We start from the raw sequence: 114,209 nt of genomic DNA on the forward strand, positions 1-114,209 counted from the left end.
TTGCTCATATCCGTCATGCAAAAGGTGAGCACTGTTCACAGACCCTGACTTGATCTTTCATGTGTAGCACTGTTCACAGACCCTGACTTGATCTTTCATGTGTAGCACTCTTACTAAGTTACACGTGTACAACCATGGCGACGCAGATACATACGGCTGCACAGCCAGTGTCAGACACTCAGGGCATGTTCGATTGGTAAGGATCGGGATCGGGATCCAGATCTCAGATCCGTCGGATCCTTCAGAGTCAACTGGACACTTTTTTGAGCCTTGACTGTTGCCATGTGGACGAAGTAATAAAAAGTCGTACTCACAGCGCCAGTTGTACAAAAAGTCAGCAAGCTCTATCTCGATACACGTGTGCGTACCACAATGTGTACAAAAACGAGTTTTACCCGCCATATACGCACAAAGGTCACATTTGGATCCGTTGGATCCGGTCAACCCTGCTCCCCGAGGTGGGTTGACCGGATCCAAATCCGAAGGATCCGGATCCGGATTCGACCAATCGAAAGGCTGCGAATCCAGTGGATCTGGTGGATCGGGATCCCGATCCTACCAAACGAACATGCCCTCAGCTGCATTATATCACTTGTACTTCCACAAGTTTTGAAACACAGGCTGCCGAACTGTAGTTCAGGGCAGGGAGTAGTACTGTACTACTCCCTGGTTCAGGGCCAGTTCGCAGATTGGACACAGGCCCATGAGAGATATTGGTACAAGTATCATTATTTATATTAGGGGTGAATGAATAATAGGATGAGAGATATTGTAAGAGATATAAAAATTAATATTTGTACAAGTATCATCATTTATACTAGGGGTGAATTAACACTAAGATACAGGTCATACATGCATATCGAATTACATTCTGTCATTTCAATAGAATTTTGCATTAATTGGTCGCTTTCAAAGTCAAATCCGTGCATACTGACACTAGTAAGGCAGAGTGCATACTGACACTAGTAAGGCAGAGTGCATACTGACACTAGTAAGGCAGAGTGCATACTGACACTAGTAAGGCAGAGTGTGCGAGTGTTAACAGTGCAGAAGACGCACACCGATGTAGCGCATAGACATCGCATAAAATTAGAACTCTCTTTCTCCCTTTCTTTTTCTCGGGCCCATATTTCTGCTTACATTTGGCTGTCTGATGCACCTTTACCCTGCACCAGCCTGACGTGCGTTTACCCGGCGCCAGGTTGGCTTTCCTCCACCCGCTGTGCAAGGGTCTTTCTCTGAAAGAAATGGCACTGTGAGTTGAAGAAACACACCAACAGCACAGGCATGGTGAAGTAAAATAACAACAACAACAACAACAACAACAACAACAGCAACAACAACAACAAGTGAGAATAAAGATTTAAAACAACACGGGAACTGCAGGAATCATGTTACTTTGGCAGCGGGCAGAAAGAACGAATTCCACCACACATGAAGAGAGAAGCCACCAGCGTTCCAACTAGTGCTGCCAATCTGATCTGGCGATGGGTGTCATTACGTAGGGTGTGTGCATTGGAAAGTAATGCAATCCCGTTCGGTCGCATTCATCACAGAAACTCAGATGCAAAGATGTTGCAACTGAGCTCACATAGTTATAGATCGGCAACATTCAACCAGGGTGCACACTTCATGCACAGCGTGACCAGCACTTAGCAACGTCTGTCATGCGACAGTGGCATTCACTCACCTTTCTGAGGAGTAAGACCATCACTGCGATGAGGAGACCGCCTGCCAGGAATCCGATCAGCCATACCCACCACGGCAGCTTGCTCAACTGCTGTTTCTGCTCGGCTACTAGTTGTGTCGTCGCCTGCATACATATCAGACAGTGCAGATTGTGTACTAGTATCAGAGTGCAGATTGTGTACTAGTATCAGAGTGCAGATTGTGTACTAGTATCAGAGTGCAGATTGTGTACTACAGTCAGACCTCGCTTATCCGGTCCTCTTTTATCCGGATCCCTCGCCGTCCGGAAGAAAATCGTTGATTACTGATTTACAGCATATGGCATACATACATACAGTGTGTGTGTTCGATTATCCGGTTCCCTCGCCTATCCGGATACTTTGGTGGAAAACGGATGTGTGCGGTTATGCGAGGTCTGACTGTAGTATCAGAGTGCAGATTGTGTACTAGTATCAGAGTGCAGATTGAGTACTAGTGTCAGAGTGCAGATTGAGTACTAGTATCAGAGTGCAGATTGTGTACTACAGGTCGTCCCCCGTTAATACGAGTCCGGTTAGTACATAAACCCCGTCAGTACATAAGAAATCTCAAGTCCCGGACGAAACGTGGTCACTTCCATACAAATTTTGTCGGTTAGTACATAATTCGTTAGTACATAAACCCCGTTAGTACATAACATTTCTCCGTACCCGCATGCCACCTACCTCAATAATACATCATTTGTTGGTCTTTCGGCCTTCCAGTGGAGGCACATTGTGTTCTAGTTTCTACTTGTGGACGCAATTAGCTCAGAAATCAGAGCGCACATCACAAGCCGAGAAAGCTCTGTTTTTTCCGAGTGACTGTACAGCCTCGGCTGGGCATGCTATCATGTAAACTGTAGAATCTTCGCTGACTGTGACCGTTATAACATAGTTTTTTATGTTATATTGAGGGAATCAAGAATATCTTGCTCCCTGGTCATGGTAGCAAGAAACACTCAGAAAAGTTGAAAAAAGTGAAAAATTCTTGTACACAAGCAAGTTATGTACACTTTCGTTTAGTACATAAACCCCGTTAATACATAACATTTGTCAAGTCCCAGAGATTATGTATTAATGAGGGACGACCTGTAGTATCAGAGTGCAGATTGTGTACTAGTATCAGAGAGTGAAAGAACAACTCAGAAACCCTACATCACCACCAAAGTAAGTTGTCTCTTTGCTGCACTGAAATTCAATAATCCCAGCCAAATTTTCGGCCAGGAGCCTGTTGACCATAGAAGAACAAGCCCTGCATGTCGTGAAGTGATGCATACACTGTAGGTATCACACGCTGTCTACTTCCTTTACTAATGAACAGGAGATGACTCAGAAACTCAACACGAGAAGAAAGCAGGTACCTTGCAGTTAAGAAAACCAAATATGAAGAATTTGTACACTTTCATTTTTATCTCAGGCAACATAAATACTCAGTCGTTCTTAATTCTGCATTAGAAGATCTGCCCCACTCCCTTATGCCATTCATGATGAATACAAATTATCTTGGGTGACATGCAACCAGGCGGGTTTACCGTTGCAACGAAAGTCGAGTCAGCAGAAAGCGTGAATGTCTCCTGATCCGCAACTCTTAGTATTCGAATGTTGGACGTGATGTTGATGGGTGCGGACGCCTGCGGGGACTGTCGGACGTGGCTCATCCACACACGCCAGGTCAGTTCTATGCTGGAGGATGTGTTAGCCTCTCTTTGAGGTATGCTGCACATGATGGATGCCCAGCAGTACTGATCATCACAGCTCTGCATGCCACGGTACATACATGTGCACATACACCATGCATACACCCATGCATACACAAAGACACAGGGCACAGGGCACAAACACCCATACATACACACATACACACACGGCACATACAACCATACACGCATGCATACACACAAACACACACACACACACACACACACACATACACACACACACACACACACACACACACACACACACACACACACACACACATACATAATCAGTTACAAAAGTTGGACGCACAGAACGTGAATTTGAAGGCAAACTGCAGGGTTTCCCCAAACATCGCCAACAGTATCATGGTTTTCGATGCTGACCACCCTATCACCCTATCACCCTATCACCCTATCACCCTATCACCCTATCACCCTATCACCCTATCACCCTATCACCCTATCACCCTACGCATATCTTTAGATGCTGACCACCCTACGCATATCTTTAGATGCTGATCACCCTACGCATATCTTTAGATGCTGATCACCCTACGCATATCTTTAGATGCTGATCACCCTACGCATATCTTTAGATGCTGATCACCCTACGCATATCTTTAGATGCTGATCACCCTACGCATATCAAGTGGTGGGTCCACTAGATAATAGGGAGTACATGCACTAGTATACCTTTAAAAAAATAATGTACGAAAGCTACATGTACGCATGAAAGTGCCTGCTTGCTTTGAGAGATTACACATGAGAGGTCTATGTGGATTTGGGTTTTCATTGAGGGATACCGGTACCCCACCAACAATGCATGGAAAGAGAGTGTGAGCAGCAAACCCTTCCCTAGGTACATGTATTATTTTGGTATTTTCGTTCACAAATCTTGCAGCCATGCTCGTGTTGGCAGCATTTCTAGGCAGCCACGTGTTCATCCACATTTGCATGCCATGCCGTTGTACTACAGTATTCCCAACACGTCAGGGACGCATCGTCTTGCTGGTAGCTAGGGAGTGCGTGTGTGTGTGGGGGGGGGGGGGGTATGTGTGATTGTGTGTGTGTGTGTGTGTGTGTGTGTGTGTGTGTGTGTGTGTGTGTGTGTGTGGAGGGGGGGGGTCTTAGTACTCTACGCATGTATGAACACTGGTCACAGTTCCTACCTTTGGGATTTGCTCAGCCGTCTTTGATTCCACCCGGATGACGGTGTCCTTCGCAGCTGATGAGAAGTCTCGTACCCGGTGTAGGGATGAGGACAGGTTGCCGCGATTTCCAAGAGTGTCATCCTGTAGCAACCGTCCAATGCACACAAACAATTCTACACTGTGTGATGGTGATCATAATGCAACGGTACGACGCACACCCATGTACAGAATGCCCGAGGTATCACGCACACCCATATCAGCGGATCCTGTATAGCAGTCACAAAGTTCTGGTATGGATATGTTACCGTAAAGTCGTGTATAAAATCCGCGGCTTACGACTTTCTGGGGGGAATTTTGCAGGCTTCAACGCATAGCAAGTCGCCGTTGATACCGTGCGTATCAACGGCGACTTGCTATGCGCCTTGCCTCCAGGTGGGACAAGTCCTACAGCAACGTCATGTCCTGGGTGCGAATCCACCATCAGTTTGCTGTTTTCCGGGCTGTCGACCTTCGTCTCCGGGGTTCACGTCGTCGTCTCGGTGGGCTGGCAATTTGCGATGGTGTCGGCCTTGGCGTTGGCCGTTAACATTCATGCGTATGGCACTTGTTGTTGTTGTTGTGTGTGTGTGTGTGTATGTGTGTGTGTGTGTGTGTGTGTGTGTGTGTGTTTGTTTTCTTTCCTTTTCTTTTCAGCTGTCATTTGCCCTGATCATGCCTCATGCGTGTTTCACAGCATAGTACGTTTCCGCTCATTTTTTTCTTCAACACACGCTAGCTGTATTACTTTGTTCTTGCCCGTACAAGAGGCTTTTCCACATCTAAAAAGTGTTGTACTGTGCACCCCGGGTCAAGTGTTGTACTGTACACACAGGGTCAAGTGTTGTACTGTACACCCAGGGTCAAGTGTTGTCACTGTACACATAGGGTCAAGTGTTGTACTGTACACCTCAAACTGAAGATGAAATGCACTAGGTGGCTCCAGTGCAAAGGGGTTTCTTCATCAAGCCACTGGATCCACAAAGACGCACACAGTGTAAGTTCACCTCCTTTAACCCTTTAAGAGCCGCTCCATACTTGAATGCGTCGTAAACGACGCATTCAAGTGCAAAACTTCAAAAGATCGTAAGTCAGTCCAATCTCGCTCAAATCCATCGATCGAAATATCCAGGGTGAAGAGAAAACTCTCACCTGTCGGGAGAAACAATCCGCGAAGCGTTGCGAGCAACGGTTCCTGAGATAAATCACTCGTAAGTTGAGCCGCGATCGCGGCAATTTCAAAAGCGCGCAGTGCAACTTTAGTATGGAGAATTTTGAGACTTTTCGTCTCGCTGGTTTACTCGAATTTACACGGGTTTCACTGTTGATATTGTCAAGAGTACACAGCAAAAAAATTGGAACTCCACGATCAAGTAAAATGAAATATCTGGAGCGGGACGCAATTGGACGCATTTGGGGCATTTTTCGTACTGTCGCTGCAATCTAGCGCTGGATAGACAGTGTGCTGGCTATCATGATCGACCTTATTCTCTTCCTCTCGCGGAGACCTTTCCAGGAAGCCGAAATTTCCTGTGGCTCTTAAAGGGTTAAAAAGCCATATCTTTTACTGCCACTGATTCAAATAATAGCAAATCCAATTTTACTTTGGTATCTCCCACACTGAGACCGGCGGTCTTCTCCCAGATACATGTAAATACTGTGACAAGCATTCCTGCGGCACTGAGTGCACTGAGTGCACTGAGTGTCACTTACTCCAAGATAGAGAGGGTTGATGAGTCCAGTGTGGTTGCATACAAGACGCAATGAGCTGCCCTGTGCCGGTACAAGTCACAACACCAGCATGCACAAGACACAATGTTGTAATTTCAACAATAGCATGTGACGGGTGGCATTTCAAAGCCTACGTGTTGCGAAGACGTCCATGTCCATTGGCCACTGACTTGCTTGCCGAGCGGACTGCATGCCTTCAATGCTATCAGCATGCCCGGCCCATGCAGTAGTCATGGCACCGGGTTGAAGGGTTCCAGAAACGGTAGCTACACCGGGAATGTCAGTAAAAGTGTCATGATGGTCTGAACCGCTCATGTCATAACTTCGTAACTTACCTCCACCCTAGTCAAGTACATCAGGTAGCTGCCTTCAGTGGTTTTCATCGGGAAGTTGATGCTGAATACGACGGGCGGGGATTGACTTGGGCCCTGATTCAGAATCTGCCAGCGAAGAAAAAGCAGACCAAAACTTTTGGCAAGGCAATATCACTGTCAACCAGAGATTGATGCTCAAAGAGTATTTCACTAAATGCCACTTTCGAGCAAAAAGTACACCAGATCTGGTTGGATCACATACACTCATTGCCGTGACAGTTACAGTGACGCCTATTGAGGTCAGCATCAGTGAGCAGTGCCGGTGAGCGCATGTACAGTGATACATCACTGTACATTAGCGATATGCACATTTTCTGCCGTGCCACCATTGCTATACAGCCATATGATGAGGCATTGCACGCTGGGCGTGCACTACAGCCCCCCCCCCCCCCCGTCTCTGCCTTGACTTTAGTGATATGTATGCTGCAGTACGGAGCACATGCACCCACACCGTGGGATTTAGTCCTACGGGCGAAGCAGCCGCTACGGCCACCAGTGTTGCCTGCCGAAAGAGGCAAGCATAAGAGAACGCAGTGCATTGATAGAGTTTATACATTGAGAAGCAATCCTCCGCTTACACTGTACACGTGAGTGACCATTGGTCCAATCGCGGAGTAGATCTTCGGCTCGGGGTTTCCACTAGTCAGGCGCATTCTTCTCGGTCTGCTAACACTGTATACGGAAAGAAATGGAGCAAGAGAAAAGAAAAGAAGAAATGGAACAAGAGGAAAGAAAAGAAAAGAATTGCTGCTCACAACCTCAGTGATGCTTCATGTTCACCGCAAAACAAAAAACGAGAACAAACATTCTTCAACATACAGGTAAACGTTTCCTAAGAACTCTCCAACTTTACTGCAGCGTTTTCTTTCGACTTGCAAATACGTCCATTCCCGAACAGGCTCTCAGCTGCAAAAAGAAGGAAGAAGAGCTACTGCCAATATTTCACCCGTTTGGCATCATCAAGGCAATGGTGAGTATAAATGTGAAATACAGGAAAACATTGTCTGCAGTGTTGGTCGTGGCAGCAGTAAGACTGTATCATTGTCATCGCCAATAGCACTGCACTGCACTGCACTGTACTGTACTGCACTGCACTGCACTGCACTGCACTGCACTGTGCTGCACTGTGCTGTGCTGCACTGTACTGCACTGCACTGTGCTGTGCAAGTGTAGTACATGTACATGAAAGACCACGGCACCGGTGGCTGTTTTCTGTTATTCACGTACCCTGAAGCAATCAGCGTTGCCATGGCATAAACGGAGATCGTAGCAGTGGCCTTATTGTCTGCCAACGTTCCGTTCTCTGCATTGAAACTGAGCAGTCGGCACAGAAAGGAGCACATGTCAGCAGTGTGCTTAGCACAGTGGTAAAACAATCATTAGCAGTGCATGTCACATGATGTTATCTTGAGGTATCAGTAATGGGTGGGTCGCCACGAACCACGCAACTCAGATTCCCTCAGTACCAGTATTCTGGGCATCAAGTGGAGAAAACAGAAAAGTGACATTCATAACATTTCTGCTGTTGTGATTTGCCATTTTCAATGGAGGTTATGCAATTATGCCTTCATTGGAGATGTTGTGTGTGTGACCACATCGTCAGTTGAGATCATGCGGCTCGGTATGAAGTGGCACCACAAGCGCCGCATAAAGCATTGCGTGTGATGTCATCTGCATGACCTCTATCACTGGTCACACCTAGACACCGTGCCCCTATCTACACCACACTGCACACAAGAAACGGAGTGTTGATACAAGTATACACGGCGAGAACGACCATAACGTTACAGTGTTGGGTCCTATTGTAACATCAATGTGTGTATATAATACTCGAACCACTTCCCGCAACACTATGGTTATCTTACCTCTTCACACTGATACTGACTGTAATGCTGGACTGCTCTGGGGGGATTCCCCCAATACCCAGTGATACCTTCACCTTGTCCTGCGGGGGCAAAGGATAGCAACAGAAAAGGAGACTCTCACGTACCGAATGGGCATGACACCAAAATTAGTGGTGATGCTACGCAGGAAAGAGGTCACATGCCTCTGAATGCATACGCACGGTTTGAGTCCGTTGACAAGTCCACCCCCCCCCCCCCCCCCCCAACACCAATCCCCCTAGCATCCTGCCCAAATATGCAATAGGCTCTGTGTAATGCCATTTTCTTTGCAAATTGTTATGTCCCCTAAACCCCATACCTGCTCTCACAATGATATCTGAATATAAAGCCCTGATAGCCTGTTTCTCAGTGTTGCCACCCTTGCGTGAAACAACAACCAATCAAAACCGACCATGCGCAATGCATAGCAAGGTGTGAAGTAGAAATATAACAACTTTCGTACACAATGCTCCGCTCCGTGAGTTCAGTAAAGGTACAACTGGTACGCAGCAGCAGCAAAGACTGTTCCTCAATCTGCCATGTCTCCCGGCCTCTCAACTGTGTGTCTTACCATTGTGGATTGTGCCATCAAAGCCGGTAGGTTGCACTGTGCTTCTGTCGCATCGTTGTTAGATGGAACACAGACAGTGGGTGACTGAGGCTACAGGCACAGACAGGCACACATCAGTACATGCATGCCATTGACAACATGTACCGGTACTGTAACACCAGAGGACAACGCTAAGAACGAGGAAAGGAACACATATCGCACAGGTATATTGCAGTACTAGCAGAACTGAGAGCACATGCACAGACTATCTGTGATGGGAACCATGGGAACCAGGATGGAACGTACACATACCAGTACATACATACAGGCAACTTTGCGTATAACGACACTCGGCGGGGCATCGGAAAAAGTGTCCTTATTCGCGAAGTGTCCTTATACCCGCAGTCCCATTATATGACGGTATTACAGTTGGATGGAACTTTGCTGTGGGCATGGACATTCTGTCGTTATTCGCGAGTTGTCCTTATGTCCGCAGTCGTTATTAGCGAAGTTGACTATATATAGTATGCATGTACTATACCGGTATACAAGGGTGTAACATGTGCACAGCTATTCTTGGAGATGTGTTGCCCTGCATCCGTTGCCTACTGTCCTATGTCGACGTCACCCTCCGCCCCTCCCTATTTCCTCTGCAGGGATGTGGACAAGGGAGTCTCCAGATGAAAAGGCAAAGTCTCAAGGAGCCATTACCTCGTATGAGGGTTTCTTGTGATTCATAACGATACTATGTGTAGGCAAACACACACACACACACGCACGCACGCACGCACGCACGCACGCACACACACATGCTGACTCACCACAATGATCTGCTGCTGAAAGGTGACACCAGGTGGTAGACTGATCTTGGCCATGCTGCTACATGCCGTGGCCGTACCGTGGCTGCTCACGACGAACTCCAGGAAGACTTTCTGGTTGCGACCGTGCACCACACGCGTGGCTACTGCATCGCTACCTCTGCACATTACACATGTAAGCAACCAGGACACATCTTTAACTTAGCAGTAGTCTACAAGAGCTTACACGATTCTGTATGCGGAGTAACAATTGCACACGCAGTAGCATAATGGGTGTATGTATGATGACACAGACTTTCCACTGTCTGGTAAACTTACTCTACTGTGAATTTGGGATCCACTAGACCAATGTCAGGGCTACAACGCGGGCAGTTACGAATAAGCAACACCTGTACATAAACACAAGCCAGACAACACACACACATGCACATGCACGCACACACACACACACACACACATACACACTCAGATATATACACACATACACACACATGCACACATGCACAAACGCAAATGCACAACACACACACACGTACACACACGTACACACACACACACACACACACACACACACGCACACACACGCGCGCGCACACACACACACGCATACATGTACACGGAAATATGAGTACTGTGACATGCATGAACACACCCATGCACACCGGGAAGTGAAAGTACAACAGAGGAGGCTGCATGGTATTCAGCATCCACAAACTGCTAGAACATCACATAGGAACACTTGACGAACGTGTGCATCTATCAAACGTCATACACGTGCACTATACCTGTTTCTCGATTGACTTGCTTGCCCCCAGACGCTTCCTGTTCAGCACTGGACTGAGAGCCTGGGCCTTGCTTGCTCGGTCCTTCAGTGTGTATTGCACAAGGCGAACCGAAGCCGGAAGACATGGGTTAAATGTCTCACTCTGTGTGGATAGGCACAACGACACATACAGTACAATGACAACAATTTACTAAAAGGAAGTTTGCCGATTCTATGTGTATAGTGTGGCAACAGCTCACAAACAACTGCATACTACTAACTTATCATGACTGGCTTGCCTGAAGCAGCTATTACCAAAATGAAGAAAGGATACAAGTCAATAAGTCCTCTGATAGAGGAAGTTTGAGGTGACAGGAAGGTGACAGAACAGCTTCACTGAAGATGTGACAACACTTGGAGAGGCACAGAAGAACTTGTGACAATCTACACTTGGTGTCGCACCGCGTACATCAGGTGCAGGAACTCTGAAGGCTTGAAATCGGCGATGAACCGAAGGCAAACGTCAACAATGCCAGAATAGTAGCACCCGAGTAGATAACGTTGCATTGCTAGCGGGCGCTGAGCTAAACAGCAGTACTTTACGACATGAAGCAGGCCAGGAGCAAGGTGTGAATGCGCCGCCAATGATTCCTCACACGTCGCCGCGGTCGCATCTCACTTGCCTTCATGCGAACTTAGCTGCGCATCTCTGCCAATTTCGATTTCATTGAGCACAGCTGTGGCTGCAGAATATTTTAAAGAATTTCTGTTGAAGAATTTTTCATTTTTCATTGATATGACTGCCAGGTCTCCTGGCAAGGACAACCTGCTGCAACTTGCACTGATGGTGGGCCACGGAAATCAACCAACGCACCCCGAGACATGCCCCCAAGGACAGTACGAGTTGAAGCCGATTGGGGAGGAAGCCAGCTGTTTGGCATCCCCCACTGAGCCGTCGTGTGTCACAACTCCAGAAGAATCACTAGAACAGGCTAGCGTCAAGTATCTCGAGGACGATGTGCCTCCTCAGCACCATAGCAACCAAGACAACCCTGGCAGCGTGGAAGAAGCAAAGGAAATCCCATGCCAGCCTGCACCTACTACCCGTCGTAAGAGCAGTTTGAAAAGAGTGGGATCGCGGCAAAAGTCCACGGCAACGGTGAGATTCAAGTCTGTAGAGGACAATGATGAAGGCTGTGCTGGGAATGCGTACCAATGCCTTTCTTCCAACACTAGCACTGACACAGATAGAGAACTTCATGCCACAGAGAGTGTCAACAGCATCACCAGGACTTCCTCATTAACAACGTGCGAGCACCCACAGGGAGCTATTCAGGCTTTGCGGACTGGATTGGCTGAAGAGTCCAGTGCTGCGACGGAGTGCATGTCCACTGCTGGTGAGCGGGTTGAGATTCAGGCTAGTCGCTGTGTCACTGCAAAGATGTCAGCTGCGCACCATGGCGAATACCAGCATTTGTCTGCTACCTCGAGCGCAGTTTCTCTCTCTAGCAAAGCACCCATACTGCAGGATGTGCACGGCTCTATGTTGACACAGAGTGAGCATAGCACTACGCAAAACAGACAACGCATAGGTACCATGCTTGAAGAGGGGAGCATCACAGATGACGCATCACCTCAGCTTTCTAGTCATTGCCACCAGCAGCATGATTTAAACAACAACTCTGCACAGACTGTGGAGAGTGAGGCATGTTCAACTTCCGATGAACCAAACCACGTGGAGACCCTCTGGAACAAAACGACTTCATCAGAAGTACCAGTGCCGAAGACGGTGGATGCGGAACAGGCCGTTGCGGGCCTAGCTGAGAGGCGCCGGCGCTTTGTCAGTCAATCCCTCCATCCAGTGCAATCCGAGGATGCAACAGCCACCGCTGAATCAGCCAGCCCCAGTACAGCACGCAGTCAAGGGGAAATGAAGTTCGTGCAGCACTCGCCTGGGTCAGATCCACTGTCTTCATTTGCCGAATGCGACTCCAGTGACGAGGAACCATCCTGCAACCATCCAAATTCTCGGAACACGGAGGTCGCAAGAAAACAGGGAACAGAAGGACAAGGTACACACTTGGCTGCAGAACGGCAAAAGCAAAGAGACAGCCAGTGCACCTCTGACCGAGTACAGAGCTTTAGGGCGCGGATGGCTAAATTCTTCAACTCTATCTCCAGCGTCGCCAGCAGTACAGACGATCTTTCAGTGGAATGTTCGGGGAAATGTCAACAACCGTCTTGGCTGCAGTCAGGTGGAAGAAGCAATGACTCACGCGGACTGGGCGACATTCAGCTGCAGCCTCTAGGACAAGGCGTGGACAGCCCTATCTGCATCGCTAGGGCTTTGCCAATACGCAGTGGCACTATTGAGGACTGCCCAACTCATCCAGCAGCAGACGGTGATATCACACCAACATCGTCCAAACCACCAACAGCAGCTCTAGCCGAAGGAGCTGGCGAACAGCTTAGGATCACTCCAGCAGCAGAACAACCTAATCGAAAAACTACTGAAACTACTCAGAGTTTAAATGCCAGTCTTGCAACTAAGGTCCATGACAGCAACGAGACACCATTTACAGGCACTGGTGGTGCGGCCAGGAAGCAAGCAGGTAAACTGGCCCGCAGCCCACTAACAAGTAGAGCATGGACCCGGACAGAGACTTTTCTATCAACGGACAGCGATTCTGCACGTGCGGGTGCTGCCGGAACACCCTGGTTGACGGAGAGCAGCGGCAAAGGCACTGGCCTCAGGTCACCTGCGCATCGGCAGCTTGTCCGCACACCAGTCTTACCAGCTCAAAACATCGAGGTGATACTTACGAAACCAGTCGACAGCCGATCATCCTCGTCACAGACTTCAGCATCCGGAACTCTAAGCGATGACCGAGGGGATATGGCTAGCGCACCAGCACTCACGTCAAAAGTGATAAGCAGCGGCAGCACACGGTCCTTGAGATCCTTGCAGCTCAGACGGACTCTGTTTGCCCAGACACTGGCCTCGCCAGCTGAGCGTGATGGTCGCCCCCGCTGGGAATTCTGTTCGGCTGACAGCCAGAGATCCAGGCTAGCCGGGATATCGCTAGCGCTGTCCTCCGTGGGGGTCTCGTCGGGAATGTCATCGCCAACGCTGCCGCCGTCTCGGTCTTGGTCCACGACACCGCGCTCATCACAGTCCGGTGGTGGTGGTGGTGGTGGCGGGGGTGGTGGTGGTGGTGGTCGGGGAATGCCGCCGTACCAGCGAATGGAAACTACACACCGCGGCCTGTCGCAGCAGCACAACCAGGTGTTTGCGGAGGATCAGTTCGTCGGCCAGTTTGCCACTGAAGAGGACAGCAAGATAACGCTTGCTCACATCTTGAAGCACACAAACGGCCAAGGCATGATCCACTACCTGCACTGCGATGATCCACGGCTGCCCCAGGTTGGACCCCGGGGACAGCAGACGGAAGGTTTGAGCGGCTTGCTACCCGGAAAGGTATTTTCTCTTACTGGAGGCGAGATTCTGTTCTTCGAGGGCGATCAGATTCCCGAGCCCCCGATTTCAGCTCTTGACATGTGGATCAAACAGCAAATCCTGAAGTATCTAGAAGACACATACGACATCGAAGTCCAAGATCGTATTCAGCAAGCGGTGACGTTTTCTATCGGAGAAAATCCCTGCTCCATATCTCATTTTCTGAATGGCGAAGACGGAGTGCCCGGAACGGATGGCTGCGTGCAACTGCTCGTGGAAAGGGGTTGTCCCTATGATACTTCAAAGCTGACAGGAATACACATGAGCTGCGGCTACCTCGCCATTGTCGTCACCTGCTGCGGCCAGATCATACCCAGCGTGGAAGAGCTGCTGCTTCCCGAGGGACACAAACTGCCGTTTGTCACCATGCCTACCCTGCAGCAGCCGAGGCCGGGCGGCAGGGGCAAGCCATACTATGACATCGTCATTACCATGGTTGCGGGTTACAGCCTGGCCGGCGCACCCATCCTTAGACCGGGATGCGTCGTTTTCCAAGTTCACAAGTGGGAGTACGATATGCAATCGTATGAAAAGAGACAGCACGCTGGAAGTCCTGAGTTCCCCTGTTCAGCCAGGGAAGCAGAGGAGAGCGACTACAAGAAATGTCCCGGGCTCATCGTGCGTGTGACCATGCCGCAGGGAGATGTCCCGCACACCTGTCGAGGAGCAGCCAGTCTGGCCAGGTCATCGACAGACTTCCGAGATGCAGCAAGTGGCTACAAGTTTGTCTACTGCTCAAATGTGCTGTGATGCTGGTCCGGGGTCATTGCGAAGCATTGTTTCAACGTGCGCTTGTGTTTCGAGTTGCACATCCAGACTCTCACTTGCAAACAGAGCATGCACAGTTTAGATATTTCTTTCATGACACAAGTTTCAAATTATAATATTTTTAATAGGACATTGAATGTTGAATGGCGTAGACCCAATATTGACCGCCGGAAATGAAGCAATAATGGACAATAACTGAAATCCAACAGAAAACACGTGTTGTGCCATTTATTCTGTTAATCTACATGTACAATGTTTTTTATCCAAATAAGAGTATTGAGTTTGTCTTTTTTACCTATTAAAGGCCTGCATACATCTGGGCTATGTGCAGTTGATTCACCAGACGGCAGCTAGGTGCGAGACTTGTTGCACATTAGAGAAAATCGCATTGATAATTCACACATCGGTGGTCACTGCCGCTCGTTCTAGGTCATGTGTTGTTTAAGCATACCTTGACGGTGACTACATGCTCCCTGCAGTCTCTGGTCTTCTCCGGCTTCAGTTGGAGTATGCCGATGAGATTCTGCTGGTCCAGTTCATCAAACTTCAGCATTGTGTCCACTTCCAGTTCATACTCGATCTCTGCAGCACATGGACAATTTTATGTGCACATGCATAACAAATATCCACACCCACACAACCACAAGCATGCACAAACACACACATACACACCGGCACACACCTCCGACCTCACACACACACACACACACACACACACACACACACACACACACACACACACACAAACATGCGCGTGCACACACACACACACACAAACAAACACACATGGACAGGATCATACACACATCCCATCACCTGTAGTAGGTCACAATGACTGGTACACATATACACTCGTGTAGCGCTGGCAAGTGAAATTGGCCCTCGTGAATATTGCATCCCCGGTGATGTGCACCCATGACACTTGCGTCGGACGTTATTTTCTACTCGCCCAGCTTGACCCAAAAGGAGTAGTAGAGGGGTTTGGGAACCTTCTGCAAGGAATTAAATTAGGTGAAAAATCAAGCCAAGTAGTGTCTTTTGAGAGCATTTGCCAGCCTTGCACGACATAATTTAATAATGCTGAACGTGGCCCAGTAAATTTCAATATGTGGGTTACTGAGCAAAGAAAGAGTATACTGTAAAAGCAGAAATTTTCGGTAAACCTGTTTTCCAGCTAAGTGTACTAGTACAGCACCAACATTTTGGTGCGTTTTATTTTCGGTGAAAATTTCGGCACCGAAGTTACCGAAAATAAAACACCACCGAAAAATTCTGCTTTTACAGTAATGGCTCAAGCCAGGCCAGTCGAGCTGCTTCCAACAGAGGACCAACACCCATGTGCGTATGGTGACATGGTTCTACTTTGTTCATGAGGACACCAGTCCAGTATGTTTCTCATTTTTTTTAAGGGGCAGGAGTACTCTGGGTTCAGGGTTCTGGGTTCAGAGTTCAGGGTTCAGGGTTCAGGAGTCCAGGGGAGGCCATGCATGGCAGTGGCTTGGCACGTGCATGCTAGGCCCAGACAGATTCTGCTCCGCTCGCCTCGATATTTTGCCGCAAAATGTTGCTGCGAAATCTTCGATATTTTGCCGAGCCTGGCACAAGAAACTCGATATTTTGCTCCATTTTGCTCCGGAAAAACGTGTATTTTATCCAATTCCCGTACAATCCCGTACAACGTTTCATAAAATCGCAGGGTCGGTTTCTCAACACGGATTTCCACGGACGTGTCCCTGAGTTCTTCCAAAATCATGTGGATCCACAGTGAATCCCAGTGATATTTCGGTGACACGATCTCGTCCTGGGCAGTGTATCCTGCTGAACCAAGGAAATCCAAGTACATGTATCAGGCATCGATTTTACCCAACATCTCGATATTTTGCTCCGATTTTGCCGGCAATTTCCGCTCTTTCAATTCTTCGATATTTTGCCGAAAGAATTGCCGGCAGGATCTGTCTGGGCCTAGCGCATGTCCGAAGCTGGTTGTGACTCTTTAAACTCAATCGCAACGGGCAACACAGATGTGCGAACTTTAATTTTACTTCTGGTTTGTGCTGTTTGTCACTACACTACATGTAGAGTGATGCAGTGCAGTTTGACACGGTACGCACAGTGTAGGCAGCCGGTATCATTTCCCAGAATCAAGAACCCAGCCAGAGATGCCATTGCTGGATGCTATGTCTAGACTGAGGTCGCCACTGATCTCTACTATTCGGGTCACTTTGGACTCATTAGAGCAGTAACACTAGTGAGCTATATCTGTGCCTTGCTGGATCCTTGACGTTGGTGGAGTTCCTACGGATGCGGAGAGCTCATTCTGAACCTGCCTGACACACTGTTAGCACGTACTGCATGCGTGCTGACTCACCTACAGACGAATGGATCTCAGTTCCGTTGAACTTTCCGCAGACCGATACCTTGAAGCTGTTTGCATACAATTCAAGGGCAGGCAACACAAGTCGAAAGAACAGAAACAAAACAAAAAACATTGTCAAAATCCGCCACACATGTTGTTTAACTTTTAACAGATCCAACAAAGGTGCACAATACAACAATACGTTATCATTGCAAAGCACAGTTACCTGTGAAGCAGAGTATGTCGAGAACGGAAGCACTTCATCTACTAAGGAGAGATTCCATATCGCAAATCAAGAATCTTTTGAAAGAATTTAATTTGCGTAGACTTCATATAAGAGAAGATGTAATGTTTCCCAAAATGTTCTGCTTTCTAGAACCCTGTGCAGCACTACCATGCAGTCATTGGCCAGCCATCCTGGCTTCTTTTTTATATCAGGTTTGCTGCTCACAAAGTTTACCAAGGTTGTTAGCTTACGAAAATGAGTTGATTCATAGTACAAGAAACGCAACAGTGGCATACAATTATAGTACCAATGCAGGAGCTTAAAGTACTCGTACGGGATGCTTACCATGTGATATGACGACCGCTGGCATGTAAACATGATGGGCGCACCATATCAATCTGGTCCTGTACGATCATCTCCACATCGATGTCTACAATCGGCCGAGCCCTGGCAAACAACACAGATGAGTACATGGCAGTGTCGTCCTGATGTGGCAATGGCAACTCATTTCAACAAAGTGACATGCACTGAGACAATTCGGATTTGCAATATTACTCATATTGGAAATTGGGAACATTAGAAAAGCTTATTAAACGTGTATTTGACCTGCGCGACTGTATCATAAAGAAAGTGCCGGGATAAGTTGGGTGATGGTTTGAGCAGGGGCTACAGCTTCCACGGTCTTGGTATAGGGCACAGGCTATGAACGGCTGACGCTGCAACTGTATGTTGCTCTAGCATACCTCATCATCACAACTTGATTTGAGTCCACAGCTGAAACTAGCAAATCTGTTACAGTTGACCAAGATCAGATAATAAGCAAGGAAAAAACAAACAAACAAACAAACACACTATTGTCAGCTGCATACAGAGAAAAAGGAGGGAAAGAAAAAGAACAAAAGTAACAACAAAAGCAACAACAACAACAACAACAACAACAACAACAACAACAACAACAACAACAACAGCAGCAGCAGCAGCAGCAGCAGCAGCAGCAGCAGCAGCTTCTCTTGTTGGCTACGGGCAATCATGAGAAAAAAAGATGTCAAGCAGCAGCAGCAACAGCCAGAAGAATGACAATATCCACAGTAAGCTGCACATGTTCCATGCCCTCCCCCCAAACCCGTGACCATCGGACTGTCTCAACACACCGTAGTTATGTGAGGACTGTTTCACGGCCTTACCTGGATAAGAGTTGCGGTCAATGTCCCAGCTCTTAGCAATGACCGAGCCGAACGAGATCGTGTTCTTCATGTTAAGGCCCAGCGGTGAAATCCTCTGCATTGCTATGGACTCTAGTCCAGTTGATGAACCAGAAAAGATGTAGACAGCACCGCGTGGCACGCCCTCCTCCATCTCGTACGGAGCACCAACAGCAATGTCTGTGAGACACCAATGGAGAGTACGCAAGAACCAAAGCATTTGATTTTAAATTTATGCTCCAGTTTGGCTCAGACACGGCATACAGACTCGGACTGTCAAGCGGAAATGTCCAAGGGAATAACTTTACACGGTCATCTCATGTGATGGAGAGAGTGGAGGAGAGAATCAAGTACATGTGCACGGACATTGTTTGGCAAATTTTCAGCATAGCTTATGGTTTTTAATTTGCCGTATTCCCTCGCCAAGACATACAGTATCGCAGGTGTTGAGATAATGTTTCAGGATCTTGGAATACTACTGCAGGCCTTTATGACTAGAATGCCTGCCCTTGCTCTGTAACTCCTAGCAAGGACACCAGTACACACACTGTGCAAGCATTGCTAGCAGCATTGCAGCACTGCACACACTGTGCAAGCATTGCTAGCAGCATCGCAACACTGCATGCACACACTGTGCAAGCATTGCTAGCAGTATCGCAACACTGCACACACTCATACTGACCAGTGAAGCCGTCGTTGTCAACATCTCCAGCATCGGCAATGGCCGCTCCGAAGTGGCCGCCGGGCTGTTGGCCCTCGATGACCTTGTCGGGCACCTTGAGGCGCGCAGTGGAGAAGTTTTTGGCAGCATGCTGAGCTGTTAGTTCCTGCACAATATGGATCACCAAGAGCAAGCTCACATCACAGTTCACGGACATAGGGAATGCCGATGTAGCATGCTGTCAATGTCATTAGATCGTAAAATAATACTGATACATACTGTACACAGACACAGACGAATATACACCTTGGATACTCTTAGCAAACAGGTCCAACATTGGTTAAACATGGCTCAGCGCTAAGGTGATATACCTCTTGGATAGATGATAGTCTGCAACAACGTAGCATCGAGCACTCAGCACAGATGTGACCATAGCTTGAGAACTGTTCTGGGACTACATGACCACACCGTATTGATAGCAGCAGTCAATGGTGTCAGCTGGGAGTTTGCCAATCTGCTGACAGTGGACAGTATGTGGAGTGGCATACATGGTGTGCTCTTACCGTCTGTAGTGACGCTCCGTAGATGACCACACGGCCATAGTCGTAGTCCATGGAGGCTAGGCCAGACTCAGGGATGTAGTTTGGCGAGCCAATGATCAACTCTGCTTTCCTACAGTGTAACAGTTGTGGTCACAACCGCAGTCAAAGTTACAGTCACAGCCATTGGGACAGTCACAGGCACAATCAAAGTTACAGGCAGGGTGGGTCAGTCTAAGACCATGGTTGAGAAACGAGATGTACAAGGATCCTGCTTGGGAGCAGTATGGGGTCTTTTCAACCATGCAGCCAATTGGAAACTTGTGGCCTGACCCAAGGGTAACATTGATGAAGCAAATGGGATTTCAGCCTTTTGCCTGCACTTGGTGGATCGCAAGCAAAATGAACTCAAAGTTACAGGCAGGGTGGGTCAGTCTAAGACCATGGTTGAGAAACGAGATGTACAAGGATCCTGCTTGGGAGCAGAATGGGGTCTTTTCAACCATGCAGCCAATTGGAAACTTGTGGCCTGACCCAAGGGTAACATTGATGAAGCAAATGGGATTTCAGCCTTTTGCCTGCACTTGGTGGATCGCAAGCAAAATGAACTCAAAGTTACAGGCAGGGTGGGTCAGTCTAAGACCATGGTTGAGAAACGAGATGTACAAGGATCCTGCTTGGGAGCAAAATGGGGTCTTTTCAACCATGCAGCCAATTGGAAACTTCAAGCCTGACCCAAGGGTAACATTGATGAAGCAAATAGGATTTCAGCCTTTGGCCTGCACTTGGTGGATCGCATTGCCCCATGACACATCTGGTTGGCAAGCGAAAGGAACCCAATGCCAAGCAGTGGCAGGACAAACAACGCCGTTACCTCGATGCAGTCTTTGTGCCCCCACCTAGTGGTCTTCAATTCCATTTACTTACCCGTCAGCGTCTGTGTCCACTGCTGCCAGCGAATGACCAAAGTATTCACCCACCTGGCACAAGAGACACAGAATACACGGAACACACAGGGCAAGAAGGGATCTCAAACACACAAATCCAGGACACCACTTTGAGATTACCGTATCATCATACTCATTCTTCTTCAATACGACTTGTATCCGCTATCAGGCAAAACGTTTCTACTCAAAAGCATTATCCATCCAACGTCATGTATATGTATTATATGGTTCATAGTGGGAAGAATCAACTAATTTACGTACCCATCAAACCCCACTGGACATGTCATGAAAATTCAGTGCTCATGCCCCCCCCCCCCCAGTGGACACACCATGGCAATGCAGTAATCATGTAGGCAATCAGCTCCTCACCTGATTGCCTTCTAACAGTACAAATATCTTGGAGACAATGTTGACCTGTGTCTGGCCTTCGCTCTCAGTTACCCAGACCTGCAGGAATAGCACGGCACAGGAATAGCACGGCACAGGAACAATATCAACAATCATACCTACGCTAGTATTGTATACGGTGCATATTCAAACCCAATCAGCAACGGCACCAGCATATTGTACTGCATATTACGATACATGTGAATACTTGATGCCACCCATTCCCTTTGCGGATCTTCCCTATTCTACCAGGCACAGCATAACCTCAAGGGCATTGCAGATGTCCATCTACTTGTGGAACGCCCGCCAGGAGAGAGTACACTACTGTGGAATGCATACTGCATGGGACAGAGAACACGACATGCAAGCTCTTACCTGGCCTTTGAAGTCAGTGCGTGCACGGGGCCGTGACATGACGACCTCTACAAACACCAACAATGCAACAGAATAGAAAAAATCAGCCCATGGATCTGTTGTCATCACGTGGCAGTGTATCCGCAAAGCATCCACAGCTTTTTTGCAAGCACTGCACGATAATTTCCCAGCAGAAAGGAGTTGAGTTGCTAACAAAATGTTGTTCCTGGTCAGTTGTCAGTTTAGTATTGAAGTGAACTAGCAGATAGAGAACTCCGGCTTGTATCATTTTAGCCTCGGTTGCAAATCTACTTGCAACGACTTCAGTTTGGCACATCCAGAAGTACCCCATTGACTTGTCATTTTCACCCCTTGCGATATTGTTTGAGCATATCTACCCTTTACCACATGTTTCAATGTCACCACAACACCTTTAAGGCAAGAAATGGATATCGGTAGCTACTTTGCAAATGATCTCGACGCTCAAATGTTTCAGCAGGTATCTACTCACCGACTTGCCCATTGCCGTCAAAATCAGCCTGGGTAACAGCATATCCGCCGTATCCGTTCTGAGCATCTCCCAGTCGCGTATCCTGGCTGAGGCCGACCTGACGAACATCTGTGACTCCCTTGCCACTTTGGTTGTGCGTTGCTACCCACACCATGCCTGTGAAGAGCAAGGGAATTAAAGTGTCACCCAGCTAGATAAAGTTACAAAGTGGCCACCAGGGCAAATACATTACTAAACATATGTCTGCAATCATGAGTTAATAGAATTTCCATCATGATTAGTTACTAGTACGTACAAAGTGTAGAACACTGAAAATCAATTCGACGGAAATAGTGGAAAAAAGGGTCACAGAGCAGCGGAATAGTGTTCTTACAAAGGCAAGAATCCAATATCAAAAATTAACTTTATCTCCCGAGTGTCTTAACTTACCGCGTTTATAGAATGCTCCTGGCGAAGAGACGGCCACCTTAGCATTGCCGTCCGGATACTGATGTGAAAAAAAGAACGTGCAAAAAACAAGTTATGAAGGCACGCCATGGTAAGTTAGAGCACTGGTGCTTGCCACACACAGCTTAACAAGTAGTATTGCATACTTTCCTGACGTTATACAATTTGCATTATTTGATAATGCAGGAAACCCTTTTGATAGAAGCAAGAGCGGGATTGTTCGCAGTGATCGGAATTCTTCCTTTGATGATTGATGATTGAGTCCTTTCCCACTCTATGCATGGTGAATGTGCAATGATTCACAATAGACTCACACAGCTCTTAGTCACTCAAGACAAGCGTTCCTCTTATCAGTGTCCTGCTATGATCATTACAAAACAAGAGGCTGATTGTGTGAATAGCTGCCACTAACCTCTTCGATGTCCATGCTGGTTCCTGTCATGCAATAGCCCAGTCTGTGCCAACCTTGATGACCTGAAGCAGCAGTACATCCACACAGCAATGGTATTGAGATCATCAGCACAAGTACTATTGACACCTTTTCAAGTCTGCAAGTTTCCCTTATACAAACAAAACTCGACACCTTGTTTCAAGGTGCATCTGGATGTTGAGAGCTTTCTAAAAAGTCCAAGATCCAATGACGTTCCACACAGGGATACTGACAGACGGGCAACATGCCTGCCAGTGAGTCCAGATTGATCAAATCTAGTGGCTGGATAAGGTTTAGAGGTTGGTGTGACTTCGGCGATACTTGGAGAGGGTAAGGTTTAATTCATGAAAAATCATGTGCAGAGATGGTGGGATTGATTGTGCTCATTGCACCAAAATAACAGTCAACACCAGTAACAAGAGTACGGTTTGCCACACTGCACCGTTATTAGAGAGCGCACCATCACCAGTGTGGTAATACCTGGCGATTGCTTATCTCGCCATGTCGACGAGTTCGGTCCTGAAGCTACATGCCATACTGGCTACCACAGTTGGCATAAAGCAACCGGTATAGTCATGTTCACTTGTGCGTGCTAAGAGGGAAACGTACCTGGATCATCGCAGGGCTGAAACACAGACAGGGGCACAGTGAGTCGGTCAACATCCGGTGCCAGGATGGAGCAGCGTCCGACTGGATCATAAAACTCTTGCATCTCGCCGCCTGGCACCATCTGCTTGTACCAAATCGTGGAGTACTTTGCCGCGCAGACCACCACGCCCTTGTCGGGTCCCAAACTGCCAACGCTGGAACCCAGTCGCATTCTCGACTTCTCTGAGTGCAGCGAGTTGTTCGCGTACCTCTGGTTTACTGTGTGTATACAAAGACACAGGCAAAGAAAAGTACATGAAGTAGGGATGTAGCACCGGGATTTCGGGTGGTCCGGCCAAGTGGGATGCTTCACCGAAAATATACAGTATTATTCCAGGCTGCGACAGAGCTCCCGGCCATTGAAGAAAATGTTTAGTCACCTCCACCATTACATTTACGAAAAAAACAGTTTTGCACGAATTGGGTAGGTCAATTTTTTTGGAAATATGATCCGCCCATAGCCTGATGGGCCAGACTGGGTGCTACGGCCCTGTGCAGGCAGCATCAACACTGGGTGCATGGCAAAGAATGATGCGTAGCTAAAGAAGGAGGAAAGGAGACGGGAATGCAGTGACAATTTATGGCGTCAACCATGCATCTTTCTGTAGGGCCACAAACCAATGACTGCGATCATGGCACATATACCCCAGATACCAATATCTGTGGCCTGCCGGAGCGTTCCCAGGCCAAGAAAACGAGGAAGAAGCTGATAGATTGGATAGCAAAATTCTCATGGCGCTCTTGCTTGCACCTGCAGTTGAGTCTATTACTGGTTGTATAAGAACCGACTTTGCAGACAGATGAACACTCAATACACTCTCCGGGTTTCGGACGTATATTTTTGGAAACACAAACACGTCAATGCACCATGCCAATTACCTGTTATATCCACCTCCAATTCCAGGCAGGCGTCATTGCTCCCAGTCACAGCTGAGCATGCAAAAACTACACCGGTACGGTCCACTCCCTGTGCCCTGAAACGAGCATCTTCGTAGGTGGCGTTTGGTGCTCCGATGATGAGCCTGTCGTGCAAAGACATATTCCATAGACTCAAAATCAGTACATAGGGCATGTATTGTGTGGATTGAACTCTTCGCAGTGACCATGCATACCTTGCTCCCCAGGGGAAACCATTGTGTAAATCTGCAGTGCATGTTGCCTAAATGTATCTCCTGACCAGGCAAACAGAGGTAGGCGGCATGTGCGGGTGTTTTCTTTTAGGGTATTTCGGAGTTACTCTGATAATGGGCAATGCCCTGACAATTTGGTGTAACAGAAATTGATTTGAATCGAAGTGAAGAGGCCGTTATTGGAGTGGAGGAGTGAAGTTTCATAAAGATGTGCGTAAGGGCATGGTTGCGTTGGAGTTTTCGGACAATAAGAAAAGTATAGACTCGGATGGAGAGCCAAGGTTTAGTTTATAGTAAAGAAAAGGACCAAGGAACTGGAGTGCGCATCCAAGATGTGCTAGAGCTGAGGGCCAGTTAGTTGTAGAACTTCAGTACCATCGGTCAGTTTCGTGCAATGTTATCGCACGAGCTGATTGTCAAGTAACTGGTGGTGTCAGTGGACATTGTAGCGTAACTTGTAGTTCCCTGGTCCTTTTCTTTACTATAAGTAAGAAAAGTATCTCGGAGCTCTCACTACATTGAGACACCGTAGAACCCTGATAAAACATACCCCATGTACAGCAGGGAAGTGTCCCAAGTACTTATTATTCCAACATACTAGTACTTCAGCATGGATCAATACACCTGTGCTCCCACTTATGCCCGGGTTAAGCAAGAGCATGTCTTATCAGCATTCATATCAAGTGAGTTCCACTGCATTCCATCCATTTGCTTTCTTTGCGTTCTAACAACATAGAAACGACCTTTTGAGGCGGCAATATCTTATTGTTATCGGCAGCATCAATATCAGTATGGTTGCAGTTTTACCAAGAAGAGAATGAAACATTCTCTGAGACAGCGGGGAACCTCAGGCTAGGATGTCGTATTTAAACACGAATTCTTCCTGCAGCCGGTTGTGTAAATTGGTCTCCACAGAAAAAAATGGGATTTTAGATCAAATTAATATGAAATATGGTGTGATCTTCATTGTCAATATGCAATGGTGTAGCACACGGGGAAATCCCGCAGGTCGTGTTTTCCACCAGCAGGACGTATGCCTTTATACCATAGTCATGTACATAATTTTCATTAGAAGAGTGCAAGAGGACATCATGGAACTACATTACAAGATCTCATTTCTTCTCCACTTACATAGGCCTGAGCTCATGGCTATGGAATGCGATGGAATAGCCGAACTCGCTGTTCGCCCTGCCCGAGTAGATCACAGGATACGTCGTGTCCACATTGTAGGCCAGGACCACGTCCTGCACGGCACACCAGCTTATCAGCACGCTCACTAGCTGCAGCACCCTGAACTCCACCTTCTGGCTCATAGCTCAGTTCGACAACCTTCGGCCACTGCTCCTCCGTCCTCACCGCCAAGCACAGACTGCTCGGATCTTGGCTTCAGTAGAACCAGCGCCAGATCAGACGCTTTCACACCACACCACCAGCTATGTATGTGGACAAAACACTAATGCTAATACAGCTCCCTCCCTGTCGTTGGCAGACACCTTGGAACGGAAAGATACTGAGGATCGAAGCGTGCCATGCACCACTGGTCCTAAGTGCCAGTTGAAGCAATAATTACACTGTATTATGTTTTCAAAACGGAAGAAAAGAACATTCAAGGTCACACTGTTACCAGAGTCCCTACACAGCCCTACTCCCCTCCAGCGAACCAGGCGTGGTGGGCAGAGTGACAGCTCAATCGTCTTCCTCAAGCATTCGACTCCACCAACATCCCAAATCAGTCCACGGACACGGGTACGTACTTAGCCTGGTCCTTGCGCTCGCTCGAGGTTCACACACAGCAACGGCACGCTATCTTGCGCTGTCGAGTGGTTGAAAGGTTAGGTCCGCAGTGTTGGGCACAGGCACTAGGTGTACATCACTGAGCGGGTGCAATGAACCGGAGCGAAAGTGATCGAAACGCCGCTGGGCAGCTGCACAGGCAGCGCTATGTGCATGATGTTGGCACTCGATTTCTTCGTCAGTTCCTGCTAGTGCTAGTGTGATCGTAATGACTAGTAGTATTGTGGTCTCTCTTGGGACTGTGCAAGAAGATAGATAGCTAGGCCAAGGTGAAGGCCGGTGCCCGGCCCAGAGTGAAAGCGGTTTGGGAGAACTAACTTCCACAGCATGGCCCACGTCAGTGAGGAGCTGTTCGCCTTCACACAAGCACTTGTCATCATGGTCATTGCCGTCACGAAGAGAAGCAGTTACATTGTCACTGGACGATTACAATGTACATCTACAGTTCGCACCATGGCGAGATCACAAGCTTTTCCGTGCCCCGGCGGCGAGACGGCAGAGGGTATACGGAGATCTAATCCGCCTTCGTCGGCGGCACGGGAAATGGGCTTGCAAGGAAATGTTGACGGTCGGTGGTGTGTCACTTTTAAAAAGCGCTGGCGGATGGCGAAAGGTAGAGCGGTGTCATAGGAGTGGCGATGTAGTGCTTGTGCTGTGGCAGGTTTATTGCCTAATATTGGGCTCTTGCAACGCACTGAGAAATACCGACGTGGATTCTCGTAGCCGAGCGGAAATATTAGATTATTAGCATGTACTTCGATCGTGAGAGCTTCTCACCTACCATCGCTTGTATTATGTACTTCGATCATGAGGGCTTCTCACCTCAGCTCCACCACTAATATTAATAAGTAATAGCCGTTTAGGAGCTGCATCTGCACCTAGGGGCTTGATTCTTGTGGGTGGTGAGTCCTGGTCTCAGTCTAACTCAGAGTCTCATGCTATGCTCACGGGAATCGTGAATTTTGCACGTCATGATAACCGGAGGATGCAGCCACCCAGTCACCAGTGTACTGACAAGTCACAGCGCTCAACACCACGGAGACAGGGTGTAAAACACGGAACAACAACACGTCCTGATGAACACCGGTATTCCGGTAACCCTGTGATACGTTGTCATCACAATGCCTGCTTATCATGTCCAATCCGCTTACTGGTGCGCTCTTATCTGAACTGATCACGGCACCGTTTTGTAGACTACTGGAGGCAGTGCGCACCCTTCCATAATCTGTTGTGGGCATCTTTGCCTTTGGCAGCTAGCTGTGACCTTCACTGCAAAAGTTCAAGTCAGCAAACTGGCCTCCATCAGAAATACATGTACATGTACATTGTACATGTAGCAGAAAGGCATGCAGAAGAGAACTTGGCAGAGACCAGGAGACAACCGGCTAGATCATTGTTGTAACGCTGCGTTTCATGCACATAGAAAGGCTGAGGAAATCCTCAGACAACTGATTATCTGTTCATCCACTGGCTACATAAGTCATTGATTTACTCTCTAACCCAGCCTCAGGACAACGAGTACATGTATACCATGGTATACTACATTATTTTCTTTTGTGCTGCTGACCAAACGACCAGTGGAACGGGCACCATGACCAACAAGACCCAGACTCTCACAAGCTTGCACTTCCATCCCCCCCCCCCCCCTCCCGTCCTCCCCGGATCCCACACGGCCACATCAATGCCCACCGCGGTCCTTCCCACATGGCACAATCCAAGAAATCAAAGAAGGAACTAGCAATTTCCTGTCCACCCAGGAGTAGCCCTCAGCCACAAACGCCTTCTTGTTTTTAAAGGGGAAGTTAAGGCAAAAATTAAAATTTCACCAGTTGTAGTCTTCGGGGCGCGGAGTCGAATGGTCTTGGTCCGAGAAAGCTGAGACACTCCCTTCCTACTTGAATCCCAATCGAACTCGCGCACTTCCACCGAAACTGGGTGACTGCGCCCTACTAGATGGGGATTTGTATGCAAAATGTCACTAAAAGCGCCATTTCGTTCTTATAAAAGCACGGATGACCGCGATTGGCCCATATGTTGTAGTCTTTTGGACGCTGAGTCGACTGGTTTTGGTCCGAAAAGGCTGCGATGCAGCGTTCCTCCTTTATTCCCAATCGAACATGGTTGAAGAAGCGGTCACGTGCTCCTGCGTACGCCAGTCACCTGGTCACCGTGCCTGCAGGGTACAACTTACTAGCCTGTTTGACCTTTTTTGGGTGCAGTCCTGTCACTCGAGTTGAACCTTGGTGTGAAAGTTGTCGCCTGCTGGCGTGGTGACCAGGTGATTTGGGCAACCAGGAGCACGTGACCGCTTGTTCAACCATGTTCGATTGGGAATAAAGGAGGAACGCTGCATCGCAGCCTTTTCGGACCAAAACCAGTCGACTCAGCGTCCAAAAGACTACAACATATGGGCCAATCGCGGTCATCCGTGCTTTTATAAGAACGAAATGGCGCTTTTAGTGACATTTTGCATACAAATCCCCATCTAGTAGGGCGCAGTCACCCAGTTTCGGTGGAAGTGCGCGAGTTCGATTGGGATTCAAGTAGGAAGGGAGCGTCTCAGCTTTCTCGGACCAAGACCATTCGACTCAGCACCCCGAAGACTACAACTGGTGAAATTTTAATTTTTGCCTTAACTTCCCCTTTAAAAACAACGCCCACCTCATGATTCACTGCATGGCCCCATTCACTGTTGTCACTTCTCCTAGACCTAGTCTACGTGTAGTAAGGATTCAGTCCCCGGGACGTGTAAATGCTCCAGTGCTTATGCCGTTATGAATTTATCACTCTCAACTCGTTATCCAAAACGGCTTTTAAAACCAGCATCACTTCCCCTACTCAGTCTCTCTCTCCCCCCCCCCCCCTCCCCCTCCCTCTTTCCACAGCCTCATCCCTCCGGTACGAAAACCGTCTTGCAGGGAGTGATTATAGTGGCACCGTGGTCCGTGGATGGGTCTTGCTCCAGGCTCTCACACGTCTTTGGATTTGTTTTTGGTGCGTGCACATGATTGTACATGATACAATCCAACACTGGTAAACCAGTATTAGATAAACCTTGTTGTAGTTCACGCAATTGTTAGATTGACAGCATGAAACAAGGTGGAGGACACTGTGTTCGAAAACACTGACCTTACTACAACCTTCCGCGGTTGGCAGAGCCCCGGTTCCTGCGGACCATTTGAACCATAATGAGTATCGCACCCGGTTCTGACCCTCATTATGCTAGGGGGTTAGGAGACTACTCCTGATGTCGTCTTGTTGTCTTCGCTCTTTTTTAACTTGTATAAAAACTTCTTTTTCTTTTTCTTTCCAACTTCTGCCCATGGCGTCCTTCTCTCAGCTCGTCAGCTGTCAAAAGTTTTTTGTCATCACCATGACACTGTCGCGAGAAGGTGCTCTCTGTAGACGAGGTTGGTGATGTCCCGACGTGGCCATGGGTAGGCCTTCACCACGGGATATCACCAACCCCGTCTACCATGGTCTACAGAGAGCACCTTCTCGCGACAGTGTCATGGTGATGACAAAAAACTGTTGACAGCTGGCGAGCTGAGAGAAGGACGCCATGGGCAGAAGTTGGAAGAAAAAAGAAAAAGAAGTTTTTATACAAGTTAAAAAGAGCGAAGACAACAAGACGACATCAGTGGTAGTCTCCTAACCCCCTAGCATAATGAGGGTCAGAACCGGGTGCGATACTCATTATGGTTCAAATGGTCCGCAGGGACCGGGGCTCTGCCAACCGCGGAAGGTTGTAGTAAGCTCATTGTTTTCGAACACAGTGTCCTCCACCTTGTTTCATGCTGTCAATCTAACAAATGATTGTACATGTATTGGATTTTCCAGTTTCCATGTGCATACTACAGGAAATGCGCAAGGAAATACACCATACTGTATCATGTCCGCTATAAAGAAAGAGCTACATGTAGATGTAGATGTAGATGTACATGCAAGACACATCGGTGTCACATTATAGCCCTTTCCCAAAGGTGCTCTTTTAATTCGTACTTAGTGCTTTTCGCGTCCCTCAAAATATGCTGAAAAAGTGCTCTTTTTTCAGCGAAAACAGGCAAAAAGTGCTCTTTTTCAGTGAAGCATAGCCATGAAAGGCCCATGATACAGATATGAACCCAAGGCCAAGCTGAGAAATGAATACGCACTCTTCGAAAGGCAAAACAGGAAGTAAAGCTAAAAAAAACACTTTTTTGGCGTGCCAAGGCCCATCGAGCACTCGGAAACTGTGATCGCATGCATGATCTGAGCAAACAGATTTTAGCACTTTTTCAGCTAAAAAAGCTCAAAAAGGGCGATATTCACCAAAAACCGCAATAAGGGGCGAAAGAAACGGGCTTTTCCAAAAAGGGCGAAAAAAGGGTGAGCACCTTTGGGAAAGGGCTATCACATTATCATCAACACCCCCGCACTGAGACCCATTCCCTGCCACACGTCCACCCTTACACAGCCACTGCCATGGACTACAAAATAATAGTATAATGCGCTACTGAGAAGACTTCCCTACAACTGTAATGCATAACTGGTAGAACAGTCGTGCTGTTGTACATGCATAGGTGTATCTACGTGCCGGCGATAGGTAGTTAGATGCACATACTCACTTCATTAGCATAGTTAAGCGCAAATACTCAAAATGCCCTCTCTTTGATACATACGTCATCAACTTTTCACCAACTTTTCGGGCATGGCCCATCCTCAGCGTGAAAACAGAAGAACTTGGAAAAGTTTGTACTTATTTCATAATTCTTTTAAAAATGAAGGTCAGATTCAAAGCCAAACTTCAAGTGCAAATTCATTAGTTTGAGAAAGGTGAACAGGTGAATGGCAAGTCAAAGACATAAAATAGGCAGGGACATCTGCTCTAGCGTACAGAGAAAGTATGCGACATTTTTTCATGTACCTACCACCAACGAAGCACAACATTTATTCACTTGCTATATGTTGCATTGTTTAGATCTGCTATTGGAATAATTGGATGAATGCATGTACCACCACGACTATAGAGCAATAATAAGACGGAATGAGAAATTCATGCATGCCTGCATTTCAAAGAATTTTAATTCTAAAACGTTTTTTTAAAAGTATGCATTCATTGCGTGTTCAAATAATTTCATGGCACAGTGACTGATAGCGCCTTCTGAAAAGAGATATTATGATTCATATCACGGTACTATGGTACAGTTATATCAGTGTTACACACCTGACAGTGACCTCCAGAGGAGCTACAATGTAGATGATGAGCCTTACCCGCTGTAGGCCGGACACCCATCGCTCACTCTCTCAAGGACCAGCTCACCCAGGCTTCCAACAACTCGCCTGCCTGGTACATAAAACTGTGTTTTTTCACTCCGCAAATCCTCAATGGCGTGAACGGGCTCTGGGCTGGCGTAATCGGGCTTTTTAACAAGAAACTTCCGAGCTTTGTTGATGCCGGCATCATAGGGGAGCAGCTGAACAGTGACTTTGCTCTTCCACTGTCCTGACGTAGAGTCACAGAGTTCAGTATGGGTCGGACCGACAAACCAGTCTGGAGAGGGGGAAATCCCAGCCGCACCAGACACCACAGAGTGACGGTGGTCGATGGACAAAGGCACGCAGAAATCACCGGGTCCCAGCTCCGAGGCCGTGATGTTCTTCAGAATAGATTCCTTCCTTGGGAGAAGATCCTTTGCCAGCAGCCCGGAATCACCGGTGCGAACAAATTCTATAAAGCCTCTTGATGCCCGCTGACCTGCCGTCCAGAGAGTGTAGTCATACTCATGGGCGAATAGGAGTAGATCTCTTAAACGACCCGATGCAGGATAGCGGCGGAAGTTGGCAGAGGTGAAGCTAGATCGGAAGCACGCGGCATACAGCTGCTCTCCGCATTCCCACGGGCACAGGCGCTTGCACGTAGTGTGGCAGCACTCTCCAGGACGCCGCACACTCTCCTGCCCAGTCGGACACTGCAAGTCCGGACAATTCGCCGGCACTGCGGAACACTGGACAGAGCAGTTGGAGCAGCGACACTGCGTGCACGAATCCCTGCTCCAGCTATCTCCTTCTGCGTAGGTGCCAGTCTCATCTTCACAGCATTTGGGGCAAGTGTATTGATCACAGCAACCAACTTTGCCAGTTGCCAGGGGCAACTGTCCACCTGGGCATGGTGGAGGAGGGGGACATTGGATGGGATTACATTCGGATACACCTTTGTCAGAGCATGTACACGACGAACACGGCTCACGCCACACCGATCCAACTCGGCGTGCAACGCCACTGTAGTCCTTGCACACTGCCGTCTTGCAGCCACTGTACTGAGGACAGCAGGCCGTGGCTGGTTGGGCAATCTCCGCCGGAACTTGCCCGGCTGGGCAAAATGGCGGCGGGGGGCAGGCTTGCACAATGCAGACCGGAACGCCTTGCCTGCACTGGCAGATTTGACAGCCATCACGCCACACTCTGCCATGACTCTGCACCCCACTGTTGCTCTCGCAGGAGCTCCACGGCAACGTCGGCGGTACGCTGGGACATTGGAATGTCTGCGGGCAGCAGGGGTCGTTGGATTGCGTGATTATCGGGTCCACACCGCCTGGACAGTTTGGTGCGCTCGGACAAACGCTACGCAGTTGACAAGCTTTCAATCCATTACCATCTCCCCCGTCCGCACATGTACACCTTTGGCAGGTTTCATCCCAAAATGTACCCACTCCTACATATCTGCCAGTCGCTGTGTTGGAGCAAACTGCTGGACACACTGGACAGCACTGCCCTGCAGGAGTCACTGGTGAGAAGCCTCCTTTGCACCTTGGCCTTGGCCCACAGCTTTCCCGATAACACTGCATTTGAGGTAGTCCCGACACGATCTCACACCGGCATGTTGTACAGCCACGGCCTTGCCACGTTGTACCCACGTTGTGCTGACGGCCAGTTGCCGGGTCCGTGCACTGCGATGAGCAGGCTACGCTTTTGCGCTGCACGCTGATCGTCACTAGTCGGCGTGGTCCAGGTCCGGCAACGATCAGCCGGTAAGTTCCGAGCCTATCGAAGCTAGCTATGTCGGTGCTCCGCGGGCCTGCGCCGGAGATGGTCACTTCACCCACCGGCTGGCGAGCGATAGTTTGCACGCTGATACTGTAGTCTCGACGAGCACCATTCTCAAACACCAGCGTTGAACACTGGGTTATGCGCTTACTGGTCGGTCGTCGACAACTACTGCTCGCACCTTCACACCACTCCAGGCTCACCCGTCCACATTGGCAGTCAGCTGCAAGTTGAGCTCGAACGGTAGCAACGATGGACAGAGAAAACACAAGCACCACGAGCCTAGAACGAGACAAGCAACGCGCAGATTTCCTTCGGTCCTCCATTGCTTCGTTCTGGATGGGAGCTCAGCGTCTTCTGAGCCAAACGAAAACCATCCGAACTCTAATAAACCGTTTCTGTCGGTGACAACGCTATGAGTATTCCGAGTATTCCCTGGTACCCGGCCAGGCGTAGACTACTACTACTAGTAGTATCTCGACCAGGATCTAGCCTCTACTGCCTCTAGTCTAGGGCGACATCCAGCACAACTAACGAGGTGCTGCCGTGACCGTAAATCTCCTTTCATTGTAAATAATCCTAACAATAAACAATGCCTCTACTCTAGCGTCTCCAGAGTTCTGGTAACAGCACAGACATCCTGCCGGGTCTTTCAGCTGTCATTCATGGGTCATGGTATTGACAAGATCAATCCAGCTGCTGACCATGCATGCTGACAGATTTCAGTCAGTGACAACCGGTTCACTCTCTCAAACTTCACCATACATGGAGGGTTCGTGGTATTTTCGGCCCCACTCACCATGCTCACAGGCATGAGTCAGTGTATGCCTTCCTTTGGCAGTAATTATTATGCCAGTATGCGTCACTATGGGAGGATCCAGGAGTAAGAGAGCTACAGTGTACATGTAGATACCGAATGACTTTGGTGCTCTATGCTGTGGTAAGGTACCGGTATATTTATACCCACGATAATGTTATCAACTGGTTTGAGGGAAATGATATCGTTATGCAGATTCAGCATTTTTTTAATACAATCATGGCTGACATACATGTACATCATTGTTCTTACCGGTAGTATTTTACTTAGAATTTTAGCGGCTCAGGTTCAGGCTAAAACATGTACATGTACATGTATGTGCACCTGTAGATCTGCATGATTGTAGTAAAATCAGGGAGTCGCACGCACCCTGATGAAAATCTATGCTGTAGATCAGGGCCTAGGAAGTCGTAAAGCACTTTGATGACTCCCTGATGTAGGTTTTGTAGTCCTACAAGTACACGCAACAGTGCACACCCCCCCCCCCCCCCCCCACACACACACTACTCTTGGTACAAAGCTGGCAATACACATAGTAGATCAGCTTTGGAATTGAGTTTATTGAGTTTATTGACTGAGTTCATACTTTTATAAATGTAGACGATCAGCACTTTCGAGCTGAAGTGCATCATTGTATTTTCACCAGCGATTTGGCGGCTACTACCGGTATGGTAAGAGTATTAAATGCCGTCTCCTCTATTCACACAATCTCTCCAAGATTGAAGACTTTGCAGGCGAACTTCAAGTTCAACAACATGAATGGTGTCAGGCACGCACTGGTGAGCTAAGTACATGTACATGTACTTCAGTATGTCGTACAGTGAAATGCATGCAGCAGACGATGCAGGGCAGCCCCAAAAACAGCTAAATAGGAACTAGCAATAAATAGAAAGAATTCATTTCAACGACTTTTGTTACAAGCAGTAATCAATTTTGGCATAATGCAATCCTTCGGGACATCAACCGACCTGTGATACATGTACTGTAAAAGCCATTATTCTAGCGAGGCGCGTACCGTAAAGTCGCGGATAAAAGCCGGGCTTATATAAAGACTTATAAGCACATAAGCCGCTTCCTGCATCAGGCTTCAATGCAAACCAGGCTTGTATGCAAACCATGCTTACATGTATATGCACCACTGATATTTTTGCCAGGCTTGTATGCACATCGGCCGATCCGGGCTTGCATAGAACTTAGAAGCCAGGCTTCTACGCGCGACACGCGTAGATTTACCACTGACTACCGGTATGGCGGCAGTTTTACTATGCACTGTACATAGCGCATGCACTCTTGACCTACCCGATCCGCGCTTGCATAGAAGCCAGGCTTCTACGCGCGACAGGCTTATATTATGCATTGACCCGTTTGATTTCCAGGCTTCTATCCGCGATGTGCTTGTATGCAAACCCGGCTTTTATCCGCGACTTTACGGTATAATTATAACGATTTCCCAAATTGACTAGTTTACGTGTACCAAAGGTAACGATTCTCACTCATTCTCAACGCTCAATAGGACAGTATATGTATCGATTTCTGTATAACGATATCTATTTTAACGACAGATTTCTCCTCGTTAACTCGTTAGAGTTACATGTAGCACTTCGCTATATACATGTATATAATTTATGGCTTTTACAGTACATGTATAACTAAGAGCAGCTTTCGTGACCATGGCAAGTGTATGAGGTCATGAGGTGATTGTGCTATTACTAGTACTATGTTACATGTATGTACCGTTTTATGATTCAAACATGTTTCATAGCAAATGGAGTGAAGTACATTGAACGAGTGACTCGTACTGCTACCTTCCCTCACACAAACGCCGCGAGCGAACATGCAGGTACCATTCGGATGATTGAGGTCTGCTTCTCCATTGTTGCCTTCTCGATGTAAGCGTAGAATCTCCTGCATCAAGCGAAACCATTTCAGTCTCTATACTGCTGATGCTCCAACTCCCCTATTATAACAATATTACCGGAACGTATCTGACGGATTTGTTATTGCTCCTGAAGGGCAGACGTGCTAATGAGGTGTCACCATCAAGGGCAGGATCCTGAGTTTCACGGACAGAACCACGATCGAGCCATTCATCTACCGTAGTCAATGAACTAATTACTTCACAGTGAAGTGTCAGACATGTACATGTAGGTCTCGCGTCTCTGCAACCAGCAAGGACTGGCCCTGCAATCATGTGTACTGTCGTTCAGCTGTCATTACTTTTGGTGGCATTGACAAGATCGAACTGATAATGCTATTCACGACAGCCCTAGCCCTGCAGGCGGTGGGAGCTTTTCACATTGGTTTAGAACTTTGCCAGTCACGCTCACAATCTCACATGCCATTTTCTTTTACTTGCGGCTGCTGCTATGGCATGTAACCAGGCCGGAGCCAGGACTGATCGGAATAAGTTACTTGCACAGAATGCTACTTTGAGTCACTTCCGCCTAGCGGATACAGTCACTGGTCCTCTCCACTCTCAAGTCCATTCACATGCAAATACCGTAATAAAATCGATTAGGAAAAGTTGCATTTAGATTCACCATCCTCTCTTTGGGTTTTTTGGAATGTCCACCTCACTAATATACTACATTAGTACATACAAGTACTATTCATCATTGTAATAAAATCATTCTCCTCCAGAGGAATACGCTACAGCACTGACTGTACATCCGGACATGAATGGTATCAGTCCGTTTGGATGCATGCGGTGGCACACCATGTACTATTGTACATGTCCATTGTATGGCCAACGGCAACACCTTAGCAAACTAAGCTACTTGAGTGTATGCAGGTGGGGCATGCAGTTCAGAGGGCTAATAACTTGTAAGTTGTAGGGCTGAAACGATCGGGGATTTTCACGTATCGATTACTCTTTAGCTTTAACGATCGAGTAATTGATTATAATCGTTAGCAAATAGAGTCATAATTCCGTGCAAACATTACTCTGTTTCCACAAACTATGCCTTCATAATACCAACAAATCTGCATTAGTGAAAGGGTAGCTCTGAAACATGGCAGTTTTGAAGTCAATTTAACCTCAGAACATGAACCATACCCCTGGCAACTGCATACTCCCAGCGGAAACTGATTCAAACTTCACAAAACGAGCGTTTACAGTACTTTCTGGACACAAATTAAAAACGCAAAATAATCGTAATCAGTAATCTAAACGATTGCTCGATCGTTAGAGTTATCAAACGAGTACTCGATTATTCGGTATAATCGTTTCAGCCCTACTAATAAGGCATATTTTTAAAGATGAAAGAGGGACCACTGACAAGTTTCGAATCATGCTAATCCCTATCATGGCCTATGCATTGTAGGAAGAGTAACGTTTACAAATAGAATGATTATTATAATCTTGATTGCAGGGTACGGGGTACGGACTACGTGACTGGCCCTTACCATTATACTACAACGAGTACAGTCATGATTGTACAGTCATGTACATACTCCCCCCCCCCTACACACACTATACTCACCAGGAATTGTATTAAAAAAAAACACACACAACACGGTGATTGGGGTATGCATGGCAGAATACGCATACATCTTTACGGTTCTACACGGTCGACCATCACGGCTAAATCGTAAACATTTTAGAAAAATCATGCCGTGATTGAGTAGCTGCAAACTTATTTCTCCTTCACTAGGTGGCGAGACTGGGTTGCTAAAACGCTGGACACAAGAATTAGATCTCTCGCACTCGGCAACCCGCATTATCAATCACAGGCTACTGGTGAACGGTCTACTAGCACAATCATTATAACGTTGAGCGCATGCTATGGCGTGGGCAGGCTAAGAGTAGAACTTTTTGTCAGATTGAGTGCAAAAGAGCCAAGCGTTGACCGCCTGTGTCTATCTTTTAATTCTAAAATTCTCCGGGATATTTGCAAAGGCGGTCATGTAGAGTACCAGTGATACAGTCATGTAGCAGAATGAAGCAGGTCCTTAGCAGGCCAACTTGTATTTGTACATAATGATCCTGAAACCTTGTGAAGGAGAGACATGCTAATGAGGTGTTGCCATCAAGGGCAAGATCCTAATGAGAACCGGTGTTTATGTGAACATAGTCACATACATGTACCTTCATATTCTTTGTTTCCACCGGCCGCTGCCAGGTCACGGTTCAGTTGCATTTGCTTGGCATGCAGCTTGGTTTCTGGCAATGGTGCACGACCAGCGAGGGGTGCGTCTCTCAGCCAGGCAAAGACAGTAGCGACATTTCTGGATCTGATTGGCTATTTCGCTCGTCGTGACACTCAGAAAGGCTCTGGTGAAGGATGTTGCCAAGGATCCTGCCGCTTGTAGAGTACTGATATCCCATGCAGTGCCTGCCAGGTTCAGAGCGACTGTTGTGTAATGCCGTTTGGTGTGTTGATAGCTTTCCACGCCTATATACCCCCGCAACCTGGTCATGTATGTACCAAATATTGCCTGATCCAAGTAAGCCACTTTATTCGAGGCCATACCCATTGCATTGCGGCGAATACCGTGTGCTCGAAAGCGCTGATCAACGATAACATTGAGAAGTGCACCTGATCGACGAATGAGTCTCTTGAACACAGTCCGTGTGAGTGCCTTGCCTGGGCCGTACACATCACGATCTTCATCAGTCACCAAAATGACGTTGGTAGCAACATTAGGGTGTTTCAATCACAGCATGTTGTCTCCATTGCTGTTGGTGAGGTTCTGCAGTGCGTATTTAACTGCCAGGTAACCATCCTCGATGCTTCCATTGGCCGAAAGCTGATTGATGACATGTGAAAAGGAATCGATTGTGAACACCTTCGCTCCAGCTGAGTTGGCAAATGCGCGTGGAAGAACATACCTATCGTCTCCATTCGGTAAGACAGCCCGTCCATAGCCAACTAAGGCATAGTGATTGCGCAACGTGGAGTTCACACCAATGCCTGCGTACTGCAGGTAACGCTCTAGCTGAGGAACCATGCCGCTAAGCCATTGATGGGACCTTTCCATGTTGGATGATTCATCAGCAACGATGACAATATCAGCGGCTGTGTTTCCTTCGGTGTGGATGACAGCTTTCTTCCTACCAATAGGTGAATCATCACAACCTGCATCAACACAATGACAATGACAAAATTAACAGAAAGTTCGAGGGAGAGATTTAGTGAGAGGTTGAGAGAGAGAGAGAGAGAGAGAGAGAGAGAGAGAGAGAGAGAGAGAGAGAGAGAGAGAGAGAGAGAGAGAGAGAGAGAGAGAGAGAGAGAGAGAGAGAGAGAGAGAGAGAGAGAGAGAGAGAAGAGAGAGAGATACATTGAAAGAGACATTGAGAGCAACGTTAAGAGAAAGAATCTTGAAGTAGAATATGTGGCTGCAAATGAATGCTCTGCCACTTGGTGCATACACACAGTCCTTTTGCGCAGGTATGAGTTTAATCTTCAACAGTTAAACTGGCATTCAGGAGCGGCATTCCACCATCCTTGGCTTGAAAGGTATAGTGTTTGTGAATGACAGTATAGAGATACCTTAGAGCAGTACATGATACTCTATCAAACTCTGTGTGCAAGACTGAGGCATTGCAAGTTTCTGCTTACTTGTCCCAGTGTTATCAGTGACAAACTGCCATGAAGATGTGTCAGTGAGACCTTGAGATGGAGCTCCACCATCCACACAGCTCCGCGTTCCTATGACCACTCCTGGATCCAGGGTGATAGCATACCTCTGACCCATCTTAAGCCTCTCCGGAATGAAGAATGTCAATCGGTAGTGGCTGTCATGTGTCGGGTGTCGTTCAACTATAACATCCCGGGTTGAGGGTACAACGGAAAACCGCTCAGTTGTGCTGGAGCCATTGCCGGCAACCTCCAGGATGCGAATAATGGCTTGGCTGCTTGATATGACAACCTGGGTGATACAAGATGAGGACAGTAAGCATCGCAGAGCCAATTTGGTGCTATGGATGCAGCGCAAGTTGGCGGTTTCCATGGTTCTGTTAGAGCTAGTACACCGCTGGGCTGCGACTTTGGCAAAGCATCTCAACTGATGATGTGATCGCTTTTAAAACCTCTATGGGTTTTTCACTTTTGAACAAGCGTATTCTTCATTGTGGATAGTCTGCCTACGCACATGTGTGTCAACCCATAGGTCTAGTAGATGCTATTAAAAATGAGCAATTGCCTCAAGTACTGTGAGCTGCATAACGTTCAGCCGATTGTTGGTGGCATACCCGTATTAATGTTCCCTATTTTCGAGAGAGGAGCATTGTGTGAATATTAACAGGCGTAAACGTGTACTTCAACAGTATGTGCATGTATGCTGTCTCAGTGTAGTGCTGCACGAACACACAGATGCCATTCTCAACTTCCTGGGCTGAGAAGTGGTGACATGTTAGTGCGGCAAGCGTTATGCACTCTGAAAACTAACCTTGTGTTGCGGGCAGAAATCCAGGTTTCTGACCAGGAATCGAGAAGCAAATTACATACCGGTAATGGGTATGCATACAGTCAACTTTGCGTATAACGACACTCCGGGGGCAGGGTATCAGAAAAGTGTCCTTATTTGCGAAGTGTCGTTATACCCGAAGTCTCATTATAATTATGTATACAGTTAGACGGGACTTTGCTCTGGGCATGGACATTCTGTCGTTATTCGCGAATTGCCGTTGTATCCGCAGTCGTTATTAGCAGAGTTGACTGTATGACTATTCATTCTTCACTTACTGCTGCTGGTTGAAGTCGACTGAGAATGATGGGTAGTAGTGAGGAACTGTGGCTGATGTGGCAATGCTGGGCTGCGTAGTGCCAGGAACAATCTCTGGTGAAGAAGCTGCAGGATGAGCAGGCGTGTAGCCGGAAGGGTTTGGGAACGGGTTTCCAGATGGGGGTCGGGGGTGTACCCCGGTAGGGTCAAGGGGGCAGAGCCCCTTGAGGGGGTGGTCGGGGGCAGAACCCCGCCAAAAGCTTTAGGGTATCTTCCAATTCCTAGCTCTTGAGAGGCCCAAACTGCGACTTAACATTACTACATTACTACAATTTGTTGTGGTTCATTCACATCTAAGAATTCTGCATTAACATACAAAACATGAAAGAGAACTTGTACAAGGACCGTAGTCATGGTAGTTGTCCAGCTAGTTGGTGCAGACGAAGCACTCGTGAGCATACAATGTAGTTTCACACCGCGCTCAAGTGCATGCTGCACCACACTGTCATTTTTGTACTTCCGGTGAATGCATACTGTAAAGCGTGCAATTTTCGCGGCGTTTTTAGTTCGCGTTTTCCGAATCCGGACAGGTTTGCGAGGTTTTAATTTTGCGATTGCAGAATGGCATTCTTGCTAAACCTGTGGCATTCTTGCTAAACCTTTCATGGATCTCCTTTTCGCGCTGTCTAAATTTCGCGATTTCCACGCAGTCGCGAATTTCGCAGAAATTGGACCATGGCAATAATTTCACGGTTTACATTATGCATGTATTCAGGAGAGTTCCTCAGTATACTGTAGCTTTCAAAGGTTTCGGTGTCTGCGATGCAACCGCGGATTGGGTTTCCAGGCAACCTGGAAACACTGCCGGCTACGCGCCTCATGAGAATAAAAGGGTGGAGGGTGGCGTATGCTGAGACCAATGTGATATGAATACGAGGCATAGCATCAAAAATCTACATGCGTATCTGCGTATGTTGCTGAAATGTGAGCCACTGACATGTACTGCAATATGCACAAAAACGCACACAAACAAAGCGGCACACAGGCATACATTTAAAATCTTATACATGTACACTACACAGGGGCAATCAGAGGATTGCGCCACCTCAGCCTCAAGGAGAAACGAGCATTAGAACCGCTCAACCGCACACGGAGCAGTGGACAAAAAAATGAAGCAGTGATAAGCATGTAATAGAACGGACACTTAAACTAGTGAGCTTACCGCCTGCCATGAGTGTTACACACCGTAGCTCTGTTGTCTCCCTACAGGGGAGTGTAAGATATCAGAACACGTACTAGTAGTGATATGAAGACATGGTTGGGAGAGATGTAGAGCGCATCCAGAAGCGAAAACAGGTAACATATCTGACCGGTCATAAGTCGACATTTTAAGACCTAAGCTAAACTAGGCACTCAACCGGGCTTTAACCACCATTTGCATCGGCCCTGGAAACAAAGGCCCCAAATAACTATAAACTGCGGTAGTCAAGTGGTGTGCTTCACTGTCCGAAGAGTGCTCAGTACCCATGTAGGGCAGAGCATTGTACACAAGAGAGATTGGAAGCTTTGTGGACAAAGCTTCCAATCTCTCTTGTGTATAAACTGCGGTATACATTTTGGCCTCACGATGTCAACACTTGTGGATGACATTGTATTCATACTCTGTAATACAGGAATCACGCTCTGGCAGCTGCTGAGTGGGGTTGAATTTCAAGTTTCAGTTGAATGAATCTGTGCATTTCTCTCTGTGAACCGATCTAGACGTCAGCCAACAAGCTCAAAATCACACACCATCTTCTATGTATACAAAATAGAAAGGACCAAGGAACTACAAGTTCCGCTATACTGTCCACTAACACCACCAGTCACTAAATAATCAGCTCATGTTATAACATTGCACAACATTAACCGACGGTACTGACATTCTACAACTAACTGGCTAACAGCTCTAGCACATCTTTTTATGTTATTTCTATAACTTGGAACCTTCCAAGTCGGAAGGCTGTTGGAGTGCGCGTCCAAGATGTGCTAGAGCTGTTAGCCGGTTAGTTGTAGAACGCCAGTACCGTCGGTCAGTGTAGTGCAATGTTGTAACATGAGCTGATTATTTAGTAACTGGTGGTGTTAGTGGACAGTATAGCGTAACTTGTAGTTCATTGGTCCTTTCTCTTTTGTATATATTAATCCTTGGCTTTCCATCCGAGTCTATCTTCTATGTACATGTGTATGCTGGCTTCTTACCAGTTGTGGTCGGTAGCCTGGAAGCAGAACAGGTGTGGTCCATACTGTTCCAGCGTGGGCCTCCAAGAGAGCTGCATCTTTCCAAAGTGCTCTCCATTCTCAATACCACTGACGATCCTACTTCTGTCCATGCCGACAGGCTGGGTCACCCTGAATGACGATATCCTGAGAGCACAAGTACCCTCATGGAAACAATTTATTTACACACTGAGAAAGCGGAACAGTGTTGAAACTCAGAGTTTCACACAAAGCGATCCTGCTTGGGCAATTGTAAAACAATGATAATGATAGCAGAATGGGGGAAAATCAGCTCCTTTATGTGGTGGAGGAGTGCTAGTGGCACAAATGTAGGCTCTACACACAGTGGATAGTGACGTGGCATAATCAGTTGGTAGTACGGTTCAGGTGGTTGCAACACCGGAGCTCTCCTAACCCTGGATGATTGTAGTAAGGGACACTGTTTGGAACACGGCGTTCCACCGCCGTGTGATATGCTGTCAAACTACAAACGTGGCATTACTTGCATGGCTAAGGTCGCAGGACATACGGCTCGCAGGTACACTAGCATGGTCCTGGAATAAGTAGGTTATCACAGGCCTGGTTCACTGCACTGTCAAGCCAAGTTCCGGTGAAAATGGCGTGGAATAATGAGGTGGGAGTTGTCCGACTCACGGTGAGCGGCAATATCATGGGAAGGTCCGGTGTAAGTTGTCTTTCGCTGTATAACTTACACAGCACAATATGTAGGGTCCCAGGTGGAAGGTGTGGAACAATCAGGAGGTGGTTGCTTATGGTGGGTGAAGATTCAGTATACAACTAGATGGCCAATGTGTGAGTGCTCCTACCCACATGACTGTGCAAGGAACAATTTACTTGTGGATACAATCGCTCGGTATAGCATGCTATGGAGTGTGCGTGCGTGTGTGTGTGCGTGTGTGTGTGTGCGCGCGCGCGGGCGTGCGTGTGTGCGTGCGTGTGTGTGGTGTGCCGGTGTGCATTTGCTCGGCAGCAAGATATCGCCCGCCACAAGTGCATCATGGAACGGCGTAAACCAGTTCACCAGCAAGCCAACAGCCGCCAGTGCTCCCAGTGTCACCGATGGTTTCGGAGTGCGGGTGGCATTGCAGTCCATCGCTGTGCCCAGTCCTGTTCTGCACCGCATGCTGCCAATGCCACAAGCTCTTCACCTGTACGCCTATGTATTCGGAAACCGTGCTGTACCGCTCACTGTCCCATTTGTGAACGTTGCTGTAAGTCAATCCGGGGCTTTGCTATCCACAACTGCAACTGATCCACCAGGCGCCCAACTGCTGATGAAAGGGACAAGTTCCAATTGCAATGTCCGAATTGCCAGAGGCGTTTCAAAAGGCGAAACGACTTAGCCCGTCACCAACGCTCATGTCTCCTCTCCTCTCCGTCTCGCTCAACGAGAAACACGTGACCTACATGGCAGTGTATACCAGGACCATGTGTGTGTGTGTGTGTGTGTGTGTGTGTGTGTGTGTGTGTGTGTGTGTGTGCCGGTGTGTGTGTGTGCCGGTGTGTGTGTGTGTGTGGACATGCACATACATGTATGTGTGTGTGGGGGGTCAAGGGGGGGGGGGGGTTGCATCGGTGAGAGAAGTTCTAGAAGGCCTTGTAGCATACTTACTTGTTGACTGGCGTGGCTTGCCTAGCTCTCAGCGTGACTCGATACTCGGTGCCTGAAGGGATGGGAATGCAGGTCTTGTTCTCAGGGCTTGGCTCCACAAGTTCAGGATGTGAGAAGGTTCCTGGCGGAGGGGTCTGTACATCGAGCAGGAACTGGAATGAGATTTGACTCAGAGGTGCACCGTACGGGTCACTCGGGGGGAAATCTTCCAGTACAATAGAAACCGCATGGTAGTAGCCAGGTTCCAGTGTCGGTGGAATCCACAGTGTGCAAGGAGCCTACTGACACATACACAGACACAGACACAGACACAGACACAGACACAGACACAGACACAGACACAGACATTGTCTTTAGTATTGTATCAAGATTGACTAGTCTTGGTCTTGAATTCGGAACCGGGAGTACTTAAAAGTACATTTCATACATTTGTCCCTGGTGACGTTGAAACAACACACTACAATCTATTCTATATTCGTTAGCTCAGGGTGTTCAAAAGGGAAAAAGTCCGAGTAAAATCATCGCCAGTCAATGTACTTACAGTCCATTCAGAAAAAGATGATACCGTATATTCTCTATTATAAGCACAGATCTCCATTAGCACGGTCTTGTTGGAAATCAATGCGGCATGCATGATATCTAGCATGTATTTCTTCTTGCTCTGCATGGATGTATTGGTTGAAAAAATATGAGCACGGTCTCCAAAATAAGCGCGGTCTCCAATATAAGCACGCGGTAGAGGGGTGTTGAAAAAATATATGCACGGCGCTTATAATAGAGAATATATATAGTATCCTAGCTTTTGGGCATAAACGGGTCAAATTTTGAGTTTTCGTCACAATTATTTTGGCGATCCCCCATGGAATGCTCTTCCAATTGTGTTTTTGAAGTCTATTTCTCCAAAGAGCAAGCCATAACAAGAATAGGAGTTCGGCCAGGTTTGGCCCCCGAAGCACTGAATTGGGTAAAAACCATGAAAATCCAGGCCGTTTACTCCACTTGCAGAACAGTCCATTTGCGGGTCGAACCCCAGTTGAGGTACCTTTTTTGGTCCCTTTTTCAAGTTTCGAATCTCGCGGCACTGCACAGTGTACCACAAAATCGCCACACACGGGAGCTCTCCAGAGCTCATCTTTTTCTGAATGGACTGTAGAAGTAACTCTCCCATCTATTACCCCTTTCCTTCCTTTTTCAGTTCTAATGCTATTATCATTCAATGACCTCTTCAATGATGGTCCTTTATCACTGTCGTTCTCTCGCAAAAAAAGCAAGGCTTTTTATTGTGTTTATTTTGCCCGTACAAGAGGCCTGTTCCGGGGGATTAATTCCATGTTCTGACTTTCTGTAGAATGTTGGTGATTCAATTTTCATAGAACATGAAAATCATAAGAGCCGAAATTCTTTCCTTGAAAAATAGAAATGCACGTATATTCAGCTTCCCTACCGCAATTAATTTGGCATCATGCAGTGGAGGACAGATGCCGCCACATTCATCCTGACCGTAGATGTTAGATGTGCTTCCCCATCTGCAGCGTACAATATCTCCGTCAAGATCTTCGACGAGCAATGACAGGTTGCGTTCTCGTCCAGACCAGATTTGAAAGATGGCTGTCTGATCTGTGGATGGTGCATAGTTGATTTTACCTGTGTCGGCACGCCTCATCAGATTCATTGAAGTGAGGAGAGTATAATTCTCTCCACCATACCGCCGCAAAGAATCCATCCAGCAGCAGCTACTGAGACTGCAGCAGAAAAAAAACAATTGACAGAATAACCTTTCCTGAATCCTGATGTCTTTCTACTTCATATTATGCATAATTTTCTTGAATATTACACAAAGCAAAATCAGAGTCGACAGCATACTGATATAGCCATGAAAGAGCATGATACTGATGATGCTACTCTACTGAGCAAAATTCCTTTCTGTATGCCTGAAAGTGCTTTTCTTTTTAAAAGGTGCTCAAGCTCCTCTGCAGCCAATTCATAACATGGAAACACTCAAACTATTGTCAAAGCAAGTGGCCTGCAAATCTGTACGATTTCAATCTCAAACAAATTTCTGGCCCTGGGCAGTCATCAGGATTGAGGGGAAACTCGTGAGGTGGGCCTACATGTATATCATACAACACAGGTAGGAAGAACTACGTCATGCATGACGGAACACCAGCAGTGAATGAATCATTCTAACAAATATTCCGGGTGTCTGTCTCCGTCTCTGTCTATATGTTGTCTGTCTGTCTGTCTGTCTGTCTGTCCGTCTCACTGTCTGTCTGTCTGTCTGTCTGTCTCTCTGTCTGTTTGTCTGTCTGTTTGTCTCTGTCTCTCTTTGTCTGTGCCTCCGTCTCTATCTGTCTCTGTCTCTCTGTCTCCCTTTCTCTCTGTCTCTCTCTATCTACCTGTTAGCTCCCGGCTAATGGAGTCCCCTCACACCAAAACACAAGGCCGGTTTTATAGTATTGAATTATGGAAGTACAACAGTGTAGACAAGAAGGAGAACAGGACAACGACAACTCAAGACAGCTAGAACAGAACCGGAGCATGCGCTCTTCTATGTGAGTGGCTCTCATCGCCAAGGGGAACGAGCGGGAATTACGAATAGTGAGTATGACATTGTACAGGTCGTAGCATAAATACACCTATTACACTGTGCCCCCCTAGCAAAAATTCACGTCCACGGGAATGAACGAAATACCTAGGAAACAAACAAAAGAAAACAAACCAAATAATAAACTCAGTCCAGGACATAGTCAGCTAGTCGAGCAGGTGCAGTGCGAACACGGCCAGAACGACGAGAAACAGGAGAAGAAGTACGGAACGGATCAGACGACGGCGGCTGTAGCGGCGGAACGCAGCGCGGCAAATCATCATCGGGCAGTGGCAATGTAACAGGACCGGACACAGTTACAGCTTTCTTGAGGCGATTGAAATGGACGGTACGTTGAAACCCAGGCATAGATAAGGTATACGACGTAGGACCATTCACACGAACAACACGAAACGGACCGGACCAATAACGGTGGAACTTGGCAGACTCGCCGGCATGAATCACCTTATCATGCAGCCAGACTAAATCGCCAACGACAAACGAAGCACCACTGCAGTGAGCATCATACACTGACTTCTGGTGACGATGAGCAGCAGCTAATTGATCACGAGCAAGAGAATGAGCCGGAGCTAAACGGTCACGTACGAGCTGAACATAGGCGAATGGGGAGAGCTCGGGAGGATCAGGAGGAGGAAAGACCAGATCAACAGGCAGGCGAAGCGAAGCACCATACAACAAACGGGAAGGCGTAAAACCAGTACTACTGTGTACAGCAGCACGGTAGGCGAGAAGAACAAGCGGAAGGTGAATATCCCAATGGACATCTGTTGGGCCAACAAAAGCCTTCAGGTGATGGATCAACGTACGATTGAGGCGTTCAACAAGTCCATTGCCCTCGGGGTGGTAACTGGTTCTAAAATATTCCGGGTCTCTGTCTATATGTTGTCTGTCTGTCTGTCTGTCTGTCTGTCTGTCTGTCTGTCTGTCTGTCTGTCTGTCTGTCTGTCTGTCTCTGTCTCTCTTTGTCTGTGCCTCCGTCTCTATCTACTATCTATCTCTTTCTGTCTCTAGCTCTTTGTATCTGTCTGTCTGTCTGTTTGTCTCTGTGTGTCTGTGCCTCCGTCTCTATCTGTCTCTGTCTCTCTGTCTCCCTTTCTCTCTGTCTCTCTCTATCTACCTCTGTCTCTATGTGTCGCTGTGTGTCTCACTCTGTGTCTCTGTGTTTGTGTCTCTCTGTGTCTCTCTTTTTGTCTGTGTGTCTGTGTGTCTCTTTCTGTCTCTTTCTGTATCTCTGTGTCTGTCTGTCTGTCTGTGTATAAATGTCTCTTTGTCTCTCTGTGTGTCTCTCTCTCACACATGCACATCACAAAAAGGTGGGCGAAACGTGTCTGGAAACGAGGCGTGGGGAGTGGCGGAACTGTGACAAACAGATGAGATTATGCCACTGAACTGTAATTTCTCTACGACATTGCGCTGTCCAGTATAACAATGGCGTAAGCAGTTACTTCATGTCAACAGGACAGGGTATAGGCAGCAGGAACAGCCATCTACATGTACGTCGTAATCCCACCACTCCTCAGTCCTCACACTGCCTCATTTCCAGGCGTTTTGAGTCACGTCATTGTGTGTGAGTGTGTGACAGACGCATCATTGAATGATTGTGTACTTTTGTCACGGTATGGCGTAGTTCATTCCACCTTGTGTTGGATGATATGCATGTACATGTATGTCCACCTCACGAGTTTCCCATAATACTGATCACAGCTCCTGGCTGCAAATTTGACCGAGAAATCGTACTGTTATACAGCAACATACCACTTACGTTGGTGATGCTGTGGTGTTTCCCATGATTTCAAGTCATGTACAATGTACAATGCACACACTGTATGCGTCCGGTAAAACTACTACTAGAGTTTAGACTGTACTGCAGTGTAGCTAACCTGGCGGTAAAACGAGCCGGTGACCCGTTGAAGGTGTACCGGAATATCCCGCCGCCCTGGGACCAGGTGGCACCTGGCACCGAGCTGAACTCTGTGCAGTAGTACGAGAGCTCTGCAAACGTTCCCGAGCATCCTTCCTTACAGCTCAGAACCTGTCCCTCAGTACTTGGCCCCGGCAAGCGAACCATGTTATTCCGAATCTGATCAGTGCACATTGTTTGGTTTCTTTGCCACGGAAGTCCCCAAGCGATTCGGAAACTGCATTCCACCTACAGACAAGCATAGCATGATACAGGGGCTGCAGTGCAAACTCGCAATCTGGCAATGAAGTAGTTGAAGAACATCAGCGCTCAATACTACTATTACATGTACTAGAACTATCACCAGCACTGCCCGTCACCATCATCAGTTTGTACCTGGTGCATTGTCAATGCATGCTGTGATGCATGGTGTGTGTGGCGCACGGTATGATGATTGTGATTGTATGCTTGCAGCTTGGAAATACAAGTGTGTTGGTATGGAGAGCGTGAGGGTCTACATATACATGCATTTACTGGAAAAATAATAGAAATTGCACTCTATCGGAAAGTTAAGTTGGAATGGAATCATGCGGGTCAGTGCCTCAGTGGGCTGGTTGAAAGATTCTGGTTGAAACCAGTCTTGCCCAAGTAGTTTCAGTATCCACAAACTACTGTACTTTTACATTATAATTCTTCAGGAACAGCAGCGTTCTGCAACACCAATGTTCTGCAACACCAATGTTCTGCAACACCAATGTTCTGCAACACCAATGTTCTGCAACACCAATGTTCTGCAACACCAATGTTCTGCAACACCAATGTTCTGCAACACCAATGTTCTGCAAAATGTTCTGCAATACCAATGTTCTGCAACACCAATGTTCTGCAATACCAATGTTCTGCAACACCAATGTTCTGCAACACCAATGTTCTGCAACACCAATGTTCTGCAACACCAATGTTCTGCAATACACTGCAACACGGCAATTGTGTAACACTATGGCCGATACTAGGAAGAAATCCAGAGACAGGTGCGGCGCAATTTGAGCTGGTTATAAGCTTCAGGCATCATCTTGTGCATGCATTGTTAGCATTATACATGTAGATGTTATACACACTGTTGTGAATTCCAGCAGAAATCCAAGAGAGCTCGATACCGGGAAGGTAGAGCCGTGACACACTAGTCAGAACAACAGATGGCTTGATCAGTCACAACTTAAAGTTTCATGCCATCTCAGGCACTCATCAGGTGATATGAACATCAAGAAAAATAATCCACTATTTAAAGCCCAGTATGGCGGGACAAGGATAACAGAAAGCGCTAGGGGCGCTATCAACTCATATCCGATTCGGTGTCATAGCCAGTAAGGATCGCGGTACTAAGGTGATAAAGGTGATAAAACTGAGCTGGCCTAGCTAGTGAGTTCCGCGGTGCAGAGATGATGATGGTGACAAGGCGGCAGAGAGCTATCAACTGGCCCTACTGCCTGGAGGCAGGGTGCCGAGAAGATTATGTTATCGGTGTTGACAGCATGAATTTATTTTGATGTCGACATTTGGATATCAACTCCGACCGCTTGTTGAGGCTCGATCTCCTGTCGGCAGTGATTATTCTCGCCTTCTCCTCGAGGCACAGGCTGCATCTTTTTGTTATGTTACTGTAGGCCTTGGCCTTCTGAACCACTCGCCACTTGATGTCGTGCGTCTTGCCATTATCTTTTAATTCCCACACATGCTTTGAGAGGCCCGTGGATTTGCGGTATCCAGGAAGCTTGATGGATGTCTTGTGGTTCCCGTATCGAAGCTTGAATGGAGGCTCCGTACTGCCAATGTAGGTTTTGGGCCCATCGCTGTGGCCATCACTCGACACCTCCGCCGCGTAGACTATGCTGGTTGCTTGGCACGCTCCGTTGAGAGGGCACTGGTCCTTGCGACGGCAGTTGCACGGCTTGTCCGGTTCCTGGACGCACAATTGACGCTTATTGTGGCCACTGATAATGTGGGCCATATTCGGCAAACAGGAGTAGCTCACCTTCACATTGAAGCGGTTGAAGATTTTGTTCATTTTGGACCCCTTAGGAAAATGCTTGTCGATCAGCCGGAGGAAGGTGCCGGCGATGTTGGTCCAGACACTCTTGGAGTATGGCGGGTTAAACCACACCACATTCCGTTTCCTTTTTCTTTTTTGCTTGCTGCCGTTCATTGCAGCAGGTGGCGTTGGGTCAATGTACTTGATGTTGGCAGGTAATCCGCTGGCCGCTAATGCATTGCGATATGTAGGGGCAGCATCGGCGAATACGCCGCTGTCGGCAGATATGCTTGAGACACGTCGAGCGATCATATCAGGGATGTTCCGTAGTATGGATGGTGGGTGATTGGACATGGCGTTGACGTAGAGAGGTGCGTCTCCAGGTTTACGATACGGCTGGAATTTCCCGGTGTCCAGGCTGAGCGTGACGTCTAGGAAATTCACTGTCGAAAGATTAACGTCGATAGTGATTTTTAGATCATACTGCTTGAATACTTCGATAATGGACTTCCTCGTGCGGTCGGCAACTGGCCCTGGTGCGTTTTTCAGCACGGCAAGGCCGTCGTCTCTGTAAAGTCCAATCCGGCCTCGTCGACGTGCACAGACAACTTGCTCAATAGGAAAGCACCGACGAGCTCACATATCTCTGCTCCATCGTACGATCCCATCGCCACGTCGAAGTTGCATTGTGCGTTGTTCTTTATCCATGGACGGCCGCCCTGGAACAGGGGTGACCTACGGGAGTGCATGATGATGTCGATGTCACTTAAGCAGAGCCACTCCTTCATCTGCTTTGACGTTGTTGACTTTTATCCAAGCATCACCGAGCCTCTCCTCCGGTCTGCACTGGCATTTGCTGAGCAGTTTGCCGCACTGACCCAAATGGCCACAGATGGCCACAGCGATGGGCCCAAAACCTACATTGGCAGTACGGAGCCTCCATTCAAGCTTCGATACGGGAACCACAAGACATCCATCAAGCTTCCTGGATACCGCAAATCCACGGGCCTCTCAAAGCATGTGTGGGAATTAAAAGATAATGGCAAGACGCACGATATCAAGTGGCGAGTGGTTCAGAAGGCCAAGGCCTACAGTAACATAACAAAAAGATGCAGCCTGTGCCTCGAGGAGAAGGCGAGAATAATCACTGCCGACAGGAGATCGAGCCTCAACAAGCGGTCGGAGTTGATATCCAAATGTCGACATCAAAATAAATTCATGCTGTCAACACCGATAACATAATCTTCTCGGCACCCTGCCTCCTGGCAGTAAGGCCAGTTGATAGCTCTCTGCCGCCTTGTCACCATCATCATCTTTGCACCGCGGAACTCACTAGCTAGGCCAGCTCAGTTTTATCACCTTTATCACCTTAGTACCGCGATCCTTACTGGCTATGACACTGAATCGGATATGAGTTGATAGCGCCCCTAGCGCTTTCTGTTATCCTTGTCCCGCCATACTGGGCTTTAAATAGTGGGTTATTTTTCTTGATGTTCATATCACCTGATGAGTGCCTGAGATGGCATGAAACTTTAAGTTGTGACTGATCAAGCCATCTGTTGTTCTGACTAGTGTGTAGATGGTATACATGTACATGTAGATGGATAATAATAATTATTGAAGCACACGCACAACAGACAGTGGTGGGTTGTGGTTGGCTTAGGGAAGTGAGACTGAGGGCGGAGTAACTAGAGACTGCGAGTGCGTGTGCTGGGTGTGATACCCAAACCGGGAGGCGTTGCAAAAGCACGTGACTATGGCAATGCGTTGGGTAATTAGGGTGGCACCGTGCGATAACCAGAATTTCTCGTGACGGTAAGAGAGGCTAGTAGTTACGGAGAGTGAAAGGCCCTACTCCCTACTTTACTAGTTGATTGAGTACCATAGTGTGTATAGTATAGTGTATTATGGTAGAGTGTTGGTCATGATGAAGTTCATGATGAAGTTCATCATGACCAACATGTGGGTAGCGTGGGAATTGTAACAATGGCAGGGAGAGGTGGGGAAGTGAATCCGCCCCGAGGAGACAACTTGCAACGATTTGACAATGAAGCAAGAAAGGAAAGCGCAGCAAGAAAGGCAACAGGGTATGACTGAGCTTGGGGAAAGTCCCTAACAGGGGCGTGCTCGGCCCCCCAACTAGGGGGTGCACGGGAGCCGAGGGGAGCCCCCCCCGGCAATTTTCTGCAATTTGTTTGCAACCTTTCTTGAATTTTAGAGCATATTTGCATACGATTGAAATTTTTGGGGGGGTGCACGTGCCCCCCGTGCCCATCGCCGAGCACGCGCCTGCCTAAACAGATCACATTGGCAGATAATGGGTGTGCTAGCGGTACCAGAGTACTAGTATGAGTGTAGTGCGTGTGACTTGTGAGGAATGCAGAGTTCAGGCACAGTGCGAAATGTACTGAGAGATTGGGTGTGCGTTTGTTAACACATTTAGCAGCACAGCATTACAAACACAAACTGATCATTTCCTGTTCGCCAGTCCACCCAGTTATGAAAAATTAATTTTAAGATGATAACTGTGGTAGTCATGATCTTAAAAAGAAAAGAAGGAGACACAGTCAGGAGAGGGAAAGGAAGCTGTGTTGCATCGCGGCGTTTCGAGTTATACATGTACTAGCACATGTACACGATCATCAGGCAAAGTGGCCCGAAACAGGCAGCCTGAACATAAGGAAGAGCGAAGCGAGGAAGGGAAAACAAGGTGCAGATGATAGCTCGTTAAAAAAAAATATATGACTTGTATTGGGAGGCAATCAGCAGTGCCACCCTAACTAATACTTCCTTTGTATTGCCTGTATAAAAGTGAACTGATAACAAGTAGAGGCCCCCAGGCATATTGCATGTTACATTCAGCCCCAGACGGGAGTTTGCGGACTAACCTGAACATTCCCGAAGGCATCGAATCCTCCATAGCTCTGTCGATCTGGCCAACAGCTGACACGACCGGCGAGGAAATGGGTTCCATTAGTTACCGCCACCAGCAATACCAGCCACAGTGCAGTAATGTGCAGGGCTTGGTTTACCCCACCACCCATCATCTAAATATGTTGCTAGGGAACTACAGCAAAGCACAAAGCAAATGAGCACATTCTGCACGAAATTACAAAGAGTTTAATTTCTCTTTTGGCGGCAGCTCTCAGAGCCTCACAGAAGTAGATATACTTGTAATGGCATCAGCAATTTGGACTGTGTTCGCATATCTGTGAGCGGGTTTCCTGGACAGTACTCAGCCTGTCCAAGGTATGCCATAGTAAAAGTCTCTCCCGGCGGCATGTCTCGACCATGCACTGTACACCATCCATAAACATTCCATATGTCTCATCGTTGCATCGCTGCCTTGCTGCTTTGTGCCGTCAAATGGTGTGTGTGTTTTTTGTAAAAAAAAACAAAAAAAACAAACAAAAGAACATGTCCCGTGGGCTGCAAATACCATACGGTGGGTAACAGTCTTCACATGTGGACATCAGCATCAAGCCTTCAAGGGGAAGCAAAGCATAGTAATCAACATTCGCCGTTACTACACTTTCCGTAATTATAGGGCATGCATACATCTTATACCACATGGCCTGTGAACAGCTAACAGTTTGGCTTGTGACTTGATGAAGCTAGGAAGTGCTTATCAGGCCGGAGTTTACTGCTTGAACAGCCACAAATGTCTCTATCCTGCATATAGCATAGAGCCTGTGGTGAAATCTGACAGCTGTGAATTTCACAAGCCCTGTAGAAGTCAACAAGCACCATCACAGAAAAGGAGGTAGTGATGGCTCATGTCTAATAATTAAGACACAATTAAAATTGGTTGGTTGGCAGCTGGCACCTCTATTGCTAAACAGGTGCCTGCATGGTGCACGTTTTGAAGCAAATTCATGTCATCAAGATGGTTCCATGACGCACGATGCACGATGTAATACCCAGAGGCAGTCCACAGAAAATTCCATATGCTCCTTCGTCGGACTGCTTTCTTTAGAAACCATTATTTTGCTACTGATCTGTCTTGACAGGCAGCAACGGATTTGACATGTACGGATCACAACTAGTTGCCAAACCATGCACTTTAGTACTAAGCCGGTCTGAGGCTGAGACTCTCGCACTCAGTGTGCATTATAACTAATCTAAGCGCTCCATATTGTCATGTGATAACAAAGTATTAACAAAGTACTTATTCTTTTTTAAAGGATTTGGAGAGCTTCAAATTTCAAAGGATCACGGTCGGGGAAGTGAACTGTCTGAAAAAAATGCCAAACCCACCAGGACTCGAACCCTGGACCTTTCTTGCCCGGGCTCGAGTCCTGGTGGGTCCGGCATTCTTTCTGGCAGTTTTCTCCTTTCAGGCAGTTCACTTCCCCGACTGATCCTTTGAAAGTACGTATTATGTAAAATTATGCAGTTCATTCATTGGAAGTCTCTCCTCTCACTGCTACCAAATACATGTACTACTGGTATCTCCTTACATCATGTACGTCAGTATAACCCACCCCTAAGGGATAGACAAATCTGTCCTATATCAGAGGTCAAATGACTGGAAAGGAATGAGCAGGATCTTCAGAAAAGTATGTTACACGTACTGTATATCCGGGTTACTTTATACCCCGGTAATGATGGTTCACTGTACGTCTTTCACTGTAAATGTGGGTACACTTGTTTTTACACACACGCTCTTTGCCTTCGGCGAGCCCTCTACGGACGGTGGATTAATCTCACATGGTACACTTATCGTTATGCAACTTGCATTCGCCCAGCAGATATTATGAATTTTGGGCCATAATCTCTGGGTCCAAAGCTACAAAGCTCGCGTCCAACGGTTCAATCAAATCCTCTTCCACCAACCTGGCATGCTCCCACCATCTGACTGTTATCAAATCCCCCCCCCCCCCTCGTCAACGAGGGCAGTGGAAACTTTGTCCAACCCAAAAAACTGACTTGATCTGTGCTTTTGCCACCTCCAGTATTTCGGTTCTCTCGTCGCAGCACTAGAACCTCTGACCTCAAAACGTTCTCTCTCGAAGTGTACTGCATGAATGATAATTATACCCTGCCTCCCATGCTGGTCGCAGGTACCAGAGCCTGTCTACAGTTGTGAGAAGGTGCTCGCTGCAGGCCATGGCTGCCAGGCATGATGGCAGACGAGGTTCGTGAAGTTAGTTCATATGGTCGCAAGACCGGTATCCCACCCACCGCTCCCTGGTTGCAGTCAGAAACACTACTTTCAACGCTGTGTGTGCTGCGGCTTGTGATAGGCTGTCATGTGATAAGCCTCTTGTACGGGCAAAGCAAATTAATGTGCTTACATATGACACAATATTAAAATACAAAAAAATTGATCAAAACCAAGAATCTGAAGAAAGACCCAATCCTGTGTTGCCATATCGGGAATTGAAAACCAACACAAATCTGAAGAGAATGGCAAGTACAGACAATTGGCGGTACAACAAAAATCACCAAACGTAAGCACTAACAATGTTGAAACAAACATCGTACCTGGAGCCCTGGACTATCAAACAAGTCATGTAAATAATAAATAATAACATTGTATTAAAGGATTTAGGTGTTACGTACATGTGTATAGCAGTTTGAATGTCTGGGTAAACATAACTAAGTCTTCATAAGTGTAGCACTTTTGGTAGTGTTGTGCCCAGCGCGAGCTTGCGACTACTAATACTTTTTAATAATTAGAATGATTATACATGAATATTGGGTACTAGTAGTTAGCTGGTTTGGAGGCGACGACGTTGCTAATGACCAAGGGACCACGAGGTGTTTGTCGCGCTGGAAACGGAGCGTCTCGGTGAGTTTTGTATCTCTAGCTCTGGTGATGTTTTGGCCTGGGCCTGGGCACCGCTGTAACTAGTACAATGACATGTATAATAAGACAGTGGTGTTCTTCAGGTACGATCGTTCGCAGCCTACTCAAGCTCAACAATCAGACGAGGGTGAAGTCCCCGAAACACTGTGTATTGAGTTGGGAGTGGGGCTTTCTTGCACGTAGTCGTTAATTACCGAGTCGAAGGTTCGATGGACTTCCCCTGCGCTCTGGAATCGGAGACTGGATGGCAGTCATGAGTCAGTCAGGTGTCATGTCAAGTAACCGGAAAAGCGCGAGCTCCGGCATGCAGCAACCAACTACTAATACTAGTATGTAGTCGCGCTTCCAGGGATCCGGGAGTCGTGAAAATATTTTTTCTCCCTACACGTAACTAGCTTTCTCTTACTAGTCTTAGTTCGATCATCGCTTTATGACGTGTTGGTCTTCGGCGCGGAGTCTCTGCATCTCGAGATCTCGACCGTAGTTGTGCGGTGAACCGGTGTCGACGTGATCGACAATGAAGAAAACAGCCGGCTAGCCGCTAGCCGTCATTTCGGGCTGTTTCCTTGTTACGATACAACGACGACGCCAGCACCTTGAGCACGTGCACCGGGAACTAGCCAATTCGAAGAGAATGTCCGACATGTGCAATCCCAGAGCTCGGTGGCTCCCTGAGCATGAAGTGTGCCAGTATATAACTGTGGTTCCAATTGCCGTCGAGCCTGAAGAGCCTGAAGAGCCTGAAGAGCCTGAAGAGCGACGACCAAGCCACCTAGCACATCCTCATCGGGAAAAGAATTCCACTCCGTCGACGGTGAGTTTCGCAAATTTTCGACGGCTTCACATCCCTAAAAATTTTCACCGACTTCTTGTTGACCGGGGCATATGGCATGAGTGCGTGATGACGGCTTGCGTATCATCTATGCTCCGATTTGCTGCAGTTATCTAACCCGGAGGGAAGGCGTGTGTTGAAAGACTGCCGCGGGCTTCAGCCGTGCTCACAACGGTAAGAACTAAAATCAAGACCAGTGTGGTAAGGCTCAATCCCAAACATTTGTTAGTTACCAGTACACAAGAATGTGACACGCTCGTCTGTTGAGAGACTTATCCCTTCTCTCCCGACTCAATTGTGAGGTGTGCATCAGACACTAGGATTTATGGGCGAAGTTTTGGCCCGCTTATTCGAACACCTTTGCTTGATGCGCTCCTCAACACATCCGGCCGGCCATGTGGCCGCAAATCTGGCTAACTAACTACTTCACTTGTACACTAGTGATGCACCAGTAGCAACATTATGGTGAATTTGCGTGGGCCTCTTTCATTTTCTGAAGCGGAATAGCGTATTCGAGGAGTGCTAGCACGAGCTCGTGTGAACCCGGGTGCCTCTTCTGATCTCTTTGGCTTCTTCAGGGAGAGAGTCGTGGGCGGGTCTAGTTTTCTGTGCAAACAGTGCGGGTCTTCTGTCACTTCATCTCTGCGCCAGTTTCTTTCTTGGGGTTGAACGAGGCCACTTGTATGCCAGCCAACCTTTGAAAACCTGAGACCGGGACAATGACATACCTAGGTATGAAAATGTATACAAATGGAGCTGTCAGGCATGCAACTAATGCACATTTGGGTGCCTATTACCACCCTCGATATCGGGACGGTCCCGTATTACCACGGCCTCGATATCGGGACGATCCCGACCAAACCGGAAGGGTTGGCAGGTGTGTACTTGGTACCATGCAGGCGCGGACAAGAGTCGAAAACCTTACGATGTCTAGAGAGCACAGCACACAAATATTGTAGAGACAACATAACTGCGAATTTAGAGTGAAAACAATCACCTTTGCTCTCTCGAAAGGAGTTGTGCTGTACGAAATGAATAAGACCACACGAACTCACCCTGATGCTGCCCGTGTAGTAGGCCAAACTCACCCTGATGCTGCCTGTGTAGTAGGCTAAACTCACCCTGATGCTACCTGTGTAGTAGGCTAAACTCACCCTGATGCTGCCTGTGTAGTAGGCTAAACTCACCCTGATGCTGCCTGTGTAGTAGGCTAAACTCACCCTGATGCTGCCTGTGTAGTAGGCTAAACTCACCCTGATGCTGCCTGTGTAGTAGGCTAAACTCACCCTGATGCGGCCTGTGTAGTAGGCTAAACTCACCCTGATGCTGCCTGTGTAGTAGGCTAAACTCACCCTGATGCTGCCTGTGTAGTAGGCTAAACTCACCCTGATGCTGCCTGTGTAGTAGGCTAAACTCACCCTGATGCTGCCTGTGTAGTAGGCTAAACTCACCCTGATGCTGCCTGTGTAGTAGGCTAAGAGAAACAGGCCGCCCTACTCCTGTGTTTGTGTTACGGATGTATTACTTTGCAGAGTGTGGTTTTGTATGCACTCCTATAGGCCAGCAGTAGATTCCAGATCTTGTGTGGAATGCCAAGCCTTTGGCACTGTAACCCCTTTTTGGCCGTGATAAGGATCAAGAAGCAGATGCCTCACTTTCTACTTTGAAGTATGTGGTGGTAATGGCTGGAATAGGGCTGGATTGTAGCTCAAAGCAGTCCTAGGGCTGCATGCAGTGACTTGAAGGTTGCATGCTATTCAGAGCTGTATATACACCGTCTCTGTACAGGCCCTGGGGGGATTATCGGATGCATTCCGTCACGTTTTAGGCAGAGCATGTGGAGCCAAGAATTCGGTTTTGTTACATGTAAACAGCCCAGATAGCTTTCACATTGGACGCACACACAAAGATCAGCAGGAGCAGCTGTTTGGCAGCTCGACATGATACTTTCTGCACATTGATGGCTTGAAGCCCCAATGGTTGGGCACTTCCGTGAAGGAGTGCGAGAGCCCTGGTGGAAGAAGTGCAGGCTATACTCTTGTAGCACGAGTCATACATGTAGACTGGGGACAGGCTACAGTGAGTAGGGTTTTTGCAGATATCGGTCTGACTCGCGCATGTCAAGCCTGTTCCTGCCTGTCAAGACTGCGCATACAGTACACTTGCGTGCTTCCTCCATGTCCAGACAGCGGAGTATAATCGTATTCATTGTCTGCAGTGTAGCTGTGTAGTCTATCTGAACGGCATTTCTATCCATTATGATGAGACTACGTTCCAGATATGCACGTTGCTGGAATGTTTTCAACGGTTTTTTGCTTAGCAGCTATAGCCGGGTTCAGGCCTGCTCCATTCCTGTGGTGATGGTTCTTGAAGGCTAGCATGGCAGTGATACTCACGGTTGTCTCTTTTCCGAGAAGCTGTCAGCTATTTATATACAGCTGTGGCTTGTAAGAATTCATGCTGTCGCGCATCCTCCAAGTTGCGTCATGCCAGGATCTGAAATGCTACAGTCCACTTGTGCAAGCTGCATGGCATACCCCTGCGAGGAACTGTCTCTGAGCTTGAAGTGCACAGCCATACAAACTCCGAAGTCCATAATTGTATACATCATTTATTTGGATAAGTTTTCTCGGTGCCCGCTGCACCATTGCACAGCAAGTCGCACTCAATGAGCCACACATGCTGTGTTTGTTGGTATCTTTCCTATCAACCGTCTAATATGAGTAACACGTGTAGGAGCACAGCAGATATTGTACTACTACAACTCTTTTCTAGATAGCAAAATTCGGTCTCCACAGTACAGTCTTCGATCCTGATCATCCTATTCCTTGCTGCTACATGTACATACCCGAATGACCAGCGGTGCCATGGTTCGAGAACAAGAGGATTCCAATCTGTTTTTTTTTTAAATATTAAATATTTGAGCCGAAAAGAAAACCAGCTGAACCAGGCCCCTGGGAGGATGGGTATCAGGATACAACCATTGTGTTAACTTCTCTCGACTCAAAATGCATGCATTTTGGCTGAATCAAGCCCAAGCGAAGTTGTTGACAAAATTCAACTGCACCGCACCAAGCCGCACATTGGTTGTGATCTGGGTTTCGTTTACTTGGCTCATACCGCAGGCATGCTCTTATTGGATGACTCCAAGCCAACACTCATGTGATCTGCCAAAGGTTCCACTATACCACGAATGGAGATGTAGCTCAGCTTGTTATGTTATAGCAATAGCATAATAGTCCACTGACATTGCGAGGGAACTCCAACCAGCTACTTTGCATGAGTGAGCACAATAGTGCTTCTATCCGATGATGGTGCAATCACTACTGAGTTGTGAGGCAGATGTGTTGTTTTGGTCTGAGCTATTTGGAAGCCTGGTTGGTGGACTGGTGCCGTCAGGTTATTGACATGCATGATCAGAAAGGCTATTGACATGCATATCCAGGAAGGCTCAGATAAGATGCGTCTGGGCTATGACCAACCCTCGGTTAAGATGAACAATTTCTCTACGGGTCTCGAGGACCTGCAGCATCTTTCACATCCGTGTTAACACGACTCTGACAACCTCGACAATCATCTCTCTGCTGAGACAAATCCTCGTATAACAGGATCCAAATTTGAGTCTCAAGTGGCTAAAGCTTGGTAGCCTGCGGCTTTTCGGATTCAAGCTGACGGGTACTTTTTGACTCGGATACAGTTGCAATGAACATTGCCCAGCCTATAGCTTGCATTTCAGCCGGGCACATTCTGTTCATGGAACCTCAGCTGTCATACCTTGCATATATCCTGGAGTAAGACTCCATCCTGCTCAGCAAGACACAGTGCATGGCATACAGCCACAGCCTGTCATCGCGAAATATTTACATTCATTATTATCGTTTCTTTTAGACCTCACTGCTATTCAGCTCAAGAAAGAACAGATCTCTTCGTCATGATAGACATTTGTTCAGTGCCACATGTGTGCATTAAAAAGTGATTTTTGACATGTTGCATGATGCTTTTGTTATGTGGTATAAGATGAACCTTGGATTAGAGAAAACGTTCTCTGGTGCTGAGGTATCCAATTATATTCTGCAGTACAATGCAGACGGAATTATGCACACAATAGGTTTGTAGTGCTTTGTACCTCAACGCCTTGGTCTGGGAGATTGCATGTACTGCTTGCATGTACAGTCAACTTTGCGAATAATGACATTCGGCGGGGCATCAGAAAAGTGTCCTTATTCGCAAAGTGTCCTTATATCCGAAAACCCATTTGAATGTATGTGAACGCAAACTTTGTACAGCATGACATGCATATCGAAATGAAGCTCTTTTCATGCTCTACGTCAATTTTTACTTTATTTTTTATTGCAATTGAAAGGAACTATGAAGTCAATATCCAAGGGAAATAAATTAGGCCAAAACAAAAAATAGGCTTGTTTCCGGTCGGCAACCCCTCAAAAGGAGACTCGGTCGGCCGGAATGAAACTTTTTTGGATACTTTTTTTGGTTCCTCAATCGTTGTGGTATTGATGGACAAGAGCACCTACACATGTACATTGTATTATATCATGGCAAGGATCAATGTCAAAGTTGACTGACTCACTGTTCTTGTACAGCATGTGGTGTATTCCTGTTTTCGGAAATCCTGATAAATCAAGAAAACAGTTCGAGTCCTTCCAGCTCCGTTATTCTAGCTCGTATCGACCCCGGAGGTTTTTGAGCCGACAGCGGAGAATCTCTGCTACCTTGTAGGTGTTTCGATTGTGGAATTCGGTTGAGATTTCGACTCGTTTAGTGCACTTGCACACATGCAATGGTTTGTATACATTTGGGACCAAAAAAAAGTTTCAGAATATGGGAAAAAGTGGCCCAGTCGGCCGACCGGAAACAAGGTCATTATTTGTTTGGGCCTTATATTGAAAAATTAGCCTTTTGGAGCCATCTACAGGGACATGTACATGTACATGTACATGTAGATGTATGATGATTAATGTACAATCATGTACTGTAGTTGTGCTGATCACTCCAACTATTTTGAAGCAAAATAAAGAAGAAAGAAAGAAAGAAAGCTGGGATGAGATCTGCTGGGGAGCACTGCGGCTGTGGGCAGCGTACTGCTGCAGATATGCAGGAAGTGTGGGAACCTTGGTCCTCGTTGGCCTTCCAAACAGCAGCTGGGCCGGGCTTGCTCCTCCTGCACCAGGCGTGTTACGCCACTCCAGCAACCCTTCTCTGAAGGCACTGCTGTTATAGGCGTCACCTTTGCCAATTTTCATTAATAAGTGCTTCATGGCCTTGACCGCCGCCTCAGCCGCGCCATTTGACTGAGGATTGTAAGGGCTGCTGGGGTCGTGGCAAATGTTCCACTCTGGGCAGAACGAAGCGAACGCTGAAGATCTGAATTGCGGCCCACCATCCGTCGTGAGGCGCGTAGGAACGCCAACGTCCGACATCCACTGAACGAGATGTTTGGTGACATCAGACGTGGTAGCCGACCTCCCACAACGCCCAACAAATGGCCAGCCGGAAAACTTGTCGGTGAGAACCAGGTACTCAAAGCCGCCTAGGGAGAAGAGGTCCGCCGCTGCATCTTCGAACGGTCTGGACGGACCACTGTCAGAGAGGAGCGGCTCAGAAGGTTGGGAGGGGAGCAGTGTGATGCAAGATCTGCAGGTCTGGACGACGTTCTTAACGTCATTGGAGATCTGGGGCCAGTACACTGCTTGCCTGGCCCTGCGGAGTGTGCGGGTCTGTCCCTGATGAGAAGCGTGAAGTTGCTCCAGCGTGGTCTGGCGTAACCTTCTGGGAACGACAATACGGTGGCCCAACAACACTATGCCGTCCTCAACCGACAGGTCATGCCGAACCTGCCAGTACGGGTGCAGATCGAGGTCCAGAGCAGCCTTGTCCACCGGAAAGCCGTTCTTTACGGCGTTCAACAGCTTGAGGTATTCCGGGTCCGTCGAGCCCTCCGCCCGCACCTTCGTAATGCCAAGGTCGGGGAGGACTGTATGGCCTGTTTCCTCATCCTCTTGCGACAGCTGACGGAGAACACAGCAGCAGTGCTCGATTTCTTCCTCACCAGCTTCATCGTCAGGGTCTGGTGCACTTACTGGGTGTCTCGACAGGCAATCTGCGACCTTGTGACGGCACCCGGTCTCCACTGAGCTACGAACCGAAAAGGCGTCAGCTTCTCCCGTAGTCGCACGGTTCGTGGAGACGTCAACTCATCCAGCGTCTTAGCATTCAGGATAGGAATGAGCGGCTTGTGATCGACTAGCAGCTCGAAATCAGCACCGGCCAGGAACAGTCTAGCCTTGTGGACTGCCCAGACTACTGCCAGCAGTTCAATCTCCGTTGCAGAGTACCTGGCCTCGGTCTCAGTGACGTGCCGTGAAGCACATCGCACTAGACGCCACCGCCCGTCCACTTGCTGCTGCCACAGTGCCATGCCGAGACCGTTTGACTCGAGACGAAGTGGCTGTGCAGGGTCGAAGGTAGCCAACACTCGAGGGCTTACCAGCTCTCTAGTATAGCTGTAAATGCCTGCTGCTGCGGATCCTCCCAGATAAACTCATTCTTTGGAGAGAGCAGAGAGCGGATCGGGGATAGAAGCTCCGCTAGTCGCGGCGTGAACGGGTCGAACTGCTGCACGAGTCCACAGAAGGATCGGATATCAGTGCGGTTGGTAGGGATTGGAAAGTTGTGTAGATCCTCGACCAAGCTTCGATCAGGACTGTAGCCGTCCGGCGTCACCACGAATCCGCAGTACGATGCTCTGGGTGCCGCAAAGACGAATTTGCGGCGGTTCAGTGTGATTTGGTTCTCCGAGCAAATCTTGAGCACATTGCGAACCCTCTGGGTGTGCGCCTCAAGCTCAGTGTCGTACACGATGACATCCTCTACCACTTTCTGAAGATTCGAAAACCCGGCGAACACTTCGTCTCCTCTCCGGTTGTGTTCATCACCTGCCGACACCAAGCCCATGACGTTCCACTTGAAACGGTAGGCACCCCATGGCGTCATGAACGTTGTGAGCCTGGTGCTATCGTCGTCGAGGGGTACCTGCCAGTAGCCATGGCGAGAATCTAGGGTGGTGAAGTACTGCATCCCCATTGGAATCGACGCGACGACTTCCCGAGGTACTCGGGTTGGGTATGCCGGCCTCTTGACCCATTTATTTAGACCCGTCAGGTCCACCGTGATGCGCGGCTCACTGGAATTCTTCTTAGGGACCACCACCAGTGGGTGGCACCAAGTGTATGCTTCACCGACAGGCACCTTCCCAATGACGCCCTTGCCCACCATGTCGGACAGCTGGTTCTGCACAGCGTCCCGCCACCTGAATGGGAACAGAACACTTCTGGAAACTCTTCCAGCAAGGTACGTCGGATTTCCTCAGCCGCCGTCGACGCAGTACCTACTGACGTGTCTGCGACTTCGGATGCTTGCTTCCGAGGGATGGAGATGTTTGCCACGCTTTGTGCCCTTAGACGGGAGTGAGGCCATCCATCCTCGAGAAGCCGCAACTTGATGCACGTGTCCTTGCTGAGCAGAGGTGTCTTCAGCTGCCGGAATACGTGCAGGGTCTACACGGCGGTAGTGTCGCTCAAAGACAACTGAGCCTCGAGCTTGCCCATGGAATCCAAAGCTGTACCGTTAGCTGCCTTGACATCAGCTGTGTCCGGCACTAGATTCGTCCTGAGGCTTGGGTCAATACCATCCAGGTCGGTAAGACTGATGGCGTCCACATCCGCGCCCGTGTCCGGCAGCCACCTGATAGCGCACGACGATCCTCCCTGGATCGCGACGCCAACCGTCACCAGCTTGTTCCTAGAAGGACCAGCCCGGTTGACAAACAGCGAGTCGAGAGACGTCGTTCCTGGCGAGGGCGAGGTCCGCTGTCGACAAACCCTAGCAAAGTGACCCACCTCGAGGCACAAGCGGCATGTCTGGTTATAGGCCTTGCATTGGCCCTTGGGGTGAGTCTCCCCACAAAACCTGCACGTGCCTACGTCCGACTTCAGCGCCTTTGCCTGCGCCTGCTGACGCTTGTAAGTGGACTTCGTTGCCGCCGCCAACGCCAGGTCGGGCAGCTGCTCTCCGAGGCCAGATTCCGTATCGGTAGAGGATTCGTATGCAGAGCATATCTGCATGACCCGATCGAGTGATAACTCACTGGCATACTCTGCTTCGAGCACCCGTCGTTGCATCGCTCGATCCCTTAGGCCACAGACGAGCCTGCCGCGGAGCCGGGTTTCCCAAAGTTGGGCCTCATGGCCGCACAGTGACCCACATCTGCCGCACTGCAGACTATCTGGGTAGCTGCACGCATCATGCAGCTGAGACACGAGAAGTACTGGCTGATACTCTCACCTTGTCTCTGGCTCCTGCCATGGAAGGCCTTGCGGTCCAGTAACGGGTTTCTTCGCTTTCTCAGGAAAGCTTCCAGCTTCTGGATGGCAACCCGCTCATCATCGCCGTCGGCTATGGGAACTACGCCCGCCTGCCACAGCCGCACCCAACCGTCATTGAGAGCTGTACGGAGAACTGCTTGCTGCGTAACTGTACCTGCGTCTCTGCATAGCCCAGTCAACGACACGTAGTCAGACCACTTGACTTTCCACTCGAGGAAACCAGCTAGGTCTATCGAGTCTGGACTGGGCAGGTGGGGTATTTCCGCTCTCTGGGCCCACGGCCCTACCTCTGGCTGTCTTGAGGTGGATGGTGGCGGGCCGCTGCCGGCAGGCTGGCTTGACTGCGCCATTGTGAGCCTAAGCAGAATCTGCTGCTGCTGGCGGAGGGATTGGACGATAGACTGCAGCAGGCTTCCTTCTTCTTGAGTTCCTGGCTGCATCCGCTCTGTCAACCCGTCGTTGATTGCTGCTGCTTCCTCAGCCTTGGCCTTGACAGAGGTTCGTGTCTTTCGCTGCGCCATGTTGTGTCCTGCTCAAGGCAGACCAACTCTTCGAAAGATGAGAATGAATCATCAGTAAAACGCAATGGCTTTTAATGGGAAGCTGGCTGCAAAGGCGGCTTGAAAGGTGACATGTGAATGTGTTATGCGCAAGGCGCCAGAGGTACAGCAGTGCAGGGCCTAGGGTGCGAACAGTAGCACTAGCAGCCTGAGTGCCAAGACCCATGCAGGGAAAGGTGCTACAATATCACCACAGTACCCACACACATTGCCGTTTATGAAGTTCTTCTTCTCAGCCGGTCCATTTCCGAGTTTGTAGGGATGTGTACCGTAAACATGTTTTAGAGGCAGTGAGACTGTGAGTGTATGTACGAGCACACCATTTTGCTTTCCAAGGAGAGTGTGGGTAAGCAAACAAGTAGCTACAATTATAGTTACTTCAAAATACTAGTCTTACTTACTACTCCCTTGTGGCTACAGAGGATGTGCTTGTGGTGTGAGCATGGGCTGCACCATTGAGGACGAAAATAACTTCAAGGAAGCAGTTGGATCTGAATAGGCAGCAGTTGACCAGTTGATTGTGGTTTGTACAACTACTATTTCTGTGAAGGATCCTCCAAGGTAGTGCGGGAAGTTGAATACTTGATGTCAAAATGAAAAATCCTCACGAAATAGATAGTATTTGTACATGTACATGTACATGTATTTTCTTTCTATGCCTCTGCAGATTCTGTATTCCTGGCCTTAGATGATGGGTGATGGCATAACATTCCTGCTACACAGTACACTGTGGTTGGTGTTGCTGATCACAGTGTCAGATGGCAGCCATTTCCGTGGCGGGTTCGTATCCTGTGGCCCAGATCCGAACAGTCTTGGAGGATTTGATTTCGGAGGAAATGTCAAGGTGAGTAGCAGGCATGTGAAAGAAGTTACTTGTTCGACATGTATGTGTATTTTATAACAATAATATTGAAACCCAGAGTCGATTTTCTCGTTCCAATCTTCATTCATCCTATTCATAGTAATATTGAAATGATTATCTCCACGCAGATTATTTGTTTGTTTAGCTTTATTTTACTTCACCATATTAGCACAGGCAAAATCGGTCTTCTCACTGGGCGTATTGCCACAGTTCTCACGAAATGATGAAGATCCTGATATGAGAAAAAGGAAGAGGAAAATAAATTGGTGAACAAGGTTCAAAAAAGAAGACGGAAACAAATCAATGAGGGAGTACTACAAGGAACAATTTTGAATTTTGGTGAAAAGAAGAAGGGCAAAATGTTACGAGTTATGACTAACTGTCCACCAATGTAACCTGATCTTATACAGTCAGCGAGTGCGACACAATGGCACAAAACTGACAAGGAGTACTGAGACATTTGGCGACCTGACACCTAGCTCCAACACTTTTCCAAGGCGCAAACCAACAACCTTCCAACTTGGAAGGCTCAGGTTCGGAAAGGTCCAAGAGGGTAAAGAAAGCGCAATGAAGAAGAGCACGACGGGGTCTTCGCTTAGCTTCCTCTTTCTACGTTTATTACATAAACTTGAGCCTCCCAAGTTGGGTGGTCTGTTGCTTAGCGTCGTCGAGTTGTAGTAAGGGTGGCATGTCCAATAATAGTCTTACTAGTTGCGTCATCATCCAGTAACTTTCGGCATTCTTTGTTGCCGTGATGCGTAGCTCGTGCTCTTCTTTGTTGCACTTTCCTTCCCCTCTTGGACCTTTCCGAACCTGAGCCTTCCAAGTTGGAAGGTTGTTGGTTTTAACCTTGGAGACGTGTTGGAGCTAGGTGTCAGGTCATCGAATGTCTCAGTACTCCTTGTCAGTTTTGTGCCATTTTGTCGCACTCGCTGACTGTATAAGATCTGGTTACACTGGTGGACAGTTAGTCATAACTCGTAACATTTTGTCCTTCTTCTTTTTCACCATAATTTAATTGGCTCACCATCCGAGTTGGATTTTGAATTTGATGAAATATTTCATGAAATGATGCAACGGATCCATAGGTTCCAAAGGCTCCAGGTGTTTGATGGAAAGGATGCTATAAAGGAACCTATGGCATTATGGCCTTTTTCAGTTGGATTTTCCGGATGTGCTTTTGTTAGCTGTGATATTGTTATACATAGCTGATCCGCCTTCCACTGCAATCCACTGCTTAGCGCAATTCAAGCAGGATTTTCAGTTCTAAACTTCCCAAAATGCTGACAGTGTGCCACATACATTTAATACGGGGTATACTTATGCATGTGCCACAATTGGCATATGTTCGAATTAGAGATACGGCTCCAAGAACACATTGCGCGAAATCGCGCATCTATGAGCGACATCCACATAAACTGCTGGGACCATGGTTGTGTACTCGAATCTCATTCTGAGCACCCTTTTTTCTTCCTTTTTTCAGCCGTTTTTTTGCAAAAAGTCCTCGAGCTCGATTTTTTTTGATCGATCGTTCTTCAAGGAAAGACGAGTGGACAATCGATCAACAGGGCCGAGGACGAATGCGTCTGGTTGGAGTTCTTGCGTGGCACAGGATGACCAGACACACATATAGATACATTGCGACGATCTAATCTGCACAGTGTTTCCTAATACCGCACGCACGACGGTAAGTACAATTCATGTGATTTCAAATTGTTTGTGATCTACAACGTCGCGAGCAGGACGGAAATACAGCAACAGCACGACAACCGTTATACCAGGCAGTAACCAACAGTCACCTCCGTCACATTCTCCAGATCAGAAGGCAAGTGAGGCAGTGAACATGAAGAAATAAAGTATGAAAGAATGAAAAGTGAATAATTCAAAAATCTCAGAAACGTTGAACGTAAAAAACACTGAGAACAAGAAAAGTGACTTACTTCGATGGCAAAAGACAAAGCGAATGTTCCTCGTATGGACCTGGCTCTTGCGGAATCAGCCACACTGTGGAACCATGTGTTTGATTCCACAAGGGATGGCTACCTGCTCCTCACCAACCAGCCTCCACGACGGTGGTAAAGTCGCCAAAAATACGAAAGTTGAACATTTTGTGCATGCATGCAATAGAAAATTTGTGCTGAGTATGTCAAGTGGCCATTCGCACAGGACAAAGCCGTTGCGCAAGCTGTGACCCTGAAATTTTGTCCATTGGTAGCGAGGGTAACCCTGAGCTGGAAAGTGTAAGGGATGGCATGCTACACTCCCCCGCATACGCTTGACAGCACGATTTGAGGCGTGGAGTAGTAATATACCAGTATCTTACTACCCCCTGATACCTGATGCATGGACGTCGTCATCTTCATCCCGCAGATCGAAAATGTACAGGTGTTGCGTGATTTCGCGCAATGATATGCATTGGTGAGGCACAGTGGAACTCTCTTAGTTTGAACTCGGAAAAGACATACTCTTGCTTAGAATGGACTATGTCCGGAGCACAGGTGTGTATTGATCCGTACTGAAGTAGGGTAGGATAAGAAGTACTTAAAATACTACATACAATTTCCTGCTAGCCATGGGAGTACAATGTAGGTCACTTATCAGAATACAACCGCAGTGGTATCGGCAGTAGCCAATATTGGAATCATACTATACCGTATTTCCGCGCATATAAAGCCATGGCGTTATAGGTGAAACATCGCTGTTTTGGACCAAATTTTTGGAGAAAATAGTCTCGGTTTTAACACCATGGCGCTAAAAGTGAGAGACGCTCACATGAAAAAAATCGGCAGAGTATGAACTTCGAGTACTCGTATGGTGCCGTTGCACGTTCATGTCGAGCATCCATTATACTTTCAATTTTCCCTAAAAATTTCAAATTGTGAACCTATTGTGTACAAGGTGGCATACAAACGTGTGTGAAGGTGCGGTGGCGGTATGGCATGTGACAGTGGGGATGGGTACATGTAAAGAGAATCACCGCTACTGTAGGTTCACTGAAAGAATTGAACTCACCTTTAACGCCGGATGCAACTTCCTCCACATTGAATTTTGTTCACTTATAACACCATGGCTTTATAAGTGAGGGTGGGCTTATATTCGGATATAACGCCATGGCTTTATATGCGCGGAAATACGGTAAGTTTACACCCAAATTTGAGGGTTTGGTGAAATCAAGAGTACATGAAACCCAGAGTGCGCAGCTTCTGACTTTTTCTGCATGGCGAAATTCCGGGATTATGGTGCAGATCTGAAGTGGGAAGTGGCGTAATGTGTGCAACTCAGCTGCAGTTGTGCAGAAAGAGAGCTGCTTGAATCCTGCTTGTGCGCACTACATCACAACAATGGTGTAGTCACGGAACTTTGCCGTGACAGCAACCCATCAGAGCTGAACACTCGGGGTTTCATGTACTCTTGGGTGAAACCCACCATTGTGACTTGAGGTGTTTGAAGTGCCATGACCGGACGCCCTTCGTGCAGCGGAAACGTTCCTGATAGGACAGGATTCCGCTTGACTCAGGGAGGCACGTTCGGTCGACAACCTGAAAAGCAAATTGATCAGTATGACGTTGTCATCATAGTATGTGTTCAAGGAGAGCAAACACAGTCTCCATGATCACAACGGTCGGGGATGAAGTACGAGGAACGGATTTTTTTCATCAGTTGGTTTCCCACTCCTTTAAGCCAAACCCTATACTGTATGACATGTATATATAACGAGGAAGCAAATCTAACCGTTTTAACGGATGACATTTCTTCTTTATAGGAGTGAAACAATTATACCGAGTACTCGAGTACTCGCTCGGTTTTTTCAAAAATAATCGTACTCGGAATAAATCAGAGTACTCGTTCATACATGGTGCATGCATTTATCACAGAAATCTGCAGTTTCAGAGCAGCAGTCGGCAGATATTGAGGTGCAGACTGTGCGGTGAACATTTGTTCACAGTTAGAGAGCCCAAATGACCCACGAGCCAATATACCCGAGAAAAATGACTGCTACTCGGTCCAATCAGGGTTGTATCATGTGAGTTAAAGGCCCTTAGTGTGCAATTTTTAGGAGATGAAGAATACTCGAATACTCGAATATTCGATCGGAGAAAATCAGAGTACTCGAACTCGGGATCTCAGTGCCAACTTTCACCCCTACTATATAATAAGATCCGTTGAGGCCGTACAGGTTCATATATGTTGTGTGTGGATATGCCGAAATACTGCAAGATCGTTAACATATCTTTTCGTTAACCTATGAATTTTGCACAATCGTTAAATTTGCAACTCGTTATAATAACATGTCTTACAGTAGTGCTTTTGATCAAATAGAAATGCGGTCATGACAGGGAGATATAAAACGAGAGAGCTTGAAAGCTCAGGGCCCTACGCTATGCCTTTTTGCCTAGCTCATGATGCATGATTATTGGAACGGATGGAAATGTTTTTTTGACAGGGAGATTAATAATTGTGAGCAATCACAGTGCTGATTTCTGCGGAATCCCAACATGGACAACAAACGAGAGGGACATCGTGACCCTTTCGGTCACTTCCACCTGTGATTTTTTTCCTTTCTTGCATGATTTTCTCTTACAGTTGCGGTGCAGCTATCGTGTTGCTTGGCGACGAACATATAATGATAATACTAAATGCGACGAAGTCAAGCGTAATACTGGAGTTGTCCTGGACGGAGCAGGCGACCTTACATGTACAACGGGCTGCTCTGGAATATTTGGAAAGCTTACCATTCGATGCACAGAGTTTAGTGTACGTGAAGATTGGTCGCAAGGTGGTGGAATTTTCCTATACACTTTCACCGGATCGCCTTCACGGTTCAGAGCAGGGTAAGTTCACGTAGCATAACTCGCTGCTCGCCTGGGGAGGGGGGGGGGAGGTAACTTGAATGACATACTGAGCCCACAAGAAGAGAAGTATTCCTACCACTGCAGGCGTATACTGTTTTCATTGTATACTTATATGATTATGAAGTACCATTTCCCTTTGCGGGTGCTATTTTTGTAAATTTGTTATTTTTCAGCTGTATTTTTCTTCACCTGTGTGGATACGGCTGTAACCTTGATAACATACGTGTTCACATGGGAGCGCTCAGAGTCTGGTGACTGAAACATCACATCAACTGGCAGGTGGATTTCATGACCTAACATGAGCATCGCTGGCGTCTCCTTGGTCGAGGAGTGCACACTAGACCGGTAGGCAAGCAGACAACGTTGCAGATGACGGTCCCAATTGGTGTGGTGGTCGTCGACGTGAGCAGCCAGCATTTGCTCCAGTGTGCGATTCATCCTCTCGACTAAGCCGTCACTCTGGGGCCGGTATGCTGTTGTACGTGACTTTCTGATATCCAACAACTGACAGATCTGCTGGAATAACCTCGACTCAAATTGCGCACCACGGTCAGAGTGCAGCTGGTATGGAATACCATAACGACAGAAGAAGCCGTCAACAAGGACATGTGCTATTGTTTCAGCAGTAATATTCGGTACAGGAAACGCTTCTGGCCACTTAGTGAAATAGTCACAAATGACGACTAAATACTTGTTACCGCTAGGCGTAGTAGGTAGTGGGCCCATAATATCAATAGCAACTTTCTCTAGCGGGAATGATGGGCGGTCTTGGACAAGCGGGGCTTTGGCCTTTGGTAGCGGTGCTTTGCGGCTCTCACAAATATCACATGCTTGGCAAAAATCACTAACTGCAGACGACATGAAGGGCCAATAACACCGCTTGCGAAGCTTGTCTTGTGTTCGCTCAATACCTAAGTGGCTTCCAGAGACATCAGCATGCACAGACTGAAGCATGCGGGATTGCAGAGACTGTGGTACAACAAATTGTAGGTACGGTGTGTCGCTATTCTCGGGGTGGTAAACCCGGTACAACACTCCATCAACCAGTCTAAGACGCTTCCACTGGCTCCATAATCGTATCAATGCAATAGACGCACCGTGCATGGCAGAATCACTACGCAGGGGCCTGTCAAGTAATGCCTCCTGCCAGCCGATCATCGTACTCACATCTGCATCTTCTAATTGAGCTCTGCGCAACTCTTCAACAGTGAAAGACTCACACCAATTGGGTGGCGACACTTCAGCATTGACTGTTACAGGATTACTATCAGGACTAGCGCTAGACAGGTGATTGACAACAATAGTCTGCTCACTTACTCTCTGCTCGGGCGTTGGCGTCGGTGAGGTTGCGGTAGCCGGGCTGTGGCAGCGGAGTCTTGACAAGGCGTCTGCATTGACATGCTGCTTCCCGGGCCGATGTGTGACGACATAGTCGAAGACGGCCAAACGCTCAATCCACCGGGCTAGAAGACCGTCCACTTCCCGGAACGAATGTAGCCAGATGAGCGCTTTGTGATCAGTTCGCAATGTGAACTGATTTCCAAGTAGGTAATGGCGGAAATGTGCAGTAAATGTGACAACAGCAAGCAGCTCCTTGCGTGTACTACCCATGTTACGTTGGGATCTCGTTAATGCTTTGCTGGCATAGGCAATCACTACTTCCTCACCGTGACTATTGATTTGCGAGAGAACAGCTCCCATGGCGAGATCTGACGCATCAGTGTCCAGGATGAAGCGCTTTGCAGGATCAGGATATGTCAGAACAGGTGACTTGACTAGTCGGGACTTCAGTTCAGCAAATGCCTGTTCACACTCATCTGTCCAGTTGAAAGTGGCATTCTTCTGGGACAAACGGTTCAGGGGCTCTACAATTTCTGAGAAATGTGGCACAAAGCGGCGATAGTACGATGCGAAACCAACAAAGCTACGCACCTCTTTCAGTGATGTTGGGGATGACCAGTCTTGAACAGCCGTGAACTTGCTTGCGTCCGGTGCCACACCTTGCTCTGAGAATAAGAATCCCAGGTACGTGACTGAGGACTGAAGCAGTGAGCACTTCTTGGGCTTGATCTTGAGGCCAGCTTGACGAAGACGACTGAATATAGTTTCGAGACGACGCATGTGTTCCTCAATCGTTGATGAGAACACGATAATGTCGTCCAAGTAGACCAGACAGATATTGGGTACTAGGTCACCAAGGATCCGGTTCATGAGGCGTTGGAAAGTTGCCGGTGCGTTACACAGGCCGAACGGCATACGGTTCCACTCGAATAATCCGAACGGTGTCACAAACGCCGACTTAGCTTTGGCAGCTTCATCTATCTCCACCTGCCAATAGCCAGCTGCGAGATCTAAGGTAGAGAAGTAGCGTGCACCCGCCATAGCGTCGATAGCATCGTCCACACGAGGAAGGGGAAAGGCATCCTTCTCGGTGATACTGTTCAACTGCCTATAGTCGATGCATAGCCGGATAGAAGAGTCAGGCTTGCGTACGACAACTATCGGAGCAGCCCAAGGGCTTCTGGATGGAGATATAATCTCATGATCAAGCAGTTGATCAACGTGCTGCTTTACCTCGGCTCGTTGACTGAGAGGAATTCGGCGGGGTGGCTGTCTCTTAGGCTGATCAGATGTAGTCTGGATGTTGTGTGTTACTACATCAGTCTTCCCAAGGTCGAATTGCCCCTGCGAGATGACATCGGCATTGTCGTTGAGCACAGTAGCTATAGCAGACTGCGCTTGCGGATCGAGGTGATGTAAGTCAAATAGATCGTCTGGCTCGGAAGGTGAGCAGCTCTCTTCCTGTACTGCGTTACAGCTATGCTCGTCAACAGAGGCAGCATGCGTAGGCGAATCATTGAGATCATCGTCAATGTAAATATCAGAATCAAATTCAGCAATTTGATAATTCTTCGGGACAGTTGTGGAATGAGGAAGAAAATTTTGTAGGCGAATCCAAACACGGCCAGCAGAGTCAGGAGTAGCCACCACACGTGACATAGCAGTGCTAAACTTGGAAATAAACTTCTCTGAGGGTGAAACAAAACCAGCAGAGCTAGGTAAATGATTATCATCGGTACGCAGCTGAGCTTGAACAATGACTTGTGTATACGCTGGTACAGTAACCGAATTAGCGAGATGAACACGGCAGACTACAGGATTAGCATTATGGGTGGGCTCTAGGGGTACATCGACACCGCCTGCATCGAGCATGTTGCGACCGAAATCAATTGTGCAGCCATGAGATTGCAAGAAGTCAATGCCGATTAGCACATCGGGCATAATGTCAGCAACAATGACTCTGTGGCGTACAGCAAGCTTGCCAGTTGCTAACAATACGACAGCTTCCCCGAGCACAGGGACAGAAGAATTATTTACCGCTTTAAGAACAGTATTAACGGGTGAGATAGATAAATGAACATTGTGATGAGAGAGAGACTTAGCAAAGCTGGTGCTCAACAACGTTACGCAACTGCCGGTGTCCACAAGCATGTTGGCTGGTACAGCCTCGACCGTGCCTTGGATCTGCACCGTGCTGTCGGACTGTGTTGCAAGACACGACAGAGGCAGGACGATCGAGTTATCTGGACACTCGGCTGGAGTAGTTGTGCAGGCCTGACAAGTTGTCTCAGTAGGTAAGCAGACAGCCTCATGACACACCGAACACGGTTCACTCTGCTTACCGGTACATGGGTCCATTGGGGAGGTTGCTGACGGCGGACCCTGGTTGTCAGCGACGCTCAGTTTCCCCGACCGCGTCCACGGCCCCGGTGACCACCACGGTTAGCCGGTGTGTATCTCTGGTGCGGACAGTCAGGTGCGAAATGCATTGTGCTGTCGCACACATAGCACCGCTTAGTGTCACCATCTCCACTCCGATGCAGATTAGTTGGCCTCTCCAGCGTGAGCCTGGAGATCTTGTCTTCCAGGGCTGCCATCCTCGACAGCAGGGCGTTGAGTGTAGGGTCACTGGGCTGAGATTGCACCGCACATACAACTGGGCTAGCTGCCTGCTGCTGCTGGTCTGCCTCCAGGATGCACTGAAAATGCATAGCCCGTCGGAGTGCATCATCCAATGTTGGTGGGTCCGTGCCACGAACATGCAGGCGCAGGTCCCTGCTGTCAAGGCCGGCTACAAAGGTGTCGCGCGCCAATGTATCCTGCACTGCTCCAGCCACCGTGGGGTACGCCCGTCTACTGAGCCTGCGGACGACTTCCGCAAAATCCGACAGGGACTCGCCACGAATTTGCCGGCGTGACTGCAGCTCTGCTCTGAACGTGGGGATGAAGTTTGCGTCGCCGAATCGCTGTTCAAACGCCTGCAGCAGCTGGTCGAATGGGCCTGTCCTCGTATGGGCTTCCAAACTTTGGAAGTATGACAGTGCGTGGCCGGTGAGGTACAACCCAATGTACCTGCTTTGGTCTGCTGGTGTCCAGTTGTTTGCATTCGCGACGAGGCGAAAATGGCCAATCCATGACGTCCAGTCGGCGTTGCGCTCGCCAGAGAATTTCTCTGGCGTGGCCCATGCCCGCATCTGCTGTTGTGGACGTGCTGGTTGTTGCGCTGGGCCCGGTGGTGGTGGTGGAGGAGGCGGAGGAGCGCCACCTTGCTGAGCCATCTCTACACGATCAGTCTTCCACAAATAATTTGGTACGCGTGCTCTCACAAGACGTGGAATTCGAATTCGCTGCCACCACGTGTAACCTTGGCCTGAGGTTACAATTACATTCACAGGAGCATAAACTCCCCAGCCCCCAGCCAGGCACCAGTTCCAACCATGACAAGACGAGATCAAAACTGCAACTCTCAAGTCCAAAACATTCTCTCGAAGCAAAAGGAAAACCAGCATCATAACAGAGCGAGCCAACGAAAAGATACGCATGCGTGTGTGCCTGTGAGTGTGTACAAATGACGTATGCATACATGTCATGAAGTAGAGTCACATTCATAGCTACAATCAAGAGTGGAAATATTACTACGCCAAACGGAACATGTGCAACATGTTACACGGCTATCTGCTAGTCGTGCACTTTATTAACAGTGCCTATTGACATTCGATTTGACCACAAATAAGTGAATAGTAAATTAATAATACAATCATCCTGCTGCTGTCTGATGATCGCTGTAGTGCGTGAAACTTAAAGTTACAGCTGCATAGCCTTTCGTCTCTGTTGCGTATTGTTATGTCTGGCCCTAAGGGCCCACACACAGCATTACTCAGGTTCGTACAGTTATTGTAATAATCAAGGAACAGAAAGACAAGGAAAAGAGAGCTCACATTCTCGGACCTAGTCCAGCACAGCAAGCATGCAAAACCAGCCACGAGCCCAGGCGCGCATGCGCGCCTTATCACATCACGTACACAGCACGTATGTTACAATCATTACGTATATTGGTGATATGGTTTTAGGGGTAAAACGAAGGTGTCAAATACCCATTCGAACCTTCTTTATTAAAACGAACGAAGGTGTCGAAGGATTCTTTTTAACATGAGCACTGAAACGCTCAAAATTCTTTTGAAAAAAAAAGGAGCAAAAATCAGAACCCAAGACTTATCTCGTATGTGCATTTTTTCCTGAACCTGGTGGTATCAATGTATCCAGGTAAGAATATACGTTGGCCCTCAACTATAGATAGAGGCAAGGTTTTAACATACTCTTGATAGAGGTCATACCTAATACCTGTTTGTGAGTCAATTGTCCATATTTTGACAATTCAGATCAGTGTACTTGGGATCGTGTACAGACTTGCAAGCATTGGCCTTTTTGACACAAAGCGACAAGAGATCACTGCTCTAGTGTACAGCCAGTTGCATGCTTGAACAATAGCGAAATGGACGGAAAAGAGCCATATTGTGTAGTCAATATCAGATGCCAAACTTCATCAACAAAATTGTCAAATCTAGATACTAGTATGTACTTTTCGCGTATCTGCTCGCATCCCGCGAGTGCATTGGGGATTGAGAGGAGAGTGGATAGTCACTGGGTCAGGAACTTCACCTGCTTCGATGATTTCAGGCCATCGCTGGGTTCCCTCTCGCTGCTGCTGGGAGAGTGAATACTGCAATGGCTTCAGCAGTTGAAACTTATATTTTCGATTCAAATTCTGAGACTACACTCGTATGGCTGCTACAACGTTCTCCAGACACCATCACTAGTAGATATCGATGTCAGCTATAGCAAGCTATATTCCTGGTACAAGCAGCATAACTGAGCGAAAACACGATCGAAATTGCAAAACTGCTGTACTAGTATCGCAGAGCGCCGAACACTCTGGACGAATACAATCAAAAGGTCATCTATGAGTACACCATGGTAGATCTACACAGCACAGCAAAACGGGAAAACGCTGGTGACTGGAACAGGGCCAGTTCTTCACTGACTTGTCGCTTGTCACGTCTTCAGTTCCGGTGCGCACGCGGACCGCGCCCCTACTTGTAGTACAGCAGTGCAGCACATCGTACGATCGTACAAGATCAATGCATGCATCCATGCACTAAACCCATGTCGACCTTCGTTCGAATCGAAAACGAAGGTTCGTTTCAAAGGAAAACGAAGGTCCTTCGAACCTTCGACTACTTCGTTTCACCCCTAGTTAAAGTGTTACAGGTCTACCCTCGTTGGTAGATAACCCCGGGGTTTCAAATTGTTTGTCTTATAACGAATATTATCTACAAGTACTATCCGGACGAGAATGTATACGTTTCAGGCATCAGGGGATTTTTGATCGTTGTCTACTGATGAGGTTTGTCTTGTAAGCGATGTCGTACAAACGATGGTAGACCTGTATCTAATTTAATCAACCAATTTCCCATGTCAACACCATGCTTAAAACAAAGTACATGTACAGGTCCCCCTTGGTATAACGAGTCTGGTTAGTACATAAACCCTGTTAGTAAATAGAAATCTGAAACGCCCTGGAAAAACGTGGTCCGTGCAACTGTTTACAAGTCCGGTTATAACGTAATTCATTATTACATAACGTGGCTCGTGGCAACGGCCCTTGGCCCATGACCCTGGAGTGCCAAACCCTCAATATAGGATAATATTGCTCCTACAGGACCAAGGTAAAAACACACATGGTGAAGCAGGAGGACGCAACATAATTTGTCTGTGCATCTGTAGAAGTATATGATCATTTGCATCTAAGGAAAAAACATGATGGAGATTTTTCAATTATCTAATAACGAGTTGAAGTACCACTAATTTATGTCAGTTGTTTTGAGTTGTGTTGAGTTGTATTGGTGCCGCTTACCCCCCCCCCCCCCCCCATGTCTTGTATTGAGGATACCCCATATAAGTACGAATCAGTGGTTCTTGTACATTATATATAGTTTGCAAGTCCTGTTCGAATATAAGTATCGTTATAAGATTATCTACTAACAAGGAAGGACCTATACTTTGAAAAGGCTGTAATGTCTTCTTTGGCAGCCATAGTCTGCAGCAGAGCCCACCGTGTCGCTTTTCTGAATGAATGAAATCGGTTCCTTCCGTGTTGTCCTGTGCGATTTAGTCTCGAAAGTTGCTGCTGGATTGACACCCTGGCAAGGTACTCAGGCTCTAGGTTTGTTATGGCAATATCAATGGATCTTTCAAGGCGACCAGACACGGGGACGATAAATCACACTCCATCGTCAGGTCAGCCGGCAATCAGGAGGCTTCAATACGGCTGTGCTCAGAATCTTTCCCTTCTGATTGAGGATCCGGACGGTGATATCGTGCGTTGCAGATGGGGCAGAACATCCAATACTCACGATGAAGATGAGTGCGGTGGCATATGCCCACCATTGCACGATGCAAGGCTAACAGCGGTAAGGGACTATCCGTAAAGGCCACCACTATCATAGGCATAGCAAGAGTATGATGGGGCGGACATTTGTGCGCTTTCGTACAGCTTGAATGCACAGTGCTATCTGTGCAAAGTGTTGAGCCCATATTATTGGTTTATGCTGACCTTGCATACAAACTCCCCTCTCTCCCCACACAACATTCCAGACTTGTATTTTGTGTGTGTGTGTGTGTGTGTGTGTTTGTGTGTGTGTGTGTGTGTGTGTGTGTGTGTGTGTGTGCGCGCGCGCGTGCGTGCGTGCGTGCGTGTGTGTGTTTGATGGTACTGCACTGCATGCACTGCACTTGCTAGTCTTGTACTTCCTCCGCACAGGTTGGGGAAAGAATGACTCATCGAGCCATGGTTGTGGGTTGGAACTCCAATCTCTACCTCTGTGGGGGAGAGGGGAGTTTGTATTCAGCTCAGTATGAGCATAATATAGCCTACTCAGTTGATTGTATGGGAAATATAAACCAATATACAGGTTTTTATTTACATAGCAGACTCAACGGAGGACGTTCAGGTTGGTTGTTACTCTGAGTCTGCTATGTACTAAGCTCTGTCTCTGACATTGAGCACCCTCTGCAGCTCGGAGATCAACGGATTTGGTTTATATTTACATGTACCATATACTCTTATTTCAGAAATTTTCGGTGCTCAATATTTTCGGTATGAGGGCAACAGGCTAGGTTAATAATAATAATAATAATAATGACAGTTCGCATTTCACTCATTGCATGAGGTCAACGCATCTGTTAACAATTTCGAGCCAAGCAGCTCTATCAGAAGCAGATTGCACAGCATCCAGAAGCGACAGATTAATGCATTGTAAGTCTTTCTTGACAACGTCGATCCATCTCAGACGGGGTCGTCCTCGGGGTCGTCGTATGTCTGTTGTGTTGATTGACATTAGGAGGGCTTGGAAAGAGGACGATTCTTCGCCTTCCCTCACTACATGGCCGAACCACAGCAGTCTCCGTTGCCTGCAGACTTGGGATAGTGGGGTCTGCTCGGTTCTGGCATACAGCGCTGTGTTCGAGATTCGTTGTGGGTACGTGATACCAATGATGGGTGAACAGAAATTTTCGGTACAGAGAAGCAGTTCCCTATTGGATTATGTGTGTTAGTGTTTGTTCGGTGTATTGAAATTTTAGGTATGAAACAGACGCACCGAAAGTACCGAAAATAAAAGTACACCGAAAATTTGTGAAATTACAGTAATCAACTGAGTAGATTATAATTATTATATACATATCCATTCACTGTACGGGGGGGGGGGGGGGGGATGGGGGAGAGAGAGAATCCACAAAGGGCTTTTTTTGTACAATTGCAGCAAATGGTAACAGTTATGGCTGGCCTGTGTTTGGATTACATGATGTATATCAGGTAATTATGGCCTATAGTGAGCATAGTGTCAGCTGCTCTGGTTAAACGATCCTGTTCCGAAGCACTCTCAGAAGACAGTCTTCTAGTATCACGGCTAGTATACCGGTACACTACGGGGAGAATAGAGCCATAACTATTAGTATCGGCGTGAGTATTACTATTGCCATAACCACTGGAGCCGATGCTGTTCTATAGCTAATGGATGATACCAGATAATCATTATGGGCGAAGCACGGCTGGCATTACCCCTTCTCATCTTGTGTTAAGGAGACCAGGCTGACACTTTAAAATTACGAGGGTCATGTCAAATCTATTCATTGAAGATTATCCCCGGTGCCTGGCCAAAAATTAGGGATACCCCCAGGGCAATTTTCCAGCATTTCTTTTGTACATAAGCCAGTTGGGTGTTTTGCGGAAAGATTGCCTCCGGGGCCCGCTACTACAATAATTGCCTATGCTCAATCACCATAAAAATAGAAACCATGATGTGTCCTGTCTTGTAACCCGATTCTGTAGAGTCCGTGCACACTTTGGGTTCCACCAACACTGGAGGAAGGTAAACTACATGCCGTTTCCGTCGTTTTTGAAGACTTCCCCCTGAATAATCCGAACGGCGCCCCGATGAGTCAGATTTCGTTCCAGTTCTTGCTGGACGTGCAGAGTTCAACGCAAGCCTGCTCCTCGCGCCCTGTGCTAGTGGAGCCCAGCCCCCAGGACAAGATCTGCATTCCCATCAGTCCGAACACTGAGTATCGAGTCACACTGAAGGCCAGGCAGACTATCCCAAGCAACATGTAAGAGTTAGCCAACAGTTTGGTTGAGTTTTACCTATGAATTTATGGTTTTAAAAGCAAGCCCAGAGATATCATCAATTGAATCCAACTACAAATGGCTGACTCAAACACCTCCTCAGTGAATCAGGAACTGGTGATGTGGCATGCAGGTAACATTAATTCAGTCCACGGGGGGTTCGGTTTTTGACCACGTTTTAGCAGGTCTGATCTACTCACCTCCACGACTTTAAGAGCTGCAACTGTGCATTGATCTAGAAGGGTAGTAGCATTCCTGCGGTTGGGGAGGACGTCAGTCTGAGGGGCCGTTTACATAAGAAAAATAAGCCCGGGCTTATTCAACCCTAGGCTTACGATAAGCCCGCCTTGATCTGTCACCTAGCCATTTTAGAGCTCGCGTTTATATGGTGAGGCAGGCTTAGTCAGCTCGCTCCGAGCTGAACTAGCCCTACCCTTGACCTCTGAGCATATCCAACCCCCAGGGCTTATAAGTGAGTTTTCCGTATTTTTCGATTTTGCCTGGTGAACCGAAGAGGATGTCGCCGTGAACAGTGCATCTCTTTTGTTTCTTTCTTGGCCCTTTTTCTTCTGATTTTTCGTTCAGTGGAAGGTTCTAGCCAATCCTTTACCTTCTCGAAAAATAAGTGACAATTGGAAGGCAGTAGAAGCGTGAGCCGGCACTTCTTTATCCAAATTTCATCATACACGAACATTTACCTCTGCGTTCATGTGCGGTTTGAAAAATAAAATGCGCGCAGAACTCGCTGTCACTCACCTTAACTCTGCCCCGTACAACCGTCATGTAAACGGTTGAAAAATAAGCCAGAGGCAAATAAGCTCGAGCTTATTTTTCTCATGTAAACGGCCCCTGGCTCACTCTCACAATAATTTGAATGGTATGAATGAAAATATAGATTGTTGTGGTGGGGCTATTTAGTTTTCTGCTTTTGCGCTTTCTGTATCTAGGATTTCCGGCTTCAGCATTACTCAACCTGTTGGCATGCAGAGATCCAGTATTTCTAGCACAAACCAGAATGGCGTGTACTACGGAGAAGTGGCGCTCAACTGGAGGCCTAGAGTAGAGCAGTACGGTCCACATGTATTCTGCTTCCTGGCTACTGACAACACAGGGTACGGCGTCTGGAAATCCTTTTGAAATAGCAAATTGGCTATATGCTTACCTGTAATGAGGCGGTAGTACTTGTGGCTTGCTTGAAGAATCAGCTGGGATTGGGTTTAGTAGAAAGACCTTTTTCAGACTAGGAGCGTTGGGAACAATTTTTGAGACAAAGAGACATACTCTTGCTTATGATTACAGGTGCGAGAATAGGGACACCCTTCCCCCATACACACCGTTCCACCATTCCGGTCTGTGCCACTAGGACGTACAAACGTTCTTCGTTGAGCTTCCCATGCTGCATCATTGCTTTTCTGTCAGCTCACAGGGGAGTAAGCACAATTCATCTTAGTTACTCTTTCCCTGTGCTTCTTCCATACACCGTGGCTACCTGGACAAATTGTATGGAAAGGGGGAAATGTCATTGCCATTGTGTACAAGAAAACTCACGCACAAACACCACCGAGCACCCCTTCTAGCCGGCAATATGTACAGCTTATAAAACAGAGCGGTTCCAGGCTGTCCAAGAGAGTGCTCAGTACCGAGGGGCAGAACTATTACTCTTTTCTGATGATCGCTTAGCGCGTGATACTCAGAGTTGAAACACTTTTTCCGTCCTCTTATTGTATGCACAGCTTAGATAGGCAATCACAGCTGGATGAGGCAGCCCTAGTCAATGGGGATTCTGGATTGCCATTGAACACTCTTGCCAGTTGGCTGTTTGTTTGAAATGAAAAAAGACCTAGTTCAGCACGTCTCCATGAGACAACCAGTGTTAGCTGCTCCCGGCTAATGATGCCCCTCACACCGGAACACAAGGGTTTATATGATTGGATAGTTTATAGAAGTATTCGATAAGAGTGTAGACAGAAGGAGAACAGGACAACGACAACTCAAGACTAGACTACTACAGAACAGAACTGGAGCATGCGCTCTTCTATGTGAGTGCTCATTGCCAAGGGGAACGAGCGGGAAATACGAATAGTGAGTAGCATACATACACCTATTACACTGTGCCCCCCTAGCTAAAATTCACGTCCACAGGAATGAACGAAATACCTAGGAAACAAACAAAAGAAAACAAACCAAATAATAAACTCAGTCCAGGACATAGTCAGCTAGTCGAGCAGGTGCAGTGCGGACACGGCCAGAACGACGAGAAACAGGAGAAGAAGTACGGACCGGATCAGACGACGGCGGCTGTAGCGGCGGAACGCAGCGCGGCAAATCATCATCGGGCAGCGGCAATGTAACAGGACCGGACACAGTTACAGCTTTCTTGAGGCGATTGAAATGGACGGTACGTTCACACCCAGGCATAGACAAGGTATACGACGTAGGACCATTCACACGAACAACACGAAACGGACCGGACCAATAACGGTGGAACTTGGCAGACTCGCCGGCATGAATCACCTTATCATGCAGCCAGACTAAATCGCCAACGACAAACGAAGCACCACTGCAGTGAGCATCATACACTGACTTCTGGTGACGATGGACAGCAGCTAACTGAACACGAGCAAGAGAATGAGCCTGAGCTAAACGATCACGTACGAGCTGAACATAGGCAAATGGGGAGAGCTCGGGAGGATCAGGAGGAGGAAAGACCAGATCAACAGGCAGGCGAAGCTCAGCACCATACAACAAACGGGAAGGCGTAAAACCAGTACTACTGTGTACAGCAGCACGGTAGGCGAGAAGAACAAGCGGAAGGTGAATATCCCAATGGACATCTGTAGGGCCAACAAAAGCCTTCAGGTGATGGATTAACGTACGATTGAGGCGTTCAACAAGTCCATTGCCCTCGGGGTGGTAACTGGTTGTGTGGGATTTCCGGATGCCAAGGATGGTGCACAACGACTGGAACAACCGAGCTTCGAACTGAGAGCCTTGGTCAGAGTGGAGCCGACGTGGCGCTCCAAAGCGAGACACCCAACCATGAACAAATGCCAGAGCGACAGCCTCAGCAGTAATGGCAGACAAAGGAACGGCTTCAGCCCAGCGAGTGAAGTAGTCGACGATGACAAGGACATACCTGTTACCGGTTGGAGTCACAGGAAGTGGACCAACGATATCCAATGCGACAAACTCAAACGGAAAACCAGCAGCCATGGACTGCAACGGAGCACGGTGCACTGGATTCTTAGAAGCCAACTGAGCACAAGTCGGACAACTCTGCACATAAATCTGGACATCGGATGCCATACCCTGCCAAAAGAAACGTTGACGGGCCAGATGTAACGTTTTCTCAATGCCAAAGTGACCAGCACCGGGCAGAGAATGAACAGACGCGAGCGCAGCAGACTGCAAAACGACAGGGACAATCAGAACAGGATGTTCGACATCAACATCATGAGCGAACGGGGGATCAAGATACAACACCTTATCGATAAGACGCAACTGAGAAACAGAGGACCAAAGGAATTTCTGAAGACGGCTGAAGGGACGGATATCCTCTTCAGGTGGACGGACAAATTTCCCACTGGCAGCATCGTACCAAGACAAAACCGCAGCGAGATCAGGATCAGCAGACTGGGCACTCAGAATATCCTGCGGCCGAAAACAATCAGGCGGCGGATCAGGAGAACTGACGAAAGTGGCTCCAGCAACTGGCACTTCAGCAGCAGCTGACAGCGGAACATCACGGGCAAGAGGCGGCGGACTCGGCGGAGGAGACGGCACATCGGTCACCACGCGGGACATAGCATCGGCATTCAGATGTTGGCGACCTGGACGGTGGACGACTCGGAATTCATATTCGGATAAACAGTCAAGCCAACGTGCTTTCCGTCCGCGGGGTTCCTTCAGGTTCCGGAGTGCAGTCAACGCAGTATTGTCCGTCCTGGCAACAAATGGTCGTGCCAACAAGTAGTGCCTGAAATACTCCGCAAAATAGACCAGAGCAAGGGCCTCACGATCGCTAGCATCGTAGTTGCGCTCAGCTTTCGTCAGTACACGGCTGCCGTACCCGATTGGTCGCTCAGTTCCATCCTGGATCTGGCTGAGGACCGCACCAATCGACACATTGCTCGCATCGGTGTTCAGAATGAATGCACCTGCTGAAGCTTCAAACTGGGGGTACGCCATCACCGGCGCACTGGCAAGCGAACGCTTCAGAGCCTGGAATGCCGCTTCGCAAGCTTTCGACCACGCAAAGCGAGCATTCTTGCCTGTCAGAGCAGTCAGCGGAGCAGCACGCTGGGCGAACCCACGGATGAAGCGGCGATAATATCCAGCGAAGCCAAGGAACTCGCGGACAGCTGTGACAGATTTCGGAGTCTTCCAGTTCCTGACCGCGACGAGTTTGGCCTCATTCGGGGAGATGCCCTCCGCTGACACGCGGTGTCCTAGGAAAGTGACCTCCTCCTGGAAGAAGGAGCATTTCTTCAGATTGAACCGCAGTCCAGCGGACCGAACTCGCGCGAACACGGGCAGCAGAATCTGGAGTTGGCCAGACAGTGTTTCGCTGGCATTCAGGACATCATCAAAGAACACACGGCAGAATGGCTGGGCCGGTGTGTTACATAAGCCACTCAGGACTGCTTCCATTACGCGCTGAAATGTCGCTGGGCCATTCCTGCAGCCCATCGGCAGAACATTAAACTCAAACAAGCCCAGCGGCGTGGTAAATGCCGTCTTAGCCTTGTCGCTTCCTTCCATTGCTATTTGCCAGTACCCTGACGCTAAGTCAAGGGACGTGAAATACCGACAGCCAGACAGGGAATCAAGCATGTCATCCGCCCGGGGAATCGGGTAAGCATCAGGCTCGGTGACAGAGTTCAACTTCCTGTAGTCGATACAGAGTCGAAGAGAGCCATCCTTCTTTGGCACCAATACTATGGGTGATGCCCACGGACTAATCGATTCTTGTATTATGCCTTGCTTTAACAGCATATTCAGTAGATCTTGCAGAGCCTTCCGGCGGTGATATGGAATCCGCCTGGTAGGTTGTTTTATAGGGTTATTTTGTCCTGTGTTAATTTTATGAGGGAATATGTCACAGTAGCCATAGTCATCATCATGCAAGATAAATAAATCGTGGTTATCATGAAGTAGTTCAGTGAGCGTGCGAGACTGTTCTGTGGAGAGATGATTTTGTGCGTTGATATATTCATCGATGACTTTCTTGCGTTGCTCAGTTAGCGGGATCGGGTCGGGTGAAACTGAGGAAACCATAGCTTCAGTGTCGTCAATATGTTCACAATCTGTAGGAATTTGATGAAGTTCGGCAACATTGGTATTTTTATGAATGAGTATAGGATGATTTGCATGATTTTCAACAGCCACAACCACACGTGTTTGGTTAGGGCCAACAGTTACAAGACTAGGAGTCACTGCCACATCTGGATGCTTCGCCATAAAGGACTCCAATGGATCTGCCACGCAATCCATCGCAACCGTGCACACATCAACAGCTGCACAAGGCACCAAGACAACATGTCCTGCAGGTACCGACAACTCCATCTCAAACACCACACGAGATGAGTATACCACAGGGTCGGCCACACTTTCGGGCGCACACGCCGGGACAACGCCAGGTTGAGCCATGGGTTCAACAACCCGTGCAGACAATGAATCGTCAAGGGCAACACGAGAAGAATACGACGAAACAGGTACATCGTCGGAGCATGCATCAGAATGAGGAGTATGAGTATTACATGAGGGGGAAGTATTACGCGGAACAATACGATCATAGGGCGTACGTGACGGAGGACACCCAGAACCAGAAACATGCAACGGAACAGACACATCGCCAAACATCACAACACCACGAGCAATGTCTAATACACCACCATGCTGCAACAAAAAATCGGAACCAAGAATCATGTCGCAGTGAATACCAGGAGAGACAACAACCGTGTGCTGGAAAGACAGATTTCCTAGCGACATACACAGATCCATGGATCCAACGACAGGAAGTTGTGCGCCATTGACTGCACACAACCGCGGAGCAGACTCTAGAGGAGGTCGCTCTGTCAAATTAGGCAACAATTTAGAATGCACTAACGACACACTTGAACCAGAATCAACAAGAGCAACAACAGGAGACGAAGACGAAAGACAAACATCAACGTGCACAATAATGGGTGAGATCGCACCACATACCTCCTCGAGGGGCTCCACTCGGACGACTGACGGCGGCCCCGTGTCACCAGTCCAACCTAGTTTTTTGCGTGCGGGCAAGATGCAATGAAGTGGCCCTCTTCACCACATCCATGGCACACTCCACGGACAGGCCTCGCAAAACTCTGGCCACGACCACGACTAGGCGCACCAGCACCAGCACCACGAGCAACAAAACGTACATGGTCTTGCTGGGGTCGGGTGGGGCGATACAGACTCACGCTCTCCATTTTCGCCTCCAAAGCAGAGAGACGCGAATCAAAACTCGACAAAAGCGAAGCCAACTGGTCTCGCTCAGATTCCGATTTCAGTGGACCGACTGCTGTGTTGGGGTCACGACCATGAGCAGTGCGACCGGGCTTCACTTCCGGAGCAGCAGCAAATACGGGCTGTGCATACTGGTGAGGTACGGTGCGGGCCTGCTCGCGAGCATAAATAGCACCTACCTCGATGGCCTTTTGGACCGCCGCATCCAAATCAGTGGGCCGAGGTGACGCCAACGCCAAGCGCAAATCCTTCGATGCCTGGCCATCAATAAAAAGTTGCAAAAGCATTGAATCAAGCAGTGCACCTTGTTGTCCTGGGTAGGCTCGACGAGCGAGCCGACGAAGTTCCGTGGCATACCCGTGCTGAGTTTCACTCGCCAGCTTCACTCGCTGGCGAAGACTGGCCTCGTGCATCAATGCTTGCTGGGGCGGCTCAAGACGGACATGCAGAGCCTCGACTGTGTCGGAAAAGTTCATGTCAGGCGTGTGAGTTAGAATTTCGGTGAACATCTCATGAGCGGTACCAACAAGGCGAGCAGGTAGTAGCCGTAGCTTTTGGTCGTCGTCGTACCCACTCAACTCGCATGTGTGGACGAAATGCCTCATGTACGTGGTGAAATCTTGGCCTGGCTGATTTCCGAATGTCTCAGGAAGCAAGACCGGCTTCGGCAGTGGACGTGCATGTGGTGTGTCTGTGTCCGGCAAACGAAAACGATGGGACAACCCTTGTACCGGCGAACTCTCGCGCTCTTCAGCAATGCTCATGTCACAGCCAGCTTCAGCGAAGCTACGCTCTAGCTTTTCTTGTCTCTTGGATTTCGCTGAACGGCCCATTGTGAAAAAAAATTGTTTTTGTATTTTTGAATTTTCGAAAAAAAAATTTATCTGCAAAAATTTCCCGTGGACTCGATCGACGCCTCGCGGTATATCGATCTAATTCTAAATCTATTACGTAACCTATCGTGCGTAGCGGCAAACAACTAAATTTGGCAGAGACAATTCCAAATAGGCAACTACTCTACGGACACAGTGTAGCTAGACTCTACTACCCAGCTAGCAGATATCCTAACAAGATACTAGACAGCAGCCAGTATGCACAAAACACGGACACAGAAAATGTTCCGAAAATGTTTGGCCAGACAGGTTGGCGCCAATGCTTGACCTATGGACTGTAAACCATGGTAAACAATGCATGCAACAAGAAAACGACGAGCAGAAAGAAACACAATGCAGAAAGGAAAATATTGACGAAGAGAGTGGATGAGGATATGGTTTCACTTGCGTGGGCCTTCGTGGTACTTCATAGTCGGCGATCTCCGAAGGCGTACATACTTCGCCAGCGATGTAGTGGTGGACGTTTTCCGCTGCCACCAGTGTTAGCTGCTCCCGGCTAATGATGCCCCTCACACCGGAACACAAGGGTTTATATGATTGGATAGTTTATAGAAGTATTCGATAAGAGTGTAGACAGAAGGAGAACAGGACAACGACAACTCAAGACTAGACTACTACAGAACAGAACTGGAGCATGCGCTCTTCTATGTGAGTGCTCATTGCCAAGGGGAACGAGCGGGAAATACGAATAGTGAGTAGCATACATACACCTATTACACCAGTGGAGTTGACTATTGCATGTGGAAGGCTATTATGGTGTTTCATGAGGCTGTCTTGCACTTTCATATTTGCCCTTTGATGCAGGCAAGCATCAGAGCAGCGGTGTGTCACTCTAATGGCCGGGGGTAAGCTATTTGCCTTTCAAGTACTAGAAGCACTTAGTCTGGAGTCTGGTTTGGCCACGATTTGGAGCTAACGCAGATGCATCATGGCCCATGTGAATTTCATTTGCATGTCATCAGTGTCAACATTCTGTGCACAATAGTGCAGGGTGTCGTGGCCTGGCACGTGTACACATTTGGTTGAGGCCCTGTACTTTTTCATGCACTCACCATCAGTAAGAGGTATACACCCTGGCCCTTTCCCATGCAGCTTCTTCACCGCTAATTGTTCCTGGCACTACGCAGCCCAGCATTGCGACATCAGCCACAGTTCCTCACTACTACGCATCATTCTCAGTCGACTTCAATCAGCAGGTGAGTGACGGATGAATAGATTGAAGTACAACACCCAATTGCTAATCTTCCTACCTGTCTTTAGTCCCTTCTTTACACAGACAAGATGATAATACCAACATTTGAGCCGCACACAGCAAGGACGGGAACTTGGGCAAGTTTTGAAGCCACCTTTTGAATTTTCACTTTTCAACAAGTGTTAAGACAGGATTAAGACAGATTGATTAAGACAGGGGGTGGATCGAAGTTACATTATTATAATATTAGGACCAGCTTTTAACTCTGTAAAACTACACCACACAACAGTCAGATGCATGGTCTAAATCTGCTTTCTGCTGCTTCTCAGGTTTTCAAGTCCAACAACCAGGCCAAGATCCACATCTCAGAGGTGAATGGCTCTAGGACAACTCGTGTGTTATCTCTTGTTGCCTCAACCTCTAAGAGCGTACTTGTTGAGCAGCACCCGACACATGACAGCCACTACCGATTGACATTCTCCATTCCAGAGAGGCTGAAGGTTGGTCAGAGGTATGCCATCACCCTGGATTCAGGAGTGGTCGTAGGCACACAAAGCTGTGTTGGCGGTGGTGTTCCATCCGAAGGACTCACTGACACTTCTGTGTGGCAGTTTGTCACTGACCATACCAGTAAGTCAAAGTGTGCAAGCTCTAATAGTACCTGACATCTGTACAAAGTGTGCTTTTCAAAAACACATGCTTGTGTAAAGCCCCAATCACACGGCACAAACTCCACAATTCTGCCAACTTCATGCAGATTTCCCGAGCGATCGCCATAGAAATGGCCAAATCCAGCTTCACAATTACTGGCATACAGAGAGACATAGACAACAAGAGCAACACCATACATATTGAGGGGTGGTGGGCAGAAGGCAGGTGTGAACCAGATAACTAGAGAAATCTAGAAGGAAGGACTGAGAACAAAATAACGGGAATGAAAAAGGTATGCACGCGGATTCCAGAAATAGGCAATGATGCAAGGCCACTTGGCACCACCAAATATATTTGCCTGAACAGAGCAAACCCATCGCTCCAACGGATGGAGTGACGAGGGGAAAAAACCGGATGCATAAGCCCTGTGGCAATATGGCATCACTGAAGCATAGCGAAACACATCGCAGAAAAGTTGTACAAGGCAACATCGTCTCCTTGCCGTTTATTAGCAACTCTTTTAAAAGAGTGTGTTAGAGTCTTGTGGATGATACCAAATATAATAAAATGGAGTGCTCTGTCATTCTCTGTGCGTGTGTGTGTCTATCTCCTTCCACCCACCCACAGTTGGCGAAAAACCAAAAGATGTCCCTCTGATGCTACCTTATGGCAAGTCCGAGAATGACAATCAGCTGACATTGGGTGATGGTCTGTCTTGTCACAGCCAGCGCCTGGCAACCGCTTCCAATGGATATCCACTGTGGGGCAACCAGCACTCAGGCGTGACAGTGAGCTGATAGTTACGAGCGTAGATATAATTTTACCACTGGCATTCATTTGACTTGGAACATGCATTGTCCGCCTGAGGGCAGGGGCGTGGGAAGCAGGTTTTCATTTGTTTGGCGGACTGTGACGCCCCACATGACAAACCACAGCAGCTGAAGGCATGTACATGTAATTCACTTGGTCAAAGTGATGAAAGTACGACTATAACTTCTAAGCCCAGATGATGAGCCCAGCCATTATCTACCGGTCCTAAGAATACAAAATTAGTAGTGAATTTTGTGCTGCAAACGTCTCCAGCTCACTGCCAAACTAACAGTGTTATGCCCTTTCCTGTTTGCCCTCTCTCCCTCCCCCCCCCCCTCCCTCCCCCGCCCCCTGCAGATCTGTGAGAATGGACTGATCCTGTTTGATCGAGACCAATCCATCCGACATCCTCAGGTGTTCCCAGGACAGTGGGCAACCCAACCAACGATGCTGGCACCCTACTGGTCGTCTGCTGACAACAGGTACTCTAGAACTCTCCCAGACGGCCAGAGATCCCACGTCTGGTATCACTTCTACGAACGAGGAGCTCCCTCAGACAGGGATATGCTGCAAGATATTGAGAGCATTGTCGTAGCTAAGGAAAGGCTAGCTGGTCCATCATTCCAATTCACCCCAACATGGGGCGCAGTAGTCACCTGGGAGAGAATCACACCTTACCCTAGCCGGTATCAGTATCAGCTGGTAAGTTGTCTTCTCAGTGTCATCATTGCTATGTTGGATGGGGTTGTAACGTTAGATATACACCGACTGAGCATGTGTGTGTGTGTGTGTGTGTGTTCTGTGTGTGTGTGTGTGTGTGTGTGTGTGTGTGCGTGTGTGTGCGTGGGTGCGTGCTTGCACGCGCGTGTGTGCGTGCGTGTGTGCTCATACCTGCGGACACAGGATTCTCGGGCACTTTGGTCTTCAGGGCATCCTAAATATGCTACAACATCTAATCACTTTTGCCTAACAGTAACATCATATGCCATATTGTTGACGCTCCCTTATCACAATTTGTATAATTTCCGTTTGTTCAGTGAGCATGGACGTAAGATAAGGGTACCCTTTGGTTCCGAAGTGCTTGGATCAGAAGGCTCCACTGTCAGGACTTTCCCCGTGCAGAGTGGTAGCTTTCTTGGATGTGAAATCTATCCCTTGTGAGATCCACAGGCTCCATGTGTCAGGGAGCGCACGAAGTTGTGGAGCTTCTTTGGCAATAACAAAACACAAGCAAGACCAACCCTATTCTCATTTCGAAAGCGGGAAGGAAGTCTTGACTTCTTGCAATGAGAGATAGTCCTTGTCTTGCTCCTGTATTTTACTTCTTTTGCAGACACCACTAAATTTGACGGAAGCAAGGAGGTTTTGAACGCATTATAACAAAGCTTGTAGACTGAACAAAATTCAAGTTATTTGGGTTAGTGTGTATGTCAACTCTGGCAACTTACACTAAACATCTCACGTACTGATCACGATTGCACAATTGTGCTCCTTTCCCAAATGAGATGAGATAACAAGATGGTGATGGTGGTGGGACGGGGGCTTGGAAGTGATGGGATGCTCTAGGGGCGGGGATACAGTAACTTGATTGAAGTTGATTCCTATACCTATTGTTGCTTTCATTTGAACTCCCTCAAACTCATGAATATCACAATTATAGCGTTTGAGCAACAAGTCAAATTTCAAGAGATGCTTTCTGTATGCAATCAACTCCAGTCCTCTTTAGTTTCAGCAGCTGGGTTCTTCACCCAGTCCGCATAGGTGTGTTGTGCTTGTGTTCTTGTTCTTGTTCCCCTACTCAGTACAACACATTCCAAGGTGTCTTAGCTTCTGATGGACTCCGCTCATACGCCATATACATCTATGACCCAAATTCTATTCAGTGGTCTGTTCCTGCTACACTTGATCCATATGCCAAGTTTGGACATGCAGTGTCTGGATATTCGACACCAACACGGAATCATGTAGACAGTCGGTCTGGGACATTCAGAATTGCTCACATTGATAACAGAGTGAACACTTCTGATCCCAATCTCCTTCCGTCTGGCAGTGCAGGAGCTATGTACGTGTATAAACTGTACAATGCCAACACTTTCTCTGGACCCAGGCAACGTTGTCTGACATGGTATGCCTCTCAGCCGGAGCCTACAACCTGGCTTCAACATCTAGACCCCTGTCCATGTACCTTGAAGCAGGCCAGAGCTGACCCGAGGTTTGAACAACTTAAAAAACTCCTTCCAAGAATGTGCTTCCAGAATAGTGTTCCTTCTGTTAACGGATCTTCTCAGGAGTGCTGTTACCGCACCCAGCAGCCTGGTCAGGGTGCATTTATTGAAGGTGCACCTGATGGCGGTAACTCGGTACGCTTCTCCTGGCTGAGCTATGAGCCGATTACGGTCAGCTCCCAGGAGACATTGCCGTATCAATGGTGCTGTAAGGACGAGGCACTTTGTCCTCTGTTTTGGGAGAAACGTCCGAGCAAGACCTGTACTGGATATGAACCACAGTACTTCGGTATGTCGTGTAACCAGGACTCTTGTTGCTGCTGCATCTGCATTTAAAAAAAAAGATTTTCGGGAGAATTTTTTTCACTTTGGACGAGTGGTAGTTAAAGGGGAAGTTAAAGGGGAAGTTAAGGCAAAAATTAAAATTTCACCAGTTGTAGTCTTCGGGGTGCTGAGTCGAATGGTCTTGGTCCGAGGAAGCTGAGACGCTCCCTTCCTACTTGAATCCCAATCGAACTTGGCACTTCCACCGAAACTGGGTGACTGCGCCCTACTAGATGGGGATTTGTATGCAAAATGTCACTAAAAGCGCCATTTCGTTCTTATAAAAGCACGGATGACCGCGATTGGCCCATATGTTGTAGTCTTTGGGACGCTGAGTCGACTGGTTTTGGTCCGAAAAGGCTGCGATGCAGCGTTCCTCCTTTATTCCCTATCGAACATGGTTGAACAAGCGGTCACGTGGTCCTGGGTGCCCAAATCACCTGGTCACCACGCCAGCAGGTGACAACTTTCACACCAAGGTTCAACTCGGGTTCAACTCGAGTGACAGGACTGCACCCAAAAAAGGTCAAACAGGCTAGTAAGTTGCACCCTGCAGGCGCGGTGACCAGGTGACTGGTGTACGCAGGAGCACGTGACCGCTTGTTCAACCATGTTCGATTGGGAATAAAGGAGGAACGCCGCATCGCAGCCTTTTCGGACCAAAACCAGTCGACTCAGCGTCCAAAAGACTACAACACATGGGCCATCTCATCCGTGCTTTTATAAGAACGAAATGGCGCTTTTAGTGACATTTTGCATACAAATCCCCATCTCGTAGGGCGCAGTCACCCAGTTTCGGTGGAAGTGCGCGAGTTCGATTGGGATTCAAGTAGGAAGGGAGCGTCTCAGCTTCCTCGGACCACGACCATTCGACTCAGCACCCCGAAGACTACAACTGGTGAAATTTTAATTTTTGCCTTAACTTCCCCTTTAAGGCAAAAATTAAAGATTTCACCAGTTGTTGTCTTCGGGGTGCTGAGTCGAATGGTCTTGGTCCGAGAAAGCTGAGACGCTCCCTTCCTACTTGAATCCCAATCGAACTCGCGCACTTCCACCGAAACTGGGTGATTGCGCCCTGCTAGATGGCAATTTGTATGCAAAATGTCACTAAAAGCGCCATTTCGTTCTTATTAAAGCACGGATGACCGCGATTGGCCCATATGTTGTAGTCTTTTGGACGCTGAGTCGACTGGTTTTGGTCCGAAAAGGCTGCGATGCAGCGTTCCTCCTTTATTCCCAATCGAACATGGTTGAACAAGTGGTCACGTGCTCATGGGTGCCCAAATCACCTGGTCGGCACCCCAGCAGGCGACAACTTTCACACCAAGGTTCAACTCGAGTTCAACTCGAGTGACAGGACTGCATCCAAAAAAGGTCAAACAGGCTAGTAAGTTGTACCCTGCAGGCACGGTGACCAGGTGACTGGTTTACGCAGGAGCACGTGACCGCTTGTTCAACCATGTTCGATTGGGAATAAAGGAGGAACGCTGCATCGCAGCCTTTTCGGACCAAAACCAGTCGACTCAGCGTCCAAAAGACTACAACATATGGGCCAATCGCGGTCATCCGTGCTTTTATAAGAACGAAATGGCGCTTTTAGTGACATTTTGCATACAAATCCCCATCTAGTAGGGCGCAGTCACCCAGTTTCGGTGGAAGTGCGCGAGTTCGATTGGGATTCAAGTAGGAAGGGAGCGTCTCAGCTTTCTCGGACCAAGACCATTCGACTCAGCACCCCCAAGACTACAACTGGTGAAATTTTAATTTTTGCCTTAACTTCTCCTTTAACATGAAGAGAGGTTTCCCGGTCCCTTGATTCATGCACACTGTGTACTTCCATTTGACTACAAAAAATAGTCTTGGAGCACAAAGTGATATGACCTAGTTCCAAAATTATTTCATGGTTGCCTGTAATATTTGTGATCTATTACCGAGAGGCTTGGTTGTGTGTACAATTTCCGACATTTCTGCAGGATTTGCTGCCTTGCCGCTGGCTCAGGCTGTGAACAGTGGGCAGTTCTTGGTGGACGCACCGGGTGCGTTCCTTCTGCTGCGTGCACCTGGGGATCTTCGCATTGAGGCTGTGTCTGCGCAAGCCAGCCCCGGGGCAGTGCCAGGTGTTACGGGCGTGGGGTTGACGGCTGAGGATGCGGACACTGTAGTGGTTGACGTGTCAGACAATGGGACGCTGGTGTTCAGCGTGAATGGCATGCCGCTGACGAATAAAGTCATCCGAGTCTACTCCGATGAGGATGAGAATATCACAGTGGAGTGCTTGCAGTGGGGCCGAAACTGTCATCGCGTCAATCATTCACTAGGCAATGACACGAAAAATCCCCCAGTTGGGATCTGCAGCCACAAGGGCCTTAGTATCGTCATTGTTAATCGCACTCATGGGAAAGTGGTATTCGACAACGGATTGTATTCGACAACGGATTAACTTCAGACTTTTCCGTGATCCAGCCGGGAAATTCCATCAGGACATCTGTTAGTGTACCACAAGCATCTCTGAACTGTACTGGTGGTCTCCTCTGTGGTAGTACTTTGTCTTCAACAAGAAAGGGAGCATTGGTTTCTGCAACAAGGTCTGCACCGCATATTGCTCAATGTAAGTGCGAGATTGCTAACATGTACTCCCCCCCCCCCCCCCCCATCTAATTTCATCTTCTTGCGATCAAGGGATTTTGGTGATCTTCCAGAGTTTCTCCGGTGAGTTCCTTTGGGGAATCAGAAGTTGAGAAATATATTACAAGCATTGGTTTTGGTTGAATAAGGGCAAGTTGGGTTTAATATGGTTTTTGTGTTAATGTGTGAATGTGTTTGTGTGTGGGTGCGTGTGTGTGTCAATGTATGTGTGTGTGTGTGTGTGTGTGTGTGTGTGTGTGTGTGTGTGTGTGTGTGTGTGTGTGTGTGTGTGTGTGTGTGTGTGTGTGTGTGTGTGTGTGCCAGCTAGTCCGGTTGCCTGATTGTGTTGGGTCTGTTGCCAACAGGCTCGGCTGCTTGAAGGTGTATTGTTGTATCTGCCACCTTTGTTGATTTCAGGTTACTTTCTATTTGAAGTATACATACCTGTTAACCATGGACTGCTTCTGGCTAGATTAACTCTTGTGTAATCAATGATGCTAGTGACGCTTAGATCAGATCCACTCTGATTTAGCCACCCACACTAGTAGCAAGTATTACCTTCACTGGGGGCAGGGGTAACTGCAGTTGGATCCCAGGACGGATACCCTGATGCCGTCAATCCTTTTTCTGCACCTTGTCCTCACCCACTTACTGAGGTGTGGTGAGCCCATAAGTGGGATCATTTTCAAGTCCACCCAGAGTTTTGGGGATTTCAGGGGGTGTCGGCCGTTGGGCGGTTCAATAGCCAGTTGAGTCATCTTTTTAAGATTCCTTTGGAGTCTCTCTCCCCTCTCCCGGGGAGACCCACGTGACCAGTTTTGGCAGTGAGCAACAAGTACAAGTGCTACAAGTGTGTATATGTGTGTGTATATGTATGTGTGTATGTGTGTCAGTGTGTGTGTGTGCACGTGAGTGTGTGTGCATGCATAGGTACGTGAGTGGTCGGGGCGATGGGACAAGTGATAATAATTACTTCCTCCGCGTCATCGAAATTGTCGCAGTTTGACTCTTGATATAAAACAGGGTGTTTACTCACCAGCACTCGTACCAGAGGCAAGGAATCGGACATAGGTGATAATCATCAGTATAGGGTGACGGCAAAGTTCTATTTTCTGTTATTGGAAGCTGAAATTTTTGAACTAGACGCAATTTCTTCGCTGATGTCGCTGCGATGGTAATTTCGACTCGCTGAGATCAGTCAGGCGTTGCAGCCTGCACATTTCTCGTGCTTATGGCCATTCACTCAAGCCTCATCACTGTTTTACCTTAGCTGGGGTGAGAATGACTTCGTGGAACAAGTGGCAGCGCTTGGAGAAACATCGAGAGGTCAGCAAACTAAATGCCTGCAACAGCGATAAAATTTGTCGCTCTGGCTGAGACACTCAGTACATGATTGTACCTGCAAGAGCCATGTAGACTCTGCACGTAGTGCTAGGTAGTGATGCACGCGCAGGTACTAGGTGCCGTACCATGGTATACTAGTGATGCTGAAAAAGAGGGCGCGCTGGACGTGATAGTACACTTACCTGCACGAGCTGTGACCACACAGCTAAAATAAATGGGCATGCCACGGCTAAAAAAAGTTCATTTCAAGATCGAGGTGATTCCGCCGACGGTAATCAACCGACCTCGCAATGATCGTGTATTCTTACTAGGCTTCGTTGGTGGTGAAGTAGAAATCATCCAGAGCTAGCAGACGACATGCATAGCAGCTCTTGTCTTGTGGAGAACGTCAAAGCGTTTGAGATGAGGCGCGACCAACTTTCAACCTTCCTTGAAATATTTCGGAACGATATTTTTGCGTCCATTGACATCAGCGGCGACGAGGACTTCATCTCTGCATGAAAACTCTCAGTCCAACTGTCCTGGAACGTTACTTTAGTCGTCAGACTATCATACTGTGTAATAAGTTTTGAATGGCTTAGCTTATGGAGTTGTCAGTAACAAGTGACAAGTCACTAGTCAAACTGCGACAATTTCGATGACGCAGAGGAAGTATATAAAGCAAGTCCTCAGGCCCTCATCGTATGCAATGAAGTGATCTAATCTCAACGCCACGGGCATCAAGCCAAGCTTTTTCGGATTCCTTTTCTCTCATTTCCAGGGCGCCTTCAGTGTAATGAACTACAAGTGGTGTCAGACCCTAGGTGCTTAGGGGATCCCCCTTCAAGCGCACCCATTGTTCCCACTGTACCTAAAGCGGATGATTTCTTGGATAAGGCTAAGGAAGTGTGTGGCAATGATATGCTGTGCCAGAAACTGGCAAACGTCACAGGTGACCTTCAACGGACGAAAGCTATTATCAAAATAGTCGATGACGAAGGGCAGAAAGATAAAGACGCAAGTAAGTGCACTCCAAGTCTGGCAGTCTGTCTTGTCTCGTTGCCAATGTGTCAACGTGCTTTAGTTCAATAGCAGGGTTCATAGATCTGCGAGCGGATGTCACTGCTGCATTATCTGATGTTATTGAACTCTGCTGTGTCCTATATGCGTGAACTGCCCATAGAACCTGTGAAGAGATTCCTTAGATTTTTCCACTGCATGATTATAATACTCTGCTTTCGAGGAATGTGTTCTTGATGCTGGTTTTCAGGCAATTCAGTTCAATTCATCTACTTGGCCGTATGTGTGTGTGCTTTGGCATGTCCCGTGTGTTTGATGTAGACGATGGGCCTTTTCCTGTCCGAACCGCTACCCCTACAATCAGGTGCATGCGAGGTATCTGCAACATTGACCTGCCTGAGCTTGCGGGAATAGATGGTGGGAAGAACTTCACGTCGGTGTGGGTTGATCGCGACAACTCCTCCTTTCAAGTACTCAACGAAGACAACGCCAACAACAGGTATGTATTTGCACTGAAACGGAACAGTCCCGCCACATCGATTCAATGCGTTGTGTTTGACGGGGATGGCCGTGTTGTGCTTATCCGCCCGATCGTCTTCATCTGTGACTGCGACCACGGCGTGTGTACAAACGAGACCTCCAAACTGAGCTCGGCGCGTACACACATATACACGTGTGAGTGTCCACCGGCGTATGACGGCGATTACTGCCAGTTGGACCGCGACGGCTGTCGGGCAGCGTATCAACCATGTTCCGGCGGTGTGCCTTGCGTAGACCGGCCTGCTCCAGCCACCGGGTTTCAATGTGCTGCCTGTCCGCCGGGATTCTCGGGAGATGGAGTAGGCTGCTTCGGTAAGTGTTGTGTCTCACCCTCAGAGTCTGTCAAGGCAAAAGAGACCATGTATTTCCTACGCATGCACAATATGAATGATGACAATGAAGGGAGTCATAATATTACTAGACATAGCAGTAAGTGAACTGTTTACTGATAGCACACTTTAGGTGCCTGTTGGCATGTTTCTCCCCTAGTGTGTCTTTTGCTGGCACTTACACTCCTGCATGGCGCATTGTATAGCTGGTAGGTGATTTCCTTGTACGTCCGTCTCAGGTTTTGTCCTGTGTGACAATGAACACATGCCCTGTGGGCAGAAAAGAAGCAGGCTAGCTAGGTATTGTAATCGTTTGAGTCACAGTTTAGGCCAACGCATTGGCCCTATCATTATCGTCCTCTATGTATCACGTTAGCATGGAGGGCAGAGCTCCAATGGATGGCTGGGTTTCCTTTTGTTCACTCGTGCATGAACATTGGCACAGCCCCAGTAACAGTGCCTACCCTGGTGCACTTGAAAACATGTTTTGGAAGACGAAAGGACATGTACAGTGCACTGTGTCCTTCGTGCTTGCTCAAAATTAGTCCGCTGTCCTTGAGCCTTTCCCATCTCTTAGTGATGGCCTGGTTTGCATGCGCTGTCCTTGAGCCTTTCCCATCTCTTAGTGATGGCCTGGTTTGCATGCGCTGTCCTTGAGCCTTTCCCATCTCTTAGTGATGGCCTGGTTAGTGATGGCCTGGTTAGTGATGGCCTGGTTAGTGATGGTCTGGTTAATGATGGCCTGGTTAGTGATGGCCTGGTTAGTGATGGCCTGGTTAGTGATGGCCTGGTTAGTGATGGCCTGGTTAGTGATGGCCTGGTTAGTGATGGCCTGGTTAGTGATGGCCTGGTTAGTGATGGCCTGGTTAGTGATGGCCTGGTTAGTGATGGCCTGGTTAGTGATGGCCTGGTTAGTGATGGCCTGGTTAGTGATGGCCTGGTTAGTGATGGCCTGGTTAGTGATGGCCTGGTTAGTGATGGCCTGGTTAGTGATGGCCTGGTTAGTGATGGCCTGGTTAGTGATGGCCTGGTTAGTGATGGCCTGGTTTGCATGCACACTGAGCGCGTTCAATTTTGCCCACGAATCCATCTTGAATCCATTCAAGAATTGCCCCTGGCTATTCTCATCACCCCGTGTAAATAGGATGAATCGATTACAGACCGATTCCAGGGCTCACGACATGAAAATCAAATGACTTGTATGGATAAGATTACGCCCATGAACCGCGATTCAAGGGCGTAATCGAACGCACACACCGTCTTTTCACTGTTGCCTTTCCGGTGTTCCCGGCGGCTGTGTTATTCCAGACCTGGACGAGTGTAAAGACATCAGTCCATCTCCATGTACACAGCAATGTGTCAATACACAGGGTAGCTACCAGTGTGCGTGCAACAGCGGATTTCAGCTGGCTGCTGATGATGTAGAGTGTGATGGTAAGGCCGTACCTCCAGCAATTTTATGTGTACTGCGTCCAATGGCAGAGTGCGTCACTAGGTTTCTTTGTCTTGTCATAGGCATGTGCAGGGCATTCACTATGTAGTGTGTGAGGGCGTGCAGGATTATATTGAAGTGTTACACATCCACCTCTATTGGAAACCTTAGTTGTGTTGCAATTGCAATCACTTGAGTCTATAGCACATCCCCCTAAAACTCTTCATGGATGTGTAAGCGTAGCATATCACACATACTGGACTAGCTTAGAATCATTCCACCGTCCAGCAAATCAACAAGTTCAGGTACTAAAATCTCTTGTTATGGCACGTTTGTGGCAATTTTGGCAACTCCTAACTTCGTCCCTTCGAAATACTAGTGCTGGTGCTCTATAGCAGTGGGTGTGAACTTTCAGCAGCAGTCCAACTGAATTTCAACCATTGTCACCCCATGACAGTTGTGAAAAGATGGCAAAATGTCTTTGGTGTTTGTGTGTTCTTGTACCCTCACACATTGGCAGACCTTGACGAATGCTCATTGAAAACTGACGAGTGCAGCCAGACATGCCGCAACACAGTGGGATCATACGTGTGTGGCTGCTTTGCCGGCTTTATCCTCAACGGGACCACCGACTGTACACGTAAGTCTGAAGGATTTAAAGGGGTGGCGGGATATAGCTACATGGGGGGGGGGGGGGATCCAGTGTACCAGTTTGCCCACCCCCCCCCCCCCCCCCCCCACCCAGACATTTGCAGGGTTGGGTGACAATACACCCAAAATACTAAATCATCAGCCCGTTTGGATCCCGGCAGCACTTGCACTTTTCATACTTTGCCGTTAATTATAAATTTTTAATATGATTATTTCACCCATACCCGGGTCATTAGCACATATACACCATTGCATAGAACATGTTCACTTTCAGAAACCAAATCATTCACTCCCACATCGAGCTCGTGCACAGGAAGGCGTGGTCTCTGCAGCCGGTATAGTCTGATGGTTGCATATGCATGAAAACTGAGAAAAAAGTATCCTTCATTTTGACATGGGAAAGGCTATGTACCATGCTTCAAGTGTCCAAATGCTTTCTCCATTCCCTGTTGCTCGCACAGCACTTCTGCCCTGTCGGAATGGTGGTGGCTGTGAGCAGCTCTGCAGCCAAGATGCAGCCTTCACGCCGGTGTGCTCCTGTCGGGCTGGTTATGAGGTGGACGCGCTCTTGCCTATCCTATGTGACGGTAAGTGTGAATGCTCGCACACAGCTCAGAGTCCTGCTTTCAAGGGCCTGATGATTCTACACATGCATGTGTTATTTGCACACTTCATCGACCCGTTTCAATGCAGCTGACCAATCGCATGCACATAGTGCAAGTCTGGTTAGCATATTGGCTGTGTTATTCTCGTTCCCATGACTAATACAGTAGAACATGTCAAGGTGGCAGATTGGATAAGGTGACCGCTTGCCTCCGAGGACCCGGCACTACAACAAGCACCAAGGGGTGTCATCTCCAGTCAAATGACCCTGGCTGAGGACACCACCTGTACACGGGGATCACAGTTTGATGGTCCCTTGAGCGGACGTCTTACTAGACTGGTGTTACTCTACAATGTAACGTTACTTGCTGTACTCATACCCAGATACCAGGGATGAACATGTTTGTCACATCCATAGGTACCCTTTTCAATTTGCATTGTATTCTTTTTATACCTTTGCTCCATCTTTGCCTAATCTCAGTCCTTGCTTTTAGTTGCCAGTGGCTAAGCAGTAGGTGAGCTGTGTTGTGATGTTTGTTGTTTCAGATATTGATGAGTGTAACAGCTCACCAACAAGTCCTTGTGATGGTCTGTGTGTCAATACGGATGGGTCTTTCCAGTGTGCGTGTCAAGATGGCTACAACCTCGCTGTGGATCAAGTCACATGCCAAGGTGCTGAGTACCCGTTTGTAATTTTATGCGGCCTGCATGTGATTTACACCCATGTACAGAAAGCTACATGGGTACTGTTTTCTGATGATCGCTCAGTGCGTGAAACTCGGAGTAAAAGCACTTTTTCGTCCTCGTATTATTGTTTGAAAGCCTACAAGAGATATGCACTGACTGGAATATGTTAGGTTAATCCTCCATGTACAGTACGTGTCTGCTCACTGTGCCCTTAGCCTTGGCACAGCACCAAAACTGCAGTACAGTAGTGAAAGTTTATTGGAAACAAATGGAAACTGTTTTTTTTTGCCGGGAATGTTCGCTTTTATCATCCGGCCTCTCGTCTTTGGTGCAGATTTTTAAATGACATATCGTGAGGAAGTCATGCTGTAGACGTCTGTGCATCAGCAGACTTTAGTGCATGGTTCCTGGATACGAAACTTTCCTGATAGTAATTCACTAGTCCTGGGTATACACAACATGCCACATAGGCATACAAGTTGTTAAAAATACATGCCATAGCTGAAGCTGGTTCCTCCAACCGCATAATCCTGGAATGCGTTTTCTTGTGAAGCGAACACACCTAAACTACCGTGGCTGAATGTTCTGTTCCTTATTTCCTGTGATGCTGTTGCTACTGCAGACATAGATGAATGCATTGGCAGTGATCCTGTGTGTTCTGGAGACATGCTGTGCACGAATACCCGGGGATCATATCAGTGTTCGTGTCAAACTGGATATCACTTTGACCAGTCATCACAATCTTGCCAAGGTAGGAGAGGAGTGCTGCTTTGCTTGTGATGGTTGATATGTGTATAACCAAAGATCTTCCCATGTTGTCTGCACGGCTGGCGAGAGTCAGTCAAGTGTCAAGTCCAGTAGGCAAGGAAAGCACAATTTCTCACGTACTAGCAACACACAATTCCTTTATTGTTGCTGAAGTCGCTACCTCTACATCGTACTTCCAAATTTGAATTCGAAAATGTTCCTATTGTGGCACTCTTGTGATACTCTTGCATGTGGTTAAGTACAGACGGGATTCTCAGGATGTAAATTAAACTAAATTTGCACCGTAAACGTTCTCGTATTTTAGTGTTTTGAGAAGTCCTAGAGTCACCACGGCAGTACTGCGTAACGAGAAGTGTGTTTCACACTACCAAACCCTTGTTGAAATAACAAAACGTTACATCCTGGTGCCTAGCATAAAATCGCACAAGATGTTTGGCTTCCAAACCTCGCCAATCCCGAAGTAAGCAGTCTGCGACCATATCCTACATGTGTACAGCTTATATAATAGAATTTGCAATTATTGCAATTCTTCAAGATCTTAATGCAGGACAGGCCACTTATGTTTCACTCTCCTTCTCTATTCGATTCTGCACGCTATGCACAGTGCAGTGGATATGGTGTATGCAGAACCCAACTTTCCAAACTGCTAGTACTCATACTGAATGAATTTCGAAATCTAGCCAAGCAAACAATACACTGCATATTCAGTACATGGACGTTCATGAAGAGTTTTGTGAAAGTGATGGATTTCATTTTGTGTCTACAGCTGTATCATGTGGACAGCCTCCAGTTGCTACTCATGGTGTAATCAGTGGTACTGAGTATACATATGGTGAGACTGTTGTACATTCCTGTGATGTTGGCTACACACTGAGTGGAGATCAGACAACACAATGTCTTGAAAGTGGACAGTGGTCTCTAGCAGTGTCACCAACTTGTGAGATTGTCCATTGTCCCATGCTAACACTGTCTCCGAGAACGCAGTCTTCTTCTGCAGACACGAGTTTCTCCAGTGTTTGGAGAATGCACTGCTCTCCAGGCTACAGTCTGAATGGAGCAGACACTCTGCAATGTCTGCCCACAGGCCAGTGGGACAACCCGCCACCAGCATGTGATCAGGGTGAGTCATGGTAGCAATTTTTTTAATACGAGTGTCGTCGGGTGCAAGATCTGATGATGGACTTCTCCTATTCTCTTCCTCTCATGCACGTACTCCACAACACAGAGCAACAGTTTCTTCTTGCTACAAGGAGGAAGAGTTCAGGAAAAAGCCGAGAAAGTTTGGAAGAAAAATGGTTATATTACTTTTGCATGCGAAGTAGGGCAACCTGCGCAGTCCGCGGGTGATTCATAAGCGGCGGCGAACCCCGAGCACAGCACAGCGCCAAAAGGGACCTCGCGTAGTAGAGGTCAAAGGAAAACACGAGGTATGAGCGGCGAGAGGTCAGCCTCAGATACAAAATGTGGGGAACACTCCCTTTTCAATGTCCATGACAGTATTTTCAGTCTTCAACCAGTGGTAGGTTGGATCTACTTACCTCGCACAAACCATGTTTCCATTATGTTCCAATTTAATTGTTGCAAGGAGGTAGAGAGAGAGAGAGAGAGAGAGAGAGAGAGAGAGAGAGAGAGAGAGAGAGAGAGAGAGAGAGAGAGAGAGAGAGAGAGAGAGAGAGAGAGAGAGAGAGAGAGAGAGAGAGAGAGAGAGAGAGAGAGAGAGAGAGAGAGAGAGAGAGAGAGAGAGGGAGAGAGAGAGAGAGGTTGTATTTTGATGTTTGTTGCTTCAGATATTGATGAGTGTAACAGCTCAGCAACAAGTCCTTGTGATGGCCTGTGTGTCAATACGGATGGGTCTTTCCAGTGTGCGTGTCAAGATGGCTACAACCTTGCTCTGGATCAAGTCACATGCCAAGGTACCCATTTTCACTTTTCAGTGGCTTGCATGTGATTTACACCCATGCATTCACACCCATACAAATAAGCCTATTTTCTCCACTTTGTCTTCTTACCTGTTGGCATGGCATCGAACTTGGGCACAGGGTTATGGTGTTGGCACAGGGTTATGGTGTTGGTACAGGGTTATGGTGTTGGTACAGGGTTATGGTGTTTGCACAGGGTTATGGTGTTGGTACAGGGTTATGGTGATGGTACAGGGTTATGGTGTTGGTACAGGGTTATGGTGTTGGCACAGGGTTATGGTGTTGACACAGGGTTATGGTGTTGGTACAGGGTTATGGTGTTGGTACAGGGTTATGGTGTTGGTACAGGGTTATGGTGTTTGCACAGGGTTATGGTGTTGACACAGGGTTATGGTGTTGACACAGTGTTATGGTGTTGGCACAGGGTTATGGTGTTGGTACAGGGTTATGGTGTTGGTACAGGGTTATGGTGTTGGTACAGGGTTATGGTGTTGGCACAGGGTTATGGTGTTGGCACAGGGTTATGGTGTTGGCACAGGGTTATGGTGTTGGTACAGGGTTATGGTGTTTGCACAGGGTTATGGTGTTGGCACAGGGTTATGGTGTTGGTACAGGGTTATGGTGTTGGTACAGGGTTATGGTGTTGGCACAGGGTTATGGTGTTGGTGCAGGGTTATGGTGTTGGTACAGGGTTATGGTGTGGGTACAGGGTTATGGTGTTGGTGCAGGGTTATGGTGTGGGTACAGGGTTATGGTGTTGGTACAGGGTTATGGTGTTGGTACAGGGTTATGGTGTTGGCACAGGGTTATGGTGTTGGTACAGGGTTATGCTGTTGGTACAGGGTTATGCTGTTGGTACAGGGTTATGCTGTTGGTACAGGGTTATGGTGTGGGTACAGGGTTATGGTGTTGGCACAGGGTTATGGTGTTGTGTGACAACATGAACATGTAACATACTCCTACAATTTATTTCCCCACGAAATCCAAACTTGAAGTGGAAATGGAACGTATGCATCCATTTCCCGCCGTTTGGTTCTGCGGTGCAAGTCCACTACAGCCGTACACACTGTGATACCAGCTCTGCATAAAAAGTCATGAACTTTGTGAGGTCATACTCATAAATGTACTAGAACGGGTTGTACCTGCCAACGATGACTGAGGCAACCTGCCCCGCAAAAGGGTGACGTCCATCTTCGATGCATACCTCCCGTTCCCCTATTCCCTGTGAGCAGATAGGCCAAGATGTAACTTTAGACCGATGAGGTTTCTGCTATATGAAACAGCGTGCTGCGTACAGCATTGGGCACATGGAGGATTAGAACATGGAAGTCGTACTGTCCGAACCGTGATACCGAGATAATAATTATGTGGAAGAAGCGGACTGTGAATGGCAAAGTGTGTAACTGGGCAGTAATCTGCTCCAGTGAACAACACACTGCATTGCACATAACGTTAAGATGAGTGCTGTGCATTTGATGAATTTTGTGTTTGTGTCTGCAGCTGTATCATGTGGACAGCCTCCAGTTCCTACTCATGGTGTAATCAGTGGTACTGAGTATACATATGGTGGGACTGTTGTATATTCCTGTGATGTTGGCTACACACTGAGTGGAGATCAGACAACACAATGTCTTGAAAGTGGACAGTGGTCTCTAGCGGTGTCACCAGCAACTTGTGAGATTGTCCATTGTCCTACGCTAACACTATCTCCGAGAACGCAGTCTTCTTCTACAGACACGAGTTTCTCCAGTGTTTGGAGAATGCACTGCTCTCCAGGCTACAGTCTGAATGGAGCAGACACTCTGCAATGTCTGCCCACAGGCCAGTGGGACAACCCGCCACCAACATGTGATCAGGGTGAGTTATGGTAGTTTTTATTAGGGTGTGTGCGGTGAAAATTCAACCTCAGATCATAAAATGGAAAAATGTTGAAGGTGCGTTTACCATGAAAGTGCTTTTATGTATACATGTACAGTCGTCCCTCTCTAATCCGGCACTTGTTTATCCAGCACCCTTGCAAACCAGCACACTTTCTGGCAAAACAGATTTTTTCAGTTCATTTTCTACGCTTTATCCGGCACTTGAATTCCGCCTCCAGCAGCGATTTTCTGCAACAAATCACTCAAACTGTACACAATTCGATTTTCTAATCCAGCAGTTGTACATCGCATACCGTCAGGGAGCATTGTAACATACACAACACATGTAACATACACTTGGGAATATCCTATGCACTCGTATTCCCAAGTGTATGTTATAGATATGCATTCCACGAAGTACTTGGATGACAAAGAAAATCGCTCCGTTTTGACGTACGACACAAACATGTACGTTAATAGGTGGGCCGGGTTGGAGGGCAGGATTTTATAATCCAGCACCCTTGTTTATCCAGCAGAAAATGCCGTTGCAAAAGGTGCCGGATTAGAGAGGGACGACTGTATTTGCAAGGGTGATATGGTGCCTGATGCCCAGCAGTCATGTTTGTCCTTTGTGGGACACTGATGGAAGTTTGTGTACCCTCAGTGGGAAGTATGTGATGGTCCCACAGTCTTCGATGAGCAGGATTAATTCACCGAGTATGCTATTGTATATAGTTTGTCTTCAAAGAGAAATCATGGCAACACCCAGCTCAATGGTTCCATTTGTGCGCTTGTGTGCTTGCCACAGTGTGTGTGTGTGTGTGTATATATGTGTGTGTGTTTGTGTGTGTGTATGTGAGTGTGCATTGCGAGTGTTTGGCCTGGCATGAGGGAAACATGGATGCAGTCAACGGGATTTTCGGTCTTTCACCAGCTTGTTGTGGGCCTTATCTCTTTTCCTCAAGCAGACCCTGTATTTTTGCGCTACGTTCTAATTTAATTGTTGCCAGGAGGTAAGAGAGTGGTTGCATTTTGATGTTTGTTGTTTCAGATATTGATGAGTGTAACAGCTCACCAACAAGTCCTTGTGATGGTCTGTGTATCAATACGGATGGGTCTTTCCAGTGTGCATGTCAAGATGGCTACAACCTTGCTCTGGATCAAGTGACATGCCAAGGTACCCGTTTGCACTTTTCTGTGGCTTGCATGTGATTCACGTCCATGCACAAGAGCCTACAAGAGATATGCACTCACTGGGAATATGTTAGGCAAGTGTCGAGAAATTGGCGTGCTCGGCTCTGCGTTACGCAAATGCGGCGTGGACAATCCCTTGATCGCTCTTCGCATTCTCATAACGTATGAGAGACCTGTTGCGTGCCATGTTCACGGAAACAAATCGTTTGGATTCTGTACTGGGAATTTCCCGCTCCTGATTTAGCACTAATCCGCATGATACCCAGCAGGTCCGAACGCATTTTATTTGGGTATGCCACAACATAGAGAACCTCATCTTCCCGCAGAAATCTGGACCCAATGCACGCGAAGCCGTAGACTCAAACACAGACACCTGCTCTCTACGTGATTTCTCGACTTTCCCGAAACCTTTCAGCTACCCAAAACAGTTTGAAACAAAGGATGCTCGTGAGAGTGAGCATGCAAAGACACATTGGCAGGCGTGTGTGCCAGTATGTGTGCGTGTGTGCCAGTGGAAATGTTTTATCTCTTTGCATTTGGGGGTAATACTACACCGTCTTCCACCTTAATGACCTAGGCAAAAAGCATAGGGATGTTATAAATTTTTCATTTCTCCTATCTCTTTTTCAAGACATATCCTAGGATTCGAACCCGCACTACCACCCTGCATGCATTCCCCTTATACACTTTGCATACATACTCATTCCTCCAAGTTGCTTCACGTTATGATCTTGCATTTGAATATAGTGGCCAGCTGTCTTTGATGGTACGGTACGGGATGGCGCCAGGCATGCCGATGGCACAAGCAGACAAACATGGAATTAAGGCTGTGTGGACCCTGGCTAGCGCCAGACGTTACTTCACGCCAGACGTTGCTGAAGTAACGTCTTTTGCATAGCTACGGGAATAACATTAATGCACATTTAGCTAATTCCTGTGTGCAGTGGTACGCGTGCTCTCGTCGTATCCTTTGCGTGATAGTCCTTCAAGGATAAGGCTACACACTTCGTTACTGTCCGTTCTACGGTGCTGGCCATGTGAGTCCAATGCCGAAAAGACTCTGGTGGCGGCGAATAGAACTGAAACCGGTGCCTCAAATCCTATTAAAAAATCCAGGAATGTGTTTTCTGGTGAGGTGAACGCACCAAAATCACCATGGCTGCCTGTCCTGTCACTTAATTCCTGTGATGCTGTTGCTACTGCAGATATAGATGAGTGTATTGGCAGTGGTCCGGTGTGTTCTGGAGACATGCTGTGTACGAATACCCAGGGATCATACCAGTGTTCGTGTCAAACTGGATATCACTTTGACCAGTCATCACAATCTTGCCAAGGTAGGAGAGGAGTGCTGCTTTTCTTGTGATGGTGGATGCGTGTATAACCAAAGATCTCTCTGAAGTCTATTACCGTCTCCTGCCTGGGTTTACCCCCCCCCCCCCTCCCCTCCCGACTAAAGTCCATTCATAAATAGATGGGCTCTGGCTCTGGCGAGCTCCCGTTTTTGGTGATTTATCGTACACGGTGCTGTGCCGCGAAATTTGAAATTTGAAAAGGGTCCAAAAAGGTACTTCAACTGGGATTGCCATGAAACGATGTATTGTTTTCCTGTGTGATGACATTCCCCAAACTGTCTTTGTCTAGTCGCGTGCATGTGTGATATGAGCATGTGCGATGTTGGAGTCCTTTTGTTAGTCTTCTTGTTCGTCCGTTTGAGTCAGTTTGCTTTCCGTCATGTCGTAGTAACTGGTTTCTGTCATGACAAGAATATGATAATGTAAACAACTAAACTTGTCCTTTTTGTCCTGCGTCCCGGGGAACGGAATGGCTATGATTCCATAGCAGGGTTCAAACCGCACAATGTACTGCTGCAAGTGGAGTGAAACTGTCTGGATTTTCATGGTTTTCCCAATTCAGTGCTTTTCCAGAAAAACCTGGCCTAAATCCTATTCTTTTTACGGCTTGCTTTTTGGAGAGATTCAGAAACATAATTGGAAGAGTATTCCATACAGGATTGCAATTTGTTAACTCAATTTTGATCTGTAATAGGTGTATGTATTCTACGACCTGTATACTCACTATTCGTATTTTCCGCTCGTTCCCCTTGGCAATGAGCCACTCACATAGAAGAGAGCATGCTCCGGTTCTGTTCTAGTCTAGTCTTGAGTGGTCGTTGTCCTGTTCTCCTTCTGTCTACACACACTATAGCCAAACGCTAGAAGTCCATCATTTTAGGAATGTACTGTAAGCAGTAGATTTTTAAGCACGGATTTTTTGTGTGTACAGCTGTATCATGTGGAGAGCCTCCAGTTCCTACTCATGGTGTAATCAGTGGTACTGAATATACATATGGTGAGACTGTTGTATATTCCTGTGATGTTGGCTACACACTGAGTGGAGATCAGACAACACAATGTCTTGAAAGTGGACAGTGGTCTCTAGCAGTGTCACCAACTTGTGAGATTGTCCATTGTCCTACGCTAACACTATCTCCGAGAACGCAGTCTTCTTCTACAGACACGAGTTTCTCCAGTGTTTGGAGACTGCACTGCTCTCCAGGATACAGTCTGAATGGAGCGGACACTCTGCAATGTCTGCCCACAGGCCAGTGGGACAACCCGCCACCAACATGTGATCAGGGTGAGTCACATTACGGGTTTCTTTTGAAAGAAAGTTTCGTATAATCCACCCAAAAATCAAATAGCGATCCATCAATGGGTGACAGTACCCTGATCTATACTCCGGAAGGGTTTTCCCCTCCCTCGGCTGGAAGCACCATTCTCCGTCATTGTTGATGTGTGATGTGGTTTGTTTGCTGTTCTTGTCCTGCATCTTAGACATCTTAGATTGTGTCATCGGCAACTGGTCGATGTGGTCGGCGTGCTCTGTCACGTGCCTGAATGGGCTCCAGACGCGCGAACGCGATATCACACTGCCGCCCACGGGACTCGGGAAACAATGTCCAGACACATGTACTCGTGAAATCAGGTCATGTCGGCCAAGAGAGGACTGCGGTATGTGAAACTTGGAGAGCATGCAGCGCTTTGATCATGGTCACATGATCATAGTCACATGATCATAGTCACATGATCATAGTCACATGATCATAGTCACATGATCATAGTCACATGATCATGGTGAAATGATCATGGTCACATGATCATACTTGGTCCGTTTCATCGCAATTGTCGCTTATCTATCGCAACTAAGAACAGGAGTTTTTTACCGCTCTGTAAAATTTCCAATACGCATAGTGAAGAAGCATGATACAGGATTCCTGTCTGCCACAAGAAAAAAATTCAGCGATGGAATCTGATGAAGCAAGTCGAAGAAAGGAAGCAAGGGTACAAAAAATGTACTAAAGAAAACAGTGACGGAGCGCGTTCTTGCACTCACGCTCTAGTTTATCCGACTCTGGCTCTGTATCACTCGAGCTGATGTCACTTGAGCTGACATTCGCTGGTCTGCATAGCTGCTGGCGTAGAGTATCTCTTGCTTTCTCCGCTTGGCGTACGGCAGCGATGGGAAAGGGACAGTCGTGGCTGTCCGTTTGGCACTTGGAGGAACGTGGGCAGCGTGACCCGTGTGTCACTACATTACTCTGTGTTTCAAGAATGTTTTTGAATCAGGCACACATCCCTCTCCAGACAGCTGTCAAACGCTCTGCTGGATACGCTGATCACGACTCTTGTACTGCCACTGCCAGGTCGGACAATGTCTTCTTTGCCACCATCTCCCATCAGTTTGCAGGCTTGCAAAGAAT

At 47.7% G+C, this 114,209-nt stretch overlaps 5 protein-coding genes across 5 annotated transcripts in view; 1 reads left to right on the plus strand and 4 right to left on the minus strand.

Annotated features, from left to right (window-relative positions):
- Positions 1 to 996: 996 nt before the first annotated feature.
- On the minus strand, positions 997 to 26,574 carry LOC135809614 (integrin alpha-8-like). Its single transcript, XM_065322998.1, has 29 exons — positions 25,970 to 26,574; positions 24,588 to 24,730; positions 23,670 to 23,927; positions 23,043 to 23,104; positions 22,613 to 22,670; positions 22,184 to 22,339; positions 21,694 to 21,740; positions 21,301 to 21,378; positions 20,912 to 20,964; positions 20,009 to 20,117; positions 19,467 to 19,611; positions 18,767 to 18,964; positions 18,326 to 18,371; positions 17,928 to 18,029; positions 17,369 to 17,424; positions 15,452 to 15,582; positions 10,738 to 10,878; positions 10,271 to 10,341; positions 9,956 to 10,112; positions 9,156 to 9,245; positions 8,567 to 8,646; positions 7,929 to 8,015; positions 7,280 to 7,373; positions 6,663 to 6,767; positions 6,310 to 6,369; positions 4,579 to 4,701; positions 3,242 to 3,466; positions 1,691 to 1,813; positions 997 to 1,253 (listed from the first exon to the last, which is right to left on the minus strand). The coding sequence occupies exons 1-29, from the start codon at positions 26,149 to 26,151 to the stop codon at positions 1,188 to 1,190; spliced, it is 3,246 nt and encodes a 1,081-aa protein (XP_065179070.1). The 5' UTR covers positions 26,152 to 26,574; the 3' UTR covers positions 997 to 1,187.
- A 4,780-nt stretch (positions 26,575 to 31,354) lies between these two features.
- On the minus strand, positions 31,355 to 34,067 carry LOC135809615 (uncharacterized). Its single transcript, XM_065322999.1, has one exon. The coding sequence runs from the start codon at positions 33,982 to 33,984 to the stop codon at positions 31,882 to 31,884; it is 2,103 nt and encodes a 700-aa protein (XP_065179071.1). The 5' UTR covers positions 33,985 to 34,067; the 3' UTR covers positions 31,355 to 31,881.
- A 3,937-nt stretch (positions 34,068 to 38,004) lies between these two features.
- On the minus strand, positions 38,005 to 54,914 carry LOC135809616 (uncharacterized). Its single transcript, XM_065323000.1, has 9 exons — positions 54,725 to 54,914; positions 54,456 to 54,634; positions 49,519 to 49,787; positions 46,478 to 46,775; positions 45,034 to 45,311; positions 43,383 to 43,547; positions 41,162 to 41,267; positions 40,037 to 40,346; positions 38,005 to 39,553 (listed from the first exon to the last, which is right to left on the minus strand). The coding sequence occupies exons 2-9, from the start codon at positions 54,612 to 54,614 to the stop codon at positions 39,132 to 39,134; spliced, it is 2,007 nt and encodes a 668-aa protein (XP_065179072.1). The 5' UTR covers positions 54,615 to 54,634; positions 54,725 to 54,914; the 3' UTR covers positions 38,005 to 39,131.
- A 7,361-nt stretch (positions 54,915 to 62,275) lies between these two features.
- Positions 62,276 to 64,647, minus strand: LOC135810489 (uncharacterized protein K02A2.6-like). The gene is made up of 3 exons (XM_065323979.1): positions 64,405 to 64,647; positions 63,312 to 64,237; positions 62,276 to 62,282 (listed from the first exon to the last, which is right to left on the minus strand). The coding sequence occupies exons 1-3, from the start codon at positions 64,645 to 64,647 to the stop codon at positions 62,276 to 62,278; spliced, it is 1,176 nt and encodes a 391-aa protein (XP_065180051.1).
- A 25,353-nt stretch (positions 64,648 to 90,000) lies between these two features.
- LOC135810490 (uncharacterized) overlaps positions 90,001 to 114,209 on the plus strand; it is a 27,256-nt gene continuing 3,047 nt past the window's right edge. The window contains exons 1-22 of the mRNA XM_065323980.1: positions 90,001 to 90,009; positions 91,425 to 91,493; positions 91,819 to 92,119; positions 92,768 to 92,928; positions 93,308 to 93,652; positions 94,753 to 95,464; positions 97,473 to 97,779; positions 97,902 to 98,107; positions 100,229 to 100,468; positions 100,789 to 101,319; positions 102,645 to 102,770; positions 103,289 to 103,408; positions 103,881 to 104,006; positions 104,569 to 104,694; positions 105,332 to 105,460; positions 106,244 to 106,597; positions 107,265 to 107,390; positions 108,897 to 109,253; positions 110,307 to 110,432; positions 111,655 to 111,783; positions 112,733 to 113,086; positions 113,284 to 113,460. Coding sequence (XP_065180052.1) covers positions 90,001 to 90,009; positions 91,425 to 91,493; positions 91,819 to 92,119; positions 92,768 to 92,928; positions 93,308 to 93,652; positions 94,753 to 95,464; positions 97,473 to 97,779; positions 97,902 to 98,107; positions 100,229 to 100,468; positions 100,789 to 101,319; positions 102,645 to 102,770; positions 103,289 to 103,408; positions 103,881 to 104,006; positions 104,569 to 104,694; positions 105,332 to 105,460; positions 106,244 to 106,597; positions 107,265 to 107,390; positions 108,897 to 109,253; positions 110,307 to 110,432; positions 111,655 to 111,783; positions 112,733 to 113,086; positions 113,284 to 113,460 — 5,131 coding nt within the window. The remainder of the gene's footprint in view (positions 90,010 to 91,424; positions 91,494 to 91,818; positions 92,120 to 92,767; positions 92,929 to 93,307; positions 93,653 to 94,752; positions 95,465 to 97,472; positions 97,780 to 97,901; positions 98,108 to 100,228; positions 100,469 to 100,788; positions 101,320 to 102,644; positions 102,771 to 103,288; positions 103,409 to 103,880; positions 104,007 to 104,568; positions 104,695 to 105,331; positions 105,461 to 106,243; positions 106,598 to 107,264; positions 107,391 to 108,896; positions 109,254 to 110,306; positions 110,433 to 111,654; positions 111,784 to 112,732; positions 113,087 to 113,283; positions 113,461 to 114,209) is intronic.

Source organism: Sycon ciliatum, chromosome 2 (assembly GCF_964019385.1).
Source record: "Sycon ciliatum chromosome 2, ocSycCili1.1, whole genome shotgun sequence".
In the NCBI taxonomy this organism is placed as follows: Eukaryota; Metazoa; Porifera; class Calcarea; order Leucosolenida; family Sycettidae; genus Sycon; species Sycon ciliatum.

Coding starts and splice junctions, on each gene's coding strand:
- LOC135809614 (XM_065322998.1), bottom strand. CDS start 26,151: ATGAGCCAGAAGGTGGAGTTCAGGGTGCTGCAGCTAGTGAGCGTGCTG. Junction 18,372..18,766: donor TGACCGCAACTCTTATCCAG/GTAAGGCCGTGA, acceptor CAACTGTAACAG/ATTTGCTAGTTTCAGCTGTG. Junction 8,647..9,155: donor TGATGGCACAATCCACAATG/GTAAGACACACA, acceptor TTGCCCCCGCAG/GACAAGGTGAAGGTATCACT.
- LOC135809615 (XM_065322999.1), bottom strand. CDS start 33,984: ATGGAGGACCGAAGGAAATCTGCGCGTTGCTTGTCTCGTTCTAGGCTC.
- LOC135809616 (XM_065323000.1), bottom strand. CDS start 54,614: ATGATGGGTGGTGGGGTAAACCAAGCCCTGCACATTACTGCACTGTGG. Junction 43,548..45,033: donor CAAGCCACGCCAGTCAACAA/GTAAGTATGCTA, acceptor TTGTGCTCTCAG/GATATCGTCATTCAGGGTGA. Junction 40,347..41,161: donor GTCGACTTCAACCAGCAGCA/GTAAGTGAAGAA, acceptor TGTATCACCCAG/GTTGTCATATCAAGCAGCCA.
- LOC135810489 (XM_065323979.1), bottom strand. CDS start 64,647: ATGGCACTGTGGCAGCAGCAAGTGGACGGGCGGTGGCGTCTAGTGCGA. Junction 64,238..64,404: donor AGTTGACGTCTCCACGAACC/GTGCGACTACGG, acceptor GTTCTCCGTCAG/CTGTCGCAAGAGGATGAGGA.